Genomic DNA, 144179 nt, shown 5'->3' on the forward strand with positions numbered 1-144179 from the left:
TATCTACCAGGGGTGGGCAAACTTTTTGACTCGAGGGCCACAATGGGTTCTTAAACTGGACCGGAGGGCCGGAACAAAAGCATGGATGGAGTGTTTGTGTGAACTAATATAAATTCAAAGTAAACATCATTACATAAAAGGGTATGGTCTTTTTTTTTTTTTTTTAGTTTTATTCATTTCAAACGGGCCAGATCCGGCCCGCGGGCCGTAGTTTGCCCACGGCTGATCTATACAGTCACTGAGCAAAGGGAGGGAGACCCATGCCATTTTCTGGCCGGGAATTATTTGACAAGCCCAGGCAGCTTGTGTTTTCCCAACTGGCTGCCAGTTTCCAGCTGGAAGAGGTGCTTGCATCTCCCAAGATGATCAGCTTATTATTCCGATCATAAGCATTACTTATTCTCTTTGCAGAAAGAAGATGACAAGTTTGAGAGTGGTCAAAATGTAACTGGTTGAATCCCATCTCTACTATTTTTCTGGCTGTATTATCTTGAGCAAATTTCTAAAACTTTCTAAATTTTCATTTTCTTGACTGTTAAATATGAATAATAGTGAAGTATGGTAGCAATCATCTCAGGTAGAAACTATAGTTTAACTTTAACCCTGCTGTTTGGCTTCTGTACTTATTCGCTTTGTTTAACAATAGAAAAGTTATTTTGATTTTCTGAATTATATAAATCACCCTATTGGATTGAATACCCTAATGATTGTACTGTGACTATCCCATGGGTTGTGGTCATACTGGGCTTAGAAAGCACATTTTCCCTTACCTGGGAAGGACAGCACCGTTATCCCAAGGTCAGAGGCTCCCGTTAACGTGTCCCTGCTGACTCAGTGATCCCGAGACCCCAAAACTGTACTTAGATAACATGAAACTGCTTCTGCTTCTGTAAACTGCTTTTTTGCAAATCAGTTTCCTCATTCCAAACCTTGGGATGTAATCAATACCTTTGTGATCTTTGCCTATATAAATCTGGTGTTTCAGCCATCTGATCACTATGAGATTGGAAGAGCCAAAATGCCCCCTCATAGTCCCAGATTGCAATAAATGTGACTCTTTAATTCGACTTCTTGAGGCGTCCTTCTGTGATTCGCAAGTTAAAGACTTATTCCCAGTCTATTCCTGGTCAGGGCACATACCTAGGCTTCGGGTTCTCTCTTCCTTCCTCTCTCTAAAATCAACAAACATACCCTAGGGTGAGGATTTAAAATAACTTACAACAGTTTCTGTCACATAGTTTTAATTTACTAATGATTTCTATGATGATGATGATGATGATAATGACAATGTGTAGACTTTGGTGTTTGGTATTCAAGGCTTCCCACAAGTTCCTTTCTGCTGGTTTTTTTTTTTTTATGTATTTTATTGATTTTTTACCGAGAGGAAGGGAGAGAGAGAGTTAGAAACATCGATGAGAGAGAAACATCGATCAGCTGCCTCCTGCACACCTCCCACTGGGGATGTGCCCGCAACCAAGGTACATGCCCTTGACCAGAATTGAACCGGGGACCCCCCAGTCCGCAGGCCGACGCTCTATCCACTGAGCCAAACCAGTTACAGCTCTGTTTTAATTATCTATTGTTGTATAACATATCACTCCAAAGTTTACATCTAAGAGCAAGACCATTCTATATTATTACGATTCTGTAGGTTGATTTGGATCAGTTGGGTGGATCTTCTGCTCCATATGGGTATCAACTGCAGTCATCTGGGGACTTGACAGCGTTGGAATATGCAAGATGGCTCACTCACATGGCTGCTCTTGATACTGCCTGTTGGGCAGCTTAGTTGGGGTTTTCATCAAAGAGCCCACTCATGGCTTCTCCATATAGCTTGGGCTTCTCACAGCCTGGTAGCTGGATTCAAAGAGACAAAGTCTTAAGAGCAAAAGTTCTAAGAAGCAGGAAGTAAAGCTACTGATTCTCTTAAAGACTAGGCCCAAAACTGGCACCGTAGTATGTCTGCTATGGTCTATTTGTTAATCATTCATGGAACCAGTCCAGATCAAGGAGAGAAGTCAAGTCTGCCTCTTGATTGGGACAGTGACAAAGAATTCGCCACTGTCTTTACTATATCCCCTAATTTCCTTTCCAAATATTTCCCAAATTATCCCTAAGGGGATCCTATGAAACACAGTAAGTCTGTTAGCTTTTCCAAAACACGTCTGGTTGTTCCTTGGCTCTCTGTCCAGAGCAAGCCCAACCCCCTCCCTAAAGCTTTCCCTCCCAAGCCCCTAGCACTGACTGTCAGCACTGGCCACTGATCAGCGCCTCCTGTGAAGTTTTATTTATGACAACACATGTACCTGTTACTTGACACTTTCCAGACTTGATTCCTTATTTTGTATGTGGTTTCCCATTGAGTGGGTTTTACATGTCTCGGTTTTCCATATAAGCCTGGGACAAGGCTTACCGTTAATCAGTGCTTAGTATTTCTGATTTGAGTAATACACTGTGTGCACGCAGAGGCGGGAGGAAACTGGCACTTATTGATCACCGAGTCGAGCAAAAGGCCAGGTTTACAGGCAGCATTTCACACTGCTCATGCGCGTCCTGCAAGCATTATCGTTCCCACCTGGCAGACGAGGAAACCAAGCACCTCACTTGCCTGACTTCACAACGAGCAAGTGGAAGAACCAAAACTAATGGCAATTCTGTTTGATGCCAAGGCCCTTATCTTTCAGTGGTGTTGTCCCGCCCGAAACTCCCTGGAAATAAAGCTGTCTGGGGAAAGCCAGGAAACCTGTGTAACTATGGACTGTGGCTTCTAGAGCATGTGAACCATAAACTCCCCGCGGAGAGGGCATGCTCGCCTCAGCCTGGCTGCGTGCAGGCATTTACCACCGCCTGGGACCAGAGCTAAACATTAACCCCCTTGAGCTCTGCTTTTCCTTAACTTGCCAGCTCCCAAGGCTCCCAGCGGCTTTGGTCACAGACCCTCTCCATGATGGCTCCGTTTTAAACAGCTTCTGGGCATCACGATGACATGTTTGGAAACACTGTGGCATATTTGTGGTGATTAAACGTTACGAAAACGTCTAGCTCCTCCTCCCTCCACAGGCCTGTGGCTCCAGCATTGCCGGGAGCCCTGCTGATGCCTCCATTGGAGGACTCTTAAGGGAGTGCTTGGGGCCCCTTCTCCCCAGCCTCCGAGGGGAGCAAAGCTGCTGGCCAGGCATTTCCAGAGGGTTTCGAGGGGATCAAAGAGAGAAAAGCAAACACTGAGGGAAAATGTGCTGTTTATTCTTGGAACAAAGTTCCATTGGCAGCTCTCTCCTCTTCAATAATGCTTGTTTTCCTGAAAGGATTACACACACGTTTGCTTCCTCCCCTAGGATTTACCCGCTGCTCAATGCCTGACCTGCACTGTCTATCTCCTGCCCCCTCCGAACCAGGCTTTCAGTGTTCTCACAGGCTGGGCAAAAATGAGAGAGATTAAAATCATCCATGAGAGAAAGTGGGTGAGTGCAGCTGCGGCAAATGCCCGCGTCAGCAACCCAAGTCAGCAGCTCAAATAAGCCCGGCCACGTGAGTGGCCCTCCTGGGCCACAGGCGGGAGGATCCCTGGGGTGTCAGGCCTCTTTCCCAGGGAAACAATGAGAGGCTACAGTTGAGTGTGGAGTCCTGCCAGGAGGAGGTGTCTCTCTTTGGAAGGGCAATTGCCTTCATTTTTTTTTTTTTTTTCATGGACATTTCAGCTTTTGTTAAATAACTGAACAAATTCATTGAAGGTTCTGGGGCAGAATAGCTTCCTGAGATATCCTTTTGTGTCTCGTTCCCTTCCCTATAGCTACCCTTCCCTCCTCTGCCTCAAGGAGGTAGTAAGACCCTGGTGTGCCCTTGTCTTTGGGGTCTTTGTGTTGTTGCAGAGCTGAAATCAGACGTTCTAGTTGGAGAAGACATACTTCCCCCTGCTTTTGTCTCTGCTGCCTGTACTTATTGAGGGACCGGCAGGAAGGGGGCTGTGGGTTTCTGAGGGTGCGCAGCCTGACTGAAGACCGAGTCCCTGAGAAGGAAAGAAAGAGCAGGATCTCTGGGGGTACTCATGAGGTATGGACACCTGACCCACAGCACCCACAACCGGGGCAGGAGTCGGGTGGGGTAGACATGACGAATTAAGAGCTGTGGCCTTAAAATTCCTGTGTGTGGGGGCGGAAAATTTCCAAAGCCCAGGCCTCAGAAGAACCTGCCTCCTGGTTCCATGCCGGCTTGGACTGAAGCCTGGAGGAGGTGCCAGTGCAGGCAGAGTCCGGAGGGCCCTCTTTGCATGCTGTGTACGGCACAAGTCACCAGAGACCGCCCCGTGAACCTGGGGAGGAGGTGTGCGCCAATAATGACAGATTACATTTCAAGGGGGAGAGTAGAACGCTCAGGGCAAATTCAATTCAAATGAGAGAAATACAAGAAGTGTGAGGTTTCTTGCTAATCAGACATTAGCACCTACTCAGTGCTAGGTACTCTACCAAGCTCGAAAGAGATAAAGGAGCACCTATTACCCTCACAGGACTGGGTTCCAGGTGAGGTGACACAGTGCAGACCTCAACGTGAAGACATGTCACAGATGCCAGGGGCTGCCAGGGAGCACCGCCTCTGTCTGGGGACAGGGAAGGCTTCCAGAACGGCTCACCTTTGTTCTGAGTCTTCAAAGATGAGCTGGAGGAGGATGGGGGTGGAGTTGAGAACATTCTTCAGGGGAGGATGGGAGTGGAGTCGAGAACATTCTGTACAGAGGAACAGAAGCGTGAAATAGCCTGGCATGTGTGGGAGACTGTAAAGAGATGGATACTCAGAGCGTAAGACAGGTTGTTACTGGATGCGGGGGGGGGGGGGGGGGGGGGGGCGCAGGCGTGGCCAGGGGAAGGGCTGTGCACCCTGCCCAGGAGTCTAGACTCACCATGTGAGTGAGTGGCTGACCCCTGAAAAGTTCCAGTGATGTGAACGGATGCCTTTGCTATGAAGCAAAGTCAGTTATGGGAGGTCACGGAGGAGGAGTGCTCCCCGCGGTGGGCGGGGATCTGGGAAGTGGGGAAGCGCACCCTGAAGAGAGGAGAGCCTGGGAACGGGGAAGAGGCCAACAGGAAACGCACTGCCAGAGGTCACCGCCACAGGCAGCAATGCGATCGCTGCCAGAGGTCATCAGCCCCAGCGCAGGGGCAGCCGCTGGATTTCGACACTGGGAAGCTATTTGGGACTTGAATGAGGGCCGTTTCCCTGGAGTGTTGGCAAGAGAAACCAGACTACAGTAAGTTGAATGACTGAATGGACGTTAAGAAAGTGACTGATAATAAATACACCTATTTGTTTGAGGTTTGGTTACGAAGAGAAATAAAGGTGGGAAAAGATCGATAGATGGGTGCAGAACGTGGAAGACCTATTGAATAGTAATTTGTTCATGTGTTTTAAATGATGGGGCAGGTTTGGGCAAGTTCAAGGTTGAGGGGAAGGAGGCAGTGGGAAGATCAAAGACAAGGGATGAGGAAGTCCGTGGAGGAAGAAAGGCCCAGCAAGCAGGGGCCTGAGGCACAGAGAAGACCCCCTGACCTGACCAAACTTCCCCTGTGGCCCCGGGCTGGGGAGTTTGAGGTCACACATCTCCTTGGAAGCTCTGTCACTCTGTATATCTCATTATAGTCGTCCCTCCCCCCTTATCTATGGGGGATATGTTCCAAGACCCCAGTGGATGTCTAAAACTGCAGGTAGTACCTAACCCCATATATCAGTGGTTCTCAACCTTCCTAATGCCTTTAATACAGTTCCTCATGTTGTGGTGACCCCCAACCATAAAATTATTTTCGTGGCTACTTCATAACTGTAATTTTGCTACTGTTATGAATCATAATGTAAATATCTGATATGCAGGATGTATTTTCATTGTTACAAATTGAACATAATTAAAGCATAGTGATTCATCACAAAAACAATATGTAATTATATATGTGTTTTCTGATGGTCTTAGGCGACCCCTGTGAAAGGGCCATTCGACCCCTAAAGGGGTCACAACCCACAGGTTGAGAACCGCTGCCATATATACTATTTTTTCCTATATATACACTAGAGCCCAGCGCATGAAATTTGTGCACTCGGGGGGGGGGGGGGGCGGGGGGGGCCCAGCCTGGCCTGTGCCCTGTCACAGTGCAGGAGCCCTGTGATCAATCACCCTAAATAGGTAGGCCCCGCTCACCCATCTGGGGCTCCTCAATGGATTGCCCCAAAGAGGTAGGCCGGAGCCAGGGTTCCTGCCTCCGCCCCATGCAGAACCTGGAGGTGGGACCCCCCAGGACCCCGGGCAGGCCTAGCTGCGCAGAGTAGGGAGGATGCAGGACCCCCAGGCAAGCCTTGCAGTGCGGAGCTGGAGGATCCTCAGGCAGGCCTAGCCCGGAGTCAGGAGAAGGCAGGACCCCCAGGCAGGCCTCACCACACTGAGCTGGGAGGAGGTGGGACTCCCAGGCAGGTTCCGTGCCATGCATGCAGCTTCAAGCCCAGCCTTGCCCACCTGCGCGTGCCCACTGTACAAGCAGCCATGTTGTGAGGGAGTGAGGGCATCACGTCATGATGACCACTTAGGCTTTTATTAGTAAGGATAGCTATGATAAGGTTTAATTTATAAATTAGGCACAGTTCAGGATTAACAACAACAATAATAAAATAGAACAGTTATAGCAATACGCTTTAATAAAAATTATGTGAATATGGTCTCTTTCTCTCTCTCAAAAGATCTGATTGCACTATACTAGTATGGACCTTTTCACTTAAGGAAGTCCTTAAGAATTCTCTTTTGCATATCTGAATTGCCAGCATCGCTGCGCTTGCAGCTTGGGGCTATTATTAAGTAAAATAAGGGTCACTTGAACCCAGGCACTGTGATATTGAGACAGTTAATTGGAAAACCTAGATGGCTACTAAGTGGCTAATGGGCAGGTAAGCATAAACAGCCTGGATACGCCGGGCAAGTCCCATCCTGGGTGAGCAGAGCAGTGGGGCTGGGTGAGATTTCAGCATGCTACTCAGTACAGCACACAATTTAAAACTTATACAGAGTTTATTTCTGGAATTTTCCATTTAATATTTTGGACCGCGGTTGGCCATGGGTAAATAAAACCTCAAAGTGAAACTGCAGGTAAGGGAAGACTACTGCAAAATAAACCTTCTGCTTCTGAGACGTATAGTAAACCTTTAAAAACAAACCAAAAGCATCCTATCTAATAAAAGAGAAACATGGTAATTAGCGTACAACCGCTACCCTTCCCATTGGCTAATCAGGGCGATATGCAAATTAACTGCCAGCCAAGATGGCGGCTGGCAGCCAGGCCGCTGGAAGCGAACATGAGGCTTGCTTGCTTCAGTGATGGAGGACTCCAACGTTCCCCGCCTGCCGTTGCCGGCCTCTGAGCTGCAACTCGAAGCAGCTATGTTACAAATATAGAAGCTAAGCAAAACCCCAGAAACCTGCTTTAGTTGTCGGGCTTCAGCCAGCAGGATCGCAACATTGTTTCAAATATAGAAGGTAAACAAAGGCCAGAAACCTGCTTTCAGCAGCGGAGGCCTAAGAGCTGGAGCCTCAGAGCTAAAGCTGGCCCAGAATAAAAAAGAAAAAAAGAAAAAAAGGAGTGGTTGGGAGCTTCCGTCACCCGCCAGCCTGAAAACAGCCCTCAGCCCCTCACCCAGACTGGCCAGGCACTGCAGTGGGGACCCCCACCCTGAAGGGCGTGTGACCAGCTGCAAACAGCCATCATCCCCTCATCCAGGCTGGCCAGGCACCCCAGTGGGGACCCCCACCCTGATCCAGGACACCCTTCAGGGCAAACCAGCCGGCCCCCACACGTGCACCAGGCCTCTATATAGTAAAAGGGTAATATGCCTCCCAGCACCAGGATCAGCGTGACAGGGGGCAGCGCCCAAACCCCCTGATCGCCCTGTGGCACTGTGTGTGACAGGCTGCGGTGCCCCAATCCCCTGATCGGCCCTGCTCTGTGTGTGACAGGGTGCAGCAGCCCAACCCCCACCCCCCCATGGGCCCTGCTCTGTGTGTGACGGGGTAGAGCCATAACCTCCCCATCAGCCCTGCCCTGAGTGTGACAGGGTGTGGCGCCCCAACTCCCCTATCGGCCCTACTTTGTGAGTGACAGGGGGGAGCTCCCCAACCCCCTGATGGGCCCTGCTCTGTGCGTGACAGGGGGTGGCGCCACAACCTGCCCATCGACCCTGCCTTGAGTGTGACAGGGGGCGGTGCCCCAACCCCCCAATCAGCCCTACCGTGAGCGTGACTGAGGGTGGCATCGCAACCTCCCGATCCACCTTGCTCTTTGCATGACATGGGCGGCGCCCCAACTCCCCAATCAGCCCTGCTCTGAGCCTGACCAGGGGCTGCACCTAGGGATTGGGCCTGCCCTCTGCCACACGGGAGCAGGCCTAAGCCAGCAGGTCGTTATCGCCTGAGGGGTCCCAGACTGCGAGAGGGCACAGGCCAGGCTGAGGGACCCCCCCCCCTTTCCCCCCGAGTGCACAAATTTTTGTGCACCGGACCTCTAGTCTATATGATAAAAGCCTAAGCAACCGTAAAGGTGGAACAACCAGAACGACCGGTTGCTATGATGAGCACTGACAACCAGGGGGCAGACGCTCAGTGCAGGAGCTGCCCCCTGTTGGTCAGTGCTTTCCCACAGGGGGAGCACCACTCAGCCAGAAACTGGGCTCACCTGATGGCTGGCGAGCCTCTCCTGCCTCCTTGGCAGCACTAAAGAGCAGCGAGCCAAGCGGTAAGGAGCAGCGAGCAGGAGGGCAGTTAGGGCGGGTCCTGGACTTCGAGAGGGCTCAGGCCGGACTGAGGGAACCCTACCCCCCCCCCCCCAGTGCATGAGTTTTGTGCACCGGGCCTCTAGTCATATTATAAATACTTTAATAGCTAATTTAAAGGATTCCCAGTGTGGACCTATTAGTGAAGAAAATGAATCAGACTTTCACATCCAAAGTATATGCCCCCTGTCCTTCCCCCTCCCCCCCAAAGAAAGCAGCCTGGCTGGGTGGCTCAGTTGGTTGGAGCATCGTCCCATGCACCAAAAGGTTGTGTGTTCTATTCCTCATCAGAACACATACCTAGGTTGTGGGTTTGATCCCTGGTCAGCGGAATGTGCGGGAGGCAACTGATCCATGTTTCTCACATCAATGTTTTTTCCTCTCTCTCCCTCTCTCTCTTTCCCTTATTCTCTCTTTCAAAATCAATAAAAACGCTATCTTCAGGTGAGGATCAAACACACACACAGACACACACACACACACACACACACACACAGCCAACAAAGTAGATCCCAAACTCCATCACTGTGTACAGACACTGAGGGCTGACTGGTTGCTGGTGGCAAATGGAAATCACTCCCATCCGGGCACCGGGGTAATGAACAGAGTGCCGTGCACTTGGTTTGATTAGATCTAACACACCTGTGCATAAGGACACTGTGTTCCAGAACGTGCTACCATGAAATTTATGAATCTGAGAAGTGGATGCTCTGTGGGGTTTTCAGAAGTTCCAATGCCTGCCACCACCATCTCGTCTAGTTAGTGCACACCCTTCAAGGAAATGAATAGTTTGGTATGTTTTGTCTTCTGTTCTGTGTTTGCCCATTTATCTTTCCAAACAAACCACTAGATTAATTTCTCAAGCTCACACCTTCCACAGTTACAGGAAAGAAGTCTCTGAGGAATCTGGAAGGGTTGCAGGCAGCCTCGGAACAGGGCTCAGTTATGCTTTAATTCGAAGTTTATACTTCATCGTGAATGCTAGTGTTCCTTATTCCTCTAAAAATGTGACTTTTAATAGTGTGCTACCTACGATGTACAAGTTTTAATGGGTCATGGGTGTCTCAATTTTATGAGGATCAATGGTATTTTTGATATAAAGGAAGACATGTTTATCTAAGAGACAGCTATCTAGGGTCATAGGTGTGGTGGTAGGGATCTAACATGCATTTTCTTAAAGATCAACTATTAGCAGTGTCACTGGGCATGTTTTTTTTGTTCCATTGCCTCGTTTTTTTATGATTGAAACCTCTCATTTTTACAGTGGCTTCCTGTTGGTCATATCAGAGTGTTTTGTGTGGATGATTTATTCAAGTGACGTTTATGCTTATTTAACCTCGTTGGCCAAGATGAAAAACGTAGAGGAGGTGTCAGCCTGGGCATGAAAATCTCCCTATGGAACATGAAGGGGGGAAAAGAAGCAAAATTTACACTCAGCTATGTTTATAGTTTAACTGGGGAGCGTGTTTTGATTTAAAACCTGTCATTAATCAGAGGTAAAGTTGTGTTGGGCAGCAGCAACTGGCTAGAGAAATATTTTGATTTCTACTCTATTACCCCCGAGCAAGATAAAGTGGTTTAGCCAAGAGTAGTTAGGTCTCTAGTCTACTGACTGGGGCCATGAGGAAATAACTCAACCAAAGATAAGCTCCCACTTCTAAGGAGATTGAAGACGTGCTTAATTGATGCTCGTTCCTCATTATCTCATCCCTTCTGGGCACAAAACATTTTAAGAAAGGTGGGGGAGGTGATTAGAACACTGTGGGGACTGGGCTGTGCCCTGATATTCTCTGGGATTTTTATTCCTATTAAAATTTCACTGAAACAACTGACACGGTGTTCCCAGCATCCTCTCATATTCCTCAGTCCAGGAAAGACATCGCTCTCTGAAATGGAACAGAAGGCCTGGCGAACATGGATTTTATAATTTCGTTGTCTACATCTGGAAGCTAGGACTTCAAGGGGGCACAGCCGTCAACATTGATTTATTTGGTGATTAAAGGCATCCATTAGACCTTGTAAAAAGTTGGACTGTACATGGGCGGTGCTGTCTTCTTCGACCTTTGGTGTCTAGGAGGCGTTAGTGGCTAAGACTATCAAATGACCAGTTTCATTTCAGCAGGCTGTTGTGGAATGAATGAATTTAAATGCCTCCTGGTTAATGTCTATGCATGGACCTTAACAGAAATCCCATTACTTGGCCAGGGAATTAAATGGCAAAAGTGAAACAGTGGGTTAAAAAAGAAAGAAAAAGAAATTGTCCTGCTTCTCTAGTATTTTAAACAAGTACCCGTTTTCTTTTCAAGCTTACTTTTGCTAAAGTGAACAAATACGAAGTGACCGTAGGGCAAAACATTTAAGTCCTGGCCTCCTGATTTTCCTGAAGTGACGTAACTAACGGTGGCACATTGGTCTCTGTCTGCCCATCCATTAGCCTCTCGTTGGGCCATGAGGCACTTTCCTTGGCCTTTCATTACTCGGTTCACATGGCTGCCTTGCTCCTGGAGATCATTGGCCACTTCTGGAATTCATAAGCACTGACTGCTTAAAGGCTTCTTGTAAACAGCAGTGCCACAGGAGAAGGGGCAAGGATTCTGGTTTCAATCATTTGTGCTTTCTGGAGATGGAACGAGAATTCCTACCCTTGACCATGTGGGGATGACCTCACTCACTCAAGGTTGAGATACGTCCAAGAATTTTCCTCAGCCTGGCATTGTCTTAGGTTGCTGTGGGCCAGGGAGCAATTTTGACATTTTTCTATTCCTGATGACTTTTGGAGATCACTACTAGAATGAGCTCCTTGCTGTTTTGTAAACTGCTCATCTGTTAGGGCCTAGGCTCTGTCTCTGCATTTCCTATAGAAGCAGCGCTCAAACCTCACTGCACGTTTTAATTACCTGCAGAGGTTTAAAAAAAAAGCCCCACCCCTGGAGATTCTGATTCAACGGGTCTGGTCTGGAGCCCAACGTGTTATTTCAAAACACTCCCCAGGTGAGGATTAAGTGTAATGTGCAGGTTGCCTATGGTGTCTTGGACACAAGAAACTTGGGTTGCAGCGACAAACAGATCTTCATTTTATGATGTCTCAGTTTATCCTATATAATAAAAGGCTAATATGTAAATTGACCAAACAGCAGAATGACCGGTTGCTATGACGTGCACTGATCAGACGCTCAATGCAGGAGCTGCCGCTTGGTAGTCAGTGCGCTCCCACAGGGGAAGTGCTGCTCAGCCAGAAGCCGGGGTCACAGGCTGGCAAGTGCAGTGGCGGTGGTGGGAGCCTCTCTCGCCTCCGCGGCAGTGCTAAGGGTGTCCGACTGATGGCTCCCAGACTGCGAGAGGGCGCATGCCAAGCTGAGTGATCCCCCACCCAGTGCACAAATTTCGTGCATAAGGCCTCTAGTTTATAAAATAAGAAAACAAGGGTGCTTAACCTGTCAGGATGAAAAGAAATATATCTGAAAAGGACTGGGGTTTGGCACCTAAGAGGCTCTGGTTAAAAGGCAGTATGTGCACCCTCATGTACGCACACACACATATGCACCCATGAAGTGGGTAGCTTTGAGGAGTCCCTTTCCAAGGCTTAGCTGTGACCCATGGGTTCCCAGATAGCTTCTGGGAGCATCTGTTTCTGCAGGGCCCTGGAATGGTCATTCTAAAACCCTTCCTTCAAGGCTGCATGCTCTAGAGAATGACCTGTAAGATGCTCCAGTGGGGCTCTCCAGCCACCTGTGTCCAGTTGCACAAGAGGCAAAGGCTGCTCTAGATGGCAGTTCACATCCTCCATGTCTGTGATTCTTTAACCAGTTGGAGTGCAAGGGTTCAACAATACCTTCATCATTGTAATAAAACTAGAGGCCTGGTGCACAAAATTTGTGCATGGGTGGGAGGGGGCCCTCAGCCCAACCTGCACCCTCTCCAATCTGGGACATTCCTCTCACAATCCTGGACCACTGGCTCCTAACCACTCACCTGCCTGCCTGCCTGGTCGCCCCTGACTGCCCCCTGCTGCCGACCTGATCACCCCTCACTACCCCCCCTGCCAGCCTGGTTGTCCCTAACTGCCTCCCCCTTCCAGCCTGGTCGCCCCCATCTGCCCCCCCTGCTGGCCTGGTCGCCCCACGCTGCCTGCTGTTTGGTAGTCCAAATGGGTTGTTTCGGTTGTGACGGCCCCTGGCTTTTTATATATTAGGATGAGTATATACAAAGTAGTACCTACAATGCTTAGTACATACAATGACTGGTATGTGCTAAGCATTCAACAAGTGTTAGCAGTTCTTAATAGCAGTAGTTTTAAATCCAAAGCTAGATTTATGGGTCACAGTGCTTCCAAATATCCTTCCTTTGGCTCAGGGGGCAACTGCAGAGGCTCTGGATTGGGGCCAGTTTACCACAGAAAGTCTATGCCACCTCCTGGCATGTGTGCCCTATTTATTTATTCATTCATTTAGTACACATTTATGGAGCACCAGTTATGTGTGTGGCCCTGTGCTTGGCATACAATCCTTTGATCTCTGGTGTTCATTCATGGATGTGTACATGGCAGGTACACACAATACTACACCAGGAAAACCCTCCTCTCAACACCTCCGCTTCCTTGGTTGCTGATAAAACTGGGGAGTCAGGGAAGCTCTGATGGCACCCTGCATCCCGGGAGGTAGAGTGTAAAGTTAGTCAGATGTGTATTTTACAGATGAGGGAACTGAGGCCTGATAAGGGAGTACTGGTCCACGTTCAGACAGTAATTTAGTGGCCATCTGAAGCTAGAATCTGGTTCCCTAAACAGAGGCCCTTTCCAGGTGACGGTTGCCTCTGTATTAGGGCTACAACTTGTCATTGTATTTTCACCCCCACACAGGTGTTCTTTGAATAAGTCTAGAACAGTGGTTCTCCACTCTGACTACATTAGGTCATCTGGAAAGCATTTAAAAAATATTGATGTTGTAGCCCCATCCCAGACCAATTAAATATGCATTTGTGGGGGTGGAGCAGAGGCCTCATATTGGTTTTTAAATCTCTCCAGGTGTTTCTAATATGCAGTCACTAATATATAGTCAGTGGTGTAAAGAGCAGTGGTTCCAAAATGCTAATGAGCTTTTGAATCCTTGGGGATTTGTTAACATTCAGGTTCTGACTTAGTAAAACAAATGGAGCTGGAGAGTCCCCATATCTGACACACTCCCAGTTGATGTTACTATTACCAGTCCCAGGACCACATGTGGAGCAGCAGCTCTGGAGATGCTCTGGGCTTCTGGTCACCCACTGTCACCATGAGCCTCTAGGCCAGCGGTTCTCAACCTGTGGGTCGCGACCCCTTTAGGGGTCAAATGACCCTTTCACAGGGGTCGCCTAAGACCATCGGAAAACACATATATAATTGCATATTGTTTTTGTGATGAATCACTATGCTTTAATTATGTTCAATTTGTAACAATGAAAATACATCCTGCATATCAGATATTTACGTTATGATTCATAACAGTAGCAAAATTACAGTTATGAAGTAGCCACGAAAATAATTTTATGGTCGGGGGTCACCACAACATAAGGAACTGTATTAAAGGGTCGGGGCATGAGGAAGGTTGAGAACCACTGCTCTAGGCTCTTGGCCACGAGGTCTTATCAATGCTACCCCACTGCTCCCTGCTGCTCTATCCTCCCTTGATGGACTGGTTCAACATCCTCTTCCCTCTTTACCCCCCACCACTTCCCATCCTGACTGGGTTCTCTGCTGGACTGCCTCCCCATGGGGCTTTCTCATGCCTTCTTGCCCCTGCCCAGGCTGTCTTTACTCCACAGAAAGTTCTCGACCTATCTCTTCAGAGACCACAGTACCCTTGCCTCTGTCTGTACTAATCACCTATGTCGATTTTAGGAACAACATTCCCTTCTGGTTCATTTCTGCCCAGCTCAGGGCCTATTAGGCTTCCAATACTCATTCAATACTCAAAACCCCACTCTGAATGAGCAAGGCCAAACAAAGACTGCTCTCCTTCCAATCAAAATGAACTCTCCTTCGAGATTATACATCAGGTTTTAAACGCCCCACTGGGGGAAAAAAAGTTGATCAAATTTAACAAAGTAAGTATTTATTTCCTGTCTGGGTAGAGTGGTGGTTTTTGCAGGCAGCGGCACAGGAATGAGAGGAAGGATGCTGGCAGGCACTGAGGTCTGCTGTTAAATCTGGGCTCATCCCAGCGGGGACAGACCAGAGCACCCAGACAGGGGCACTGCCGACGGGGAACCGTCGGGGCCCTGGGGACCGTCGGAAGCGCGGGGAGGCAGGCAGGAGGCTGGGAGCGTGAACTAACTTGGCCGGGAGGGAGGCGCCGCACGCCGCAGCCGTTCAGGTTTCGCGTCTTCCCAGCGCCCACACGGGCCGCCGGCGAGGGGAAGGGGGCGGGGGAGAGGGAGGGCAGGTCCGGAGCAGAGGGGGCGGAGGAGTGGGGAGACCGAAGGAAATGAGACAACCTTTTCCTCCCACTGACTCGGGCTCCTCCGGCGTCTGCGGGACTCGGCGCGATCGCCGGCGAGCGCCGAGGCCGGGACCCCGCTCCCCGCGCGGTCCCCGGCGGCTCCTCCATTGGGGTTTCTCTCCCAGACGCCCGCGGCCGCCCCAGCCCCAGGCACCGGTTAGTCCCGCTCTTCACTGGGGGACCCGCTGCAGGTCCCCGGGCTCGGACCCGCGCCCCCCGCGCGCAGCCCCCGGAAGTGCGTGCGGGCGGCCCTGGCGAAGGTAAGCGGCGCCCGAGAGCGCGCCCGGGGCGCCGGGACGCCCCGCATCCCCAGCCCCCCGCGCCTCCCCAGCGCCCCCTCCGCGGAAGCGCCCCGAGCACTTCTGACCCGAAGCCGCAGCTCTGTCCCCATCCCTGCCCAGGTGTTGGAGGCTGGGTGCCCCCGAGAACTGCTTCCCAGCGCTTTCTTTTTGCCTCCTCTTCCTCCTACTTTCCTGTTGCTTCCCCCGCCCCCTGCTTTTTTTTTTTTTCTTTCCCTTTCTTTCTTTCGGATCCAGTAACTCTCAGCTCCCTGCCTTTGCAGCCTGGCTTCGGGGTAGGTGCTTTCCAAATCTCGGCGCCTCTCTGCCCTGGGTCTCCGGGGGCAGCGACTGGCTTTGACCCGCGCCGGCCGGGTGCGGACCTGCCTGAAACGTCCGTGGCTCACGTGGAACTCAGTTAGCTGGCTCCTTTCGGAGGCACCCAGCTCGCCACGCGCTTTTGGCGACTCCCAGAACCCCGCAATCAGAGCGGACTGGGGAGTGAATAGGGCGGCTGTGGGCGCCGCCTAAAGCCCTGGGGGGACGCTCTGCTGGTGGAGAGAGGCGCAGCGGGCTCCCTGCGGCTCTGAGGTTCCCAAGGATTGGGTTGGGGCGGGTGGGGGGTGGGGGCGTGGAGAGGAGTGCTGGATACAGACGTTCACCGGGCCGAGGAGGTAATAAGGATGGTTTCTCAAGGCGAGCGGGGGCGGGGCGGGGGGCGATCCCTTCGTGGGAAGCGTGGCATTTTGCTTTTAACTCCCTGAGTTCTCACGTCGAGTCTAAGAGCAGGAACTTTCATTCCTGTTTTGCAAAGGGCAAAGTGAGGCGCAGAGAGGTTAACTAAGGAGCCCGGGGCCACACAGCTGGGAAGGGGCCCAGCGGGGATTTGGGTACCAGCTGGTTTGTAGAACTTATCCACACCCAGTCCTACAGAGGGCTCCTCTCTCCAGTCTGAGCAGGAGACTCTTGCTGGCTTGGGGGGGAGGGGGGACACACGACCAAGTTTTTTCCTTTTGGAGCCAATTATTCTTGATTCTATTCAAATCTAAAAAAGACGTATTTAGTACCTACTATTCTCCCAGTTCAGTGGCCAGCACTGAGATTTCACCTTTTGAACCTCACTCTCCCATCCTCTTCTCATCCAGTCTGTCACCAAATCTATAATCTGCTTCAGAAGCCTGGCTTGGCCTCCCTCTCCCGGAAAGGCCGTCGAGCTAGGTGGCTAAGAGTGTGGGCCCTGGAGCCGGACCACCAGCGTTTAAATCCTGGCTGTGGCCTCTCTGTGGCTGAATTTCCTCATCTGTAAAAGAGGAATGGGAGGATTTAAAGCAGTGGTTCTCAACAAGGGTTTTGCTTTCGCATCCCAAGTGACATCTGGCAATGTCTGGAGACATTTTTGGCTGTCTACATGTAAGTGGGGGAGGATGCTATTCATCTGGTGGGCAGAGGCCAGGGATGCTGCTAAATTTCCTAGGATGCACAGGACAGCCTCTGCCCCCCCCCCCCTTACCCCCAAACCCCTGCGCACAAAGAATGATCAGTCCCAAATGTTAATAGTGCTGAGATTGAGAAACCCTGATATCATGTAGCAGTTCGTGAAAAGCGCTATTATTTCCAACTCTCATCCTCTTATCTGCTCCAGTTTGGACAATTATACAAGCTTTGTCCCCAATCTCCCTTCATTCCTGGGCAAGAATTCTGTTGTTAAAACCCCAGCAGGCCTTGCTACTGCAGTCCCTTAAGACCCCTGTTACCCCCCCCCCCCCACCCCGAGCTAACAGCAGGGGTGGGAATCTACACCTGTTTTACGAAGGTAGATCCTGTCCATAATAAAGTTGACAAATCACTGTCTCACAGATAAAATCTAACTTCTGGTGTTGGCACACATGGCTGTTCATGACCGGCCTCCACTTACCGTCCCAGCCTAACTTTATGCTGTGTGTGCCTGCCCTACCATACCACCCAATTCACTATTCTTTTTTTAAAAATACATTTTTATTGATTTCAGAGAGGAAGAGAGAGGGAGAGAGAAATATCAATGATGAGAGAGAATTATTGATTGGCTGCTGTCTGCACGCCCCCCTACTGGGGATTGAACCTGCAACCTGGGCATATGCCCTTGGCCGGAATCGAACCCGAGACCCTTCAGTCCGCAGGCTGACACTGTATTCACTGAGCCAAATCAGCTGGGGCCCAACTCACTATTCTCATCCTCTTATCTGCTCTAGTTTGGATAATTATACAAGCTTCTGTCCCCAATCTCCCTTCATTCCTGGGCTATTCTTTTGCTATTCTAGGTCCTGGCTTTTTGGAATTCCCTTCCTCCTTGGCTGGCAAATTTCTCATCATTCTTGGGGCTAGAACTCAAGTCCCCTTATGGGTGGAGCATTCTTCAGGTCGTGCAGACTGCTGCTCCCTGTTACCGGAGCCCCAGCCCCCCTCCCCCCCTTTTTTCTTTCAATATCTCTCTCGTGTAGTGTATACTGCACTGCATAGGAATCCCTAGTTCATCTCCCACGGCTCTTTATGTACCTAGAACCTAGCACAGTGCCATGCTCACGGTGGTGCTTAAGATTGTGGGCTTTGGAGTCAGGCTGCCTGAGTTCAGGTCCCAGCTCTGCCACTTATTAACTCTGCGGCCTTGAGCAAGTTGACTCACTCTCTCAAAGCCTTATTGGTAAAATAAGCAGAAACAGCCTGCTTTATCTGCAAAGTAGTGTGACTAACTAAAGGGATAATAATTGTTCATTTTAGTACTGAGTGCTTATTCTGTGCCAGGACATGGTCAGGTTTAGTATTTTATGCTTTTACTCATTTAATCCTCATAACAACGCTCTAAAGTTAGTACTGTTATTACCCTACTAGAGGCCCGGTGCACAAAATTCATGCACTGGTGGGGGGGGGGGCTCCCCTCAGCTTGGCCTGCCTCCTCTCACAATCCAGGAGCCCTCAGGGGATGTCCTACTGACGGCTTAGGCCTGCTCCCGGAGGGCCTAAGCCGAAGTCTGGCCTCCCTCTGTGGGAGGCAACCAGGCTGACCAGGGGAAGGCGCTGCCCCCATCACCCCGCTGCTGCTGCTGCTGCCACTGTAGCTTTGTCCGGAAGGATGTCCGGAAGACATCCGGTCTATCTGGTCTAATTAGCATATTACCCTTTTATTAGTATAGATTTTGCAGACAAAGAAACGGAGGCACAGAGGCTAAGCAGCTTGGCCAAAGTCACACAGTGAATGAGGAGTAGGGCCAGGATTCACACAGATATCTCTTCACACTATTCAGGTAAAGGGCATAACGTAATGCCCTGCATATAGTAAGTGCTCAATAAGCATGAGCTGAGCTCTATGTGCATTAATAAGAGCTGAAATCCACTGGGCTTTCCACCTACACCGTACTTGTGACCTCATACTGTGGTGTGTTTTTTTTTTACAATTCCTGCTCCTTTCCTCTCCTCCTTACCCTGCCCTCAGCCACAGAGGAGCAGGACATTGGGGTCAGTCCCCTTCACAGTGCCAGGTCAGCACCAATGAACTTGATGCTAAATGAAGCCTTAAGTTTGCCTGGTCAGGGTCAGAAGAGCATTAACCCTTTGGAGCTGGGGTGTGGAGTCAACATAGCTGCGTGGAGGAGAGAGGTGCAAAGTTGGGGCAGGAACTACCTGACCCCAGCCTTGTCCTTTCCAAGCACGTGCCCCCTGCAGTGTGCACCCTGCACATAAATATTGGTGACATCAGTCAGCGAATCTGGGACGGGTGGGTGAATGCCACCAGCTGGGTCTCCCACCTTATACTCGACCAGGTACAGAGTACGCCTTCTCTCCAAGTATTACGAGGAACATTTATATATTAAAGGTAAACCTTGTTAAGAGAATTTAATGACCCGTATGGCGTTTTGGAGAACTAGGTTTGAACCAGTCACTGACCCGCTGTGTGTGTTGTGTGTGACTCCCGATACTAGGTTATGGCGGATCACTTCACTAATTTGGAACCTTTTATTTCATTGAATGCAGCCCTGGGCTTTGAAAGCTGAGTGCCTCGTTGCTGGTGCCTTGGCCACTTGCTCGGGAGGCCAGACTGCCTTGCCAAACTACCTGCACCTTTGTGTACTCTGGCTTCCTCCACAGCTGCTCCGCACAGCTGTGATCCCCCGAATTTGCTTTTTTTGGCAGATTTCCCCCCAAACTTCAGTGGGATGAAGTTCCCTGGTGCATGCAATGCCTTGCAGATTTGTTCGGGGTTGCAGAAATACTCTAGCAAGCCCGCTTTTGAGGGTGGACAGGGCCAGACTTCCCTGCCCATCCACACATCAGAGACCCTTCAGACCCTCCTTCCCCCCTCCCCTCCATGCCTTTTCCCTGCAGGTGAAGACTCTTACTGCCTGCTGGCATTATCCTGGTCTCCTGAGTCACCAGCTGCCTGATCTGAGAAACACATTGCCCTTCTCCGGGGTGCTAATGCCGGGAGGAAAAGTCAGGCCCCAGATCTTTGGGCATCACTTCCATTTTCAGGGAGGCTTTCATAGCCTGGTCCAGAAGATAAACTAGCCCAGCAGGGCCTGTCCGGCCTGGGGCCAGGCTTCCAGACCTCTGATGTCACACTTTGTTGGCTGCCCTCTTGGGAAGCACCGCTTAACTAACCAGATTCTTAATGAAGCTGATTTCTGCTTGTGTGTCTGGTTCTAGGAGAGACAGCTCACCCTGTTAGGTCTTGGACTATTCCCTGTGAAACGTACCTTCATGTTTGACTCTGTGTGAAATCCTGTTTGGTGCTGTAAGGGGCATTTGCTCTGGACCAGATTAGACTAGAGTGGCGATGGGATCTTGAGGTGTTAGGGTTGCTTGGGGGATGAGTAGCTCTGTGTTGGATGCCAGAGACACAAGCATGATGAGGACATGGTCCTTATCATCAGGGTCACAGTCCATGACGTGATGGACACATGAACAGGTCACCAGGGTGTATTAAATAGAATCGGAGAGATCTGGGAGCTCAAAGGAACCAGCCACAGTCTCTGCTGGAGGAGTCAGGAAAGGCTTTAGAGCAGCGGTCGCCAACCTTTCAGACCGGTTGGCAACCACTGCTTTAGAGGGAAGATATTTGAGCTGGGTCTTAATGTAGGAGCTTGCTGGGTTTGGTGGGACTGGCGATCGTGGCTGTTACAGATAGGAATCTGTATGTACACGGCCCAGAGCCAAGGAAGTGCCTGGCAGACGTGGAGGTGATGGTGGGACTGGGCCGCTGGAGATGGGCCTGGGGAGGTGGCTTTGACTTTTCAGCGGTCCAGGAGTCTGTTCCTGCTATTGGGAGACAGTGGGGTGACATTTAAAGCTCAGGTGTGCTGGGCTCTTTGAATGGTGGCCCTGCCTCCTGTCTCTGCTGGCCTGCTTCCTCCTGGGGCAGTGGGACTGGAGCCCAGGGGCCAGGGGAGGGACACTCTCCAGTAAGCAAAGAAGCCACAGTCACAAACAAAGCTGTGCTCCACGGTAGGGGACTGCTGTTTTGTTTTCTTTTCAAAGCCCTGGCTGATGAACTGTGATGGCCCCTTCCCAGTTTGGACTTGTGAACATTACTTTTAGAGCATCCAAAAGTCTGGATGAATTGCTAAGTAATTGATAAGTTTTTCAGGACTTAGAGGGAAGGAGGGCGAGCAGGAGTAATGGAAGTGGGGAGGGAGGAAAGAGAGAGAGAGAGAGAGAGAGAGAGAGAGAGAGAGAGAGAGAGATACACACACACAGGTAGAGATCAGATCTGGCTTAAATAAACTCAGCATGTGACCCAGCAGATAACTATCAGGATGGACACATTTCAAGTTCACACTTGCAGTTCTCTTTGAACCCAAAGCCTTTGCATAGGTTTCACCGCAGGTGACAGGTACATATGCTTGTTTTCTTTTTATTTATTATTATTTTTGTTGTTAATCCTCACCTGAGGATATTTTTCCATTGATTTTTAGGGCAAGAGGAAGAGAGAGGGAAAGACTCAAGAGAGAAACATTGATGTGAGATAAACACATTAATCGGTTGCCTTCTGCATGAGTCCTGACCAGGGCCCCGGGCCAGGGAGGAGCCTGCAACCAAGATACACACCCTTGACCGGAATCGAACCCGGGACCCTTTGGTCCACAGACTGACACTCTAATCACTGAGCCAAACCGGCTAGGACTACATATGCTTGTTGGTTCGATGCTCTATACAGGTGTTTCTATAGGTTGTCCCCAGACTTCATTCATTTACTCACCACTTTGTGACCTGCTAGTACATAGTGAGTGACAAATGAGCGAATGAATGTTCTAGCACGAAAGTCACATTCTGACTCAAGGTGCTCGTGCCTGAATGGGGAGACCGACAAGAAAACAGACCAACTCAGCACAGTGGACCAGGGCCAGGTCAGAGGAAGACCCAATCCAGTCCGGAGTCAGGAACAGACGCAGAGGGAAGGGTGGTCTCTTCTGAGCATCCTCCCTCCAGGGAATGTGGTCCCATGGGTGGTTCCTAGTGTTGGCTTATAGTAGTGACACCTGGGGTAGGTGCCAGGCCCCATGCTGAGGACTTTATGTGCCTGTTTTGTGGCGATCCCCACAGCCACCCTCTGAGGTCGGTATCAGAGGAGGAGAAAGGGTCCCACCCATAGCCCAGAGGTGGACCTGGGATCATATTCAGGCCACTGGACTCCCAGCCCCTCACCACCAGTGGTTCTCAACCTTCCTAATGCCGCGACCCTTTAATACAGTTCCTCATGTTGTGGTGACCCCCAACCATAAAATTATTTTCGTTGCTACTTCATAACTGTAATTTTGCTACTGTTATGAATCGTAATGTAAATATCTGATATGCAGGATGTATTTTCATTGTTCGCGACCCACAGGTTGAGAACCGCTGCTAGTCTCAGGATGGTCATATTATCATCAGAGATGCTTTTAGAGAATCTAGTGTTCAGAAAGGAAAGTCCAGGTGTGCGGGCTGCTGTGTCCAGGGAGGAAACAGCTATTTCCTCCCAGGTTCCCCCTTCCCCTCGCCCCATCAAGCCAGCCTGATGTCTGACGCCGCCCCGGGAGCAGTTGGAAGCTCTCTGCTCTGGGGTTCAGCACCTCTCCTTTCCTCCTCCCGCCCCCTCTTTGATCACCTGGGCTGCTTGCACTTTGCACACACCCCCCACCTTGCCCCCCGTGAGAGGAGGCGGAAATGCCGCTCAGCAGAGAAGTCCCCATAAACTTGGGAGGAAAAGAAGGCTTTTACCGAACACCTGCTGTAATTTAAGCCTCTCCACTTTGCCCTGTGCCCTCCTGTCTGTGTCACTCAGACGGCAGGGAACAGCTTTCAGGGGATCTTGTTTCTGCACAGGGACCCCGATCAAAAGGGCTGCCTGAGGCCGTCTTGTCCTGGGCACGCACACAGACACGGCTGGCTTGTCCTTTCACTCGCTCATCTTGTTAGGACAAGACAGGCCCCCGCTGCCCGTGGGAGGCGACGGGGAAGGCTCGCCCTGGAAGACACGTGCGTTTGCTTCCTGAAGCTCCTGTGCTGTGTGCCACATGGCTGAGCAGCCCTGACAGCAGCTCCCTTTGCTGCAGCGAGATGGACAGTGAGCCCGTGGGGGGGTCAGCACCGCCACTTTCCCGCTGTGGGGACTTGGTGCCTTCTTCTCGCAGCAGGTCAGTTACAGGGGCAGGGAAGGCTGGCCTGGTGGTTCTCCAACGTCAGAGCCTGCTGCACGTCAGAGCAGCAGGGTGCACTGGGAGGACCTCGTGAAAATGCAGACACCGACTTGGATGCTCAGAGTCTGGAGAAGACACACGTGAAAGTGGAGTGTTCCTGGGGGTGGGCTTGTGTGCTCACGGATAGTTTGGTAGCCTTGTGTGTCTGCTCAGCTCAAGCCATCAGTGTTGACTGACACCCTTGTGTGCCCAGCACAGTTCTAGGCCCTGGGGACACAAGGATGAACGGATGCTCTTCCTACTCAAGAACCTTAGCAGTCCAGCATGGAGATGGGAATCAGAGGAAGTAGCGCAGCCCTGTACTGTCCATCTCTCTCGTGAAAGAGAGTTCTCAGAGAGCATGACACATGTCTTGTTGATTCCCAAATCACTGGAGTCTAATGGGAACTCTGGCACATAGTAGGTGCTTTATCAGTGCATGTTGCACCACTCTCAAATGCTGTGCTGCAGGCCATCACAGAGTGTCCTGGGCTTCCAGGTGAGAGGTGCCTAGAAGAACTCAGTTTGGACAGCAGGTGGTTCCAAGAAGACGTGCATCTAGGAGGCTGAACTGGAGGCATCCGGTCTGATGAGAGAAGGGGATCCCGTGCAGAGGGACGGGCGAGGAGGACAGCATGGCTGGGTGTGCTCCAAAGAAGGACGGGCGTGAGGCATGGTTGGAGAGCAGGGAGACAGGTCTGTAAATGACAAAGTGACCACATCAGGAACAGCCTTGCTGAAGAATTTGTTTTATTCTTCAGGCACTGGGGAGCTACTGCAGGATTTCACACAGAAGAGAGACAGGGTCAGAGTGTCATTGTGAAAACAGACCTCTCTGGCCATAGAGTTGATATCGAAGAGGAATAAGACTGGTGGCAGGAAGACAAGTTCGGACACCAGTGCGGCTGATAGAGTGGGGAAAGCGGAGGTGAAGTCAGCCAGACCTCAGCCTACATCCCAAGCCCACAACTTCTTTGTGTAGCTTAGGCTGTTAATTAAATGTCTCGGAGCTTCTGTGTTCTCATCTGAAAACAGGTACTCTAATTCCTCCCACACGGATGGTATGGACAGTGGTCAGGATTGTGTACAATGAAGTATGTGCACTGTCTATTACACTGATCAGTCTGTAATTGGCATGTGATAATAGTGGCCAATATTATTTTTAATATTATGGCTACTTATTATCATCCAGGTGAGAAATAATGAGCTTCTATCTAAGACACTGATAATAGGGGTGGAGAATTGGGAACAGACTCAAGAAATACTTTGGCAATAAAGTCCACACGACTTGGTGACTGATCTAGCGGGGGAGGAAGGGTGGGGCAGGAGTCTGCGATGACTCGGGCATGTTGGCCTGGGCAACCAAGAGGCAGGACCGTACGGCTATTCATTATGAGAGGTAACGGGGGAGGAGGAGGAGGAAGGAGCAGCATTTTCAGGAAAAAATGCCTAGCTCAGTTTCTGACTCTCTGAATTTGAAGTACCGCAGGGATGGCCTGGGGGACACATCTCGTGGGCACATGGTTCTGTAGGTTTGACGTTCAGGAGAGAGGTCTTAAAGCAGATTCATATGCAAACTTCTAGCAAGAGGAATGAAGTCACAATGTGACTCAGTTGCTCAAGGAGCGTGGAGAGCACGGGGAGAGGAATTATAATGGCTCATGCTAATTGAGTGTGTGCTGTGTTAGTACTTTATGTTCGTTAATTCTCTCAATAACCATTGCCAGGAAAGACTATATTTATACCTATTTTTAAAGGAATAAACTGAGGCACAGGGGTAGTAACTGCCTAAGGTCATACAGATGGATGTAAGTGGTGGACCTGGGACTTTAGCCCAGGCAGTCAGGATCCGGGGCCTGTGCTATCAATGTCTGTGCCAGATTGCCTCTGGGAGTTGGGGGTTAGTCACAATACTGACCTCTGGGGACGGTGAGGAGAGGACCTGGTGGAGGCAGTGGGGAGGGGCTGGGCAGAGAGGTAGGAGAAAATGGGAGACTGGAATGTGGGAATCAATAACCTCAAGGGATGTGGAAATCACCAAGGAAAGAAATAAAATATCCTTGGATTTGGGAATTAGGGAGCTGTTGGTGACTTAGTGAGTTTGAAAGACAGGGTGGGTTGAGGAGCAAATGTAGGGAGAGGAAGTGGAGACGCCAAGCATAGACTGTTCTTTCCAGAAGTTTGGCTCTGAAAGTATCAGGGAGAGAAGGTGATCACTGGGGTGTTAGGTAGAGGGAATATGTTAGAGCTGGAAAAGGCCTGCTAGTTATAAATGGGGAGGGGCAGAGCCAGAGGAGGCCCCACAGAGAGGCCACAAACGCACCTCGCATACTGGGAGAAGTATCTGTATGTTGATTTCCTCCTTTCACACAGATCTGAAATGCTTCTCCTCATGTTCTGGACAGCTCGCATGGAAACGGTTAGGAATCACTAACAAGGCCCTGATAGGTGTTTTGGATTGTCAGTCTTTCGGTGGAATAGAGATTTCTTCCCTGATACCGCACTGCGGATCATTACATGTTAAATCCAGACCATATCAACATCTCCTCTGAATTGTCTTTCAATCATGCACAGGGAATTGGTTTCTGCTCTGTGGACCTCAGGGTGGTATGGTCATGGGTGACACAAAGCCTTGAGAGGAGAGAAAGGGACCCAGCACAGTGGCGGGTGGGGGGTGGGGTGGATTTGCGGTGGGTAGGGGGAGGGGACACTGGCTTTGAACCAGACATGAGACACCTGATCCTCTGAGCAGAAGGAAAGGTGATTGGGTAGAAGGTAAGTCTATAGAAGGAGACAGTTGCTTAGATCTTATAGGAAATGGGAGACACATTATAAGGAGGTTTGCTGGGTGACAACCCTATGCTTGGAATAACCCTCAATGATTTGGCTGCTGCCATTTAAGTTCTCAATAGTGGAAAATACTGACATTTCCTTATGAATGCTTTGTTACCAGGCTTAAAGGACACAGGTTCAACAGGCTCTGAGAAGATGTATTTATCTAGAGCCAAAGACAGTCTCTGTGTTTTAACACATAAGATTCTTTGTTGTTCAGACCACAGGTAGGGACCATGGGGAGTGAATGCTGACTTAAACAAGTATCTCAGGTTTGCCTTAGTTCATGGTGCTGACATCTCCGAGGCTCAGGGCTGGAATCAGGGTTTGGCTGCCAACTCCATGAAGTTGCCTTGGTTGAAAAGCATCTTTGCTCTTCTTGGGAACTTCTCATTAAGTGCACACACCTCCACAGAGGGCCTTTATGGATGTGCTTCCACCAAAGACACTGTCCAGATCAGAAAGGCCACACAGGAAATGGCCTTGGGATATATATATATATATATATATATATATATATATATATATATATTACAGACATTGTGTGCATACATTTTTGGTACTATATATATATATATATATATATATATATATATATATATTCATATGAAGTAACAACTTAGCTGAATTATTTGCTTGATCTTGAGCTTTGGGTATCAAAACCAGTGAATAATACATCTCTCAAGGGTCACATTTCAAGCGTGAAGTTTCCCTGGGTACTAGACACTGTGCGAGGCAGGGGAGGATCATTCCTGCTTGACCCTCTCCCCACCCCATCTTGCCAAGGTCTCCCACCTGGATGTGAGCATGGAGCACAATGCCTTTGGCTGGGTGTGGGTGTGGTGGACAGACAGGACACTCTCCTTAGGGACAGAGGGAGGAGGCTGCAGGAATCTTGCCCACCTTTTCCAGTCAGTAAGGAATGGAGGATGTCCTTTGCCCAGAGGGTGCAGCCGGGATATTAGATGGTTCAGTGCAAACATGGACTCAGTGATATCATCATACATGGGGCTTTATTCCAGTTCCATGGGTCTGAATTTGCTCTCCTGGGAAAGGACTATGTAAACATTCCACACCGATTTCAAGAGTGAGTGACTAAGGCTGTACACATGCTCCAAAGTTATTTGTGATGCTTATCACCAGCCAACCTTCTGGACCGTGGAGCTGCAAGAGGGTCTCAGAGGCAGAATTCGGCATGCTCAGAAAATAACAGCTTTGATACCTTAGCTTCTTTCATTTGTATTTGATTCATTCATAAAATTTTTCATTCAACTACTGTGTGGCTGGCTCCAGACAAGTGATGGTAATGTGGTGATGAATCCAACAGTCTTAGTTCCTGCCTTCCTAGAGTTCACAGTTGTTAGAGAAAGAGATTAAAGAAACAAATTCACAAAGAAATGCATGAATACTATGGTAGGTACTATGCTGGAAAAGAACAGGGGAGGGAACGGGAGAGAACAGTTAGAGTGAGGTGTCTAGTGAGAAAGACAGATATGTAGACTCATACTGACAGTATATGACCTGCCATTTATTGGTGGGATATCACCTTCTAATAAGTTAGTGCCTGACCCTTGGATAGGACTGAGGGGGCAATTCGGGAAGACTTCAGAAAGGAAGGGATACTTAAGAAGAATCTTGAAGAATAGGTAGAAGTCTTCTGTGTGGAAAAGGGTGGCAGTGTCCAAGGTGAAGGGAACCTGGTGTGTTTGGAGGACTCACATTCAGCGAGGATGGAGTTTAGGCTGCATGGAGGGAGTGGGGAGAGATGAGCCTGGAAAGCTAGGTGAGGGCCCATGAACACGGCTTAGACTTCCTCTTAGAGACAAGTCACTGGAGGGAGGGATGAGCTAGCAAGGGGAGTGTTCTGGAACACATTACCAAGGGTCCAGCAGACTTTCTCTGTCAAGGACCAGATGGTAAACATTTTAAGTGTTGCTGGATGTGTCACAACTACTCAGTTCTACCACTACAGGGCGAAAGCAGCCAAGGACAGTATGTAAATGAACGAGCATGGCTCTGTTCCAATAAAACTGTATGTACAAAGAACAGGCCATGGGCTGGACTTAGCTGTGAGCTGTAGTTTACCAGGCCCTGCTCAGGAACGATAATTCTGGTGACTCAGTGGAGGTTGGATTGCAGGGTGGAGAGAGAATGGAGGTAGGGGGGCCAGTTAGGAGATGCTGCTTTCATTCAGGGGAACTAAGGGAGAGACCATGGGAGAAATGACCTGTGACACGCTTCAACATTAAAACGACAGGACTGCCCTGGCTGGTGTGGCGCAGTTGGTTGAGCAACAGTCTTTACACCAAAAGGTCGCGGGTTCAATTCCTAGTCAGGGCATATGCTCAGATTGCGGGTTCGGGGGATACAGGAGGCAACTGATCGTATCGATGTCTCTCTCTCTCTCTCTCTTCCTCTCCCTCTCCTTTTCTCTAAAATCAATAAAAATATATTTTTTAGAAAATGACAGGACTACATGACCAATTCGAAGGGAACATGTCTAGTTGTTTCTTTAATGCTTAGTGGACTGATTCCTCCAGTGAAGAAAAAAGTTGTGGCCGTTCTGGATGTGTGACTCAGAACCATGTGCACATCCCAGGAGTTTATCTGCTGGTGCATCACGTGGATGACCTCATTGTCAAGCAGAATTCTTAAGGCTATTAAGTTGTGTTTAAGTGGTAAGTCATTTGCCCAAAGCCACATAGCTGGTAAATGGTGGAACAGAGACTGAACCCTCATCTAGTGTCAACATTCCTAAAATGTAGTCTTCTCCCCTCTTTGCCTGTGCAGCTCCCTCCTCTCCCTTCTCTGTCCCTGTTCAGACCCAACTAGCTGTTTAGGGCTCTTAATAGGTCTCTGGCATAGGAAGAACTGAAGCTGAACCCTGGCTGGTGTGTTCAGTGGTTAGAACGTCAGTCTGCGGACTGAAGAGTCTCAGGTTCGATTCCTGGTCAAGGGCACATACTTCAGTTCCAGGCTTGATCCCTGGCCCCCAGGTTGGGGTGACAACTAATCAATGTGTCTCTCTCACATCAATCAATGTTTCTACCCCTGCCCCCATTCTGAAAATGAATGGGAAAAATATCCTCAGGTGAGGATTAACAACAATAAAAAAACACACACACACAAAAAAGAAACAAGAACTGAACCCCTGTTTTAGATACAAAAACTGTTCGGTGTGAATTATTCTGTGTTTGATGAAGGACATACCTGGACTTATAGTTCTAACCTGACGATTTTGTTCGTGTTACAATTGGAGAAGACAGTGTGATATTAGGTTATGGACTAGAGAATCCCTGAACTTAAGTGCCTAGATTAGAACATTGTCTTATTCACTGAGTATTACAGAAGCACAGGAGATATTCGTCAAATTGAGGTAATAATATCAGAAATGGGAACATTCGTAGGCTTAAACCCTGGACGTCAGGTTTAGCATCTGAAAGGACAAATCTAACAAGTATCAAGGAAGTCAGTTCAGTTACCATGTCCATCAGGTTGTCTAGCAACCCCACCGATCATTAGTTTAGTGTCTGTCCAGGTTCAAATAGAGATGGCCTTTGTGCTGAACATTTTAAACAGGACTTTAGAGACACAGAAATATTCGAGAATAACTGAATTAGACCATGGATAGAGGTCCTTCTAGTGAGACTCATGGGCCAGGATTGGTTCCCATTGTAAACCCATGGCAAGGAGACCCTCATGAGTGATGTGAATCAATTGCGTGACCCACGCCTTGGGCCAGGGAGGATGGACACACAACAGAAGTGGAGCTCACCCAGCACCGAGGAGGGGGATGCCTGTTGGGGAGATGGATGTCAGTGTCTGCCATAGTTGTTGGTCTATTTTGACTACCAACCAGTAGTAATTTTCTAGGCGGCCTTAGCAAAGCACTACAAACTGGTGGCTTAGAATAACGGAAATGTATTGTCTCGCAGTCCTGGAGGCCAGAAGAGGTATCAGTGGGGCCATGCTCCCCCTGAAGACACTGGGGAAGGACCTGTCCCATTTCTCCTCTGGCTTCTGGTAGCCTTTGGCATTTTTGTCTTCCCCAGGTGGCTCTTAGCATCATCTTCCCTCTGTGTGTGTGTCTGTGTCCGAATGTCCCCTTTTAAAAATATATATATATATTTTATTGATTTTTTACAGAGAGGAAGGGAGAGGGATAGAGAGCTAGAAACATTGATGAGAGAGAAACATCGATCAGCCGCCTCCTGCACACCTCCCACTGGGGATGTGCCCACAACCAAGGTACATGCCCTTGACCGGAATCGAACCCGGGACCCTTCAGTCCGCAGGCCGACACTCTATCCACTGAGCTAAACAGGCTAGAGCTGAATGTCCCCTTTTAATAAGGACCCCAGTCATACTGGATGAGGGCCCACTCTAATGACCTCATCTTCACTGAGTTAAACAGAAAAGACCCTATTTCCAAATAAGGCCTCATTCTGAGATACGGGGATATCTTCTTTGAGGGACATAATTCAACCCAAAGCACAGTCCTTGCCCATGAAGAATTCAGACTGCTTCCTCAGACTGGGGTGACTAAGTGGACTCAGTCCGGATCCTACTTCAAAGTATTTCCATCTGTGGTCATTCTCTGCCCACCTCCTCCACATGATGCTTGGGAGCTGGGGGTTCTGTCTCTATTTACTCATAATTGATCATATTTCAGATGGTTTCCTGTCCTCACTGCTGCCTTGGCCCTGGCCAGCATTTGTGCCCCCAGCCTCTCCTTTATCCACTTTTCACTTTGCTCATCCACTTACAAGTTCACATAACAATAAGTGTTGAGTTCTTATTGCATTCCAAGCATACACTAAGCTCTGAAGATATAAAGGTGAAAAGGACAGTTCATGCTCTCAGGGAGCTCTAGAGGGAGGCCACACAAGCAATAGTGTGACACAATTGAAAACAAAAGATTTCTACTGGGCTGTTCTCAGCGTAGCATCTCCCTTGGCTCCCCAGTGCTGACAGAAGAGTTCAAGCTAGCAGAGCACACGAGGCCCCTTCAGCAGCTTCATCTCTTGCCATTCCTCCCCCTTCACTTTATGCCATACCCAATTTTGATCCACTCGCTCATTCCCAACTATACAATTTTCTGTCTCCAGTCTTGTCTACACGAATGCTCTCTCTGTTGGAATGCGTTCCCCCTCACTATCTTCAGCTATTACTTACTTAATTAACTCCTATTTCTTCTTAGACACTCATCCCTGGGGCTGCCTCTTCCAACAATGCCCCACACCACATCCTCTCTTAGTTCCTCTGTGCTCCCTTCCCCTAAAGAGACACTGAACCAGGGCCTGTTTATCTTCATAACTCCAGTTACTAGCGTCATGCCTGTATTGATGGTGCTTCATCAATAAAAGAGGAATTGAGTGATTCCTCGCCTGTGCTTTGCTTCTGCCCTCCAGGCTGTACTTTGCCCTTGGCATCCTCCCCTCAAAGTCATGTGTCTGGTTGCCACTTTTTTCTCTACCACAAATCCAGAGGCCTCACTGCTCAGGACATTCTTTCTGTTTTGCTGACACCTCAGCTATGCTGGCTCTAATGGTCTGTGGCCACATGCGGTTTCCCACTGGCCATCATCTCTTTGGTCTGCCCTGCTTCACACAGAGAAAGGCCTGCGGACTTACTTGTGGGGAAGTGGTTCTCATAGGACAAGCAGAACTTCCTCTATGGCCTTCCCCGTTTCTCCATTTCCAAAAGCCCCCACCCCAACTCCAAACAGCAAGAAACACACTAGTTCTGTTTCACTAATTAATTCAACAAGATTCTTTTTTTTTTTTTTGGCCCCCAGGTTTGCATCTGGGACTGTGTGTGAAGCACACTAACTCACATCTGGTTTCTTCCTTTCTAACCAAAAGATCTCTTTCTTTTATCCTTTCTTGCTTAATATATTGGGTTTCTTTTATGTATTGAAAAACACAGTGATTTTCAATTTTTAAAAATTTTTTTTTTATTGATTTCAGAGAGGAAGGGAGAGGGAGAGATAGAAACATCAATGATGAGAGAGTATCATTGATCTGCTTGCCTCCTGCCCACCCCCTACTGGGGATCGAGCCCACAACCTGGGCACCTTTGACTAGAATCAAACCTGGGATCCTTCAGTCCGCAGGCCAACACTCTTACCAATTGAGCAAAACTGGCTAGAGCTGATTTTCAATTCTTTAGTCTTAAAACTCTTCAAATGAAATCTTATATGGAATATCAATGAGGAAAGCAGGAGAAACAAATATTTTTGTATACATCATCATTTTATTTGATCATTCTAATTAGTAACATACAGTTAATGAGTGAAAACAATGAGATCGTTATGATGAGCTAGAAAATTTGAAGTTGAGGGTTTGGGATGACAGTTGCAGCCTCATAGCCTCCTCACTCTTAATGAGTCCCTGTATTTTGTATGCAGGCTGGACGGCCTGGAGAGAATTGTGACAGCTGGACACTGGAAGTGGTGACGCTTTTAAATAAGAGACCTTGCAGGGTCAGGTTATTCTGACTAAGGTGACCCAGAAACTTGAAAAGAATATAGCAAAATTTGGTTTTAAAATTGACTCACTAATGCTATGTGACTGTTTGCATCTCTTAATTATAAAGCATCTAAATGAAATGAATAGATGAACAGGTTCTTCATCCAAGTTATACCTTTGTTGGACAGAGAATACTTCCTCAAAATATACTTGCCATTATGAGTTGGGAATTATGTTATTTACATTATTTTCAGAAGCTTCCGTGCCTGCTTCTCTGTAGTAATCACTTAAAACCTTTAACACAGTAAAAAAAATTAAGTTGACATGTTGAGTTGAAACTCATCAGGACACTTTATGGGGTGAGGAGGGATGGTCATGGCATGGCCCTGAATTTCTGAGTTGGTCTCGTTTGGATTTTTAAAAGCCCACCAAGCACTCCAAGGGTTAAACAAGCATGAAAGCTGCCGACAATACTTACCATTGTGTCACGTCACTTTTCACTGTCCAGTGTATCATTAATCTTTACATGAGCCTGGGTACCCCGAGCCTTGCCTGCATTTAGTTGAGTGTGGCGCAGGTGAGCCCGGGTGGTGGACGCGCTTGATTGGACAGTTTCACAGCAGGAGGAGACTTGTATGGGTGTGAACTGTTAAAAGACATGTTTGAAACTACAGCTTTCCTCATTCATGTCCTATCTACCTGTGTTCAGACATATTCATGGTGTTGGCAAGAGAGCCTGTATTTGGAGGTGGGTATGACTATACTAACCTGTGGTTCGTGGGGTCTGTGATGGTTTACATTTGGCATATCACACACTTGAGTGTGTCTGTTTGAAGTTTTAAAAATGATTTTTTAAAATGGTATTTAAATCAAGCCTTGGTAGAACCCTAGAAACAAGCAGATTGAACCCCATTGTGTTGGGGGGCGTGTAAGGCCACTGTGCTTTCAAGGGAGCTGCTGAGCTGGCTTGATGGGGCTCCCTGTTAGAATCAGAAAGGTGTCTGCCCAGCTCAGGGTTGTCACACCCCAGGTGCTCAGCACCTTGTCTGCATTGAATTGAATTGGCACAGAGCCAGGCCTGTGTGGCTGTGGGACTAGCTCCCCCTGGTGAGGAGCCATCAGGAGTCTCAGGTGGAAGCTTCTCGCCTCCCCAAGGATTCACACAGTTCCTGCAGGAAGACTGGTACCTGCTACCTAGGATTTCCCTTTTCTCCAGCTCCATGAGGGGTTGCCTGGGCTTCCAGACTTCCTATAGTCAGGGTTTTTTTTTTTTAAAAAAAATATTTTTATTGATTTCAGAGAAGAAGGGAGAAGGAGAGAGAGATAGAAACATCAATGATGAGAGAGAATCATTGATTGGCTGCCTCCTGTATGCCCACTTTGGATCAAGCCCACAACCCAGGCATGTGCTCTGACCAGGAATTGAACCATGACTTTCTGGTTCATAGGTCGACGCTCAACCACTGAGCCACGGCAGCCGGGCATATAGTCAGGGTTTTTGATCCATCTCTCTGACTTCATCAGGGTCCCTGTGCTTATGCTCTGGTTTTTATAATTGTAATACGCTTAGAAGTCAGCTTGGGACTAGTAGGCCAAAACAGAAAAGCATCAGAACCCAGAATGCTCCTTGTTCCCCTTTGCAGGGTCCAGATAGGGCATTATTTCTGAGTCCACATTTGCAGATGCCTCCATTATGCTGGACTTGGGAGGTCTCCCTGGTGGTAGACTGAATGAAGCCTTTGCTTAAATACTGGTTAGGAATAAAATGGCAAGTGAATCGCCTTTTTAATGGCCTGGGATAAGGATCCACAAGTCTGCCAACATGTCCTGCCCTACTTGCAATACTAGAGAGAAAGCCACACAGGATTGGTCATAATTATTTAAGCACATATGGTGGGGCTGACCAATGGGGCTGAAATTCTTTTCATGCCCAGTGTGGTCTGAAGGCTGTGATTCTGTCTGACCACTTCCTGCCAGTCTCCATGACGCGTTCTTCCTTCTCCAGGATCCAGCCTTGGCCTCTTTGTCAGGGTTGCCTCATCTATTTTCATATTACAGATAATGACTCTGAAATGGCTTTAATTATCACTCCAGGATCTCAGTATGACTCCAAGCTTCCTTTCCAAAGCTTTCCCAAAAAACTTCTTTTCAAAAAAATATATATTTTATTGATTTTTTTACAGAGAGGAAGGGAGAGGGATAGAGAGTTAGAAACATCGATGAGAGAGATACATCGATAGCTGCCTCCTGCACATTCTCCACCGGGGTTGTGCCCGCAACCAAGGTACATGCCCTTGACCGGAATTGAACCTGGGACCCTTCAGTCCACAGGCCAACGCTCTATCCACTGAGCCAAACTGGTCAGGGCTCCCCCAAAACTTCTTTATATTTCTTACAAGCTGGACAAACTCAATGTTCTTGGGTCTGCTTTTTCCTCCTCCATGAAGGAGCCTCTGATGTAAGGCCCCTATTCCCAAATAGTTTATAGCCTAATATAAGTAGATAAAAAGCATGGACTTTTACTGTCTGAAAAAGATTGGCACACAGGATTATGAGAGTCCAAAAGGAGGGAGCAATTATATACACAGGGAAGGATCAGAAAAATGTTCTTGCAGGAGAGGACGTGGCATGGATCTTGAAGGATGGGTAGGATCCAGAAATGCAGTCATGTAGAGAAGTACATTTGGCAGAGCAAAACCCAGAGATAGAACCAGGTGGGAAGTGTATGGAGAAGAGAATGACTCCATTGGCCTAGACATTGGGCTGTGTTGGAAGGGCTGGGAGGAACCCATGAAGAGCCTTGATCTGCAGGCTCACATTTGAATTTTACTCCACAGGTGACAATTTTAGAACAGAATAGTGGCATTATTAGAATATTTGTTTCAGAATGCTCCGGCACCAGTATATGATATTAGGGTAGGGGGAGAAGAAAGGGAAGGAATTCCTGAGTTCGGTGAGTGGTAGTGGGGATGGAGAGTTAGAATGGACATGAGATAGATAGACACCCAAGTTTGAGCCTGAGTGATTGGGAAGTTCAGGATATTATGAACATTGTAGAGAACAGAGAAAGTGGGTTGGTGGGGGCAATGAATTTAGGACACTTTGGGCTGGAAAGCTCTCTGGGAAATCCAGGTAGAGTCTTCCATCTTCCCCTTGTCCAACCTCAATGTTCTGGACTCCCCTTTCAGGTCAGGGTGGTATGGCTGCCTGCCCTACTCCTCCCAGCTAGAACCAGACCCATCTTATTGCTTGAGTTTATCTGACTTGAAGCAGTAAATCCTTGAGACCTGACCCTCTGGGCATAGGTATCAGGGCATCGGTGCTGGTGGGCCAACCCAAAGCTCTAAGGCTAGTCATGAGAACCCTCCTGCCCATCTCCAACCATGTGCTTTGCCTCACAGGGCAAGCTTTTGCTTGTCTCCTTTCCAAACTCATGTCCATTTCTGATGTTCTCCTTTGTAGAGGCCTCCTGACACCTATGGACAGAACCCAGAGGCTGAAAGCTAGTCTATAACTTCCTGGGTTTTCTGTCTGTTCCACCAACCTAGGGGACACCTTCTGGCTTCTAATCATTGATCAGTTTTAAGACCCATAGTGTTAGCTCAACTCTTACCTTCAAGGACCAATCTCCAGTGCCTATATCATCCTCAGGGATGGGCCCTGGCCTTCTCCTTACTCCCAGGTGCTGCTTCAAGTCCAGCACTTCATCAGAAACTCCAAGGAAATGTTAGGTGGTTTGCGGACGCACAGCAAACACTGCATCTTGCACTCACCTGTAAACTCTGATGAAACCAGCTTGCATCCTGCCTCCCAGGTTTTGAAAATTCCTTTGGAGCCTCACCCCTCCTTCTGTCCCTACCTTGGTGGTTCTTCCCCACTGGGCATCTGACCTTCACACTGCACTGGAGGCCTTTGGACTGCTGGTGCAGGTGTTTCCTGTCTTGGCTGTCTTTCTGCTGGTTGCACTGTGGTTCTGACAGTGCCATCATCCAGCTCCATGGGAGCTTCTTTTGTGTTTAAGGTTCGGGGACTGCAGAAATACACCGAAACAGGGGAGAGAGCTGGGAGCACCCAGAGCTTTTGTGATGTAGTCAAACATCGTCAACACTTGGTTCTCATTCTGAAGACTTCACATAATTAAAACCGTTCCTGGCCAACACTAAATACATTTTGCACATGCTGCTTGAATTACTGTGCAGTCTTACCCTAGCGTGGCTTTCTCAGAGATTAATATTTCACTGAAACGATTCCTCTGGGTGGACTGCAGCCAGCAGCTGTGAAAACTCAACATTTGCTTTATACAATGAAACTTTAGGAGAGGGCTGCTTTTCACGTTTCTCAGATATGCTGCTCATTTGGAAAAAAAAAAAAAAAAAGCATTCTTGGCAGTGTGTTTATGGCATGAGCCAAATATCCCCGCTTGAGCTTCTATGTATTCAGCTACAAAGTAATGAGAAACTGTGGTTCAAAATGCCCATTACAAAAGTCTGACCCATATAAGTTATAATTACCATTTATTTATTGAGCACCTATTATGTGCTAGGCATCTTACACATTCTGCGTCCTCACAAACCCCCTGTGACTGCCAGCCCTGGGTCTGTTTGCCTCTGACCCCTGCTCTGCCCTGGAGAACAGGAGCTGACCTGGAGGCTGCCCCTCTCAGGCTCAGGGGTGCTCTGGCTTCCTGTTGCATTTGGCCAATGGAGGCACCAGTGGCAAGTGGGGGTAGAGGGAAGGAGGAAGGTAGAGTTCATCCTCCCTCTTTCTCTTCATCGAGCATCTCCTCCCATTAGTGACTGCATCTCCATGGCTCCAGCTCCGCTGTTTGAGTCCTCCACGTTACCTGGTGCCCCTGGCTCCTGGGTAACACTGCCCCCTCCCTTTGTTCCTTCAGCTGCCTGCTGCTTGTTGTTGCTAATCTGTGGATTACCTCAGGGTCCTATCCTGTACCACCTTACTCCAACGAATTCGTCTTTTCAAAGCCATCCCAATTTAAGATCTTTACCCTCTTGATTTTGCCGTCATCACAGCAATCTGCAAATCTCAGCTTCTCTGTCACCGTCAACATGGATTTCTATCTTTATCACTGCAATCAGTTCCCTGCACTACATTCCTTCTTTTGCTAGTACTTGGCGCCGTTTCTGTTTCTCTGCTTAGCCGCTGATGGATGGATTGAGATAGAAATCATAAGCCTTGTTTTACTGACAAGGAAACACAGGGTCAGTGTTAGCTGACTCGCCCAGTCTTAAAATAGGAAATAGTCGCACTTGGGGTTAAACTCAGGCCTGATCAATGCTGAAGCGTGTGCCCTTTCCCCTACAATCAGCCTCTCCGTTTCCTGGTGCCACACAAACCAAGTGTAACTCCTCCTGTTTAATCCCTTCATATTCTGGGAAAAGAAAACTTTCATCATCTCCAAGACTTCCCAAGATGAAATGTTCTCTTCCCTTCAACTGCTCCTCATGAAAATGAAGTTTGAGTTCTCCTAACATCCTGGTTGAATATTCTAGATGAATGCTTTTTTTTTTTTTTAAATATATTTTATTGATTTTTTACAGAGAGGAAGGGAGAGAGATAGAGAGTTAGAAACATCGATGAGAGAGAAACATCGATCAGCTGCCTCCTGCACATCTCCCACTGGGGATATGCCTGCAACCCAGGTACATGCCCTTGACCGGAATCAAACCTGGGACCTTTCAGTCCGCAGGCCGACGCTCTATCCACTGAGCCAAACCGGTTTCAGCTAGATGAATGCTTTTTAAACTTAAATGTGAAGGTTATGATTCAGAGTGACGCTGGAGATCATGCACACTTGTTTTTAATTAGACTTTTTTTGGGGGGGGGGAGGAAGAGATAATTTCAGAGTTACATGCATTTACAAGAATTAATATAGAGATCCCATGTTCCATTTAACCCTAACAGTAACATCTTGCAAAACTATAGTACAATATTACAACTGTAATGTGACCTTGATAGAGTCAAGACACAGAACACTTCCTTCATCACAAAGATCTCTCTGTTGCCTTTTTATAGCTACACTACCTTCCCTTCTAATCTCACTCTTTCCTTAACTCCTCATTTGTTACCAAATTAGAAACTACTCATTTGTTCCCATTTCTATAATTTTGACATTTCAAGACTATTATATAAATGAACTCATACAATATGCGACCTTCTGGGATTGAGTTTTTTCACTCAGAATAATTTTCTAGAGATTCCTTCAGGCTGTTGCATGTGTTAAATGTATGTTCCTTTTTTTCTTGCTGAGTGGTGTACCATGGTATGGATGTGCCATAGTTTATTTGAATATTCACCCATTGAAGGAAGTTTGAGTTGTTTCCAGTTTGGGGCTATTACAAATAAAGCTGCTATAAATATCTGTGTGGGTTTTATGTGGACATAAGTCTTCATTTCTCTGGGACAAATCCCAAAAATGCAATTGCTAGGTTGCATGATAATCTCATATCTAGTTTGTTTTTGTTTTGTTTTGTTTAGAAAACGCCAAACTTTTCCAGAGTAACTATTTTTCTTTTCTTTCTTTCTTTCTTTCTTTCTTTTTTTTTTTTGAATTGCTTTTGCACCTTTGTCAAATATCAGTTGGGCATAGTTGTGTGGGCCTACTAGTATGTATGGGTTCTCTGCTCTGTTCCATTGATCTGCGTGTCTATCTCTCTGCAATAACACACAGTTTTGATTAATATAGTTGGTGGTAAGTCTTGAACTTGAGTGGACTAACTTCTTCCACTTTATTCTTTTTCAAATTAGCTCCTTTGCATTTTTACATAAATTTTAGCATAATCTTATCTATAGCTACAAAAAAATCTTGCTGGTGTTTTTAACAGAAATGGCACTACATCTGTTTACAAATTTGGGGAGAATAGCATCTTTATTATGTTGAGTCTTTAAGTGTGTGGCCATGGTATGTCCCTTCATTTGTTTATATCTTTCATTTCCATAGCATTGTTTTCAGTATTCAAGTTCTCCACATGTTTTGTTATATTTATACTAGAGGCCCGGTGCACAAAATTTGTGTACTGGGGGGTGGGGGGAGGAGGGTCCCTCAGCTGGGCCTGTGCCCTTGGGGGATGTCTGACTGCCACAAAGGCGGGAGAGGCTCTCGCCACCTCAGCTGCGCTTGCCAGCCATGAGCCTGGCTTCTGGTTGAGCCATGCTCCCCCTGTGGGAGCACATTGACCACCAGGGGGCAACTCTTGCATTGAGCGTCTGCCCCCTGGTGGCCAGTGTTCGTCATAGTGACTGGTCATTCCACCGTTCAATCAATTTGCATATTACCCTTTTATTATATAGGATCTAAGTTTTTTTTCCTTTCTTTGTCCTCACCTGAGGATATGTTTATTGATTTTTACAGAGAGAGAGAGGGGGGGAGGGGGAAGAGAAACATTGATGTGAGAGAGAAACATGGATCAGCTGTATTTCATTTTTTGAGCAATTATAAATGGCATTATATTTTAAATTTCACTGTGTACATGTTCTTTGCTAGTATACAGAAGTAAACTTGATTTTTGTATGTTTTGATTGTCTCTCCTGTGACCTTACTGAATTTACTTATTAGGGCTTTTTGGTTTGTTTTTGTTTTGGCAGATTCCTTGGGATGTTCTATGTAGACCCCCCTGTCATCTGCAAATAGGGACAGTTTTACTTCTTTCTGATCTCTCTCTGATCTATAGCTAAGGCATCCTTTTTCTCAGGCTGCTTTCAAGATTTTTCTTCTTTGTTTTTTATTTTCAGGTGTTTAATGAGCTTGTTTGGGATTTGCTCAGCTTCTTGAATCTGTAGGTTTATGTCTCTTGTCAAATTTGGATAATTTACAACCATTATTTCTTTTATTGATTTTTCAGTTCTGCCGATTTTCTCCTCTTCTGGGGATCTGAATGTCATATATATATATATATATATATATATATATATATATATATATATATATATAGTCTCATAGATCCCTAAGTCTCTGTTTAAATTTCTTTTTTGGTCTATTTTCACTTTGTTGCCCCATTGAGTAAGTTTTATTGTTCTGTCTTCCAGTTTACCAATTCATTCCTTTGTCCCTTCCGTTCTGCTATTTGAGCCCATTAACTAATTTTAATTTGGTTATTATACTTTTTAATTCTAAAATTTTAATTTTTTTTAAATGTCTCCTATTTCTTTACTACGATTTCTTTTTATTTCCTTGCTGAGGATTCCATGTGTTTTGTTTGTTTGTTTGTTCCCATTTGTTTCAATTCACAATTGCTCATTGAAGTGTTTTTATCACGGCTGCTTTAAGTCTTTGTCAGATAATTCTAACATCTCTGTCATCTTGGTGTTGACATGTATTGATTGGCTTCTCATTTCTGCTGCCTGAGAAGCAAGGTTCTGGTCCCATCTGTTCTCCACTGACATCGTGTTGGGGCTTGTAACCAGTGGAGGTGATGAAGAATGGGAAAATGTTTGAGAGAAAGAAATAGATGTGTATATATGAATATATACACATAGATATATACATGTGTGTACAATGTACACCTGTATGTTTATGCATATACTCCTCTGTGTATATATATTTCATATATACAGAGAGAAGGGGACAAGAGGAGAAGGAAGGGAGAGACAAAGTTTAAGGTAGTTTATAGCTCTATAGATATAGATATATAAACAAAATCTATTTTCTCTTATCTATCTATCATCTATCTATTATCTATCTATCTATCTATCTATCTATCTATCTATCTTTCTATCTGTCTGCCTGTCACTATAGAGAGAGTTGGATATCAGTCAATAAAGGGAAGGTGAAAGAAAGATAAATCATTGATGGAATGGAATCTTATAGGAAGAAGGAGGAAATTTGATTAAAAGCACAGGTAAAATCTTCCTTAGAGATGGGAGGGAGGAAGGTCAGGATCAGATGAAACAGGGGGAAATTATAACCCATGGAGGCTGGCCCCGATTTTCTCTGGGAAGATGGGGCACATCAGAGAAGAGGACTGGAAGAAAGAGGTAGAGGTTTGGTACACTTCCTCTTGAAAATGAGAAAGTGCCATGCCAGGGACATGTAGCGTTTCCTAGCAACACAAGGCCACACTGAGGATATAAGCCAAATGTTTGCAATGATGCTAATAAGAATGATCTTTTTTTTTCAGAAGCACTCAGCCTGTGGGCAGGAAAGCAGGCAGATGAGGGCTGGAGGGGTCCTGTGCTTAGGCCTGGGGGGTGGAGGGAAGGCAGCAGAAAGGTCCTGGTAAGAGCCGAGTGCGGTGTAGTTACAGTAGCCAGGCTGTGCAGAGAAAAGTGATTGTAGAATAAGACTTGTACCCAGGGTGAGCTGCAGAGTAGAAGGAGCCAGAGATCTCAGACAGGTTGGGAGCATGTTTACTTTGATTCCAAGAGTGAAAGGCAGAAGGATGGTAGTTCTGGTTGGAGAGTGGGATTTCTAAGTGTGAGTCATTCATTCATCAACTGTCACTCAACGTCAGCTCTGGGCACTTACTGTGGGGGACTCTGGGAACACAGAGATGAACAAAAGCACAGTCTCTGACCTGAAGGCGTTCACAGCCCAAATTCCAGAGTCAGCACTTTGCAGGTGACGACAGGGTCCAGGATATGTCCCTGGAAATGGTGTGCTGAAGTGGGTTGGGGGGAAGGTTGGCCGAGCCAAGGGAGCCGAGCAGCTGGCGGGCCGGCGTGTTGGATGTGTCCTCCGCAGGTGTTTGTCAGTCCCGCAGAGAAAATCGGGTTTCCCTCTGCTCCGTTGGGGCCCACGTGTATCCTCTTTCCATCCCGTGCTGTGGGAGCTCTTTTCCACCGAAGCCCTTGCATCTCAGACCGTGTGTGGCCACGCTGGGGTCAGTCCTTCGGGCAGTTTTCCTTAGTGCGGGGCGGAGGCTGAGCACGGCTCAGAGAGCTGCTTCCACTCTTTGTTGCACGCGTCTCCAAAGAACCCCCAGGGCTGTGCTGCAAGTGTCCTTCCTTCACTTCTTCCCCAGTAACATGGCGATAGGAAGGTGCCGTAGGTCCTGGTGAGGCAGCGGCAGCGGAGAGAAGTTCCTATAAAGACGCAAACAAACCATCAGCAGTCGGATGCTGTGGGAGTCAGCAGGAAGCAGTGACGACAAATGAATGAGCGTGTCTGGGTGGGACCCAGGCCTCCCAGAGGCCCCACTGGCTTCCCTTGCTGGTTGAGCAGAGGCCTTGAGACTTCTGGGTGGCAGGCACAGGCTGCGGGAGTCCACGCATCGGCGTTCCCAGGTTTCTCCTGCCCACACAGGCTCCCCGAGACTTCATTTCATGGCCCATCTGGGCATTGCTCTCTGGGAACCGAATCCCCTCCCTTCCTGTTCCAGACAGGCTGTCCCCAGACTTCACCGACGAGGGCCCATGCGGACACATCCCACTCTAGCTGTTTGTGGGTTTTGGCTGACAGGAGGGAAGAGGAAGCAGGTGGCTTTGATCTTTTACCGGTTGCTTTCCTTTCTGCTACGGCCTTGGGAGGTCGGTTTCTCTGGCCGTCTGGTTCAAATTCCAGGTTTAATTGGCCGTGGGCTTTGCCCTCTCAGGGTTGGTATCCCATCTCTGTAGGGATCCAGACAAACATCACCAAGGCACTCTGCTCAGTGGTTCATGATGACACCAGGTGCAATGCGTGCTGGGACCTCCTGGGCGTGTGATGCTCTCTGATGGTTGTTGTGCCATTTCCGTTTTCTTTCAGAGCCCGAGAAGCCAACGGGGGCCAACCAAGTTTCGGGACCTGTACTGCTGGGTACTAATGTCACCAGAGATGAACTGTTCTTGCCAGAGATTCCTCTGTTCCTGACAGCACACCTCCCCCAGGTAGCTAAGGGGCAATGAGATTTCTTACCAGCCTCTGCACACTATGATGTAATAAGACAGTTCCCTGCATGGGGGCTTACATACCAGGGGTGCTCACTGTTGATACTGCAATTTAAGATGAAATGTATCATCACGAGGTACATTTCATTTTATACATTCAGTGATTACACTCGATGTAAATGAATCGAGAGAAGATGAATTTGCAGCATTGGAAATGAGGTTACCTTTAACATGAAAGCCAGTGAAAAATAGCATACAATGCGTGCAATCAGCCATTCAATCTAGAAGGCAGTACCCATAGGATGGGTTGTTATCTTCATCAAGGAGACCAGCATGTGTTCAGGAAGGCAAAATTCTGAGATGTGAGCCATCTCTTTTCAATCATGTTGCAGTTTGTCAGCAATTAGGTAAAGGAGCTTTGGGTCACAGGTGAAAGGAAGCTGTCAGAAGGGAAGATTTATAAGAATTGGTAGGCTCTGTCCAATGAGAGCATGCTGCAATGCTGGTTGACTGGGCCTAGAGTTTTCTCTAGACCTGATTTTTCCCCAGAATAGTGTAAGATTAACCAAGGGGTCGTCACTAGAAGAAGAAAGCCTTAGCTTTGGAAATCTACAGGTCCTTAGTCCTAATTTTGCCCTCACCAAGATAATCCCCAGGGTCACATTATCTGGAGGAGGACTTGATCTAGAACTTGTGGCAGGTGGTTCTCCAGTTATCCTATATAATAAAAGGCTAATATGCAAATTGTCCCCTCCACTGGGAGTTCAACCAGGGGACAGCCCCTCCCCCTTGCTGGCCCCACCTCCATCAGCCCCGATAGGGGTGGGCTGGCTGGACCCCACCTGTGCACGAATTCGTGCACCAGCTTCTAGTGAATGAATAAGCTGGTATTGGTTGATGTTCTGTTCTCTTGAGGGCTTGGTTAATGTGAGTTGTTCTCCCAGAACCTGTTCACTCTGGTTGCTGGGAACATTGAGTTGCTGGCCCAGGGCTTGGATTTGTGATGCCCTAATCAAGGCTGCCAGAAGCTGCCATGCAGCCTGTCTCTCTGACACATTTCTGATTGTATTGGTGATGTGCATGAGGTTCGCAAACACTGAGGGGCACTTAGACTGGTCGGTGAAGTAATGATGTTTGTTCTAGAACAGGGTTTCTTAACCTGAAGATATTACTATCTTGGGCCAGATAGTTCTTTGTTAGTGGGGGGAGGGCTCTTGTGCATTGTAGGATGTTTAGAAGTGTCCTTGCTCCCTACCCGCTAGATGCCACATCAACCCTCACTGCAATTGTGGCAGCCAAAAATGTCTCCAGACATTGTCAAATGTCCCCTTGGGGGGCAAACTGCCCAAAGTTAAGAATCACTGTTCTAGGAGCTATAGCCAGTGACAAGGAGCTTCCTTGAAGAATAGAGCACAAAACTGCACTTTGGGGTGGATCAGTGCTTCATGCCCCTTACCTTTATATTGGTAGATGTATTAATCAGGGTTCCCCAGAGAAATAGATCCAGTGGGATGGAGATTTTATATATATAATTATTTTTTTAATCCTCACCCAAGGATATTTTTCCATTGATTTTTAGAGAGAGTAGAAGAGAGAGGGAAAGAGAGAGAAACATCAGTGTGAGGGAGACACATCGACTGGTTGCCTCCTGTACATGCCCTTGACCAGAATTGAACCCGGGACCTTTTGGTCTGCAGGCCAATGCTCTATCCACTGAGCCAAACCGGCTAGGGCTATATATGGATTTATTATGAGGAAGTGGCTTATGTAATCACAAAGGCTGAAAAGCCCGAGTCTGCAGGCCTGCGAGCCAGGGGAGCTGATGGCCTGAAGCCCAATCTGAGGGCCAGAGAAGATGAGATGAGATGGGATGTCTCAGCCCAAACAGTGAGGCAGGAAACAAGGAGCAAATCCCCTCTTCCTCCTCCTTTGGATCTATGCAGGCCCTCAGCAGATTGGATGATGCCCACCACGCTGGCAGGGGCCATCTACTTTTGTGAGTCCATCAGTTCAAATCCTAATCTCATCTGGAAACACCCTCACAGACACATCCAGAAATAATGCTTGATCTGGACGCCCTATGGTCAGTCAAGTTAACTTGTAAAATTAACCATCACAGGAGGAGGTGGGGTAATGTTTTAATTAGAGGGCAAACTGCCAGTGGAAAATGTGCAGAGCTACCTGGAGCTGTTCCACGACTCCTTAGGGAGGGCTCAGGGAGAGGAAGGGTTGAAGCACAGGGTTTGGAGTTCTTCACTTCTCTGACTTCTCATTGACTTGTCTCATTGGCAGCTCTCCCGAACAGGAGCTCCTCTGCCCAGTCCTGCCCTCGGTCTTGGTGTCCTCCCTAAGGTGCTCTGAGCCAGTTGGAGAACGAACTGTATAGCAGGGCCAGCGAGGAGTGCTCTCCTGCCCTCGATCAGATTTATAAAGGAGGCACTAAGCGAAACTCCACCTGGGCCTGTGCTGTTATAGCATTTTAGTGCTCAGGCTGAAGCGGGTCACAGATCTACTGGGCAAACTCTGCTGGGCATCTTGTACAATGAGACTTTGATTCCGAGGGTCTTGGGTGGTGTCTAGGATTATGCAGATCTAACAAGCTCTCTAGTGGTGTCAACGCTACTGGTCTTTGAACTGTATTTGAGGAGTAAGAACTAGACCGGAGGTCTGGAAACTATGGTCCGTAGGCCAAATTGGGTCCACTTATTTTCAAAAGTAAATTTTTATTGGAACACAGCAGTACTTACTCCTTTACATATTGTCTATGGTGGCTTCTGTACCACAATGACAAGGTTGAGTAGCTGAGGCAGATTCCATGGCCCTCAAAATTTGAAATATTTACTCTCTGGCCCTACAGTAAAGATGTCCTGACTGCTACTCCACTGTGTCCTGAGTATCTTTAGGGTGGACCACCTAGAGGTTGTTTTTCTTCACCCTTGGCCTGCTTTCTTTTCCCTCTTCCTCCTGCCTCTGGCTCTTGCAGGCCTCTCGGTTAGCACCTGGGGCATGAGGAGAGGCAGGAAGAATTTCTGTGCCACTTAAAGCTCCCATCTTGCACGTGGTCCTCTCATAGACTGAGGAAGGGCTCTACTTGGCACCCGGCTCAGTCAGTCAGTCCCGGTATCCTTTGAGAGTTCAAGGCGGCTCACCCTCCGACCTGTTCAGAAATATGCTCTGAGGCTTAAGCATACACAGCTCAGGCCCAATTGTTCTTTCTGTTTTCCAGCCAGCAAGTCAGCTAGAATTCGCTTAGAGCCTCCTTTCATTAGCACTGAGTTAGGTGCTTGAGTAAAGGGATTTATATGATGCCTCTTTAGTCTTGGGGACAGACATGCAACCTGATCATTCTAATTAGTATGCCATAGGTGCACTATTAGAAGAATATTGGAATACTTTGATAGCAAAAAAAAAAAAAAGAGTCAAGGATTTGGAGCTTCACTGCAGTAGACTTTTTTTAAATTATGAAATTTTATTAAATTTTACACAAACACATTTTTGCATTTATTGATGCAATATGTTTTTATCTATTAATCTATAAATCTTATAGATTTTAACTACTTACTATCCAATTTTTGATATGTGAGATAATATTTTTTTCTAAAAGTCAAGCCATAGTCATAGTCTGATATAAATTAGAATGTTATTGTCTTCAACTGTAATATCACTACAAAATAATTCTGATAGCATTCCTGTTAACACCAAAATCTGATATCAGGATTCGTTATATGAATTAACATTCAAAATTTCCTGTTGTGCATCATCAACACCTTATTTTTTATTAATTTTAAAATTTGTGGGAAATACATGTAACATAAAATTTACCATCCTAACCATTTTAAGTGTATAGTTCAGTGACATTAAGTACATTTACATTGTTGTGCAACCATCATCCATCTCCAGAATACTTTTCTTCTTACAAAACTGAAACTTTGTACTGTGTACCTATTAAACAATAACTTCCCATCCTCCTCTGACCCTCACCACAGACAACTACCATTCTACTTTCTGTCTCTATGAATCTGATGTTTCTAGGTACTACTTCATATAAGTGGAATCATACAGTACTTATTCTTTTGTGATTGGTTTATTTCACTTAGCACAGTGTCCTCAGGGTTCATCCCTGTTGCAGCCTTTGTCAGAATTCCCTTCCTTTTAAGGCTATGAGTAGTATATACCACATTTGGTTTATTCATTCATCTGTGGCTAGACTACACTGTTTTGATTACTACAGCTCTGAAATAAGCTTTGAAACCAGGAAGTGTGAGATTTTTAACTAGATTCTTTTTCAATATCGTTTGTCTGTTTGGGATTCCTTGAGATTCCGTGTGAATTTTAGTATGGACTTTTCTATTTCTGCAAAACAAATCATTGGGATTTGGGGACTGCCATAGGACTTTTGAATTCTCTCTTAAAGGAAACATTTGCCACACACGTGAAGGGAGGTGGGCATTTTAGGCCAAAGAATGAGCACAGTCAAATGCACAAAAAGATAAAAGGGCTTGATGTATTTGGGGCACTAAAAAAAATCTGAAATTTTTGGAGCATTAGGCAGGCTTGCATCTCTGTATATATGTGTGTAGCTGTAGACTCTGGTAGGAGATGAATTGGGAGCTGAGGTAAGGTTCCGATTTTGTGGAAGTGGATGTGTGTTGTATTAAGTGTAATGGGGATTAGGGAAAGGGTTGGGCGGTGGAGCGAAGTGGTCAGGTTTACACATTATCAAGATGACCCCGTTGGTGAGAGTGGGTGCTAGATGGAGCTGGAAGTAGGTGTCAGCCAAAGGATAGGGAGGAGACTGGTGCACAACTCCCAGAAATGAAATGATGAGATTTGCTCTATGGTAGAACGAGTGAGAAGAGATAAGAGGGAACAGGTCTGAAACAGCCTGGTCCCTCTATAGATGGAATCATGGAAATGTGGGCGGGCCCTAGCGCCCAAGTTCTTGGGGCATTTTAGAATGGGAACCACGTTGTCAGGTCTGGAGTAGCCAGCTCAGACTCATTGCCAAGGGCACACATTTGGTGATCTGTGGGATGAGGCAAGCTGATCAAAGTACACAGGTGCAGTGGGTGCAGGGGAAGCAGAGCCCGGCGGAGAGCCAGCTGGGCGTGGGGTGACAGGGCAGATATTAAAGTGACCGTGGGCAAAAGCAAACAGGGAGAATACAATAAAAAGTACCAGGAAAGGTGAGGGAGGAGTGCTAAAATGTAAAGTTGGGAAGATACGTGGAAGAGAAGGGAGAAAGGCCAGGCAAAACAGAGACATAAGGAGGTGCTCCCTTCCTGGAAAGCCAAGAAGCTCGCCAGAGCAGAGAGGATAGGACCTAGATGCCTGGTGGGAGGCTGGCTGGCATTTAGGAGACTAGCTCTTTGTTTTGGGCCCAGGCTACCTGGAACACAGCCTCAGGACAGAGGGATGTGTTCTCACCACTCACTTTGTGTTTCCAAACAGAAGAGAAGAGCGGGAGGGGCCACGCTGATCCCACTGAAGCAACTCCGGGAGGCGCCTCTGGATGCCACGTGGAGGCTGCCCTTCCGCCGCAGCACGGAGCCTCTGACTGCCCAGCGCATGGACATGGCTCTACTCAGCAGCATCCTGGCCACCTATTCCTTTATCTCAGGTAGTTCTCCGGTCTCAGCTGGGCCAGGGCTGAGGCCTGGGGCTGGGTCCAGGGGGCATCCAGGAGAGAAATGCTGTGCAATGATAGCAGAGGGGCTCTGCTGTGCTGAGTTATGAGATGAAAGGTCCTGTGTTTTGAGAGTGAAGTATGGCAGTCTCTAATTGGGCAGATGGGGTGACAAGAGCTTATCTTGCTGAAAATGTTTGGTTTCCTTTTGGGCTTAAAAGAGTGAATGAAGTAGCTTGGGGCTATTGTGTGCATCTTTTACATTTAACTCTGATGTGAAAGACCTGGATGGAGTATCCTCAGCCTGGCCTATTTCTGTGCAGTGGTTCTCAACCCCACCCAGTGTGCGTGTGCATGTGTGTGTGTGTGCATGTGTGTGTGCACATGTGTGTGCATGTGCATGTGTGCACGCGCGCATGTGCATGTGTCCTGCGTTCCAGGGCTGTGTGAGGTGCTTCATAACCTTCTGGGAGACATGGAGACAGAAGGTGTGTGGGTCTGGGAGATTCTGCTATTTGTCCCATCCCTGGGTCAAAGTTGTTCTCTTTTCGGAGGATGGCTGCCTTTCTGCTCAAGATCATTTCTTGGGAACAGATGCTCTTCATCTGGAGTCATTCAAAAACACATGGAAATATACCTGCGTCAAGCTGACATTTAGAAAAAATACATGACAATGCTTACTGGCTTGAATGACCAAACGGATTTCCTACTGCTTGAGTGCGTTTTTAATTGTTTGCTGGTTTGTTTTTACTTCGTTCTGCTTCACCTGAGCTCTCTGGATGTTGCATAGAAGGAAAGGAGCTGGAGTTCCAATTGATATCCTCTGGGCAAGGACTGGCTTTGCTTTCTAGTTCTCTAACCAGGGTCGATATGCGGGGACTTCAGAGTTCAGATGCAAAGCCTGGCATTTCGACTTACAATGGAAACTGTGAGCCAGGGTTGGGGATAAGGGAAGCTTGTGGCTTCTCTTTGTGAGATGATCTTGGATGACGTGCAACCTGATTTTGGAAAGGAGGGCTTCTCAGGGCATACCGGGCTGGCTCCTTTCCATTTCGCAAGATGCAACATGTAGTCCTCACGTGACTCCAGTCCAGGCTCCTCCCTTCTCGGATCAGCAAAGACCCGGGCCCTCACTCAGCTCCTTGCCTCCCCAGGGAAGGAAGCTCAGTGCCTGGGGCCTCCCTTCCCTGGCGCCCACCATCAGAGGCATCCCAGCTTTGCTCTTGCTTCAAGGCTATTCTTGGGGAAAAGGACCCTGGGGCTGGAAAAGAGATGTTTGAAACTCTGGCCCCATGTTTTTACAAGCAATTGAATATGGTCCCTCAACTCTATAGTGAAGACACCCCTGAAATGAAGTGTGTGTCAGAGAGAGTCTGGAGTTTTCAAGGCCTCAAAGGACACTTGCAAATCAGCTGTTGCAAGAAAATATCTCTGGTGAGAGCAAACAGGGTACTGGACTTTGGAACTCTTCTCGGCACAGGAGGTTCCTGGCAGCCTTCCATTTTGGCCAGCAGGACCCTGAGTTGTGACCATCGAGCGTGGTAACTCATTGAATAGCTTGGTGTTTACCGGGTGTCTTGTGATCTTGTTAAGGCTGAAAGGGTGCTTGGCCCTATTTTGGCTCTCTCTTCAACTTTTCTCCTTCCCACCCCATATTCTGGAATTACATACTGCTTGAGATGCAGGAAGACAATGCTTCTCTTAAGTGAGTATGGGCTAAGATAACAAGAGGATACAAGGCCATGGAAAGTTGAGTGGCTAAAATAAAATGCGCTCCGTCCAATCAATAGATGTGATGGGCGAACATCGATTCTGATTTTGATGGGGAACACTGCCTGACTGTAAAGGAAATGAATGAAGAAACTGTAAAATGTGAAGGTAAATGTAACAGATACAAATACATTGTTGTTTTAAAAGAAGAAATAGAATAAACGGAGCAGAAGCAATAAGATAAGTTTGCTGGAAGAAAATTGTAGAAAATTTCCTAACCTTGTAGCTCTCTCATGATCTCATTCTGCTGTGTCTGGCTTTCACCTACAGGGAGCCCTGACCCTTCCCAGCACATCCGTTATCTCTTATCTTGTCCCATGTGATCCATTATTTCAGCAACAAACTTGCTAGTACACATAACTCTCTTATTCCTTTGTGCAGGGTCTGATTAAATCAAGCAAATACAAACTCTGAGTGAATCTCACTTTCTCCGCTTTCTCCCTCTGCACTCCAATAACCAAATGCTGGTCCAACTTTTCAGATTGACCTCATTAGAAATGCATGGTCTCCAACCTCAGCTGAGCCTTTCAAATAGGGCTTCAGTCTCTGTGTTTGCTTTTGGATACATCCTGTTCCCATTCTTCACAATAGCCGATTCAAACCATGAACATTCCAATACTTTTAAGTATCTGCTGATCAAAGCATGCCCTCAAATTAAATGGCAAGTGCAAACTAAGAAATGTAGCATTGACAGAGGGTTAAAGTTTATAACATACAAAGAGCTCTTACAAATCAATAAGAGGTAAATATACCAAAAGAAAAGTGGACAAAGGACAAGAATCAGCAATCTACCAAAGAAAAAATACAAATGGCCAATAAAGCACAAACAGCTCAAATTCTAGCACTTAAGCCAGCGGTTCTCAACCTGTGGGTCGCGACCTCTTTGGCAGTTGAGCGACCCTTTCACAGGGGTCGCGTAAGACCATCCTGCATATCAGATATTTACATTATGATTCATAACAGTAGCAACATTACGGTTATGAAGTAGCAACAAAAATAATTTTATGGTTGGGTCACAACATGAGGAACTGTATTTAAGGGCCAGAAGGTTGAGAAACACTGACTTAAACAAATGCAAAATGAAAGCATCAATCAGATTAACATTTTATTTTACAAATTTCTCAAAGATTAAGTATTTAACTTCTGTTTGGGGGAAAGTGTGGGGAGGTGAGTACTCGTATGTAGTGCTGATGGGATTGTAAATTGCTATAACGTCTCTAGAGAATGATTTAGGAGCATCTGGCAAAAGTCTTAAAAACACATATACCATATAGCAAGCAAATCCACATCTCAGAACTTATCCTGAGGAAATAATTAAGGATATGGGCGAAAATTTTATAATGAGGACAGTTGATCTCAGAAGCATTTATAATAGTAAAAATACCAGAAAATTGAGTGCATTTTAACTGAAGTAGAAAGATGTTTATGGTATGTTGTTAACTGAATAAGGCCTGTTATCATTCAGCATTCGAGGTATAATACCATGTATGTGTGTGTGTTTGCATGTACATGTAACCACATTTTACTGTAAATTATACCTGGATGCTGGGTTTGTGTGAGTATCTGTCTGTGTATTTTTAATTTTATTTTGCTTACCTATATTTTAAGTATTCTATACTTCATTGATACTACTTAAGTAATGAGTGGCATTATTTTATTGGCACTTAAATTTTTGAATTCTATCATACACATATTTTTTAAATTACTGCTATCTTACTCTTTTCTCACTTTCAAATTGTGTATCTAAATGCCTTTTACATTACCAGTTGGATGTGCCATAAGCATTTGAAATTCAACCTAGCCTAGAATGGAATATTGTTCTTCTCTTTAAACATGCTCCTTCTTTTGTGTACTGTCTAGGGCAGTGATGGCGAACCTATGACACACGAACTCATTTTTTTGGTTGATTTTTCTTTGTTGAATGGCATTTAAATATATAAAATAAATATCAAAAATATAAGTCTTTGTTTTACTATGGTTGCAAATATCAAAAAATTTCTATATGTGACACGGCACCAGAGTTAAGTTAGGGTTTTTCAAAATGCTGACACGCCAAGCTCAAAAGGTTCGCCATCATTGGTCTAGGGTACTACCTACACAAGAAATGTAATTTTTAGCCTTTGATACACCTTCTTCACTGCCTATATCCAGTTGCTTAGGGTTGGTCCATTTTGCCTCTTAATGTGTCCTCTCCACTTTATTCTCACCGCTACTGAGATGGTTCAAGCCCATCATGTTTTTGTCTGCCTGGCCATAATGGCATTTCCTATGACATCTGCATCCATTCTTTCTCCATAGATTGTATTTTGTAGCAAAATGATCTTTTCAGAATGTAGGTGTGATGATCCACTTCTTTTTATTGTTTAGAATTCTTTAGTGGCTCCTCACTATCGCCCGGATAAAACCCGAAAACTTTTGTGTGATTTCACAATTAATAGAATTGTTTTCAGCTACATATAATAGAAAACCTTAACTTGGTGGCCTAAACACACAGGAATGATCTTACCCACAAACAAGAAGTCTGGAGGTAGGTGCTTGCTAGCAGTAGTCCATGGACTTAAATATGTAGGGGTGAACCTCAGTGTGATTTTCATGGTTTTTCTTTTATGCTTGTCATCTCCTGGCTGCAAAGTGGCTGCTGTTGCTGTTGACTTCATTCAAGAGCCAAAGAAGGCAGTGAAAGGAAGGATTTTCCAGTCCATCTACTCTCATGCTGGTATTTCATTGGCAGGAAATGTGTCACATGGCCATCTCTAGCTGCAAGAGAGGAAGGAAAAATGAGAATCTTTGCTTTTTTAACCTCTGAACCTGTGGTTCACAATCAGGGGTGATTTTGCCCTATGGTGGTATTTTAGACAACGTCTGGAAACACTGTTGGTTGCCACAACTGGAGCAGGGAGGGGTGGCTGCCACTGATATCTAGCAGGTAGAGAAACAAATTTGCAATTTGCACAGGACAACCCCTGCACCAAAGAATTACTTGGTTAAAGATACCAATAGTGCTGGAGTTGGAAGAACATGCTCTAGAGTAGAGGCAAGCCAGGGAGAAGGGGCTTGGGGATGGTTCGAGGTACTCCAATCTGCAGTTTGTTTCGTGCCTTCCCAGAGCTTTTCCTGTCTGACCTTGACATTTCCATGTCCTGGTTTAGCTATAGCCCTCCCTGACCAAGGCCTCGCTCTAGTCCTTTTAAACCATTTGCCAGAGCTTTCCTTGCCTCTTTGCGTTTGCACAATCATTTTTTTCCCCTCAAGAATTCTTCCCTCCAGGCCTGGACCGGCTAACTCACTCCCAGTCTTCAGGACTCTCTCAGTGTCATATTCTCCCTTCACTCCCCGCTTGTGCTTAGGGGCCCATCTGTGTTCTCCACACACAATTGTTTTGTTTCCCTCTATCTTAGCACATAGGTTGGAGGAGTTAGCATTTCTTGTTTCAACAATTTGCAAGCAACCCCTTGGGATCATACTACAATAATTTATAATGAGAGTGATCATTTTGTTAATAATAATAACCGCAATAATAATTTATAATAAGGTTGTTAGAAAATTTAAATGGAATAATTGCTTTTTAAAAATTAATTTAAAAAAAATCAATGGAAAAAATATACTCTGGTGAAGATTAACTAAAATAAATAAAATTTTTAAAAAGATAAGTATTACCAAATTGCCATTTAAAGAGTTTTATCAGTTTACTCTTTATAAGAAGTATGAGAAGGTCCTGCAATAGTATTTTCAAACTGATGAATTTTCAACAGCCTGATAGAAGAAAAATAACATTCAAATGTCATTTAATTTCTGTTTTTCTAGGTCACGGGTCAGCATACTTTTCCTGTAAAGGGTCAGATCGTAAAGATTTTCAGCTTTGCAGGCTGTAGGGTCTCTGTTCTAACTGTTCAACTCTGCAAAGTAGCCTGAGAAAACATAAATGAATGTGCATGGCTCTGTGCCAATAATGCAACTAGCTGGCCAGGTTTGGCTTGTGAGCCACAGTGTGCCAACCCCCTGCTGTAGGCGAGCATCTTTTCATATGTTTAAGGACCATTTGTACTTATTATTCTATGAACTATTCATATCTTTTGTCCATTTTCTTTATTGGTTGTTGCTCTTTTTCTTAATGCTCTCCCTAAGTGCTCTTTATATACCAGTCCTTTGCCTCTGATACATATTTCAAATATTTTTCCTATTTGGCATATGTCATTTGACTTTGCTTATAGTAATTTTTTTCAATTCAGAAGTTTTGGGGGATCATGTTTTTTTATTTAACCAATATTCTTTGTGAGTGCAGCAGTGTGGGCATGTAGCAGTTAGCCAGAAAATGAATCACTTTTCCTATGAGCTTGTCATGAATAAGGTGGTCTTTTCTCAGCAGGGGACCCTAACCCACCATAACTCAATCATTTCATTAATTTGGGGATTTTTAGAAAGTACTGTAGTTTCTGTTTTGTATTATTTCCCTTTTTACTGGGAATCCTGTGAGGGCTGAGAACCTTTATGGCTCTAGCCCCAAAGGCATTTCAGACCCACAGTAAATTTTTGTGGAATAAATAAAGGAACTATTTATTGACCTATAAAATTTTGGGGGGGAATTTTAGCAGTGGAATATCCCCTCCTGGAGAGGGTTTGGTGAAAGTGGTACTTTCATACACAACTAAGGGTAAGATAAATGAATGTATCTGAAAAGCCACTTGGCAGTATGTATCAAAAGGTATAAAAGTATGTATTCCGTTTGATACAGATATTCCTTTTCTGAGGATCCATCATAAGGCAGTAAGTAAAAGAAACAAGCAAAATTAGAAGAGTGTGAAGCACAAAAATATTTCTTCCATCCTTATTTTTAATTTTAAAAAGTAGCCACCTAAATATCCAAAGATAGAAAATGCTTTTTGTAACTTGGGGTGTATTCACGGGGTAGAATGCTATGTAGCCATTGTTAGGCCTCAGTGAGGGGAAGATGATGGACCAGTAAAGAAAGATGCTGGACACTGTAGGAGATGTGCATCCTTGAGGGAGGGAGGAATAGGTGGAGCGCAGGAGATTTTTAGGGCAGTGAAAATACTCTACATGATATGAAAACATGTCACTATACATTTGTCCAAACCCATAGATTGTACACCACCAAGAGGAAACCTTAGTGTAAACTATGAACTTTGGGTGAGAATGATGTGTCATACAGGTTCGTCAATTGCAACAAATGTACCACTCTGTCAGGGGGATGTTGATAATGGGAGACACTAGACATGTGTGGGGCTGGGATTATATGGGAAATCTCTGTACTATAATCAAGTAAATATAAATAAATATCTACAAATTTATATGAGGGAAAATAGAAGAGAAGGAAATTCACTTTACTACTATTCACTTTGTGAGATTACGGTGATTTTATAAATGTTTTCCATCCTCTACTCTTTTAATGTTGTACTATTATATATAATATATGTATTATATATACATACACATGCATATATACACATACATACATCTACATACATATTTATCCGTATATAATAACACTATTAACTGGACTTGTAGAGCTTGTGTATTATTCATGATTTAATTCAGTAATTAAAGAGATATACGCCATAAGCAAGGCACTGTGCTGGATGCTCTGGGAATCCAACGTGACTCATGGATTTTGCCTTCAAATTTCTCACTGTTTATGTGGGAAAAACGATGGTTACATAACTGATTGTAATACAACTACGTAAAGTGCTGCCTAGTTTGGAGGGGCTAATTAATCACACTCTTCCTCCCTTTCAGACTCCAAGGAGCGGGAAGAGCGTCAGAATACAGTGTCAGCTCCTGCAGCCGTTAGGCCAGATCAGAGAATGGGTCAGGGCTTCTGTCTAGCTCCCCTGAATCCTAGGGCTGCAGGACTGCAGGTCTGTCCCGCTGCAGGTGAAGAAAAGTGAGTGGATGGGTCAGGAGGGTGGCCGGGCAGTGGACAGCCTCTCCGGGGGTCTGAGGGGGGGAGGAAAGGGAAGAGGGGAAAATGAAAGAGGTGAGCGCAAAGGAGCACACACCACAGTCGCCTATGGGGACATAGGCCTCAGTGAGGGGAAGATGCTTCTCCAACGCGCCTTCTTCCTGGGAAACAGCAGGCCGGGGATGGGAGGAGGAGGAAAGCAGCTCCTCCAGCATCCGGGGAGGGGAGGGCAGGAGGGTTAGTGGGAGTCTTCACTTTTCTATGCGGAGGGGCAGAGCCCCATTAAGAGCCATCCTATTGTGCCTTACAAGTTCCGAGAAGGGCTTATGCTGAATACTCCCTGATTCCACACAGGCTCCCATTAGGATCATGAAGGCCTGTTTTTAACACTTTTTTTCCCCACTGAAGGGACGGCAGGCTTTGGGGCCCACAAGAAAATTCAGGGAGGGAATGAAATGCTCCGCCTGCAGGGCCACCAGCAGACCTGGCCTGGCCTGGTGCTGCTCTCTGCCCCCTCGAGTCTGCAGGGCACTGTCTGGTCTGACCTCGGGGGTGCAAATGATATTAGCCCCAGGACCTCCACAGAGAGCCTCTTCCTGCCCAGGAAAACAATGACGCTGCAGGAAGCGAGATACAGCAATACATGTATTTTTATTTATTGAGGGAAAACAATGACAATAGCCCTCCCCACTCTGCTTCCTGGGCCATTAACAGCTGTCTGGATCTGCTCAAGACCAGGGTAGATCACTGGCCAAGAGGAAGTGACCTGGAGCGGAGAAGAGAAAAACATAACCACGAGAGAGCTACAGTTTTGATGTTTGCAGAAGAATGACGAAGAAAGACAAAACAGTTTATGCTAGCTCCGAAAATGAGCCCTGAGTCACCGCGCAGGCCCCCGGGAGGCCCCATAAACTCCCTGGTGCTTTGGGCTTGCTTTTAGTGGGCTTCTCTGGGAATCCATGTCTGAGATTGCTGTAGGCAAAAGAGGATGTTTTCTGATCGGTTGGCAGGACAGGATGGACTAGTTAAGCTAGAGGGAGAACAGTGGTTTCCAGGGTTCAGTTCAGTAACCGTCTTCAGAGTTAACCTTTATAACAGGTGGGGTGAGGACAGGGTATGAAAGAAGACAGAGACAGACACTCAGAGGGATGAGAGGGTGGGATGAGGAAAGGAAGGAAAGTAGAGGGACAGAGGGAGGAAAACAGGTAGATTAGATAGATGGGTGGATGGGAGGGAGGGAGATAGAGATGATAGATGGTAGGTAGGTAGGTAGGTAGATAGATAGATAGATAGATAGATAGATAGATAGATAGATAGATATGAGAAGGAGAGGGAGGGAGGGAGGAAAGAAGAAAGAGAAAGGAAGAAGGAAAAGAGGAAGGAAAGAAAGAAAACAGCCCTTACCTGGTTTGGCTCAGTGGATAGAGCATCAGCCTGTGGGCTCAAGGGTCCCAGGTTCGATTCCCAGTCAGGGCACATGCCTGGATTGTGGGCTCGATCCCCAGTGTGTGGCGTGCAGGAGGCAGCCGATCAATGATTCTTTCATCATTGATGTTTCTATCTCTCTCTCCCTCTCCCTTCCTCTCTGAAATCAATAAAAAAAATATTTTGAAAGAAAGAAAGAAAACAGTGAGTTATTTATTCAATGCCTCTCTTTGCCAGGATCTCGGATAATCCCTTTATGCTGGTCACCTGTCATACCTTTAACCTTTACCACAGTTGAGCAGGCTAGGTAGGTAGTGTGATGTTTGTTTGGAAGATGAGGCTGAGCTAAAGCTTCAAATGCCGGTCTGACTGGTGGTTTTCCACTCTGGTCAAAGCATCGGTTTGCAAATCTTTTTTAGAAAGCCCTCTCAGAGCTCCATATCTCCACTTCACTTTTTTACTCACTTTTGTGTTTTCAGAGATCCTTCTTCATGCTCCTATTGCAGCACTTTCTTTGGTACTGGAACCAGTGGGTCACTTCCCTGCTGGAATGTTAAGCTCCTCCAGGCAAGAGCTCTCTGAATCCTCCCAGTGTTCACTGAGTATCAAGTGGGCAGAGTCAGTTTCAGCCTCCTTCATTGCAATATGAGTCCCATCGTCACATTAGCTAACACCTCTAGCATGTCACACAGTTATTATCACTGTTTTGTGCTAGAACAATTAAGATCTACTTACTCTCTTAGCAACTTTAAAGTCTGTAATTCAATATTGTTGTCTATAATCACTACGCTATGCATTAGCTCTCTAGGACTTATCTACTAATTGCAAATTTGTACCCTTAAACATCTCCCCAATTCTCCTGCACCACAGCCCCTGGGAATCAGCATTCTACTCTGTTATGAGTTTAACTTTTTAATCCACATATCAGTGATATGATACAGTATTTGTATTTGCTAATTTATCTCAATTTTAGCATAATGCGCTCCAAATCCATTCATGTTGTTGCAAATGGCAGAATTTTTTCCTTTTTATGGCTGAATTTTCTTTATTTATTCTTCTGCTGATGGACATTTAGGCTGTTTCTATGTGTTGGTTATTGTGATTAATGCTGCCATGAATATGGGAATGCAGGTGTCTCTTTGAGATAGTGATTTCATCTTCTTTGTCCTTGATCATCTCAACAGAGGTAGAAAAAGCATTTGACAAACTACAGCATCTTTTGATGATAAAACCGTCAACAAATTAGGTATGAAAGGAACATACCACAATATAATAAAATCATAAATGCCAAACCCACAGCTAACATCATACGCATTGGTGAAAGCTTTCAATTGCATAAGCAAAAGTTCCACCCTTTTACTTCCCTCTGTATATTTTTGCTATCACAATTTACCACTTTTTATATTGTATATTAATTAACAGATTATAGTAGTTAGAGTTATTTTTATTACTCTTTTCCTTTAACCTTTATCTTATAGTTAAGTGGCTCACACACTCTCCTATTACAGAACTAGAGTTTTCTAAGTCTGACTGTATATTTACCTTTACCAGTGTGTTGTATACTTTCATATGTTTTCATGTCTGTAATTAGCATTTTTAAATTTCAGCTTGAAGAACTTCCAGCATTTCTTGTGATGAACTCCCTCAGCTTTTGTTTCTCTGGATAAAGTATTTCTCCTTCAGATCTGGAGAGCTTTTCCAGATAGAGTATTCTTGGCTGACAACTATTTTCTTTTAACACTTTGAATATGTCATTCTACTTTCCTAGCTTGAAGGGTTTCTGCTGAGAAATTTGTGGACAACCTAATGGGGGTTCCTTTGGAGGTTGCAATATTTTCTCAGCTGCTTTCAGGAGTCTTTCTTTTTCTTTGATTTTTGACAGTTTCATTATAATGTATCTTGGAGAAGGTCTTTTTGCATTGAGGTAGAAGGGTGATCTATTAGCTTTGGGAAGTGGGATATCTAAGGCTCTCCCCAGGTTTGGGAAGTTCTCAACTACTACTTCTTTAAATAAACTTCCTGACTGCTTCATCCTCTTTTCTCTTTCTGGAACATAAATTATGTTAATATTTATAAGATGTACTCCCCCCCCCCCGCCCCGTTCACCTCTAATTTGGTTATTTCAAGGTTTCTATTGTGTAGGTTGCTAATTCTGTCTTCCATTTGATTTATTCTGCTGCAGATTCCCTGTATTGAATTTTTTTCAATCATTGAATTTTTCAGCTCCAGAATTTCTGTTTGGTTCTTTCCTAAAGTTTCTATCTCTTTGATAAACTTCTCATTTTGTTCATGTATTTTCTTTTCCTGATTTTGTTGAATTGTCTTTTGTGTTTGTCTTTCATTGTTTCCTCAAAACAGCTATTACATTTTTTATTCACTAGATTGCAAGATTCTATGTTTTGAGCGTGGTTATTTGGAAGATTATTATCTTTTGGTGATGATGTGTTTTATTTATTCTTCATGTTTCTTAGTTTTGCATTGTTCATTTTGCCTTTGATGTAGTGGACACCTCCTCAAATCTTTACTACTTGTCTTCACCTGGGGTACAATGTTTGTTGATCCTGTTATATCTGGGGTACTCTCTGACCTTGTATTTGCACACCTGTTCTGCGCTTCTTGCTTCTTCTTGTAGCAAAATTCTTAAGCTTTTATGTCTTTTCTGCTTTTTACAACTCACCTAGCAGGTTGCTGGAAACCATTCTTTTATTTTCCAGAAGGTGGTGCTATAGATCAAGTTTCTGTATTGACAATGTTTTCTACTTTATTATCTACTCTTCTCTTTGTACCTATAATTTTTATTTATTTTATTTACATTCCTATCATTTGGTGGGGATTTCACATATGTTTAACATGCTGTGCTTAGGCTGATAGAATCTTTTTGGGTGCAGTTTAGAAAGCATAAAACTTTGAAATGCTATGCCCTTTGATGCAGCTATTTCTAGATAACGAACCTGTAGAAATAATTCTGCTTGTACATAAAGAGATGTATACAAGGATGTTGACTCCTTGGTAGCATTGATCATAATAGTGAAAAATCTGAAACAATAAGAAAATGATTACATAAACAGAACATCATTGCAGCAAGCAAAAAGAATACTGCCCTGGTGGGGCAGCACAGTTGGTTCGAGAGTTGTCCCATACACCAAAAGGTTCGATCCCCGGCCAGGGCATGTACTGGAGCAACCAATTGATATTTCTCTCTCACATCTCTCTCTCTCTCTCTCTCTCTCTCTCTCTCTCTCTCACTCTTCCATCCTCTCTCTCTAAAAATCAATAAACATATCCTCAGGTGAGGATGAAAAAAAGTTTAAAAAAGTGCTGTTGATGTGTCTGGAAATCTCTATAAGAAACATTCTTAAATTTAAAAAGCAAATGTATATCACATATTATCCCATTTAGAGTCTTAAAAACCCTGCAAAACACTGTATCTTTTAATTCATAATTACCAATGAATATAGATTTTGGGAAACTTAATTGCTGGTGTCAGTTGTAGGTCCTGTCAGATTGACCATGCCCTCTTACTCAAGGCCAGGCATGTCCCATGCTCTCATACTTACCTAGAAAAGGAAAGCTGTTCACTCAAAGGCTCTCATTCTGTGGAGCACATCATATAGCGATCATCACTGGATGCACTAGGCCTATTGCTTATCTATTGGATGATTATTTTCTTTTCTCACCAAAGAAGGACTCAGATTCCTCCTCTGCAAATTAACCTGTTGAGGTCATTCCAAAATGCCTACACTGGCTTTCAATATGTGATTGTATAAATTATCTATTAATGCATGGAAAATGACCTCAAAACTTAATGAATTAAAGCAACATACATTTACTATCTCTCAGTGTCTGTGGATCAGGGATCTGGGTTTGGGTTGGCAGGTTCTCTGGTTCAAGGTCTTCCACCAGGCTGCTTTCAAGGGCAGGGCTGTGGCCACCTCAAGACTCCACCAGGGGATTCACTTCTAAGCTCACTGACGTGGCTGTTGACATGATTCGGTTCTTTGCGGGCTGTTAGCCAGAGTCCAAGCTTAGTTCCTCGCTTTGTGGGCTTCTGTCGGGCAGCTTGCAAGCATGGCAGCTGGCTTCATCAGAGTGAGCAACTAAGAAAAGCCAGAGAAAGACCACGAGCGAATTGGAAGTTAACCTTATGTCACCTTATCTTAGATTCATCCATCATGCTTGCTATTTTCTATTTATTGGAAGGAAGTCACTGGGTCTAGCCCACTAGGTCCAGCCCTCAAAGGGAGGTGCTTGCATTAAGAGTGGAATACCAACAGGTGGGGGGCATCTTGGAAGCTGCCTACACTTGTTGACAAGGCCTGTGATGCTATATTCAGAATAAACAAGATAGTTTGACCTTGCCTTTATTTATAAACTAGAGGCCTGGTGCACAAAATTTGTGTGTGTGTGGGGGGGGATCCCTCAGCCCAGCCTTCACCTTCTCCAATCTGAGACCCCTCGGGGGATGTCTGACTGCTGGATCAGGCCTAAACTGGCAATCGGACATCCCTCTCACAATCCGGGACTGCTGGCTCCTGACCACTCGCCTGTTTGCCTGCCTGATTGCCCCTAACCACTTCTGCCTGCTGGCCTGATCGCCTGCTAACCGCTCCCCTGCCAGTCTGATTGACACCTAACTGCTCCCCTGCCACCATAGCCCCCAACTGCCCTCCCCTGCCGGCCATCTTGTGGTGGCTACCTGTGATGGTCATCTTATGGTGGCCATCTGTGATGCTATGGGGCGGCCATCTTGTGATGCTATGGGGCGGCCATCTTGTGATGAGGGCCTCCCACAAGGGCAAGAGGGCCAGGTAGGCTTTTATTAGTATAGATTTCTCATCCAAAAAGGAGGAGGAGGGGTTGGGGGAGGAGGAAGAGGAGAAGGATGAAGGAGGGGGAGAAGAAAGAAGAAGCAGCCCAAAAATGTGATTAATAGGTTATTCAAGGGGTGGCAGGAATAAATTCAAAGGTAAAGATTTTTCTAGTATAGGCTAAAATAAACGTTAGACAGGTACACCTCTTCATGAAATGATATCTTGCTTATCGTGGCGTTACATATTTTTCTTTCTTTTAACTTTTTGAAATAATTTCAACTTTAAAGTTGCAAGAATAGGAGAAGAATCTCATACCCTCTGTACCCAGACTCCTCATTGGTGGCTACTTGTATTTTGAATACATTATGCATTTTGTCCAGCGGGAAGGCAGTCTTTGTCACTCCCAGCGCTTTGGGGCCTGGTGAGCGGTGTCCAGGGCGGGCTGGAGCTGCCATCTCTCCAACGCTCCCTTCTCTCTCCTCCTCCAGAAAACCCCGAGCGAGCAGCGCTGTACTTCGTGTCGGGCGTGTGCCTGGGGCTGGTCCTCACCCTGGCCGCGCTGGTGGTGCGGCTGTCCTGCCGCGTGGACTGCCGGCGGCCGCCCCGCTCCCGGAAGAAGTTCCTGCGGGACCAGGAGGGCAGCAGCGACAGCAGCGACAGCAGCGGCAGCGAGGATGGCAGCTCCGACATCTCGGTCCGCAGGCACCGCCGCTTCGAGAGGACTTTGAACAAGAACGTCTTCACGTCGGCGGAGGAGCTGGAGCGCGCGCAGCGGCTGGAGGAGCGGGAGCGCATCATCAGGGAGATCTGGATGAACGGGCAGCCCGAGGTGCCCGGGACCCGGAGCCTGAACCGCTACTACTAGGGCAGGCGCGGGCCCCCGCACCGCTGGAAGCAGGACCCCCACCCCCGGGAGACGGGGAGCGGGGCTGCAGGGAGGGTGGGCGCAGAGCCGAACGCACGCAGTTCTGCTAAGGTTACCGCGGACACCCTGAGACAAGCAGGTCACCCCCGCTTTCTAGCCAGGAGGACTGATCCCTCCTTCTGCCTAATTGTGTGGCCAAGTAGAAAACCCCAGTCGGCCCCCCACCTTTCCGGGTCTTGGAATGGTGCTGAAAATCCCTCTCCGACAATGTGGATGGAGATGAGAGAAACAGGACCGTGGTTTCTCTTGATGTCTGAGGATCTCAGAAGTTGCTGCAGACGTCATGGCTCCGTGTTATTCCTTTAGAAAGGAAAGATGCCTAGCGCTAGGGCTAGGGGCTGCAGGGTGAACGCCACCCAGTAAACGCAGTTTTCTAAGTGACTCCATGGTGTGGAAGGGATTCCGATGCCGATAGCATGAGCCATGCTCATTATTTAAGGCTGATTTTTTAAAATCCTGTGTTGCAATGGCAACCTCGTCCATTTTAACTGGCACCTCAGGGATTAAAATCCTATATTTTAGCATAGTTTCCACTTCATGAAAAATGAATAGAACTAATGTATTGTGGGAGATGTGTCAGTGAACTAGACAAATGTCAGTAACCTCAAAGGATGAAGGGTTTTATTTTTAAATAGTTTATTAAAAATATATATTAACATGGGTATTTGAAAAATGCTGCCTAAGAATAAAAGCTGTGTTTCCCCCCCCCCCCCCTTTTGGAGAGCAGAAAATTTTGTTATGACTTTAGATAATCATGATCTTAAACATGTTGTTTAAAAAAACCCACAAGTTTGGATTTCCAAGAAAAGAATTGAAATGGGAGGTGAGGAATAAAGTCAAAATTAGGATGGGAGGAAAAAAGATAATGTTACCTGAAATCTTTTTTTTTGTTTCGTGCCTGTCTCTGTGGTTATCTTCAATGGCATCCCTTTTGTCCGACCCTTCAAATAACTGGAGAATTGGTAGAAATGGAGAAGCTGGAAAATGGAGCAATGGCCCCTGAGTGATTAGGGGTTTTTCATTTTCTGTTTGTTATGTGCTACTAGAGGCCTGGTGCACTAAATTCATGCATTGGGGGGGAGGGTCCCTCAGCTCAGCCTGCTCCCTTTTGCAGTCCGGGAGCCCTTGGGGGATATCCAACTGATGGCTCCCCAGGGGAGTGGGCCTAAGCCAGTCAGTCGGACATCCTGAGCACTGCCAGGGAGGCAGGAGAGGCCCCCGCCATCGCCGATGCTGCACTCTCCAGCCGTGAGCCTGGCTCTAGTCATGAGCCTGGCTCCTGCGTTGAGCGCCTGCCCCCTGGTGGTCAGTGCATGTCATAGCGAGCAGTTGAGAGGCCTTAGCATATCATTAGCATATTACGCTTTGATTGGTTGAACAGACAACCGGACGACCAGACACTTAGCATATTAGGCTTTTATTACATAGGATGGTTACAGTCCAGTTGAGTAATTGTTAAGCAGATGGAGAACCAGAAGACTTACCTACAGCTGGAATAAGATGGTGGGCCCACATGGAGAGGAGAAGTTGGTAGGGAAGGAAGAGGAAACACCTCCACCAGCCTGATAGAAAGTGTGCATTCTGTTTGCTCGCTCCCTTCTCCTGACATGCATCTGTTCCACAGTCTGTCTGGATGTTGCAGAGCCTTCCTACTATCCACTGGCTTCATCACCGTGCCTGAGAGGATGGGCCGGAGCCTTCCTCTGCTGGTAGAAATGGAGAAACTGGAAAATGGATCAATGGCCCTGCTTAACTAGGAGTCTCTGAGGCCTCTACTACTGTAGCAACCGACTCTCTGAGATCGGGGCTTGAAGGCTTGGAGGGCTGTCTTAGAAGTGAACAATCACAAATCTCTATTTGACAAGGGGGCAATACAGTGTGCTTGAAACCCTCAGTGGCTTGTCCAGTTATGTCACTTTGGGGGCTCCATTGGCTAGTAACAACTACCAAAATTAGCATCTCTGAAGCTGGGTCCCAACCTTGTGGTTTCAGTCCCTGGACAGCAATGCAGGAACCATCCCATTCCTCTGGGCTTTAGGTGAACAGATCTATCTTCATCTCTGGCTCTTAGGAAAATGACACAATGGGGCGCTGCCTCCACCTCCTGGGTGCATCCAAAGCTGGCAATGGGGAGGGATACGGCCCTTGTCAAGCAGCGGCTACTGGAGATGTTTGGGGAGACTCTGGGCATCTGGCTTTCCCAGTTCTCCAATATCCTGATGCCTTTCTACCAAGTTGGTAAGGTTTCAATTTTTAGGGTGCTGGGGACTTTGTCTGAGGGAAAATGCACCAAGTAGCAGTTCCACCCACTGCTTTACTTCTATAGGCCAGGGATTCCAGCTTTTCAGCCAAAGATACGGGAAACTCCACTGTTGTCTTCCCCGTCGTGACTGAAGCAGTTTCACAATTTAGGTCTGTCACTCACTCCTGACTCCAGTTTCTATATTAGGACACTTTAATTTGCAACAAAAAAAAAGATACCCAACGTAAGAGCATTTGTTGGTTTATATAACCAGGAAGGGAAGCCCTGGATCTGGCTTCAGGGATGACTGGGTGCCAAGGCTCACATGCTGTCAAAAAGGATAGTCTTTCTCAGCTCTCAGCTCTCAGCTCTCAGCTCTCAGGTCTGCTTCTCTCTTGCTGGTATTTTCTTCTACTTCAGATGAAACTGTAACACATGTTCCAGTATAATGTGTTGGATTGTTCGCTACCATTCAAGCTTCCACACAGCTCACATGTTCTGTGTGTGTGTATGTGTGTGTGTGTGTGTGTGTGAGAGAGAGAGAGAGAGAGAGAGAGAGAGAGAGAGAGAGAGAGAAGAGAGATTGACAGTTTACTTAGTTCGGAAGACAGCATGAAAGGGATGTTTTCAGTGCAGCTTCCCTGATTGTCTTCCATGATTCCACAGAGAAGCACTTGCTGACAGTTCAACATCTGAGAAGACGTGAGGAAGTGTAGGTGCCTTAGAAAGCTCCCACCAACTTCCCTCAGAGCCTCTTCCTGTGCTGCAAGGCACAAGTGGTGATTATCAACTCATGGCACATGTAAAGCCACAGCTGAAGCTGCCATTGGCAGGGAGCATACCATAGGCACTTCTGGGTTTATTGACATCATTCCAATATAAGGAAACAAAAGGAAAGAAACATCTTGCTTCAAGGTTCAAAATTAAAATCACAGGGAAGGACTACTTGGCCTATCTTTTGTAGTGTGGCCATCCATGGACCAGCCACTGTGGCCCAGCAGATGGGTCTGTCTAAGGAGAGAGTAGAGATAAGGTGTTGGGCAGACACTAGCAATAGCCACTGCACCACCCATTCCTTTCTTTCTTGGTTCTCCTACTATCTCTCTTGATTTTTAAAAAATCTTTCTTTTAATTCTTTATTGTTTGAAGTATTACATATAGTATTACATAAGTCTCCTTTTTCCCTCATTGACCTCTTCTCAGCCACCCCCACCTCCCCTGCACATGCCCTTCCCCCACCACCCCAAGTGTCTGTGTCCATTGGTTATGCTTACATGCATGCATACGAGTCCTTTGGTTGATCTCTTACCCCACCACTTTCCTGCCTTTCCTCTGAAGTTTGACAGTCTATTCCATGCTTCTCCGTCTCTGGATCTATCTATGTTCGTAAAAATATGGAACGCTTCAAAAATTTGCAAGTCATCCTTGAGTAGGGGCCATGCTAATCTTCTCTGTATCGTTCCAATTTTAGTATATGTGCTGTTGACACGAGCACTTTTTTTATCTTTCTTAATGTTATCCCTTTTTCTTACCCTCTTCAATATGGGTCTGTACTTCTAGCCTTGACCCTCTAATTTTTTCATTCCAAATATCCCAAGGCATCTCATAGATTGCAATGGCTCTAACGACCTCCTACATGCTGATGACTTGCAAAGTCATTCTCCAGTCCTGGCTAAGTTTCAGGCACATGTAGCCCACTGCTCCTCAACTGGCTATAATAGGAGACAGTTGTCCTTCCGGCAATATTGTCAATGCCAGATAGTTTGGTTGTCACAAGTGGGTGGGTGGAATGCATTTGTTATCTTGTAGGTAGAGGGCAAGGATGCTGCTGACCATTCTATAATGCTGAACTCAGCCTTCTAACCATTCCCATCAAAGCCCCAGCCTGTGAATGAAAAAATCTCCTATGATTCCAGCCATGTGTTTCTTCCAAACTAAAGCCCCAGATATGGTAGAGTAGACATAAAGCATTTCTGCTGAGCCCTGTCCAACATCTTGGCCTGCAGAATCCATGAGCATAGTAAATTGGTGGTTGTTTTATGTCACTAAGTTTCGAAGTAATTTGCCATGCAATATATGACTGGACAATTCTCCAAACTGCACTCACCTTCTCCCAGACCCACTGCTCTATTTTTTTTAAAAATATATTTTATTGATTTTTTACAGAGAGGAAGGGAGAGGAATAGAGAGTTAGAAACATCGATGAGAGAGAAACATCGATCAGCTGCCTCCTGCACACCTCCTACTGGGGATGTGCCCGTAACCAAGGTACATGCCCTTGACTGGAATCGAACCCGGGACCCTTGAGTCAGCAGGCGGATGCTCTATCCACTGAGACAAACTGGTTAGGGCTGCTCTATCTATTTGTATAGGTTTATGTTTCTATGTCAGTCCATGACAAGACAAGTTGTAGGGTTACCCAAGTCAGAAGTCTGGGGCTGATTCCAGTCTCTTTTATTTTAACCTTCACATATAACCAATTAGCAAAGTTTCCCAATTTTAAGTTATTTATATTTCTTGCATCAATCATTTCTTTACAGTCTAATTCCAACCCTTATTATCTCCTGCCTGGACACTTGTGAAAACTTCTAAACTGTTCTCCAAGTCTTGCCTCCTTCAATATCATCCTGAATATAGATATCAAAGTGATCGCTATTAAACCTGTTTCTGCCCATGTGTCCATCCCACCCCCCAACTTTCTTCCCGTTGCTTATCGAAACTCTTCAATTGCCTCTAAATTTCATGCCAGGTTCCCACAGCTTCATCTCCTGCTCCTCCTTCTTGCCCATTCCTTTCACTCTAACAATATTGAATTGCTTATAGTCCTCTTCCACACAGAATGATCTAGTCTGATCATGGTTTTGCCTAAAACACCTCCCCCCAATCCATTTCGCCCACTCTTCTACCCATCCTCAAGGTTCAGCACAAGAGTTTCATCTACCAGCGAGACGGCCAAGCCTTCCCCAAGCTGAGCTAAGTATCACCCTCCAAGCGTCCATGTCTTCTGTGCTTGTGATGATCATTGCTCTCACCACGTTGCTGTGAAATCATCCATCTGTGCTTCAAAGGCAGGGAGGATACCAGAGCCTGCCACGTCATATGCTTCCAGCAATTACTTACTGAACTGTAGTAAGGCCTATGATGTGTTCACCAAACACTATTTCCTCTGCCTCCTGGGCACATTGATGGGCTGCATTTCCCAGTCTCTCCTGCAGTTAGCTGTGGCCACATGACCAAGTTCTGCCCAATGGATGACAGCAGTCTTCCCTAAGTGACATTTACTGCTTTCTCTGCTGTTAATCATCTCCTCGTGTCTTTCAGCTTTAGAGTCTCCCATCTTCTTCTACATCAATTCATTTGTGACCATGTGGTATGGCTATCATTGTACTTTTCAAGTTCAATTCAGCATTGAGAGTCTTACACGGTTCTTACAGGTTTATAAGGATTGGATGTTCCTTCTTGAAGTCACAATGGCTGCTCTTAACCTCACTGATGATCAACTTTCTAGTTCTTCCGGCTTGAAGAAGTAAAGGGAACGGTTTAAAGCTTAACCATTAGGTGTGTGCCTCTTGTTCCTCCAAAATAGTCACATCATATATCCTTTTTATTCCTACTTCCAAGATCATCTTAGTATCACTTGATCTGAGGCACTTGACCCTCAGATGCATTTAAAGTCTCCTTTGTACTGGAAAAAACATCATTCAGCCAGCGCAAGAGGGACCTGCCAGATGAAATTCTCTTTTCCTGGCCATCTTTCCTTTCTGTTTTCTTTCTTTCGGCAGTAGGAAGAGATCTGGGACTAACAGTGACAACAATAAAATAAAAAGTGACTTGCACTTCCAACTCCCATTTGAAAAACACAAGAAACTCAGAGGCACCAAGAAGAAAGATTTATCTGGGCCTAAAGCCAGACCCCATAGTAGGGAGTCCATTCAGAGTCTGAATTGCACAACCAGCTCCACATAGTCAAAAAGATGTGGTGAGGAGCTAAACATTTTCCTTTGTACTCTTGTTAATTTACATTTTTTTTCATAGTTTCTGATCTTTTCATTGTGCGTATCTGATGTCTTACACCATGTTATGACACCAGTCTTGTATATGTCTTTGGAATGGAAAAACTGTTACCACTGCATGCAATATCTGTATATTTGTGAGTGAATTCCTTGAATGGGAAGAATGTATTTCTGAATTAGGAACTTTTTAAAAGAAATATATTTTATTGATTTTTTACAGAGAGGAAGGGAGAGAGATAGAGAGTTAGAAACATCAATGAGAGAGAAACATCGATCAGCTGCCTCCTGCACACCTCCTACTGGGGATGTGCCCACAACCAAGGTACATGCCCTTGACAGGAATCGAACCTGGGACCTTTCAGTCCGCAGGCCGATGCTCTATCCACTGAGCCAAACCAGTTTCGGCTGAATTAAGAACATTTGATAGAAAGGAGAGACGCATGCACAGAAATACATTTTCTCTTTATGACGTGACAGTTACTTTGCAGAATTAGAGTTTTGCATATTCAGGACTCAAGAGGCAGTTCCTGTTTTTTGAGATATTTCTCCAGGTGAGTAACTCATCAATAGGTATGGCATTCCTCAGCATACCTGTAAGGGACAGGCAAGTTAAAGTAAAGGAGATTTGAATGACAGGAGCTTCTAAGAAAGTATTTTTATAAGAGACTGGAGAGTAGAATTTGGCAAACTACAGTCTATGGGCCAAATCCAGCCCACCACCTGTTTAGATGCCACGTGCAAGCTAAGAATGGTTTTCACATCTTAAAATAATTACATTTAAAATGGTTATACAAGTACCTACATAATAGCTTCGATTTTGCCTCAGGGCCCACAAAGCCTAAAATATTTACTGTCCGGCCCTTTAGGGAAAAAGTTTATTGATACCTGTTGTAGAGTAATGGCCTGGAAATATCAACAGAGAGCAGGATTAGTGCAGAATTCTATCCCCTCCCCAACTGTGGTAGGCTGAATAACAACCCCAAAGATTGAAATCTGTGAATATATTACCTTACATGGCAAAAGGGACTTTACAAATGTGATTAAATTAAGGATTTTTTTTAAAAAATATGTTTTTATTGATTTCATAGAAAGAGAGTTAGAAACTCAATGATGAGAGGGAATCATCCATCAGCTGCCGCCCTCATGCCTCTACTGGGGATCAAGCCTGCAGCCTGGGCATGTGCCCCGACCTCCTGGTTCAAGGGTCAATGCTTAACCACTGAGAAACACTGGTGGAGCTAAATTAAGAATCCTGAGATGTGAGATTATTTTGGATTATCTGGGTGAGCTCAATGTAATAACAAGGGTCCTTAGAAGAGGGAAGCAGAAGGGTCAGAATCAGACAGGATATGTGATGACAGAAGAAGAGGTTTCAGTGATGCAGCCATGAGGCAAGGAAGTCTAGTAGCCTCTTGAAGCTGGAAGAAGCAAGGAAACAGAGTGTCCCCTGGAGTCTCCAGAGGGAAGCAGCTCTGCCAACAACCTTGATTTTAGCCGCATAAAACTCATTTTGGACTTCTGAACTCCAGAACTATAAGATAATAGATCTGTGTTGTTTGAAGCCACCAAGTTTGTGGTAATTTGTTATAGCAGCCATAGGAAACCTATACATTTATCAGCCCTGCACTCCTTGGGTTGTAGAAGAATCATAGACTTCACCTTAGAGTCTCGCAAAATATAGCGGGTTCCTATAGGCAAGCTGGGTAAGAGGAAGAGGTCAAGTTGCGAGAAGAAGTTTAGAGTGTAGGACATTGGGACATGTGGCTAACTGAGACGGATGGGTTAGAGAGCATTTGGGAAAGGCACCCAAGGACGCAGTTGTAAGTCCTGAGGGAAGGAAGAACTGCCCAAGGAATGGGACTGAAAGTCAAGGGGGGTGGGGGTGGAGGGGGGAGGAGGGAGGGCTAAATGACTGAGGACCTGGAAGATGAGACATAGTTGCAGTAACTAGAGTCAGGTTTCAAATGGACTCCACCCAGGTGTCTATCTGAACTTAATGATATCTCCAGTGGAAAAAGAAGAGAGAGGAAGAAAGCCCGTATAGTTACTTATAAGGGTGTGCTTTTGTCAGCCATATAAACCCTGTGGATTCTCTTCCAATCAGAATATTTATTTCCACCTGCCTCTTACATTTAGATGAGTTTTTATCCCTCCAACTAAGAATCCATCTGTTCATTGTGTTTTCTGTCATTTGCTGTCATACTCAGTGGTATCCTTGGCAACCAGTCAGCTGTTGCAGATACAACCCTTAGAGTTCAAAATTATGTTCTTATTTCAGAAACTATTCACTAAACAGAACAATATCTCTTAAGACAACATTTCTCAAATTATGTCCTACAGATCCCTAATTACCATCCCCTGGAATCGGGAGTCCACAGAATACAGTTGGGGAAGCACCTTCTTAAATCATTAAAACTGAATGCAAAACACAGATTGAAACAGAAATTTGGAGTGAGTTCCTGCTTGTGTTCCAGACCTTGGAATTCCTGAGGCTTTTTCAGAAATTGTGGTCTATACTGGAATAGATTCTACAATTTAAATTATTTATGACCAATGTGAATTGAAAAAGCATGAAAATACAAAGATACTTGTGGAGGTTCTCTCCAAATATCTGAGTCAGTTTCAAACTTTCTGAACCAACTTGCATGTGGGTACAAGGACCCACAATGTCCCTTTTCCCAAGATGCCTGCAGGCCACAATCACCAGTTCCTTTTAGGGGATGGGGACCATAGGCAAGACTTCTCTAGGGACCAGGAAGACAGCAGGTGCTGCAACGCTGCCCCTTTGCCTAACTCTGAATGTGTGAAGGATCATAAGAATGCTAGTGTTTCCTGATTGGGTATGAAACAGAGCCCCTGAATCAACCTTAACATATTCAAGTAGAGAAAGAGGCAATTTGTCCATTGAGTTTAACTGTTTTCTGTCCCTGGTACGTAAGGGATATTTGACAAGTAATTTCTTATTTGTCTGTCTCCTCCCGTAGATTATAAATTCTATGAGGTCAATAAATTAGCAAAGTCCTTTGTAGATATATCAGGTGTTCTCAGATATGAGAGACTTTGACTTAGAAGGGTAGAGTTTTGTGGGAATGGGTTTAGGTAGAAGATTTTTGCTATAGTTTTGTTACAGGATCTAGAAGGTCTGACAACTGATTAAATGTTGATGGATGGGAAGCAATGGAGAGAAAGATGAAGTCAAAGAGAGATGAAGGTGTTGAAGTCTGAATTATTTAAACTTGTGATATCATTAAAATAGTAGTAAGATTAATAACATTTGAGGATAGTTTCATTTACATATGTTTTTACATACATTATATTGTTTAACAGACACAAGTAAATCAGTGGGGAAAAATTTTTTGGGAGGTGGGGATTGTAATTAATATCTGTTGCTTTTGTCTTTTCAATATATTTTTCCCTTTTCTCAATTTTTCTATATTGGACTAAAGATTATGTGATTGAAGCTAATCCATAGCTTTAAAGTTTCAATAATTAGCCAATTTTCATCCCAGTAGAGGTGGTGCTAAAGGTGGTCACTGAGATTAAGAAGATTTTTGGGTCCAGCTGACATGACTCAGTGGTTGAGCATTGAGCTATGAATCAGGAGGTCATGGTTTGATTCTGGTCAGGGCACATGCCCGGGTATGGGGCCTGCACAAGGCAGCCAATCAATGATTCTCTCTCATCACTGATGTTTCTATCTCTCTCTCCTTCACTCTTCCTCTCTGAAATCGATAAAAATATTCTTTAAAATATTTTTCGAATTATGTGTGACTTAACATCAAAGCCCTCAGGAACTACTGATTGGGAATAATACACTTTTTGTTCTATTAAAAAATATTTAACATATTTCCACACTTTAGTTATGTGATTGGGTACAGGATGGCCAGTCCCAAGTTAGCCCAATGAAATTCAACTATAGGTTTACTAAGGCAGTGAAAGTAGAGCCTGACTTAGAAAAAAGGAAGTCAGCATGTACAAACACACACACACACACACACACACACACACACACACACGGTAGGGAATGTGGGTGAAAAGGGAGGAGAGGAGAAGGAAAAGAAGGGGAAGGAGGAGAAGAGATTTAATTTTAGACAACACCATTTGAGTTTCTAGATTGAGCTCAGGGCTCTTGTGGTTACAGAGGAAAATATTCCTCATCCCCATTTAAGCTACTTTAAGTTAGATTTTTTCATTTGCAATACAAAAAATTTGGTAAATACAGTGAAGGTGTGTTTGACTTCAAACATATAGAATCTCAGTTTCCAGAATGATATTTTGGTGAACTATAATGCAGGAGAGAAGTTATAACCAGGGATAAATATTTGAGACCCATTTGAAAATGATATTAAATCTCTGGTAGTGACTGAGGTCCACAAGAGAAAGGATGTGGAGAAAGATGGGTGAAAACAAAGAGTGGGCTAATGCTTAGTCATAGGAACTGGCAGAGGCCACTGGAGAGAAGAAAGAAATTGTCCTTGGGGTTAAGTAGAGGTCAAATAGAATGAAGATTGCCACTGGGTAGCAACTGGGAGTCATTGGCTGTCATCGAGGCAGTGATTTGTAGTCATGGTCTTAAAAATTATTATAAGAGGATAAGATTTGGATCTCCCCTTCTATAACACTTTATCCTCCATTGACATTTGTATAAGACGTGAGTGAGACATTATGATCTTATCAATCTTTAAAGCTTTGTATCTGACATCCAGTAGGTGCTCGATAAATGAATTAATAAAATGCAACTGTATGCACAGAATGTTTTACTTGTGAAAATGGATTTTGTCAGGGAAAACATGCTACTTACAATGTGCTTCAGGTTGAGATCTGAGACTACGCCTCTGGCATAACAACATCCATGATTTAAGGCCAGTAGTTAGGATTAATCAGCCGAGGTAACTGCAGAGCCCAGTGAATGTGAACAGGTCAAAAGACACTGGAGCAGTGAATTATAAACTCAGACATACAAAATAAACATTGTGAAGGGATGGAAACATTTTGTACTTATGACAAAAGAAGGGAAGAAGACAATCAGTCCTGCATCTTTAGGCTCTGAACAAGGATGAGTAAAAGCTGGTCCCTAAATCATTCTCTATTTTACACTTTTCTCCTTGCTTTAGAAAGGAAGGCATTTTTAGAACAGGATGGAAAATAGGTCTAATTCTACATCTTGACACCAGCCAAATGGCAGTGATGACCTGGAGTGCTGTGAGAATTGCATGAATCCATGGAAAAGAATTGATGTCTGTGATTGATTATTGATGTCTGCCATGGACAAGAGAAAGGAGAAGGATCCTTAATTTCATTCAGATCTTTGCTCAAATAACACCTCCTTAGAGGGGTCTTCCTTGATTATTCTGTCTAAAATTATCATTTTATTTTTCTTTAGACACTCAGTATGTGCCAATATTACCTCATGCCTACGTGTTTTATTGTCTGTCTTCTCTTCACTGGAATATAAGATCCAAAAGAAATCAGTGGTATATTCCCAGGTCCTAAAGCAGAGCCTCTCCAACAAACATTTGTTGAATGAATAAGTGATTTTCATGCTCTGTTTTAGTCAAACTGGACTAAGACAAAATTTACCTTTGAGACAAGAGAACTCACAAGTCAATACAGTAGATAGATGGTTGCACCCCTTTAAAAATTTTTTTTATTGTTCTTTATTGAAAGGCGAGTACAGTCCCTATAACCCATGTGTACAAGTACTGACACCCACTGAAAATTAAGTTTCAGGAAAGGATAAACAAGCATAACTTCCCTCCTCTTCTCAGAGGCTGTATTTGGAGCACAAGGCTGGACCACCCACTGAGTTGGGGGGGCAGAGGGTTTTGGCTGACACATATTGTGTGTGTTCTATGCTGGCTCTTCCACCTTAATGGAAGAGCTGCTTAAAAAACAACAACCAGAATCTTGAGAGAGAGTGAGAGCAATGAATCATACCATTGTAGTGACACTAATTTAAGATTCAAAGGGTTTGGGAGGCACAACTGTCAAACAGCAGGATGAGCGATGCTGGGCTTGAAAGCCTCAGTTATAAATGAGCGAGCACACATTTACCAAGCAGGAACACACAGAGGGAGGCCCTGGTTGAGTTATTTCATTGCTTGGGGGTTGGGAGCCAGGGTGCAAGAATCCTGGAACTAAGCCCCACTTCGGTCTCCCCTAAATGAATGCTTGATTTCCCTGGGGGAATCCTTTGTGGACAGAAAGGTGACTCCAATCCCACTCAAGTGGAACAGGTGTTGTGGTGGCCAAGATCTGGGAGGCAGAGTGAGGCATCAGAGCCAGGAAGAACGCAGAACACTAAACTTGGGGGCGAGGGCAGGATGGTGGGGGAACCTTAGCAAGGCCAGCAAGTGGAGAGCAAGGAGAAAATGAAGGGAATGAGAGGTTCCAAGAGCATGTTGGTGCCTACAGTGAAGAGTAACAAAAGATTATTGTGGAGACTGGGGGAAGGCCTGAGGAGGAGGCAGTGTTTACATGGCAATGTGACTGCAGTCATGGGAGTGTTAAGGGATTGCCGGGTGGGAGAAAAATGGACACATGTGTTCTATTTATTCATAATTTATATCTGCATAAAACTTCCAAAAATTTAAGGCAGCTTTCAAGAATAGAAACAGTTGCAGTACAGCAGTTAAAATATTAATAAAAAATATATATGTTTTAAAACAAGAAGAAGAAACAGGAAACAAGATTACAAAATAGGCAGAAAAATCTGATCGTTTTAACTGGACATTGACCTTAGCTCTGAATTTCCCAGTAGCCAAGGAAGGGGGAGCATGGGAGAGGACAATTTTCATGGCTGGCGGTCAAAGAAAAGAGAGCAGAAGACTTAAATACCGGGTGTAGGTTTTTTTAATTCAGAAATCAGAGAAAGCAACCTGCCTGTAGGAAGAGGCGGGGTACCAAGAGGAACAGCAAAGGGAAACGGAGGGAGGAAGTGGGCGGGGCTACACCACACAGATGCCTCTTTCTTCCTCTGACATGGGCTCCACACTCGTGCTCACTTCTGGCCGTCAACGTTCTAGCTGCTGGCTGCACTATGGGAATGCAACTTCTTACGGCCCCCTTTCTGCTGTGCTCCCAGCAAGCCCACCTCCGTTTTGACTTTCTAGCTTTTACTGCTTGTTACTCTGGGTGAGGCTCCGAATGCCACAGAGACCGGGAAAGTGGCCCACGTCCAGCTGACATGGACATGGAAATGTCAATTATCAGGGAGGGAGAGGGGTCCACTCTGCCTCCCACCGCCCCTGCCCTGCGTCTTCTACGGTCTGACAGTGTGTGAGTGTCCATGTGTCCGTACCAGTGCAAGGTGAGGAGACATCTGCACCTGAATGATAAATATGGGAGTGTCAATCAGTAACAGAATTACCATGCACAATATTGGCAAGAGCCCAGCGGCCTTCAGGTTCACATCCACAAACCCTAATATTATTCTCACCACCCTTTATTGTCATGCTCTTTACACTTTATACCAATTGCTCATTTAGTCTGCCAAGTCTGTTGTCCCCTACTAAGCTTACCCAGATACCCAAAGCCATGAACCCAATGGGCCAGCCTGGTTTGTGGAGCATCCCCAGCGCTTAGGCTAGTGCCTGGCACCAAGTAAGCATTCAAAAAGCATTTTACCTAACAAGTATTTACTGCCCTAGCCAGTGTGACTCAGTGGATAGAATGTTGGCCCACGGACTGAAGGGTCTCGGGTTAGATTCTGATCAAGGGCGTGTACCCTGTTGCAGGCTCGATCCCCCATCCCAGGTGAGGATTCATGTGGGAGGCAACCAATCCATGTCTCTCTCACATGGATGTTTCTCTCTCCGTCTCTCTGCCTCCCTTCCATTCTCTCTAAAAATCAATGGAAAAATATCTTCGGGTAAGGATTAACAAAAAACTAACAAACAAAAATCCAAAACTCAAATATTTATTAAGCAATTACTATGTGAGTACTCTTCTAAGAATTTGGGATATATCAGTGAATAAAAGACATATCTGCTTTTCCTTGTAGATCTTCCTTTCTCCTGGCTCTTGGTAAGTGAATGCCTGAAGGTATGGAGGAAATAAGGAACCATCTATTAGGGAGAAAGGACAGCAGAGAGGACATTCCAACAGTGTGCTGCCCAACAGTGCGGGAGAGCACATGGGGGGACTTGATAAACATTCCAGCTGCGAGGCTGGGAGCAGGGGCTCTCTCCTGTGGGTGGTCCTTGGACCACACTGGGAGACATCTTGCCTGGTGGGGGAAGCCTGAGAGAACGTTATTGATGAATGGGGTCAGGCTTCCCATTCAGGTCAAAATTGACGTGCTTGACAGCTCACTGAGCTGTAAAATGGTTTAAAAACAACGAGGAAATCAGGTGAGGCTGCCTTTGGTCACAAGTGAAAAGACTCTGGCTGGCTTCCGCCCTAGATCGCATGGGGATCTCGGCACAGAGCACTAACCCAGGTCCCGGCCCACTTGGGCTCTGGGAGGACATGGACAAAGGCTGGGCCGTACTTTATGGAGAGGCCAGGGGGCACCTACCAGCTTCTGGCTCAAGGCTCCTGCTTTCTACTCTCACGTACATGACAGTGGGTAGAGAGCAGATCGTTTTTTCCATGTCCAAGTTCTTAGGAACTTGAGGCACGTGGGTGGGCCGCCCAAAGGCAACATTCCCACCCCCCACCCCCGCCCCTGCTTTCTCTACCCTACACAACTTTCCTGTCTCCCCTCAATCCTTCCTGTGATTCACACACACATTGGAAATGAAACAGAGAACCATCCCTCCATCCCTCCAGTCCCTCTCCCCTCCCCCCTCCTCCCTTCCCACTGGGCTCTGGTCAGCCCAGACCTCAGCAACTGAGGACCAAATGCCAGCACTCTGGAAACCCAGCCTAAACTGGCCAGGACACACTCCAGGGGGTCTGTAGGATCTGTAGGGTGGGTACCTGCCCCCCCCCCCCCAATGCCTCCAATGTCTGCAATGAAGCCCTCAGATCCCATACAGTCCTTGCTGGCTTTCCTCTCTCCTTTCCAAACCTTTCTCCTATGCCCAATGGAAGCCCCATTATAAGGTAAAAACAATTTATCCCAGATCATCAACCCCTTTCCCAAGGGTTTCCTGTAGGAAGAGGTGGAGTACCAAGAGGAACAGCAAAGGGAAATGGAGGGATGAAGTGGGCAGGACCACACCACATAGAAATATCTTGTTGGAACAGAAACCTAATTTCTCTCTGGAGCGCCCCTTCTCGCTGCTGCCCTGGGTGGCGGCTGCCCAGCTTCCCGGGTACAGAAAGCGCAGGCCCCAGAACCGGGAGAGATCTGCCTTCCCCACGCTCCTGCTGCTTCTTTAAAACCAGCCTCTGTTCTGTGTCAAAGCTCCATCTCCGCTCCACCTCTAGCAGATACTGCTAAACTTCCCTCCAATGACTGCTTTCACTCCTAGCATCTGCATTGAATAGTTCCCTGTTTTTCCCCCCCGCCCTTGACAACACCTGGTATTATCAGCTCTATTCATGTCATCACTCTGGTGTATGAAATGCTGCCTTGGTATTTTAAATTGCATTTCCCCGATTACTAGTGATTTTGAATATCTTTTCACGTATTTATTAGCCGTCGAGGGCTCCTCTGCTGTGAATTACCCATTCATATTCTTTGCCCTTTTTCCCTTCTGGGTTATTTTGCTCTTTTTGATTCGTGGTAGTTCTTTACAAATTCTGGATGCAACCCTTTGTCGGTTGTATGCTTTGTAAATCTCCCAGTCTGTGGCTTGAATTTAAATTTGTTTGCGTGTTCCTGTTGAATATACGTTTTTATTTTAGTGGGCTCAGATTTATCAGTCTTTTTCTTACAGTCTGTACTTTTTTGTGTCTTGTTTAAGAAACCCTTCCCTACCTTGAGGCCAAAATAATATTCTCTTATATTGTCTTCTAAAAGTTTAAAAATGCTATTCTTCATACCTTACTTATCTTAGAGTGAATTTCATTGCTGAGGCGAAGGAGGAATCTAACTTCATTTTCCCCCTAAGGATAACCAAGTGTCCTAGTTTATCATTTATTGACTATTCTATCCTTTCTCCCTGGGCTTTGCAGGGGAACCACACTGGCCAGGGTTACCCTTTGTTTTTTTTCTTCTTCAAAATTGTCTCATTTGTCCTTGGTCCTGACTCTTCTTCATGCAAACACCGAGAGTAAACCAAGGAGCGAGGTCTTCCTCTGTCCATTTCTTCATGTTGTAGAATTTCCACTTTTTCCTCAGGAAACTTCATGCATTGCTTGTGACACGTGACCACAGATGCACAGACCAAGCGAGGGGGCCATCATCAATTCCTGTAAGAAGTACTTATAAAGCTTAAATGTCTTCTTTCTTTTCTAAATAAAAATAATATAGAAAGCAGTCAGACGATTTTCTTCCCACAGCTTAGTGGATATTTATCCTCCCAAAGAGTGCAAACCCCATTTGAAGACCTCTTGTCAAGGTTAATGTGCCTCTTCGACTTTAGCAGATATTGCTAAATTGCTTTCTAAAATGTCTGGACCGGGTTATACTCCAAGCATCTGCAAAGAAAAGTTCCCCTTTCTCCCCACCCTTGCTAACACATGGTATTATCAACTATATTAATTTTATCACTCTGGCATATAGAATTGTGCCTTGTTATTTTAGGTTGCATTTCCCCAATTACTAATGATTTTGAACATCTTTTCGCATATTTATTAGCCATATAGGTCTCTCTAACTGTGAATTTCCCATTCATATTCTTTTAAAATAATAAATTTCTGATCCTATCATCTGATTAAGTCAGAATTTCTGGAGATGAAGCCTGAAAGTTTTTTATACAGTGCCCTGGCCCTGGCTGGTTTTGCTCAGTGGATACAGCATCAGCCTGCAGACTGAAGGGTCCCAGGCTCGATTCCAGTAGGGGGCACATGCCTGGGTTGCGGGATAGATCCCCAGTAGGGAGTGTGCAGGGAGAAACCGACCAGTGATTCTCATCATTGATGTTTCTCTCTCTCTCCTTCTCCTTTCCTCTCTGAAATCAATTTATATATATATAACAAAAACAAAAAACAGTGTCCTGTATAATTCTGTGGTACTTCCAAGTTTGAGAACCAGAGTAACTCAGCTTGAGCAAAATGCATCATTGTTCTAGGAGTGACATTAGATTTTATGGCCTCTAGGTGGCGCTCAGGTTTCTCCCTTCCCCATCTACCACTTCCCCGCTCAGATTTCCAAGTAGGACTTGCAACACTCCATAACCCCAGGGCCAAATCGTACTGGCCTGTCTTTGTATGGCTTGTGAGCAGGGAATGGCTTTTAAATGAACTTTAGATGGTTGAAACAAACCAAAAGAAGAAAATATTCCGTAACACATGAAAATTATATGAAATTCAAATTTCAGTGTCCTTATTGGAATACAGCCATGCCCATTATCTGTGTAGTATTAGCTGTGTATGTATTATCTGTGGTAGCAGTTGTACTGCAATGGCAGAGCTGAGTAGAGTAATGCCCCTTAACCACGATTTTGCTTTCCGCAATTTCAGGCCAATCATGATTTGAAAATATTAAATGGAAAATTCCAGACATAAACAATGAATACGTTTTAAATTGCATGCTGTTCTGAGCAGCATGATGGCATCTTATGCCACCATCCCACCTGGATGTGAATCATCTGTCCAGTGTCTCCACACATATGCTACCCACCTATTAGTCAATTATTAGTAGTAGCCACCTCAGTTATCATATCTACTGTCACAGTATTGCAGTGCTTGTGTTCAAGCAACCCCTATTTTACTTAAAAAGGCCCCACAGTGAAAGAGTAGTGATACTGGCAATCCGGATATGACAAAGAGAAGCAATAAGTACTTTCTTTAAATGAAAAGGTGGAAGTTCCCAACTTAATAAAGAAAGAAAAAAGATTGTATGCCGAGGTTGCTAAGATCTACAGGGAAAATGAATCTTCTATCTACTCGGTACTATCTGTGGTTTAAGCATTCACTCGAGGTCTTAGAACGTACCCCTCCACAGATAGGGGTGACTAGTGTACTTGCAACAGAACCTGTGTGGCCCGCAAAGCCTAAATATTTGCTCTCTGGCCCTTTGCTGAAATAGTTTGCCACCCTTAGTCTACGGTGATTGGCAAGGCTGTAATTGGGTCATGGAACAGGGATGGTACCTTCACAAAGGCCCGAGTCCAAACAGTGACTCTCCCCTGTGACTTTGTGCCACTTTCTTCTCAAAGTCTCTTATAAGGCTCTTGGGGCTCTAAGGGCCTCGGGTCAGAACCATTCAAAAACCTTTGCAGTCCCCAACCCCTCCTGCTTTACCACATCAAACTTTACTAAGATGTAATATATATGCAACTTCAGAGTTGCGCTGGACTGCAGTTTTTCCCAGGTGACAGAACATGAATCACATTTTGTAGACATTTTAATTAAAAATGCGCCACTTAGAGGAGTGTTCTGGCTTACATTCAGAGTCCAGGACTCAGAAACCAGATGCTTGCATTCAAATCCTGGGCCTACCACTTTACTGGCAGAGTGAGCGACCACGAAGTGCCTCAGTTTCCCCAACTGTAGCATGGAGATAGAAGTAACAGGACCAGAGGGATGCTGAGGAGCAAATGAGTTAGTGAGAGAGAAGCTCTCAGAACAGAGCCCCGGGCACAGCCAGTACACAGAGTTGTTTGCCAACATTTCAATTTCATTTTGTAGTTCTCTCTTCATAATTCGGAGCCTATACAATTTTCAAGTTCATTCTCACACACTTTTTATAACAGGCCCTTGAAAAGTCCATTGGACCACATGCGCTGTGTCTGTGGTACCGAACGGTTTAACTGTGCCCATCTTTAGGGAGCAGCGATCTCTCTGCTATTCTAAGTGCGTGCTTTCCTTGGGTTTCCCTCTTGTTTGTTTCACCCTTATTCACCATCAGAGAAACAAGACTGAAATTAGGATTACACCCTTTGGAGAAAAGGACCAGGAAAGACATCAGACCTGTGTTTGTCCTAACCCTTGGCTTAGGATTCCATGAAGTCAGCTTACTTCACCAGGAGTCAGCGTCGAAGCAGCCAGACAATTAGGATGTGCTGTTCTATAGGGTGTGTAGGTTTAGAGGCCTGGGTGCTGGTCCAGACATTAATATTCAAAATGTTTCTTCACAGAATATATCCTGTAGTAAAATAATGCATCTGACCACCACCATCTCTGACTGGGAATCTTCTAGATCTCATTAGCTTGAATTTCTTAGCCTGGAGACCTGGTCCTTTGCTGGCCAGTCCTCCCTCAAACGGGGCTAGGTGCTGCTATTTCTCTGCAGCCGAGGCCCTCTCTCTGTGCTGGAGAGACCTTTGCAAGGGTCTTCGGGGGCTTAAGTGCTGTGTTGTTCTGTTTCCCTTTTCTGTCTGTTATATCTAGGTAGTCTTCAAACCAACAATAACCCTAGTTGACACGATTTTATACCAAATCCTTTTTCAAGTGCTTCTCCTGCTCCCCCCTGTAAATCTGAGTGTTACTGGGTAATGAATAGTATCTTTGTAAGCAAGTGAGAGACCTCCCTCTACTGGGCAGACACACAACTGCTGCCCATATTTAGAATGAAAAATACTTGTTTTTATGTTCTATATTGAAAAGGAAAATAATTTATGTCTTTGAAAAAAATAAAAGCGTAACAATACAGTTGGTCTTGCTCTAGGATGCATTGTCACCAGGCCTCTGCTCCTTCTCTGCTGTCCTTTTTCCTTTGCCCAAAGCAGCTGCATGAGTTTTGCAATGGCCAAAACAACACCAGGCTGTTGTCAGCTTTTTCGGTGCAATGACATGAAGAACTGATGCCATCCCAGCAGGCAGGGACCAAGTGCCCTTAAGTTGGTCTTAATGGAGGAGCTAATTCTAGAGCCAATTCAATTGTAAATTCAGGCTGTGCACCGGTTCAGATGGGCACTGAGTTCCGTGGCTTCCTAATGCAGGGCAGTTTGTAATGCCTTATCTAGGGAGAAATTCTGTAGCTTTTTACAGCTTGTTCTCATGACTTCCCTCTCCCCCCACAACTCTCTTTCCTCATTCTTAACAAACAGGTGTTGGCTGGCAGATGGAACAGCACGTTCATGGGTTGAGCGGTAGGAACAATGGGGTATATTGTGGCCATCTTCCATGAACTCAAACTAACTAGAATACTGGGATGCAGAAGAGAGTGCTGGCAAAGTGAGCTGGGTACAGGCTGAGCACATCTTTTAGGTTGACTTTAGACTTCATCCTGAGACAAGGGTCACACACAACCTTAAAAGCCCACATGAAACAAGTAGATTTGCAAGTGACCCAAACAGCTGAGTGGAGGTGGGAAAGAAATGAATCCATTCAAAGGTCATAACTATAATATTACCCGCCAATGGTGGCAATGTGCAAGTAATTTTTTCAAACAAATCTATTTTTTCTAAATTCAGGCAATGAATTAAAACCCCTCACAGTTCAGGCTACCTTGTGAGGAAAGTCAGTAAGCTAGCGGGACAGACAGTGACAGGGGGTCTAGATTAGGGTTTGGTCCGTGAAAACTAACCCATTTCTGTTGTTTTGTTCCTAGAGTCATCACTACCTGGTTAGTTCTTTTTATGGCAGATTTTGAGAATGGTAAGGGGTGAGTTCGTAGCTTGGCAGAAACCACTCAGCTTCTCCTCAATATGTCTTGTCTAACCATAGAAGTAAGTCTAGTGTTTATGACAAACCTCTTTTTGTCTGACTGTGGACCAGTGACTATGCACACAGTGGGTGCTCAGTCTGCACTGAATAAGTAGATTAATGCAAGAATGCTTCACATTCTTTGTTGGAAAATATAATCTTTGGGATTAGATTAAACCCTGTGCCTTCCCATATTATGACAGATGGCTAGAAAATAAAAATTTGTATTTCCAGCTCATGGCGGACTCAATTATATGCCAAAAGAGGGCGCTGAAACCTCTTCTTTTTATGTGGGAGGAAGGATAGCTGGTGAGAAGAAATGTCAGGAAGGGCTGCCTTTTTAGGCTCTTGGGAATAGTCTCCATGCCAGAGTAGCAGTACTTGGAGCAACAGTGAAGTAACACTCTCAAGGAAGTGAGGGAGATGATCTTCTTGGAAAGGGGGTTCTATTGTTAGACCGTGCTGCTTGGGGGGACACTTTCTTTTGCTCATTCATCCAAAGTGCCAAGAAAGCCCTCTTGTCAGGTGCCAGGAGTGTGGCAGCTGCCTAGGCCCTTATAAGCAAATAGTCATAACACAGAGCAATGAGCGATGGAAAGGAAGATGCAGCAGGGTGTTTGGGGAACTCTTATGAAGGTGGATGGGAGTCCTGAAGGTGTTTTGTGAATAAGTGAAAGTAATCCAAGAGAAGATGATTTTGGGGGATAGATGGGGTGGGTAGGGAAAGTGTACCAAGAATAAGGGAGGAGAAACCAAGATGGCGGCATAGGTAAACACCGAAAATTGCTGCTTCGAACAACCACTTCAAAAATACAACTAAAAGACGGAACGGACATCACCCAGAACCACAGGAAGGCTGGCTGAGGGGAAATTCTACAACTAGAAGGAAAGAGAAAAGCATACCGAGACTCAGGAGGCGCAGTGCTGAAGTAAAATACAAAGGTGCGGAGGTACACGCAGAGTGGGCTGGCAGCTGAGGGTGCGGTTGTCTGTTTCAATCAGGAGGGAGTCTCAGGTTCTGAGCTCCAGTTCTGGGTGAGTCTCTGGGGACCCAGACTCAAACGGGAGAAGCGGGACTGTCTGTCATCGGTCGGAACTCGAGGGCAGCTTTCTCTCCGAGGTTTGCAGTGGTTGCTGGGACACTGAGAGGCAGAGCCTCTGGGGACAGGACTGAGAGCAGCCATAACTGCTCGCTCTGCCTGCCCTGTTGATCCCCTGGGTCCTGCCCCGCCCAAGCCCTGCACAGAGGCATTTGCTGGTTAGACTCAGGCAGAGGCTAGATTAGCGCCGCCCTAGAGATCCAGGACAGAAGTTCTCCCATTGCAGACACAGCTGATTCTCACAGCCAATTGGCCTGGAGGTCAAATCCCTCCCAGTGTTACCTACAACAATCAAGGCTTAGCTACAACAAGACTGTGCACAAAGACCACAAGGGGGTGCACCAAGAGTGTCTACCTCAGGTAATTGGGACACTTAGCACAGAAAGCCACTCTATCAACACAGCGAAGCATAAAAAATGCCGAGACAAAGAAACAGGACACACATGACAGAAATGGAGGAAAGCAGGCTGCTGGATATAGAATTCAAAAACCACACTTTTGAGGTCTTTCAAGAGTCTTCTAGAGACTGCCAATAAACTTAATGAGATATACAAGAAATCTAATGAGACCCTCGATGTTGTGATAAAGAACCAACTAGAAATTAAGCATACACTGACTGAAATAAAGAATATTATACAGACTCCCAACAGCAGACCACAGGATCGCAAGATTCAAGTCAAAGATTTGAAATACAAAGAAGAAAAAAACACCCAACCGGAAAAGCAAAATGAAAAAAGAATTGGAAAATACGAAGATAGTGTAAGAAGCCTCTGGGACAGCTTCAAGTGTACCAACATCCGAATTATAGGGGTGCCAGAAGATGAGAGAGAGCAAGATATTGAAAACCTATTGGAAGAAATAATGACGGAAAACTTCCCCTACCTGGTGAAAGAAATAGACTTACAACTCCAGGAAGCGCAGAGACCCCCAAACAACAGGAATCCAAAGAGGACCACACCAAGACATATCATAATTAAAATGCCAAGAGCAAAAGACAAAGAGAGAACCTTAAAAGCAGCAAGAGAAAGAAACTCAGTTACCTACAAGGGAATACCCATACGACTGTCAGCTGATTTCTCAACAGAAACTTTGCAGGCCAGAAGGGAATGGCAAGAAATATTCAAAGTGATGAATACCAAGGACCTACAACCAAGATTACTTTATCCAGCAAAGCTATCATTCAGAATTGAAGGTCAGATAAAGAGCTTCACAGATAAGGAAAAGCTAAAGGAGTTCATCACCACCAAACCAGTATTATATGAAATGCTGAAAGGTATCCTTTAAGAAGAGGAAGAAGAAGAAAAAGGTAAAGATACAAATTATGAACAACAAATACGCATCTATCTATCAACAAGTGAATCTAAGAATCAAGTGAATAAATAATCTGATGAACAGAATGAACTGGTGATTATAATAGAATCAGGGACATAGAAAGGGAATGGACTGACTAATCTTGGGGGGGAAAGGGGTGTGGGGGATGGGGGAAGAGAATGGACAAAAATCGTGCACCTATGGATAAGGACAGTGGGTGGGGAGTGAGGGTGGAGGGTGGGGTGGGAACTGGGAGGAGGGGAGTTATGGGGGGAAAAAAGAGGAACAAATGTAATAATCTGAACAATAAAGATTTAATTTAAAAAAAAAAAGAATAAGGAAGAGCCCAGCCAGTGTGTCTCAGTGGTTGAGCATCAACCTATGAACCAGAAGGTCATGGTTTGATTCCCAGTCAGGGCACATGCCTTGGTTGTGGGCTTGATCCCCAGTGTGGGGCATGCAGGAAGCAACTGATCAATGATTCTCTCTCATCATTGATGTTTCTATCACTACCCTATCTCTTCCTTTCTGAAGTCAATAAGAATATATTTTGAAAAAAGAGAGAGAGAGAATAAGGAAGAGTTTACTCAAAATCCAGAAGGTGAGAGCAGTCTTAGTCTGTCCCTAGAAGGGAAAGAAGTTGATTCTAGCTAGAGTTTAGAGTGTAAAAGGGAAATTGTAATTTTTGAGGCTAGAGTCATAATTAGGCTATAGATCCTGCAGGACCTTGTGACCACATTAAGGAGTTTGAACTTTGTCATAAGAACAACGAGACACCATAGAATTTTAATCAAGAAACTCATCAAGGGATTCACACAGTCATGCTTACATGACATACATTGTAGAGAGGTCACTTTCTGGGAAGGAGCGTGACTGAATTGGAACAAGCTTGAGGCAGAGGGATCAATTAGGAGAGGGACAGCTGACAGTGGCCTGGAGTAGCAGAGGGGCAGTGGAGTTAGAGAGAACTAAGTAGATGTGAAGGGTCTTTTGTTGTTGTTGAGTGTCACTTGGGATTATTGGTCTGCCTCCCGTGTGGAGGTAGTTATTGGAAACCTGTTTCCCCCTATGGCTGTGATCTCCTTGACCACCGTCTCACTCATCTTGGTTTCCTAGCAAAGTGCTGACCTCATGGAAGGACACAAATTTATTAGTGGTTGGTGTGTAAATTAATAAGCATGTAAATGAACACCATGTTTTATCCCTGGTACTAGGGATGAAAAATGCAGTCCTGAAAACAGGATATGGTCACTGTACCTGGTCCCAGTGGGATTAAAGGTGAGATAGACTAGATCTCCATGAGGAATGATGTAAGCTGGTAGGATGCCCCAGAGATTTATCACTTCAGGAGTTAGAAAAGAAGAACGAGTGGTCTCTGTGCAGACTGGACCTTCCTCGCCCCCCTCCTCACCCTGGAAGGAAACTCCGCTAGCAGGCTACTAACGTGGGACTTTTCCTGGCAGACTTTGTGGAAACTATGCCCATATGGTCAGCTAAACTGTGTAGAACCATAAATGCCACTTAAAACATTTCTTAGATTTAATGAGCTCCCACAGTGTTATATGGCAACCTTAGGGAGAGAGACTTTTTTGGCAAGGGTTAGGGCTTAGAGCCTCAGCAATCTGGAGTGTGGGTTTTATTATCCATGTGGCAAAACCTCTGAATGCCAGGGTGACATTATCCGTGAAGCAGCTCTTTATTCCCTATCCTGTAGAGGGGAAAGCTACACTTCAACTCCAAACTGAACCAGCGAATTCTCACTAAGTCAGTTAGGACTCTGGCATGCTAATGAGACAGCCAGGCTAGACGAGCTTAAATAGGGAAGGGGAAATTCTTGCAAGAGTGTCAGACTGTCTCATGGAACCCAAGAATGAGGATGCAGTGACCCCAGTGACCACGCCCCAAAGGGCTCTGGTTCACCAATTGTACCTTCCTGCTTCTCAGCAGTTTTAATCTTCTCTACTTTGTATCTTTTGTGGATCAGCCATCTCTCCTTGTATATGAGCAAGTTTTTCTTTTTAGCAGTTTTGAAATTTTATTTTTAAAAGTATTATACCACAACTTCTTCATATATACAATGGAATACTACTCAGTCACAAGAAAAGATGACATTCGGATATTTGTGACAACATGAATGGATCTTGAGAATATCATGCTAAACAAAATGAATCAGACAGAAGAAATCAAGAACCATATGATTTCACTCATATGTGGGATAAAAAACTGAAAGCAACAAGTGACCCAAAACACCAATCAGAAAGAATGTACACATCCTTATGTTCATGGTAGGGCATTTACAATAGCTAAGATCTAGAATCAACGCATCAGTAGATGAGTGGATAAAAAAGCTGTGGTACATTTACACCATGGAATACTATGCAGCAGTGAAATGGAAGGATCCCTTACCCTTTGAAACCAAATGGAGGGACCTGGAGAATATTATGCTAAGTGAAATAAGCCAGCCAGAGAAAGACAAGTAGCACGTGATCTCACTCATATGTGGATTCTAACGAACAAAATAAACTGATGAACAAAATAGATCCAAAGACATAGAAGCATAGAACAGACTGCGGAATCTCAGAGGGAGGGTGGGGAAGGTGGATAGGTGGAAAGTGATCAACCAAAGAACTTATATGCATAACCCAAGGATACAGATAATAGGGTGGTGAAGGGGTGGGACTAGAAGGAGTCAATGTGGTAGGAGGGGGCCATATGTAATACTTTCAACAATAAAGATTTAAAAAAGAAAGAAAGCAATAAATGTCCTTGAACAAACAGGACAAGCAAACAAACAAAAGTTTATAAATACAGACAACAGTATGGTTGGTTACCAGAGGGAAAGAGGGAAAGGGGAGGAGTGGGTAAAGGGGGTCAAATAAATGGGACGAAAGGAAGCTGACTTTGAGTGGTAAACACAGTGCAATGTACAGATGACATATCATAGAATTTTACACTTGAAACCTACACAATTTTATTAACTAATGTCACCCCAATAAATTTAAATTAAAAAGTGTCATACAGTAAAATTTTCTTATGAAAAGTATTTAGGAATTTTGTGAATTTTAATACAAGTATAAATTTGTGTAACCACCACAATCAGGACACAAAACAGTTTCTTAATCCCCTAACTGCCTTATGCTATCTCACCCATAACCCCTGGCAACCACTGTCTTCATCACTATAGTTTGCCTTTTTGAGGATGTCATATAAACAGAATTACACCATATGTCACTTCTAGGGACTGGCTTCCCTCAGCCAGCATAGTGTCTTTGAAATGAACTCAAGTTGATGTGTGTATCAATAGTGTCTCCCTCTTTCAGCTGTATAGTATTCCCACTGTGTGGATGCACGGGAGGAATGCCTCATCCATCCACCTACTGAAAGATGAGGTAAAGTTTTAAAGCTTATTTCTTTCATAGCCAGAAATAGTTTAACTGACGTTTTTGGTTTCAAATCTAGAAACCCTGGGAAGGTACTCATAGGATCAACATGGATTCGATTGCCATCCCTGGAGAAATATACCATGATTGTGTTTGAAATGCTAGGATTGGTCCAGCTGAACTATGGTAGCAATCATCTCAGGTAGGAACTATGGTTTAACTTTAACCCTGCTGTTTGGCTTCTGTACTTATTTGCTTTGTTTAATAATAGAAAAGTTGCTTTGATTTTCTGAACTTATGTGTGCCATCCCATTGATTGTGATCTTACTGGTTATCCAAGCATTCTTCTGTACCTGGGAACCAAGACAGCACAATTATCCTAAATTGCCTCAGTGGCCACAGATAATGCGTACCGGTTGACTCAGTGGTCCCAAGACCAGGACAGCACAATTACTCTAAATTGCCTCGATGGCTCCAGATAATGTGTTCCTGTCGACTCAGTGGTCCCAAGATCCGAGGGCTCTAGATAATGTGTTTCTGTCAACTCAGTGATCCGGAGACCCAAAACTATAATTTAGCTAACATGCTTAAGTCTGCTTCTGTAAACTGCTTTTTGCAAACCAGGTTCCTCATTCCAAACCCTGGGATTTAATCAATACCTGCGAGATTTGTAGTGCATGGCCCCCTCGTAGTCCCGGATTACAATAAATGTGACTCTTTAATTCGACTTCATGAGGCATCCTTCTGTGATTCGTGGGGTACATTACAACACAGCTTGGGCCTATACTCAGCCCTGGTGTATCACCTGAAGCCAGGAGTGCAGAGTCATGAGAGAACAGGACAGCTACCACAGAAGCCACGAGGAGGGAGAGGGAGAGGGCGGGAGAGATGGAACTATAATGCATTCTTAACCTAATCTCCCATGAACTTGTTCTTCGTCAAACCCCTTCCCAGACAAATCAGTCTAGAAGGTATGGCTTCCCATCCTTAATTCATAAGCTAGAGAGCTGTGCTGCAAGCTCAGTTTGGCAGAAACAATTACATTCCTTCATTGTCTGAGCGGTAACAGACAAAGGTAGTAATTGCCCGAGTGGCCCAGCCCATTCATCTTGGCTGGACTGCACTTGCTCTCTGAACACCGTGACTTGATGAGATGTCCTTAGCAATGACAGGTGTCAAACAAAAGATCAAAGAAACACCTAGTTTAAGCCCAACCTCAGGCCGGCACTTTGCTTGCAACTCATGTTCTCATTCTCTCACTTGTCTTTCCTTTCCTTGAAAGATGAAAGGTTTCTTTTTCCTGTTTTCCCAGCTAAGACATCTGTTTAATCAGTGTTGCGCTGCCTTCAAAAGTCATTGTTCTAGTCAGTGCACAATAAAGGCTGTGAGGGACTAAAGGTTGAAGCCAGGCTTCTACTCAGCTTTGTCTGTCACCCACATATGCATGCACCAAATGGAGCTGCCTCTGCTCAACTCCCTAAAGCCAAACAAACAAACAAAACAGAAGAGAAAAAGGCCTAACCATTGTTGATCTCATTCTTAGAAGCACAGTCTCCTTTGGGGGTGAGATAGAGCAGGATCCCTCAGGCATAAATGGAGCAAGCGGGGCTCAGGACCTCCCATCCCTTCAACCAGAGCCCTGCTCCTGTGGCCTCTGTTATACACAGGGCTTCTGTGTAGATTTTATTGGAAGAATAAATTCCAATGCTGAAAACAAAAATCTGGCGAGCACTGCCCTAACCAAACACAGAGACACAGAGATTCCTACTGCTTATACATGCCGGCAGCTGGTCTTTCTCCTGCTTCACCTGTTTTGCTCTTCTTTTGAGTAATCTTCTTCTTTTTTTTTTTTATTAAATCTTTATTGTTCAGATTATTACATTTGTTCCTCTTCCCCCCCCCATAACTCCCCTCCTCCCAGTTCCCGCCCCACCCTCCGCCCTCACTCCCCACCCACTGTCCTCATCCATAGGTGCACGATTTTTGTCCAGTCTCTTCCCGCATCTCCCACACCCCTTTCCCCCGCAAGAATAGTCAGTCCATTCCCTTTCTATGTCCCTGATTCTATTATAATCACCAGTTCATTCTGTTCATCAGATTATTTATTCACTTGATTCTTAGATTCACTTGTTGATAGATGCATATTTGTTGTTCATAATTTGTATCTTTACCTTTTTCTTCCTCTTCCTCTTCCTCTTCTTAAAGGATACCTTTCAGCATTTCATATAATCCTGGTTTGGTGGTGATGAACTCCTTTGGCTTTTCCTTATCTGTGAAGCTCTTTATCTGACCTTCAATTCTGAATGATAGCTTTGCTGGATAAAGTAATCTTGGTTGTAGGTTCTTGGTATTCATCACTTTGAAGATTTCTTGCCACTCCCTTCTGGCCTGCAAAGTTTCTGTTGAGAAATCAGCTGACAGTCGTATGGGTATTCCCTTGTAGGTAACTGAGTTTCTTTCTCTTGCTGCTTTTAAGGTTCTCTCTTTGTCTTTTGCTCTTGGCATTTTAATTATGATATGTCTTGGTGTGGTCCTCTTTGGATTCCTTTTGTTTGGGGTTCTCTGCGCTTCTTGGACCTGTAAGTCCATTTCTTTCACCAGGTGGGGGAAGTTTTCTGTCATTATTTCTTCAAATAGGTTTTCAATATCTTGCTCTCTCTCATCTTCTGGGACCCCTATAATTCGGATGTTGGTACACTTGAAGCTGTCCCAGAGGCTCCTTACACTATCCTCGCATTTTTGGATTCTTTTTTCATTTTGCTTTTCCGGTTGGGTGTTTTTTGCTTCCTCGCATTTCAAATCATTGACTTGATTCTTGCGCTCCTCTGGTCTGCTGTCGGGAGTCTGTATAATATTCGTTATTTCAGTCCGTGTATGCTTAATTTCTAGTTGGTTCCCCAATATAACATCGAGGGTCTCATTAGATTTCTTGTAGATCTCATTAAGTTTATCGGCAGCTTCTAAACAGTTCTTGAGAGACCTTAAAAGTGTGGTTCTGAACTCTATATCTTCCATTGACAATTTTGTCCTGTTTCTTTGTCTCCGCATTTTGTTATGCTTCCTTGGTGCACCCCTTAGTGGTCTTTGTTCGCAGTCTTATAGTTAAACCTTGATTGTTGTAGCTAATACCAGGGAGGGTTTGACCTTCAGGCCAAGTGGCTATGAGAATCAGCTGTGTCTGCAGTGAGAGAACTTCTGTCCTCTAGGGAGGTGCTAATCTAGCCTTTGCCTGAGGCTATCGGGCAAATGCCTCTGTGCAGGGCTTGGGCGGGGCGGGTTGCACAGGATCAACAGGGTGGGCCAGAGAGAGCAGTTATGGCGGCTCTCAGTCCTGTCCCCAGGGGCTCTGCCTCTCTGAGTCCCAGCACCCGCTGCAAACCTCGGAGAGAAAGCTGCACTCGCTCTGACCGAAGCCAGACAGTCCCGCTTCTCCCGTTTGAGTCTGGGTCCCTAAAGACTCGCCCGTATCTGGAGCTCAGAGTCTGCGACTCCGTCCCTATTGAAAACGCTAACCGCACCCTCCGCCGCCAGCCCGTTCCTCGCACTCTGCACCTCAGAATTTGACTTCAGCACTGCGCCTCCTCTGAGTGTCCGTATGCGTTTCTCTTTCCTCCTAGTTGTACGACTTCCACTCAGCCAGCGTTCCTGTGGTTCTGGGTGATGTCCGTTCCGTTTTTTAGTTTCACTTTTGAAGTAGTTGTTCAAGGCAGCAAACTCCGGCATTAACCTATGCCGCCATCTTGGTTCGGTCTATGTTGAGTAATCTTCTTATTGGATAGTTGTTTCTCCAGGATGTGCCTTGTACACAATCTCATTATCCCTTTTTGGTGTATTTAGGAAGAACAGCCTTTGTTTAGTTTTTAAAATGTTAAAGGAATTATGGAAATGATCAATGTTCATTGTAGAAAAATTATAAAATGTATCCAAGTAAAAAAGAGATGACTAAAATTCATCCTCCCATTCCACCACCCAGAATCAGCTATTTTTAGCATTCAGTCTGACATTAAATTCTATCATTGGTACATTCAATATATTTGGGAAATCCTTCCATTTTATTTCATTTCTACTGTCCGCACCCTCGTTCCAGTCTCTTACCTGGTCTCTTATTCGGTTAAAATAGAAATCCAACTTATCAGTCCCCTGGTTAAAACCTTTCCATGGCCTCCATGGACAAGCAAAACACCCTTCCTATGAGCCATAAGGGGTGGCATGCTTTCGCCCTGGGAACTTCTTTAACCATCTTTCACTCTCCACTATGTTCAGAAGTGTCATAACTTAAATTTCCGTTGTTTAAACCACCTGGACTATGCTATTTTGTGAAGGTAGCTTGAGTTACTTTAGACCAGGGGTGGGCAAACTTTTTGACTCGAGGGCCACAATGGGTTCTTAAACTGGACCGGAGGGCCAGAACAAAAGCATGGATGGAGTGTTTGTGTGAACTAATATAAATTCAAAGTAAACATCATTACATAAAAGGGTACGGTCTTTTTTTTTTTTTTTTTTAAGTTTTATTCATTTCAAACTGGCCGGATCCGGCCCGCGGGCCGTAGTTTGCTCACGGCTGCTTTAGACACTGGTCCAGCTGTAATCCTTAATCATTGAGACTCTCATCCAACACATTTCCATCCCAGGTGTCCTGAAGCAAAGGAGGGCTTCAGAGACCCACCTTGTAATGGACTATCAGTCACATCAATAAACCTTACACTCCCTCCCCACAAAAGAAAAAGTGAAATGCAGAAAACAGAAGAAGGAGGAGGAGGAGGAGGAGGAGGAGGAGGAGGAGGAGGAGGAGGAGGAGGAGAATAGAAGAGAAAAAAAAAAAAGAAAGGAAAAGGAAAGGGGAAAAAAGGCTAAAATCTCTCACTTGGGGGCAAATGAGATTTTCTGAGCAGAATCAGTGTCTATAGCAGGGGTGGGCAAACTTTTTGACTCGAGGGCCACAGTGGGTTCTTAAACTGGACCGGAGGGCCGGAACAAAAGCATGGATGGAGTGTTTGTGTGAACTAATATAAATTCAAAGTAAACATCATTACATAAAAGGGTATGGTCTTTTTTTTTTTTTTTTAGTTTTATTCATTTCAAACGGGCCGGATACAGCCCGCAGGCCGTAGTTTGCCCAACGCTGGTCTATAGCTTGGGGTCTCCAATGGAAGATTTTTTGATAGAGAAAGAACCAAACATTAGACCTGAAGCTTCTTTCTTTTCTGACAAACAGATAGAGGCAACTCCTGCTTTTAGAATGCATGGTTCTAGTATCTGACAGGAATAAATTAGCCTCTGTAAATGAGCTGTCTTGAGACCAATCTTCCCTCACACTTCACACATCACTCTAGTTTTGTTTGAATATGTATGTAGCAATCTAAATATCTGTGTAGCAATATGTAGTTACAAATGATTTTCATACACATTATCTATCTAATTCCAGTTCCTATATTCAGATACAAATTAGCCACATCTCAGGAATCTCCAGTCTTAGGTCTCTAGTTCCAATATTTTTAATAATTTGCATTTAAATTTGCATTAAATAGGTGGGTCACCTTTGAGCACCCTCCCTTCCCTTCCTATGCTCCAAGGCTCCATTCTCCCCTCTGCTGCCTTGTGGTCCTTGTCTGACAAATGCTCAATCTATACTTGTAGAGTGAATAAGTAAACACACGAATAGGTCTACATATAAATTAAAAGGAAAAAAAGAGAGAGAAAGAACTCATGGACATAGACAACAGTGTGGTGATTGTGAGGTGAGGGGGCGAGGGTGGGTAGAGGGCATAGAGAGGATAAAGGGTGATTGAAAAAAACAAAATATAAAAAAAACCAAAATAAATTAATAGCTTAATGTATTTTTTCTTCTTGTCTGAGCCCTTTAGTTAATTCTCCCATAGTTTCATCTCCTTTGTCCACATCTCTTTCGTATCCTGCTTGTCTATGTTTGAGAGCACAGCAGGCACTAAATTGCCCACTGAACGTGCCAAGTACTTTCCCTCTAAGCATCTGCATGCGAGCTTTTCTCTCTGCCCCAAATGCCTTTCTCTCCCACACCCTATCCACGGAATGAACTCCACTCATCCATCACTGCCAGTCTGAACATGTCTCACCTGTGGATTTCCCACTCCACCCTCCTAGTTCATATTAATTGCTTTCCCCATTGCACTTTATCAGTGCTTCCATTGTAGAATTTACAACACTGAATTATAATAACTTATTTTATGGATGTCTTTGTCCCTTTCCTAGATTGGGGAATTCTAACTCAGACTGCATAGCAAAATCATGGGGAGAACATCTATTGAATCAATTCTCTGGGATGAAGCCTAGGGAAGTTTATTTTTATTTAACAAGGACCTCAGTGGAAATATTTTGCACTCCTTGCGTTGGCTTTAGAAAATTGTTGCTTAGACTATGGAGTCCTTTAATGAAGTTATGCAACTCAGCTTTGTATCCTAAGCCTAGCATAGTATTGGTCTACAAGAGGCACTCAATACATGTTGATTGACCCAAACTGAACTGATTATAACTTCCTGCCTACAGCTTTCAAGTTCTTGAGTTTAACAGAGGAAAAGGGCAGTATATAAAGGGGGGAGAATGCTAATTGTGGAACTTGCAGCAGCAGTTCGGTAGATGTTCGAGGCAAAGCAGTCTTTCCAATGATTGTCAATCTGACCCATAAATATGGCCTTTGCATAAAGGAGGGAGTCTCTCTCCCCAAATTTACTAGAGACTCGCATCCTGACTTTGATTACAGATGGTATGAACTGGTTACGGTCGTCGTCCTAATCATGTATGTGCATTTATGGCTTTCTCTCATCCTTCCCTGTGGTTACCAGATATAGAGGCTCAGCAAGTGTTCATTGACCACCAGTCGGTGGGATAGCTTATTGCTACTGTTCAAGTTATAAGAAGCATCAAACATCAGAAAATGAATTCTCTCCTGCCGCACTTCAGAAAATTTAAATTAAGAGCTTTCAGTAGTTCTTTGCTGTCTTCTTCTCTGTTTAGGAGCAGCAAAGTTTCCCATCCAATGATAGCGAATCTTCTGCTCCAATAAAATGAAACAATAAAAGAAAGCTTGAGAGTACTGGTAACCCCGAGATTCCTTTATCAGAGTAGCTGAAGAGCACTTGGAGCATATTAGCCATCAGGACCATAAATAACAGTCAAATCTTCATATCTAGTCAGATTATTTAATATTGACTTTGTGCTTCATCACACATTGTAAAATTATATATTCCTTGAAGGGAGGGTATATGTCTCATTCCCTTCAATACTGACTGGTCAATTTGAACATGGGATGGTCAGAGGAATGTAAATAGGAATTTCAGGGATGGAGCTGATGTCAATGGGAGGCCTGGAGGATGAAGCAAGGGTTGGGCACAGAGCAGGCAGAGATGGCAGGAGATGGAGTGCTGGCTCTTAAGTAGAGGCAGTTGGGCCCTTGACTGCCTCCCCTTTATAGGATCCTCCCCTATAAACACAAAAATCTTCTAATGCTCCCATCACAGCTTTTTATGTTCTAAGGTTATCTATTTACCAGCTCTCTGCCTCTGCATTTTATTCATCTTTGAGTCCCTATGGCCCGAATAGTATCTAGAATGTAGAAAAAAGGCATAACAACAGGCATTGGCTGAATGAGGGATTGGATGAATACTGGTTGGGATGGGTAAAGTGTGTGTACTCTAGATGCATCAGGTGAGATTAGATCAAATGTATCCTAACACACTAATGTCATTTTATTGGGTAGCTGGGATTGTTAGTGGCTAAAGAGACTTTAGAGTCTAGACATGACCCAAATCCTCCACAATAACTGATAGAGGAACCAAAATAATTCTGAACCAAGGATTTAACAGAAACCTTAGGACAATAACTATATGATCTGATGTCTCTTTGGAATTCTGATTTCACCCCTTATTAGCTCTATGTCCTTGGGCAAGTTACCTCCTGTCTCTGAGCCTCAGTTTCCACATCTGTAAAATGGAGCTATATTCTAACCTACATCATAGAGGTTGGGGTGAGGTATAATTGAATGAAGTCATATAGTGCTTAAAATAGAACCTGGCACATATTAAAGAACCAATTATAATAGTACTTACTAATTCCCCACCAACATCATGCCTATGATCCACCATCCAAGGTACATGTCATTGCCACCAACTTCTCCCAGGCTGTCATCCTTATCTGCTTCTCTGCTCCCCTTACTGACCTCTCCAGTTCTGAAAACTTTTACTATGTCCTATGAATGATTAAAATAATAGCACATCTTTATAAAGTATTTATCCTATTTCAGACACAGTGCCAAGTGCTTCCCAAGAATTATTTTACTCTTCTCCACCACTTTATGACTTAGGTTTCATTATTTTCTCCAATTTCCACAGGAAGAAAGAGAATCAGGTAACATGTCCAAGATCACACAGCTTGTGATGGGTAGAAACTTGGGTAAACCCAGCCTTTCCTCTCATCCACTTCATTAACCTTCCTCTCCTGTAGGGTCAAAAAAAAAAAAAAACCCTTCTTCATTCCCTTCACGTGGAACTCCCTGACCTAAACCAGGATACTCTGCTTCTTGGGTTGCATCATTTTGGGGCAGACGCTGCCGAGCTCTATTCATCCCAAGGCCTTTTACTAGCTGCTAATACCCAGTTGGGTCTGGATGCTACTCACCCCTTGGTCTGGGTTGAGTTTCAGGCCCCAGGTCTTACAGTTTTCCTGGTCCTGCTTAGATAACAAGATGGATTGGCAACAGGATGCCCTCTCTACTTTACAAATTACATCTTCTCTTTGATGCTCTCTCTACCCCTGCAGAATTTGTGTGCTTTTCAAAATGGACTCCCTGCCCCTTATTTTTATCTTGTATGTTTGATGCTTCCTACAACTGTATATCATGACACAGAGGTGGAACCATGTCACACTTCTTTGTTTTATTCTGTTCAAATGCACCCCTTTACAACAGAACTGTGGTTCGGGGGCCACATGGACCTGGGATCTCTACTTTCTGACTTCATGATTTTGGAGCATGTTACTTAACTTCTCTGTGCCTCGGGAATTCCATCTATATTAACGATAATAACACCAACTTCATAAGGTTGTCATGATGGTAAAGGAGATAATGCACTTGTGAAATGCTGTGCCTAGTCAATACTCAATACATCACAGGGACAACTACTTGTGGTAGCATTTTGCCTGCCAGGACCAGCACCACCCCACTGAGTTGGGCCGGCACGCCCTGACCTGGAGTGAATGCCGGCTGACAGCTTGAATCGGCGGGATTGAGATGTGTTTTCTGCCCCAGTGACTTCCTCCTCAGGCTGTGTTTGGAACTGTGGCTTTTGTTCTGCCTTAGCCCCTCTTTGAGAGTCAGGCAGAGAGCATTTCAGTTGCTCAAGCATTGGGCTTGTGTTTTCCATGTTAAACAGACCCCTTCAGAACGGAAGTTAGCCGGTGAGTGGTGCTAACATTTAATACAAAGTTGTTGATTATGCTGCAGCCGACTTCTCACCCGGGTGGGATGGCACCTCAATCAGAAGCTATTGTCCCACACAAGCCCCGATTGAAATTGCACCTGTGCACTTCTTGCTGGCAGCGTAAAGAGGATGTCAGACTACAAAGCTATGGGTGAGGGCACTGTTGGGGGACTAATGCCAGTCGGCTTGGAGGCATTGACAGTCGTGTACCTCATGCATCTCTACATGTGAAAGGAAGGTGCTGCTCACAAAGCCCCTCCTTGTCATGATCTGGAGCACCATGAATAGCTGAGTGATTGCATTCTCCAGGAGCTTCTGTGAGGTGGTTTCAGAGGAGCAGACAGGGAAATACACGAGGATAAAGCTGAAGAGTTCAATTCAGATGGGGCTACAGTAACACAGACTCGAGGCATGCCCCTGGGAAGGGACCTTAGGCCACCTACTTCTAATGGCTGAAGATGAAGTGACTTCCACGTGCTCAAGGTCATGTTGGAGGTTGGGGGGGTGGGGGTGGGCGTGGGGAAATGGACCCTGCATTTCTTGGGTTCTTCCCAGGTAGCTTTCTTTGGGCTATACACCTGGCACAGTTTGCCTTCATTGCCATTGATGTGGTACCTGGACAATAATGAGATAAGTGAAACGCAAGTGGCTGAGGAGTAGGAAAGGAGTGGTCAGTGAGGAGTGGTCAGTGGTTCTCAGACCCGGGCAAGAGTAAGAATAGTTAAGGGAGCATGTTGCAAAGACACACTCTTCCACCCAGCCCCAGGCCTGCTGAATCAAAATTGTTTGGGGTGGGGCATGTGCCTGAAAAGCTTAATTTTAAACTTGAATGTAATACTGAGGATAATATAAGCAACCAACTCTTTTTTTTTTAAATTTTTTAAAATTGATTTCAGAGAGGAAGGGAGAGGGAGAGAGAGATAGAGATAGAAACATCAATGATGACAGAGAATCTTTGATCGTCTGCCTCCTGCACGCCCCCTACTGGGGAATGAGCCCCCAACTCAGCATGTGCCCTTGGCTGGAATCAAACCAGGGACCCCTCAGTCCACAGGCCAAGGCTCTATCAGCAGACCAAACCAGCTAGGCCCTAGGGCAACAACCAACTCTTAATATCAGCACTAGACGGCAAGCACTGTCCAAAGTGTTCATATTCATTGACTTATTTAATATTCACAACAGTCCTGCGAGTAGAGTGCCTTTTTTTCACTCTAATTTACAGATGAAGAAACAGTAGGTAAGTAACTGGCTCAAGGTCACATAGCTAGTAAATGGCCCAGGTGTGCAAGGCCTGGACTAGGGTGAGGTCCCCAGACATAGTATCTAAGGAAGTACTTACTCTCAGAATTATGCAAGTGACTCTCAGGGAGTCAGGGCCTCCTTAAATTTTGTGCCCAGGGGTTTCACTTTTCTCACTTGAGTCCTGGCCTTGGAGCTGGGATTTAAAGCCATGGAATCTCCAGAGCACAGACTCCTACCTGTGGTGCCTGCAAATCTAACATATGGAGACAGTTTTCCCTTGACCTCCGCTGTGACAGGCACCAATCTACCTTCGGGAGAACCTGGTGTCAGAAGCTCAGTGGGTAGACAGTCTCCAAAGTCACATTTCAGAATCTGCCATCTCTTTCATGTCAAGATTATGTTCTCCCAGGTTGGGGGTAATTTTTGCTGGATCATTTCTGCCCAACACAGAGCTGCTCTAGAAGACAAAATTTTCTCTGCCATCGTCATCAGCCTAGCCAAGACTACCCTACCTGTTGTAAGCTGCTCTATGGGCTAAAGCTCTCTCTGCCCAAACCACCTTCCTGCCCTCTCTCCTTTCGGGGTGCCAGGCTGGCATCTCAGTCTGAACCCTGCCTTCTCCTGCTCCCTCCCTCTTTCTCCTGCACAGTTGTTTCCACCAATAAATCTCCTGTATGTTTAATTCTGTCTTGACATCTTCTTCTTGGAGAAAGTGAGGTAAAATACTGCATCTCTTTCTTTTATACATCAGTGACTTTGAAATATTTTTAACTGAGACTCCCAGTAAAGAAAGTATATTGGGGGTGAGGGGGAGAGATCAACCAAAGGACTTGTATGCATGTATATAAGCATAACCAATGGACACAGACACAGGGGGGGTGAGGGCATGAGTGAGGGGGGGCGGGGAGGCAATGGGGGAATAAGGACACATATGTAATACCTTAATTAATAAAGAAAATACCTTAATCAAGAAAGAAAATTTTTTAAAAAAAGTATGTTTCATCTTGTCACACTGTGTGTAGTGTGTGTGTGTGTGTGTGTGTGTGTGTGTGTGTGTGTGTACATGTGCACAGGCTTTTACATGTAGTTCTGGTTGTAACCCACAAAATTACAATCAAGACCAAACACATGCCAGAAATGGCATTTACTGGCAGCTACTGGCAGCATTTGCTGGTCACGTGACAGTAGCGCTGACATTCGATTGCTCCATCATCAGTCAGTTCAGGAGGCTCCTTGCCTTGTGTTGACTTTCCCTATGGGCTGTTTCTTATATTGGCTTCTTCCCTGTGAAATGGAGCCCAGCTTGGATTAGTGTATTCCATGGCCTCCAGGAATAGATAGATGCCAAATAAAAAGATTTATATGTATAATTTCCAATTGATTCCAAGGTTGGGAGCACCTGCAAATCAGAATATCTTAGATCTGAAAAGTTTGAGGTCATGATCTACATGTGTATGTGTATATGTTTACTTATTTAAAGAAAACATGTCTATATTCCCCATGAATACCGCTCTCTTAATTGTTCATTTGATCCTAGCTAGGGCTCTTTATTAGCAAACAGAGGCAGGTTCTGAAGATTAATATTTATTGGAAAAAATTAAAGTCAAGAAATTCTATCTATTCAATTTTTGATTGATTAGGAAAAGATTGAGTTTTAAAGTTTATTTTTTTTAACTCAGGAATGTCTTTTGTTTCTAGAAGTGTGCTTTGAGAAGCAGTGAGTCATAGACTGGACGCTGTGTTCCCAGCCTGTGTGATCCACCCTCAACTTCTGCTCATGCGTTTTAAAGACCTTTCAGTTCTGTTTGGTTTGCTAATTCTGTTTTGGGACATCTATCCTAGAGAAACCATTAGAGTTACAGAAAATGATTGATGCACAAGGATGGCCATCATGACATTATTTATAATGGTATAAAATTGGGAACAACCTTAATTTTCAACACTGGGGGATGGCTCCATAAACCATGACATATCCATAATAATATATGATTTATTCCCAATGTGCTGTCAGAGAATTAAAGCAGGAGCCTGAATGGAGCGCAAAATTTAAAATCTACATTACAAAAACATAAAGACTGGTGGTAAATGTCCAAAGTGTTAACAGTGATATTCACCATATTGTAGAGCAGTAGTTCTCAACTGGATCAATTTTGCATGCCTCCCTGCAACTACCCCCCTCTCCCCCCGAGGATATTTGACAGTTTCTGGAGGCATTTTTGGATGTCATGACTGGAGTGGCAACTAGTGGGAAGAGGCTAGGGATGCTGCTCAACATCCTACAGCAGGGGGCCTCAAACTTTTTAAACAGGGGGCCAGTTCACTGTCCCTCAGACTGTTGGAGGGCTGGACTATAGTTTAAAAAATAACTATGAACAAATTCCTGTGCACACTGCACATATCTTATTTTGAAGTAAAAAAACAAAACGGGAACAAATACAATATTTGTATTTGCACGTGGCCCCCGGGCCGTAGTTTGAGGACCCCTGGCCTACAGTGTACAAGACAGTTCCCTGAGGACAACAGAGAATTAATTAGCCCAAAATGTCAGCAGTGCTGAGATGGAGAAACCCTGCTCGAGGAGCATGAGCCATTTTGATTTTCTTTATTATACTTTTTTCAGCATTTTCCAAATGATAGACACATATTACTTTGTTAGAAAACACATGAAGGATACGTATTTTTAAAAACTCTGTGGAATCCAATTGAAACCGGACAACCAATGGGTCTACGCTGCCTGTCACTACTTGAGCCAATTAAGCAGAGACAGGGTTGAATCATACATGAGCGTTTATTTCAATAATGCTGGCAGTATGGGAGGGAAGCAGGCCATCCACAAAAATCTGCTCTCCCCATCCCCCATAAGCCAATTGCTTGTATTGTGTAGGACTAGGATTACATGGGGAAGTAGGCAAAAGAAATAAGAACAGGTATGCAAAATGGGTATTACAGGCATACCATTGTGGGCTGGGGTGGGACTCCATTGTTTGGGCATCAAGGTTGTTAATCTTTCCATTATAATGGATTGCATTTCAAGATTGGCTCCCAGGTCCAAGGTTGACTCCCAGGTCCTGGCATGCAATTCCCAGCCAGGTTAGAATATGCTTTCTTTAATTAGAACAAAACAATCAAGGTGTAACAGAGCAAGTTTATATTTCTTATAACTATAGCTAGTCCCCAATATTCTATTTCTGCCCCTACCACAATGAATAAAATAAACTAACAAAACAGACTCATGGGTACAGAGAACTGACTGACAGCTGTCAGAAGGGAGGGAGGTGGGAGGGGAGCCCTGATGAGAAGGGTTAAGAGTTTAAGAAAAAAAAGACTCACTCTTGGACACAACAGTATGGTGATTGCCAGAGGGAAGGGAGTAGGGGGAGATACAAGAGTGTAAAGAGCGGATAAATGGTGATGAAGGAAACTTGACTTGGGGGGTAAATATACAATACAATATACAGATGAAGTATTGTAGAATAGTACACCTGAAACCTATATAATTTTATTAACCAACTAGTGGCCCAGTGCATGAATTCGTACACATTGAAAGGAAATTAATTAGAAGAAATATTTTAATATTCCTATCCACCCTTTCTCTATAATAGAAGTGCCAACCAAATTCACGATCAACAATGACAGATGGAAACACATGCGTGCAATTGGCGCCAGCAAGAGCTTTATATGTATTGTGCACACACAAGTCAACTTAGCCTTTTCTAGATATAACATAAACTTGTTTAATTAGGTCTGCTTTCTGAGTTAGCTAAACTTTTTCCAGCCCAGTGAAGCACCCCAACTTCTCTTTCAGGTAATTGTCAGCAACACAGCAGTAAATGTCAACATGAAGTAGATTATTATTATAGATCACACAGGGAGAACAAAGGGTAAAATATATAACTGCAGCAGTGTTTGACTATATTCTGCACAGTGAGAAAATCTGAAGTCATTTTCAAGGTCCACCATTTCTTACTTCTTTTTAGTCAGGTCAAGTTTCTAAGCTTTCTAAATCTCTGTTTTCCGGCTAATGAAAAGAAAATAGGATTCCACTGAGTCTCCTCTCTACCTACTCCAGGACTTCTGTGATGATCAAATGAGATGAGGCACAGGAAAATGCTTCACAGACATTTGGTTAAAGTGTAAAATGTTTCCACCTGTGTTCCTGGGCTGAAGAAACTGCAAGGAGGCTAGTTGCTAGGGAGAGGAAGCCAGGCGTTGCTATGTGATGTCATTACCCGGAGCCCACAGTGACCGTTTAGGGGCTGGGCTGGGCTGTGGGCCGCATTTTGCACTATGGGATCTTGGCAGCATTGACTGCGATTTAGTGGGGGTGTTGCTCCGCAGTGGTGGTGGGGCCTGTGTCCTGCTTGGGAGAAGTCAAGTGTTGCTTTGTTGGCACCAGGTCCGTGGTGCTGGCCAATGAGCGTCATGGCAGCTCCTGTGTTGAATGTCTGCCCCTGGTGGTCAGTGTGGGTCATAGTGACTGGATGGACAGTCAGACACTTAGCATATTAGCCTTTTATATATATAGATGGCACCCGAATAAATTCAATTAAAAAACTGTCTAAATAACAAGTCTAAAGAGCTCATGTTATGTTTTTTCTTCTTCTTTTGTAATTGGTGCTCTTCTTATCTCTCTATCCAATATTTTTCAGACTGTTGTAAGCAGTTAGATAGACATGAGCAGAGCAAGAACAATGAGCTGGGTACAGAAGCTCACCAGGAAGGAAAGCCCCAGTGCCTAGCAATGGACAATCAATTGTAGGGAGGAACCTCGCCCCCAGAGTGACTTCTCTCCCTTAGCATATAGCTGGTCTTGTGGTTTGGACCCCCTGGACTTTCCTCCCTAGAAATAACATCTATACCTCGAATTGTATTTCAGCTTCAGGCCCAGATAAGCAACAAAACCAGCCTCAGGGCCAGCTGCATTGAATAATGACCTGGTGTGAGCCAATTAATCAGTGGAGACCACAACCCTGAATGGACACACTTGGAAAGCTACTGAATATTCTATTAAGATCTTTCCCTGAGGCTTCCCCTAAAATCTCTGATCTTAAAACCCTTAGGTCTGAGGACCCAGGGCCCTCCCCTCCTGAGATCTTTCCCTCTCCTTCTTCCCCCACTCTTCCGGCCCCAGGCACATTGCCATTAGCTTCTTCATTCCCAAGCACTAGGGGCCCTTCCTTTACCTCTAGAACAGCGGTACTCAACCTGTGGGTCGCGACCCCTTTCACAGGCGTCGCCTAAAACCATCAGAAAACACATACATAATTACATATTGTTTTTGTGATTAATCACTATGCTTTAATGATGTTCAATTTGTAACAATGAAATTGGGGGTCACCACAACATGAGGAACTGTATTAAAGGGTTGCGGCATTAGGAAGGTTGAGAACCACTGCTCTAGAACTTGTTTGCTAAGCCCAGTTACTATAGTACCTCTGTAATTTACCCAATAAATGTCCTCTTACAATTTGAATTCTTTCCTAGCCAGCATCTAAGTACTGAGGTTGCTGAACCCAGGTTTAGTCTGACCCCATGGGTCAGACACCTGGTGCCATTCTGCCGCCTACAACAAGAACTTCCTCCCCAGTTCCAAATGAGAAATAAAGTTCCCAGGACTTTGTGTTCAGGTAGGCAAGCATCCATTTCTGTGCAAGTTCCCTTGGGAATGTCACCCTTCTCTGGGTTCATTCCTACACAAAGGCTGCAGAACTCGTGTGCAACTTTGAGTCGTGTGGATTATTCCTTAGGGATATTTCTTGAATTAATTCTTCTGTTGACACTGACTCCATCATGGTGCAACAGAAATTTTTAGGGGTGAAAAAGACAGGTTTTAGGAAATTTTAGAAATTAAGGGGACCACGGAATAAACATAGGGCTGCAGAGCAGCAGAAGGTATATTTCCATAGAATAGGGAAGCTGAAAAGCTGCAACAGATACATTTCCATAGAATGAGGGAGCTGGGAACAGCAAAAGGTCTATATTTACAAAATAAAGGGAAGGAAGCCCTTCATCCAGAAGGAGAAGAAGAAAGCCCAAAGGGAATAGGAAAACAATAAAGAAGGGGGGGGGCATAGAACCTCACCTTTAAGCCCAGGAGTTACTATAGTAACCAGTCCAAGAGAATAGTGACAAATCAGAGGGGATATCAAAGCACAAAGATCTACAGCCTTTATAAACTGTAGGAAAAAGGAACTCAGTGGTGCCGGAAGCCGGTCCATCCTTGCTGCTTGACACAGTTGCTGCAGGGAAGAAACATCTGCACAGCACATGTTTCAAGGGACCTAGCGTATATGGCCTTACTGTTCTTAATATGTTTGCTCACCTTCTTGGCGCTATGTGTTTTAACCAAGGTCATCTCTCCGAGAAAGGTTGTTTCCCCAGGTAGGGATTTTTCCCTGAAGTTAGGGAGAGAATAAAACCCCTTAACTAAATGCCAGGTGGGTAGTTAATCACTTTAACTATGAACAATTACCCTTAAGCTACATAATCTTTACTCCCTGGAATGGAGATAAGAAACGCCCTAACCTTTGGAATAGAAATTGATAGGATTAAAATCAACTGGTATAAATACAGATGTAACAAGACAATACACAGAACCTGGCAACTGAACCTGGCTGGAGAACCTAGCGAGAGAACATGACTACAGAACCTGGCTGGAGAACCTAGACAGAACTTGGCTGGAGATCCTACAGAGAACCTGGCTGGAGATCCTGGATAGAACCAGGCGAGAGAACCCAACCATGCTGATCAACTGAACGCTGTCTTTGTGTCATTCCTTCTTCGCCGACTCTGTCCACACCTTTGGGAACCCCTGGACCTGCTGGGGCTGGACCCCAACACAGTGGGACTCTTTCCCCCTCCCCACGTGGGAGTCTGTGCTGTGAAATTCTTTCCTCTTCCTCATGTGGGAATCTGTACTTGTTCTTCAAGAAATCTCCACCTTTGCTATACCACCTTCTGTCTGAGGATTCATTCTTCGACTCCGACGGACAAAGAGCCCAGGAACCAGTCTGCCAAGGGGAACATTGTGTGTTCCAGTACAAAAATTCCTTTTCAACTTGCTGCAACAGGTTGAATTAACTTCAACCTTCCCCTTAATTCTCATTTCCTTCTCTTTGCCCCATTCTCTGTACACCATATAGTCTCTTCACCCCAAGTTATTCATCCTTCCCCAGGTCACCATGTTCTTCATGCCTTCATGCTTTTGTGTCATAATTTTTGCCTAAAATCCCTTTCTTTCCTCTCTGTCAAGCTTCCAGAAGATAAGGAGGGGATGCCTTTCTTAGTATCAATAACTAATAAAAGAATTTCTACCACCTGTAGTATAGACAAGCTGAGATAGATGAAAGACACCAAGGATCATCCCTCAAGTTTCCTACTTGAGAAAGTAGAGCACATTCGAGAGTAAAGCCCCATCAATATACCTAATTTGGAAGGAGTAGAGGTGGAGGGGGAAGCATATTGCAGAGCAGATGGGAGTTCTTGGCATGGATGTCCTTTGGGCATTGTAGAGCTGCAGCCCTGGGAAAGCCAACCTCGTGGGAGGTGTGAGCATGAGCTGGAAAATGAAAAGATGGTCAATGGTGGGGCTTCCCAGAGACACAGCTTCTCCGTGCCTTTTTGGGCTTCTTAAGTTTGAGTATTTAGCATTTGTGGTTAAAATATAGTTAACTTAAAAAAAAAGAGTTGGAATTGCAATCAGCCCATTTCTGTTTCATTTGTGATCCTGGTGTGCTCCACAGGAGGTGTCGGTCCACTGCGGGACAGACAGAACTGCTCCACCTGGCGGCACTCACATCTACACTAACTTAAGGAAGACAGGGACACCTCCTCCACCTGCCCGCGTGAGTGGACTGCTCTTGGGCTGGCGTGCACCCCTTAGTCAGAGCCTTGGCTGGGCTCACTGCCAAGTCTGCTGAGCTGCTCTGTTTTCCAAGCTCACCAGTGCCACCAACAGGACCTACCAATGTTGCCGAGGCCCCTGAAACATTTGGCCAGAGGTTCCAGATAAGGCAGGGAGCATGTACCTAGGGAGGACACAAATTGAGCCTTGTGTGTGGTTCCTAGCATTTTGCCAAAATTGCCTCCTTTGGGAGATGTTTTCAACTTCAGATCTGGGGCTCTCCATTTAAGATGCCCATTCGCTGTACTCTAGAGGAGTGATTTGCAACTTTTCTCATCTCATGGCACACATAAATTACTGAAATTCTGCGGCACATCCAAAAAAGATATATTGTTTGTTGATTTGACAAAACATAGGTATAATTTTGATTCATATACACTGGACGGCTATTACTGCGTTGGTTGTGGTCACTTTTTAAATTTGAAAATCGAAGGGAAAAGAGGTCAGTGCCCCTGACTAAATAGCCAGGTCTTACATGTTTTAAAAATTCTTGTGGCACACCAGTGTGCCTGCCGCCGCACGTGGGTTGAAAACTGCTGCTCTGGGGAGCTTCCTTTTTCACAGGCATAAGCCCCAGTGTGTCTCTGTGGGACTAGGCAGCCGTGGTCAAACTACGGCCCGCGGGCCGGATCCGGCCCGTTTGAAATGAATAAAACTATTGGAAAAAAAGACCGTACCCTTTTATGTAATGATGTTTACTTTGAATTTATATTAGTTCACACAAACACTCCATTCATGCTTTTGTTCCGGCCCTCCGGTCCAGTTTAAGAACCCATTGTGGCCCTTGAGTCAAAAAGTTTGCCCACCCCTGGACTAGAGAATAGTCTTGGAACTCTACACTGTTTGGTATTTCAAGAGTCTTTCACTAGGCTTCTATGGACCTACCATTCAGGATTTCTTCTCCATAATTGGCCCCTGTCATACATTTAGACTGTTGTTTTCAGGGAGTCGTGGACTCTAAAAACTGTTTAGGAATTGGTGGAGTGGTGGGGTGGGGGAATACAACATTACAGGAGCCTCAAAAACCAGTCCAGCTCTGCAGAGGTAAAGCAATTTAGGTTTGCTGGTACGCACCTGAAGCTTTCCAATAAAGACACAGGCAGTGGGCGAGAGAGGCCACGACCCCCTCCCCACGACTTTTTTCTGTTGCCAGCAGGTTTGCTCTATTTCTGATAAAGCTTATGTGGGCTGCCCTATCAAATTCTATCTCTCTAAAACCTTTGGGATAGATTGATTTTCAATCCAAGTTGATGAGATTTTATCTTTTCTCCCACCTGTGTCCTTACAGGCTTGTTTAAGTGGAAAGTTGAAAAAGGCTGTATTTGGGCCTGCTAGCAATCCATATCGCTTGCTAAATTGAAATTTTGTAGCTTTCCAAACCCTGTTTTGTTGTCTTTGGTTCCTCCCTGCCCCCCATGTTTGTCTATTCAGACAAGCCCATTTTATGGATTGTAGAAGAGAGCTAAATGGAAGTGATTATTATAGAGAATGAGGAGCTTCATTCAGTACTTACCTTTTTTCTCAGAAAAAAATTCTGACTTGAAAGGACTGCTGAGAAACCTTTAGCTTCTTACATTTATGTACTAGCTGGAATTTTGGTGCCAATTTTTATTTCCTTTGGATGGGAGGTAGGTAATTTTTAGTTGATTCTGCTTTCATAATGCAGTGCCTGGTGTCTCTGTTAACAACAAAACCCCCAGATTGCATCATATGTCAGCTAATGACATACCCTCGCCCATAGTGTATGGTGATTCTTGAATACTGGAAAATTATTTTAAAATTTGAAGGATTTTCTTTGAAAATCTAGCTGCCACTCTATTTCCCTACTCCTCTTTCAGTCTTGGTCTTTGAAAGAAAAATCTGCACCTGCTGCCACATTCCCACACCCAGTTACCCCTTTGCTCTCTGGATCCTGTGTCACCATCACCTCAGAGGTTGCTGTTGAATTCCTAATGGCTGAATTCAACACTTTTCAGCCCTCTGCTCTCACATCTTACTTCAGAGGGAAATATATGTGAACCAACTTGACTTTCCCAACTTACTATCCTAAACTCATCCATTCTTACTTTCTTCCCTGTGGACTGAGGCCATCTTTTGTTCAAAGTTTCATATTTGATACCATTCCCTCCCATTTCCCCATTTCCTCTGGAATCTCACTCCATCAAAAGCTCCTCTGTTTTGCCTTCCTCTGTTTATTGCTCCTTCCAAGTCAACCTATAAACATGTTTAAAATGCACACACACACACACACCCTGCACTGTTCCTCCTGGATCCTGTATCTTCCTTCAACTATTAGACCATCTGTCTTTCCTTGAACAATCAAACTGGTTGACGAAACAGTTTTCAATTGTTATCTCCAAATTTTCACCTATTCTTTCTCTTGAATGTTTCAGATTTTTTTGTTTGTTTGTTTGTTTTTGGGTTTGGGGGATCAAATGAGATGATTATATGTTTATTTTCTCATCTGATCCTTGGAACTTTTTAAAAAAATTTAATTTGCTAATGTTTTATTTGACATTTGGATATTATAACAATTGAACCCTAGTTTTCCATCTAATCTAAGAGTTTTTTAAAAATATATTTTATTGATTTTTTACAGAGAGGAAGGGAGAGGGATAGAGGGTTAGAAACATCGATGAGAGAGAAACATCGATCAGCTGCCTCCTGCGCACTCCCTACTGGGGATGTGCCTGCAACCAAGGTGCATGCCCTTGACTGGAATTGAACCTGGGACCTTTCAGTCTGCAGGCCGATGCTCTATCCTCTGAGCCAAACCGGTTAGGGCTAATCTAAGAGTTTTATAGTTTTTTTAAAAAGATATGTTTTTATTGATTTCAGAGAGAGGAAGGGAGAAAGAGAGAGATAGAAACAACAATGATGAGAGAGAATCATCTATATCTGCCCCCCACTGGGGATCAAGCCCAAAACCCTGACCTAGAATTGAACCATGATCTCCTTGTTCATAGGTTGATCAGATGGGCTAGAGTTTTATAGTTTTAACTCTATAACATTTTATCTTTTTTTCCACCTGCGTCCTCATAGATATTTAAGTGGAAAGTTGAAAAAGGTTGTATTTGGGCCTGCTAGTTATACATATCATGTCTTATTGAATTAGTCATAAACTTCAATAGGAAAATTTTCCTTATAATTATGATGAGACAGATAATTTCCTTGTTCCTAAGTTTAATAGACATACATCTTAGATTTAACCACTGGTAGAATTTTTAGAAGTCATATTGAAGAATCACATATTTATTCCTACTTTTCTAACATGTCTTTCTCCTAAAAAATTGTAGGATAAAAGTTATCAGATGCTTTTCAGTATCTCTTGAGATTTTCAAGTAAATTTTCATATTAGACCTATTTGTATCATATTTTGTTTCAGGATATTCTCATAGCAAAATACTTTGCATTATTGCAGTAAAATACTGGATGAAGGTGCATAATAAGCATTTAAATGTACTTGAATTTAAGTTGCTAGTGTTTTATTGAAAGTGAGATTGCGCTATTATTTGATGCTAACATTTTTCAGGGTGTGTGTGTGTGTGTGTGTGTGTGTGTTTAGGTTCTACAATTGTTTATGTATGATTTTTTTTTTTTTACAATCCAAACCAAAGAAAGGGAAAGAAACTAGGTCATTTTCACTTACTATCTCAGTCATGGGGCAGGAGTAGGACCTGGACCCTAGTGTTACAAAACCAATGCATTTTATTTATATATCTTGCAAGGACTTTAAAGATTATCTAGTTGAAATATAGTCCTCTAGCTCTTAAAAAAAAAACCCATGTCCTTAGAAGTTAATCTGGCTGGCTTTTGCTCAGTAACTTTGAATGGGGTTCTAAGTCCTAGCAATGACAACTCTTTAGAATGAGAAATGTAGAGAAACCCCACTGGGGAGAAAGGTATGCTTCCCATGGCAATGTGACACCAATAATATCTTTCTTATAGCACTTATCCCTTCTAGTTAAAATTATTGTTTACATGTAGATAACCCCCACTAGCCTGTAGTATGTATAGTTTTCTATTTTAATTTTTATTATATGAAGAAATGAATAGGGTCAAAGTGGGCATCTCACAATCTAAAAGCCAATTCTTACTGTTCCAATGTCCCAGTAAAAGACCTAAATAAGAGCTTTTATAGGCGCATGGAGATGGTTTAAAAGTAAGGGTTAAGGAGAACATGCAAATGTCAAGGCCTTTCACTGATGGATGGAAGTAAAATGTACTCGATTCTTCTGCTAAGGGTTCTCATCAATAAGAAAGGCAGCCTGCTGGCGTGGTTCAGCGGTTGAGCGTTGACCTATGAACCAAAAGGTCATGGTTTGATTCCCTGTCAGGGCACATGCCTGGGTTGTGGACTCCATCCCCAGTAGCTGGGGTGGGGGGTGGGAGGGAGTGTGTGTGTGTGTGTGTGTGTGTGTGTGTGTGTGTGTGTGTAGGAGGCAACCAATCAATGATTCTCTCTCATCATTGATATTTCTATCTTTGTCTTCGCCTCCTTTCCTCCCTCAAATCACTAAAAATATAAATTTATTATTTTTTTTTTCTTTTTTTTTTTTTTTTATTGCTTAAAGTATTACAAAGGGTATTACATATGTGTCCATTTTATCACCCCGCCCTAGACAGTCCCCTAGCCTCCCCTATCCCCCAGTGTCTTATGTCCATTGGTTATGCTTATATGCATGCATACAAGTCCTTTAGTTGATCTCTTACCCCCCTACCTCCTGCCCCCCAACCCTCCCCTGCCTTCCTGCTGCAGTTTGACAATCTGTTTGAGGCTGCTCTGCCTCTGTATCTATTATTGTTCAAAAGTTTATAATGGTCTCTATTATCCATGAATGAGTGAGATCATGTGGTATTTTTCCTTCATTGACTGGCTTATTTCACTTAGCATAATGCTCTCCAGTTCCATCCATGACGTTGCAAATGGTAAGAGTTCCTTCCTTTTTACAGCAGCATAGTATTCCATCGTGTAGATGTACCACAGTTTTCTAATCCATTCATCTACTGATGGGCACTTAGGCTGTTTCCAGATCTTAGCTATGGTGAATTGTGCTGCTATGAACATAGGGGTGCATATATCCTTTCTGATTGGTGTTTCTGGTTTCTTGGGATATATTCCTAGAAGTGGGATCACAGGGTCAAATGGGAGTTCCATTTTCAGTTTTTTAAGGAAACTCCATACTGTCTTCCATAGTGGCTGCACCAGTCTGCATTCCCACCAGCAGTGCACAAGTGATCCTTTTTCTCCACATCCTCTCCAGCACTTGTCGTTTGTTGATTTGTTGATGATAGCCAGTCTGACAGGTGTGAGATGATACCTCATTGTTGTTTTGATTTGCATCTCTCGGATGATTAGTGACTTTGAGCATGTTTTCATATGTCTCTTGGCTTTCTGAATGTCCTCTTTTGAAAGGTGTCTATTTAGGTCCTTTGCCCACTTTTTGATTGGATTGTTTATCTTCCTTTTGTTGAGTTGTATGAGTTCCCTATAAATTTTGGAGATTAGGCCCTTATCAGATATGACATTGGCAAATATGTTTTCCCACACAGTGGGTTTTCTTGTTGTTTTGTTGATGGTTTCTTTTGCTGTGCAGAAGCTTTTTATTTTGATGAAGTCCCATTTGTTTATTTTCTCTTTAGTTTCAAGTGCCCTAGGAGCTGTGTCAGTGAAGAAATTGCTTCGGCATATGTCTGAGATTTTGTTGCCTTTGGATTCTTCTAGAATTTTTATGGTTTCCTGTCGTACATTTAAGTCCTTTATCCATTTTGAGTTTATTTTTGTGTATGGTGTAAGTTGGTGGTCTAGTTTCATTTTCTTGCATATATCTGTCCAATTTTCCCAACACCATTTATTGAAGAGACTATCTTGGCTCCATTGTATGTTCTTGCCTCCTTTGTCAAATATTAATTGAGCATATTGGTTCGGGCCGATTTCTGGGCTCTCTATTCTATTCCATTGATCTATACGCCTATTCTTGTGCCAGTACCAGGCAGTTTTGAGAACAGTGGCTTTGTAATACAACTTGATATCTGGTATTGAGATCCCACCTACTTTGTTCTTTTTCAGGATTGCTGCAGCTATTCGGGGTCTTTTTTTATTCCAGATGAATTTTTGGAGAGTTCGTTCTAGATCTCTGAAGTATGCCGTTGGTATTTTAATGGGAAGTGCGTTGAATTTATAGATTGCTTTGGGTAGTATGGACATTTTAATGATGTTGATTCTACCAATCCATGAACACGGTATGTTCTTCCATCTGTTTATGTCTTCCTCTATATCTTTTTTCAACGTCCTGTAGTTTTCTGAGTAGAGGTCTTTTACCTCTTTAGTTAAGTTGATTCCTAGGTAGCTTAATTTTTTTGGTGCAATGGTAAACGGGATTGCTTTTATAATCTCTCTTTCTGAAAGTTCACTACTGGTGTATAGAAATGCCTCCGATTTCTTGGGGTTAATTTTGTATCCTGCTACATTGCCAAATTCATGTATTAAGTCTAGTAGCTTTTGGATGGAGTCTCTGGGGTTTTGTATGTATAATATCATGTCGTCTGCAAATAAGGACAGTTTTACTTCCTCTTTTCCAATTTGGATGCCTTTTATTTCTTCTTCTTGCCGAATTGCAATGGCTAACACTTCCAGTACTATGTTGAACAGGAGTGGTGAGAGGGGGCATCCCTGTCTTGTTCCTGTTCTTAGGGGAAATGGTGTTAGTTTTTGCCCATTGAGTATGATGTTGGCTGTGGGCCTGTCATATATGGCTTTTATTATGTTGAGGTATGATCCTTCTACTCCCACCTTGCTGAGAGTTTTTATCAAAAATGGGTGTTGAATTTTGTCAAATGCTTTTTCTGCATCAATTGATATGACCATGTGGTTTTTTTCTTTCAGTTTGTTTATGTGATGTATCACGTTTATTGATTTGCGGATATTGTACCATCCTTGCATCCCTGGGATAAATCCTACTTGGTCATGGTGTATGATCTTTCTGATGTACTGCTGGATCCGATTTGCTAAGATTTTGTTGAGGATTTTGGCATCTATGTTCATGAGGGATATTGGCCTGTAGTTCTCTTTCATTGTGTTGTCTTTACCTGGTTTTGGTATTAGGGTGATGCTGGCTTCATAGAATGAGCTTGGAAGTGTTCCTTCCTCTTGAATTTTTTGTAGTAGTCTGAGGAGGATAGGTTTTAGTTCTTCCTTGAATGTTTGGTAAAACTCCCCTGTGAAGCCATCTGGTCCTGGGCTTTTGTTTGATGGAAGCTTTTTGATGACTGTTTCAATTTCTTCCATAGTTATTGGCCTGTTGAGATTTTTAGATTCTTCCTGATTGAGTTTTGGAATGTTGTATTTTTCTAGGAATTTGTCCATTTCCTCCAGGTTGTCTAGTTTGTTGGAGTAGAGCAGTCCATAGTATTTTTTAATGATCATTTGTATTTCTGTGGGGTCTGTTGTTATTTCGCCTCTATCGTTTCTGATTTTGTTTATTTGGGTCCTCTCTCTTTGCTTCTTGGTGAGTCTGGCTAGAGGTTTGTCAATCTTGTTTATCCTTTCAAAGAACCAGCTCTTGGTTTCATTGATTTTCTGTATTGTTTTTTTGGTCTCTATGTCATTTATTTCTGCTCTAATCTTTATTATTTCCTTCCTTCTGCTCACTCTGGGGTTTTCTTGTTGCTCTCTTTCTAATTCTTTGAGTTGTAGAGTTAGATGATTTACTACCATGTTTTCTTGTTTTTTGAGATAGGCCTGTAGAGCTATAAACTTCACTCTCAAGACTGCTTTCATTGTGTCCCATAGGTTTTGGATTGTTGTGTTTTCATTGTCATTAGTTTCCAGAATGTTTTTAATTTCTTCTTTGATCTCATTGGTAACCCAATCAATATTTAATAGCATGCTATTCAGCTTCCAGGTGTTTGAGTATTTTTGGTTGTTTTTATTGTAGTTTATTTCTAATATTATGCCATCGTGGTCTGTGAAGATGCTTTTTATGATTTCAATCTTCTTGAATTTGGGGATACTTTGCTTGTGACCCAATATATGGTCTATTTTTGAATATGTCTTATGAGCATTTGAGTAGAATGTATATTCCCTGGCTTTGGGGTGGAGTGTTCTGAAGATGTCTATTAAGTCCATCTGATCTAGTGAGTCATTTAGGATTGCTGTATCTTTGCTGATTGTTTGTCTAGAGGGCTTATCCAGTGCTGTCAGTGGTGTATTAAAGTCCCCTACTATGATTGTATTGTTGTCGATCTCTCCTTTGATATCTTCCAGGAGTTTTTTTATGAATTTGGGTGCTCCTGCATTGGGTGCATATATGTTTACCAGAGTTATATCTTCTTGTTGTATTGATCCCTTTAGTATTATGAAGTGGCCTTCCTTATCTCTTGTTATGGCCTTCACTTTGAGGTCTATTTTGTCCGATATAAGTATTGCTACCCCAGCTTTCTTTTCCTTTCCATTTGCCTGAAAGATATTTTTCCATCCTTTCACTTTCAGTCTGTGTGAGTCCCTTCTAATGAGGTGGGTTTCTTGTAGACAGCAGATGTATGGGTCATGTTTTTTTTATCCATTCAGCCACTCGATGTCTTTTGTTTGGAGCATTTAGTCCGTTTACGTTTAAAGTTATTATTGAAAGGTACTTGTTTGTAGCCATTTCTGTTTTTGTGTGGCTGTTTTCTTTCTGAGCTTTTTATTTCTTATTTTTATACCAGTCCCTTTAGCATTCCTTGCATTGCTGGCTTGGTGGTGATAAACTCCCTTAGCCTTTTTTTGTCTGTGAAGCTTCTTATTTCCCCTTCAAGTTTGAATGATAGCCTTGCTGGATAGAGTATTCTTGGATTCAGTCCTTTGCTTTGCATCACTTTGTAAATTTCAGTCCATTCTTTTCTGGCCTGATGTGTTTCTGTTGAGAAATCATTTGACAATCTAATGGGAGAGCCCTTGTATGTAACTTTCCGTCTCTCTCTTGCAGCCTGTAAGATTCTCTCTTTGTCCTGAACATTTGCCATGGTAATTATGATGTGTCTTGGTGTGGGTCTTTTCGGGTTCACCTTGTTTGGGACTCTCTGGGCATGTGTGACTTTTTTCTTCCCCACCTCAGGGAAGTTTTCTGATATTATTTCTTCTAATAGGTTTTCTAATCCTTGTTCATCCTTTTGTTGTTCTGGTACTCCTATTATTCGTATGTTGTTTCGTTTCATGTTGTCCCAAAGCTCCCTTAGGCTCTCCTCCTGTCTTTTAATTTTTTTCTCCAATTGCAGTACATTTTGGGTGTGTTTTGCTTCCTTGTCTTCTAATTCACTAATTCGGTCCTCCGCTTCTCCTAGTCTACTGTTGATACTTTCAATGGAGTTTTTCATTGCAGCTATATCACTCTTCATTTCTTCTTGGGTCTTACTTAAGTTGTTGATTTTTTCATCTGTTTCTTCTAGCTTCTTCCATATGTTATCGATTTTTTCATCTGTTTCGTCTTGCTTCTTGCAGAGGTTGTCGATTTTTTCCTCCATCCGGTTTATGCACTCTAGGACCCTTATTCTGAATTCTTTTTCTGTCATGTTGCATGCCTCTGTATTACTTAGCTGCTTTTCTGGAGAGTCCTCCTTCTCTTTCCTTTGGGGGTTTCTTTGTCTACCCATGTTTGATCTCACTGACATATCTAGACGTTGAGTCGTTCAGTGGTTGCTCCCTTGGTGGCAGTGACTCCTTGATCTGTGGTTGCTCTTCGGGCGGTTGTGGTAGCAGCTGCTCTTCAGTTGGCAGCAGCTCCTCTGGTGGGTTCTGTTCACAGCTGTGGTGGCTCTTCTGGCTGGTGGGCGAGGTTTCACGTACAGCTGCTGTTCCTCGGCAGAGGGTGTGTTGCTCAGGAGGTTGCTGTTGCTTGGACCTGCTGCGTTGATTTAAAGGCACAAAATACAACACAACAAGGCACCACGTACCAGGCACTATACACAAATATATTCACGATATTAATAACCCTAAATAAAGGTGATCACCCGAATTAAGAGAATTAGGGAACAAGGAAGAAGAAAGAGAAAAAGATAAAAGAGAAAAAGAAAAGAAAAGTAGGGACCAAAAAAAAAAGGAGTGCAAAAATGAAATTTGGAAAAAGAAGGGGGGAAAATAAAAGCGAGAAAAGAAAAGAAAAAAAAAAAAGAGCGAAAAGAGAGAATGAAGTGGAAGAGGGGAAGAGACTTTTTATATGAGGAGAATACTCCTATAGAACAGCCATTAATCCCAACAAATTCCAGCAACAGCTCCCTGGAGATGAATGCAAACTAGAAACAACCAATAATATAACGATGAAAATAGAATGGAGAACACTAATCCCAAAATAAAATAAAGAGAAAATAAAATGGCACTTTAAAAAATGGTAAAATGGTAGCAGTAGTAATACTGGTTAAAAATAAGAAGGTAGTAATTAAAAGGGTAAAATCAGGTGATGGAAAAAGAAGAAAAAAAAAAAAAGAAAAGAAAAGAAAAAAAAAAGAAGAAAAAAAAAAAGAAAAAAAATTGGTTTCTTAGTTAAAAGGTAGAAAAAAAAAAATTGCAGTAGTGAAGGTCCCTTGGTTCTTCTATTCTTCAGTGTGGCTCGCCTTAGACCTGCCAGGTATCCAGGAGAGTGTTGAATTTCCCTGCGATACACTGTTCCTCTGTGTTGTAAACCACAGTCCTTATTTTAAAGCAGACCGCTTTTGTTTCCCAGACTGCCTTATTTTGTGTTTAGCAAAGAGTCAGTTTGTGGGTCAGCCTCTGGGTGGCAGTGTTTTGGGGTTGGCCTCTGAGGCTGTAGGGCCTTTCTGTCCAGTGGAAGTTCACTGCCCAGAGCTGGCTGCGTAATAGTTAGTTACCAGCGCTGTGTTGTTGCTGGGATTGAAAATCCCTCTATAGGCCAGACCCTGTTAACTCCCAGGGACTGATCAGGTTATTTTAATCCTTGATCTTGTACAGGGTGGAATCTGGGTGTGGCTGTGCTCCTTGCCTGGGGGCTGGGGGGAGGAGTCTCACTCTCCGGAGAGAATGGCTGCCCCAGTCCTGTGCTCGGGGGTGTCTCAGCACTCAATTCGCTGCCACCTCTCCCGGCTCCCCCTCTCTCCTCAGTCTCTCCCCAGATTCCACTCCTCCGCACACTCTCCCTCTCTTCAGCACAGGTGAGTGTCTGTATCCAAAATGTCCCATGAACAGGATTCAGTGAAAACAATCAAACAAACGCCGGCCGCGGAAACGGGGAAGGCTTGGTTTCTGTAAGCTTCTTCTCTTACCGGGACTGCATGGTCTGGTCAGCTCTTCAGGCTGCCCCCTTTAGGCTCAGTCCTCTGTGATCACAGAACCCAGCTCTCAATTCCCCCGGCGGCGCCAGGAATCCCGCGGTTCTCCTTTCCCCCGTCAGGGGCTGTGCCTGTCCCAAGGGACGCGGCTGCCGCGCGGTCTCCCTCCGACTCTCTGGGTTCAGAGGTCTGGCAAACTTTCCTGCCCAAATCCCTGGTTTTTTTTTTACCTTTCCTGGGGAGTTCTGCTCTTCTCGGCTGCAAACCGTCTCACCAGCTGAGCAATTTCGCCAATTCGGTGTGGGTGTTACTAGTTTCAGCTGCTGACTCCATTTGCTCCGGGACACGACCTGGGACGCGTCTGCCTATAAAAAAGAAAGGCAGCCTCTGTGTATAGAGCTGTCACTAAGCTCACAGAGAACTGTCCACACTATGTTCTCATGAGGGCCCACACCTTGCTATGTGAGCTCAAGCCAGCCGGGGTTTAGGATTCATGGGCTGTCTGTCTTCCTGGCAGTAACACAGGCAGGTGATTCCATCTTTTTGAGAGTCTCTTCTATGCCTCACATCTTTTTTGATTCGAAGATGAATGAAAAGCAGATGGTTTTTCTGAAAGGTTTATTTTAAAATAAAAATATACGATTATATAGGTTGATAGTAATAAAAGCGCATTTAGGCTTGCCACGCCACTGACCAGTTTTAAGCATCCCCCTGAGCAGGACATCTCTCATCACGGAAAGAGAAACTCGATTCAGTGCCAAATGTCAAGGCTTCATACCTGTCAGGAGGAGAAATGATTGTTTGCTCTTATAATGTGGACAGTTATCCAGTCGAGCAAGCTGAATCGGTTTCCCTTCCCAATATTTGAGGACTGGATCTTGCTTTCTTATTTCTGCTCCGAGAGTGTTGGAATTGGTTAATGTTTAGCAAAGGGGGAATGGGAGAGAGATTGCAAATTGCAGCCACTTTTCTCCCACAGCCATCGGCTGTGATGTCAAGAAGGAATGATGGAAGACGTCAGCTCTGCTATCTATAACCTCATGCTTTGCCATTTCCTTGGGGCCCCGTGCACTCTTACAGCTTCTTAAACAAGAAATAGACTGACAAAAATGTAAGTGCATTTTGCACTGGTTATACCACAGACGCACACAGTCCTAAACAAAAGGCTTCACAGAAAATTCTAACACTTTTTTTTTGTGTGTGTGTTTTTGCCAAAGAACAGTGGCTCCTTCAAAAATGCTGACCTTGGTCCTAGCCAGTTTGGTTCAGTGGATAGAGCATTGACCTGCGGACTAAAGGGTCCCAGGTTTCATTCTGGTCAAAGGCACATGCCCAAGCTGCAGGCTCGATCCCCAGTGGGGAGCATGCAGGAGGCAGCCAATCAATGATTCTCAGTTATCATTGATGTTTCTATCTCTCTCTCCCTCTTCCTTTCTCTCTGAAATTAATACAAATATATTTTTTAAAAAAATTAACAAAATACTGACCTTGGGATCGTGGACTTCTTTTTTTTGTTTGTTTTTTTCTGTTGGAAGGAGGAAACTGGTGCCTTTGTTTAAGCAGATTGCCTTCCTACACAATCACAGCTGATAAGACAGTATGCAGCACAGACAAGTAGTGTTGGGAGGTGGTGTGGGGAGGAGGGAAGAAGGTAGAGGAGGAGGAGAGAGGTGAAATAGACTAGAAAAGCCAGGAGAGAGCCTGAGAGCACTTGGCCATGGGAAGACCTGCAGGAAGGAAAAGGGGAGGTCAGAAAGTCTAATGAGAAATCTTGCCACACCTGTGCCTACTACAGGGCATTGGGGTTTTGCACAAACTGTGTTCTCATGTGGATCCAGAGCTGACTGCTTTGAGCATTTCGTGGTACAAATTGTGGGACTTTGACGAATGCCGGCAAAGTTCTTTAATATCTTCCAAGGAAAGGCGCATACAAGAATTTTTTTATTACACAGATCAATCATTAGAAGCAGCTTAGATGACATTATTTATGCAGTTAACCTGAAATAAGTATGGTAATAGTTACCAAAAAAACAAGCCAGAATTACCCTCATATACTTGGAGATTAAATTAAATCTTTTCGTTAAACTCATTTGTTGGAAAAATTATTGATTCTCCCAGTAATAATGTGGTTCTGTGAACTGAATTTTATGTTATTTAGGGACTTCAGAGTAACAACATGATTCCAAGACTTGTTTCTCTTGGATGAGGAGCTGTGAAATCTCATTTAGGATGAAGAATATTATAATTGCATAAATTACTCAGGGTTTATGATATGAGATTTTAAGACAAACAAATAGATGCTTTGCTTTTTAAAAATTCAGGGAGTATGTGGTTCCCTGATGAGATCAGTTTCTTCTCAACCTCAAATCAGCTTTATTTCTTGGCTCTCCCACTAGCTCTGCTCCCTGTACTACGAGTATTTCTAAGGGGGATTGTGTCACGTGCTTTCCACTTCAGCCAGGAATAAGTGCTCCACTGCTCAGAGCTGCATTGGTGTCATTCGGACAGTTTCTGTAATGGAACATAGCTAAGGGAAGAGGTCAGTTCTTACTAATAGTGTGGTTTTTAGAAATATATTTTTATTGATTGCAGAGAAGAAGAGAGAGGGAGAGAAAGATAGAAACATCAGCGATGAGTGAGAATCATTGATCAGCTGCCTCCTGCATGCCCCACACTGGGGATCGAGCCTGCAACCTGGGCATGTGCCCTGACCAGGAATCGAGCCACAGTCTCCTGGTTCATAGGTTGAAGGTTAACCACTGAGCCACGCGGGCTGGGCGAGTGTTTTTATTATTTATTAATTTATTAATTATTATTATTTTTTAATCTTTATTGTTGGAAGTATTACATTTGCCCCTTTTCCCCCCCATTGATCTCTCCCAGTCCCCCCTACCCCCCAACCCAGGCTTTCACCACGCTATTGTCTGTGTCCATGGGTTATGCATTTATGCATACAAGTTCTTTGTGGACATGTGTTTTTAAATGTCAATTCTACAGTTGAATTGGCCTTATAAAAAAAATAAGCAGCTAAATTAATATCTGAAGTTCTTTTTTTTTTTTTTTAAAGGAGTAAAGTATCTCTATTATTCTAAGTAGAGGTTGTTTTTGATTTCCCCAATATGTCAAATCTAAGAGAAGATCTTGTATGTGGATAGTTTATGCGGGGAAATTATCCCAAGGCTAGAGGTAAAAGATAAGGGAGGAAGAAAAAAATAATGCAAGGGTGTGTTATCAAAGTTTTCACCACTATGAACAGTTGGGGTTTTATTCACTCAGGAGCAGCTAAGGAACTATTTAGAATTCATCTTAAGAATTAGTCACTCCAGGAATTAAGAGGCAAATATTTCTCAAGCAACGTCTGTCCCCATTGGTCAAGGCCCAGTGGGAAGCCAACCCTTTTGCTTCCTGGCTCATTCATAGATTGGAGTGCCCAGGCCTGCAGGCATCCAGGAGGTGGTGTTGAAGTTTTCACTTCCTTCGTGCATTGTTCTCCTGACCTTTGTAAACATATTTATCATCCATACTTTGAAATCTCTATCAGGTGAATCACTTATTTTCATTTTATTAAGATCTGTTTCTGGAGTTTTATCTTATATTTTTGGTTTGGAAAATATTCCTATTTCTTCTTTTTCCTTCACTCTCTGTATGGGTTTCTGTGCATTAGATAAAACAGCCACCTGTCCAAGTCTTGGCATGATGGTCTCATGTGGGAGGTGAACTTTGTTGATCAGCTAGGCCTGAGCTCCTAGTTGTCCCTCAGACCGTTGTGATGGTCCCAGCCTCCTTTGTGCCGAGTGGTTCCCTCTAGCTAAGAGTGTGTCAAGGTCCATCAACGTCCCAAAGGGGAGGATGGCGGTCAGCACCTAGGCAGCCGTGGGCAAACTACGGCCCGCGGGCAGGATCCGATCCGGCCAGTTTGAAATGAATAAAACTAAAAAAAAAAAAAAAAAAAAAAAAAAAAAAAAAAAAAAAAAAGACCGCCCCCTTTTATGTAATGATGTTTACTTTGAATTTATATTAGTTCACACAAACACTCCATCCATGCTTTTGTTCCGGTCCTCCGGTCCAGTTTAAGAACCCATTGTGGCCCTCTAGTCAAAAGGTTTGCCCACCCCTGAGTCCTAGAGGCAGGCTGATTAAAGTCTGGACCCTCAAACAGCCGCTGGGAAAGTACGCAGGTAATTTCCTCTCCAGAAGGGGGTGGGGTGGGGGCAGTGCTCCTGCCCCTGTTAAGAACTACTTCTCTGTTTGCTACGGTACCATGAATGAAAATCCCACTGGCTCTTACAGCCAGGCGATCTGTGAACTTCAAAAGCTCTAACCTACTTTTATAGGCACCTTCCATTAAGGTCAGGAAGAACCCAAAATTTTAAGTCACTAGTTTACATTTGTAGCTGAGAGATGGAGGTTTGTTGCTAAATAAAATGCTTATGTAATTTTAGAAAATTCAGTGAGGCATATAAATTTGTACCTAGGTTTTAAGAGTAAAAACAAAACCTTTAACAAACTTCGAATATTCTCCTCATTTACTCTTTATCATTTTTGTTACAAATATGTAGAAAATTCATTTAGAAAGCGCTCCTTATGTACATTTAAAAAGTGATCAAGATAAATCTTTATTTTTTAGTACCTTTAGATATAGTGAGAAGTTGCAGTTCCCTTATAAAGTCAATGAAAGAAAGGAAATTGGAAGAGGGTGTGAGGGATCGCAGTGCGCATCAGAGCACCGCCTGCGGCCTTCCTCCGCGCCCAGAGACACGGAGTGGAGATTCCTCGCCCCCTGGGAGCGCCTTCCCATCAGTGTAAGGAGCCATGTCACTACCCTCACGTCATCCTCACAATGTGAATTTTTCTTTATGATGAAAGGACGGGTGGTAATGAATTGTTGTAAAGAAAATGGACAAAGAAGCAAAAAGGCAGCAACTGAAGTGTGATGCACATTTCTACAGACTCAACTTCTCAACTGTGAAAGGGTCTTCTCTGTACTATGACAGTGACTGAAGTGAGTGAGAGGCAGGTCTGCTGAACTCTTTGCCTGTGGAGTCCTTTTGAAAGGATGTCTGCAGCTCAAAAGGCTGAGCCATCTTACACAGATTCCACAGTATTGTCAGGTAAGGCTGACATCCCAGATGGGAAGAGTAAAAAGGCAGGAGTTTTTCTGTAAAGACTTGAATGGAATAAAAGAAGATAATGCCGTACTCAGGAGAGAATTCTCCCACATATGGGAGTGGTGATAAATATTCAGGGGATATAACTGTAATGAACTGAAGAATGTGGGATGCCTTTAGGATCCTAGGTGAGTTAAAAAAAAAAAAAAAAGACAAAGTAGTCCTGGACAGTGTTGCTCAGTAGTTAGTGTCAGCCAAGTGTACTGAAGGGTCATAGGTTTGATTCCTGGTCAAGGGCACATACCTGGGTCGCAGGTTCAATCCCTGGCCCTGATCAGGGAGCATGAGGGAGGCAACCAATCAATGTGTCTCTCTCACACTGGTGTTTCTCTCTTTCTCTCTCCCTTCTACTCTCTCTAATGTCAGTGATTCATATCAATGGGGAGAAAAATCTCGGGTGAGGATTAACAACAATAACAACAACAAAAAAGACAAAGTAAGGCTTGATTATAGTAACTTAGTAAGTATATTACCATGAAAAAGAGCAGAGACTCCACAGGAAAGGGTAATGAAAGACCTTAATTAAGTTCATGTCAAAGTATTTCATTTTGACCTGGGTTTACATAGACACAAAATCTGAAAGATGCACTCTAGCTTTTCTGGGGTCAAGATGATATTCTCCTTCTGCAGATCTCAGTGTGTTTAATGTTTGGGTAGGATAAAATGTGTTCATGAGTTTTCATAGGAGCCAAAAACACACAAGTCAGAGACATATGGTAATTAGCAGGAATATTCTAAAACAATTATCTAGAAAAAGTGCAAAACATAAAAGGAAAATCTACATGCAGATAAGCATTCCAATTATTCTGCCTTAAGATGGTATTAAAATCCTTGGAAATAAATGGTGGATGGGTGGGTAGAATTCTAATAGTTTTCTGCATGTTTGTATAGTTTATTACATTTTATTTCAATGACAATCCTCTATGATTACACTATATGTTGACAATAACATTTGGAAACCTCAGGACAGAGCAGAATGCCGAAGAAAAATAATTTAAATCAAGACAAAGGGAGATTTTTTGGAAAGAAGAAGAAAGATAACTTGATAGATAAAACTTGTATTATACACATCTTCTAGAGAAAGGGTCATGACACACATAAGACGAGGGAAGAGTATGCCTTAGCCTAGAGAAAGGAGAAGAGGCTTATATTTCAAATGAGAGAGAGACAGAGACAAAGAGAGGCAGACAGAGAGAGAGAGAGAGAGGAGAGACTCATGATGGATGAAAGCTCTTTAGCTGTCTAGTAAAGTAAAATTGTGTTATAAATGTGACAGTAGGAAGCTTCTAACAAATTATGTTTGATGCCTTAATAATAGTCTTATGCAAGGCTTGAGTGGGTCACACAGCCTCTCCCTAGATAGAAATTATTTTCATCTTTTTTTGCATTTATCTATTTATATGAATATTTTGAATGGATTGCTTATTATTCATAGTTTTAAGGCTTTTCAACACCATTAGTGAGCAAAGCTAACAGATAAAAATAGACTTGAGAATGTCAGTGATTCATTCCTATGAATTGCCTTACTAGGCATGATGAAGGTATTTTTCTGTATTTTTTAAATTAAGATATGAATAAAAAAACATTACCAGGATGGGGCAGAGCAAGGGAAGCTATATATCCCAAATAGGCAATAGTAAAAAATATTTAAAGAATGCAGGAAATTCTATGCTACCACATAGCTGGATTTGTTTAGTAAACAAAATGAAACCATTGTGTTTAAAGTACTCTCAAGTTGAAAAATAATACAGATATATGTAAACATCAATATGATTTCAAATGGTTTTGACCATTTCATTTCAAGTAAGTTTATATATGAACAAACACTGGACTGTGTAATGTGAGCATGTGATTTGCAAAGCAGCAGGAATGGAACTGCTAAGGTAATAACCTATGCTGAAATGTAACTCTAGAGCTTTAGCTCTGCTTTATTGGATGTCTTCCAATCATTCTTCAACCAGTACAATAAAATATTTATTTTTTAAATTTATCTTTATTGCTGAGAGTATTACAAATGTCCCCCATTACCCCTATTTTGAAGCAATTCTTTTCTGCCTTCAGCTGTACTGCTTAGTCAGTGATAGGCAATCCTTTTAATAATAAAACATTTGGCCCAGCTGGCATGGCTCCGTGGTTGAGTGTCAACCTATGAACCAGGAGATCATGGTTTGATTCCCGGTCAGGGCACATGCCCAGGTTGCAGGTTCAATCCCCAGTGGGGGGGAGTGGAGGAGGCAGCCGATCAGTGATTCTCTCTCATCATTGATGTTTCTATCTCTCTCTTCCTCTCCCTTCCTCTCTGAAATCAATAAAAAAATATATTTAATATTAAAACATCACAGAACCCACCTAGTTCTGGATAGCATCCTTTTTAGGCCTTATAAAGAATTATTGCTTTGTAAGAAAATATGAAACTGCAGTTTCCTTACAATAATGAGTATTTGCCTTAGTGATATACAACTTATGCCCTGACATGCTGTTTCTGTACCTTTCTGTGGACTTAATTCATTGTTTCAGTGCAATGTCAGAGGGTGTCCTTTTTGAGGACATTTTACATGTCAATTCAATTCATTGCATAGAACATCAGCAGTGGGCATAATTCCACAGAAGTGATGACACTGTGAGCAACTGTATCCAGGTTCATGCTTGCACAGTTAATGACAACCATGTCACAGTACCAATAGCAATTGCAAGACTCTGTTAATTAGAAGATACAGTCTAATTTTATATGTATTATTTTATTATGTGAATGAAAAGTCCGGAATATAGTAGTATGATATATAAGATACACTTCCACAACCTATTTTATTATGTCATTTTATGTGCTCAGATAGCCATAAGGAATTTGGGAAATTTACTCCACTAGGTGGAAAGTTCTATTTGCAAAGCACAAGGTACAGAGGAAGTTGCTGCAGTTTTAAGGACGAACCAGTAGAGGGCAGAATTCTCCACAGTCAAGAACACACTCAGCAGGAAGCAGCAGCACACCCTCATTCAGACCTGGGGGGTCAGGTTGTGAGGCCTAGCTATGGGAGCTTCCATAGGAGAGGATACAGGGCTGAACGTGGAGACATAAATATATGTCCGATATGGAAACTGTTAGGCAGCATGGAGCAAAAAATGGAATTGTCAGGCTTTGCAGCTGCTAATTTCTACTGAGTGAGAAAAACAAAAGCTGAATACACAACCCCAATCTGAGTGCCACATAAAATTGAATCCAAGACAATTAAACCAAAACATTGACTTAGTTGTCTCCCACATGCACCTCCTAACAGATATTCCAGGAAGATATCACCACCTGAGCAATAATAATAGCAAACCAGCATCAGAGCTATACAAAAATATTATAAAACTAGAGGCCTGGTGCATGAACTTCATGCACTCAGGGAAAGGCGAGGCTCCTCAGCCTGGCCTGTGCCCCCTTGCAGTCAGACATCCTTAGCGCTGCCATGGAGGTGTGAGAGGCTCCTACCACCTCCACTGTGCTTGCCAGCTGAGAGCCTGGTTCAAGGCTTCTGGCTGAGAGGTGCTCCCCCTGTGGGAGCGCACTGACCACCAGGGGGCAGCTCCTGCTTTGAGAATCTGCCCCCTGGTGGTCAGTGTGTGTCATAGTGACCGGTTGTTCTGCCGTTCAGTTCATTTGCATGTTAGCCTGTTATTATATAGGATTAGAGGCCCAGTGCACAAAAATTTGTGCACTCGGGGGGTTCCCTCAGCCTGGCCTGTGCCCTCTCACAGTCTGGGACCCCTCGGGGTATGTCCACCTGCTGGCTTAGGCCCACTCCCCTGGGGGATTGGGCCTAAGCTGGCAGTCAGACATCCCTCTGGCAGCTCAGGAGCCCTCGGGGGATGTCCACTTGCCAGTGGGGACCAGGCCTAAGCTGCAGTTGGACATCCTTAGTGCTGCTGAGGAGGTGGGAGAGGCTCCCACCATCACTGCTGTGCTTGCAGCTGTCATCCTGGCTTGTGGCTGAGCAGAGCTCCCCCTGTGCGAGCACACTGATCACCAGGGAGCAGCTTCTGCATTGAGCGTCTGCCCCCTCGTGGTCAGTGTGTGTCATAGTGACCAGTCATTCCCTGTCATTTTGCTGTTAGGGTCAATTTGCATATTACCCTTTTATTATATGCCTGGTGCATTGGTGGGGGCTGGCTGGTTTGCCCTGAAGGGTTTCCTGGATAAGGGTGGGGGTCCCACTGGGGTGCCTGGCCAGCCTGGGTGAGGGGCTGGGGGCTGTTTGCAGGCTGGCCACAGCCCCTTCAGGGTGGGGGTCCTCCCTGGGGTGCCTGACCAGCCTGGGTGAGGGGCTGAGGGCCATTTTCAGGCTGGCCACAGCCCCTTCAGGGTGGGGGGTCCCCGCTTGGGTGCCTGGCCATCCTGGTGAGGGGCTGATGGCTGTTTGCAGGCTGGCCACAGCCCCCAGCCACCCAAGCTCCCAGTGGAGGCTGGCTGGAAGCAGGTATCTGGGATTTATTTATCTTCTATAATTGAAACTTTGTTGCCTTTAGTGGAGACCACAGCCAGCCAGGGCAGGTGGGAAGCTTGGCTTCCTTCATCTCCAGGGCAACCAAGCCTCCTGCTTGCTCCAGCTCCATGGCTGCCAGCTGCCATCTTGGTTGGGTTAATTTGCAAATAGTAGCTCTGATCGGCTGGTGGGTGTAGCTTGGACATAGCGAAGGTACAGTCAATTTGCATGTTTCTCTTTTATTAGATTAGATAGTAGGAGAGGAAAAGGGGTGGACAGGTAGAAGAACATATAGGGGGGATAAATGATGATGAAAGGAGACTTGTTGTGGGGTGGTGAACCCACAATATAATATAAAATTGATGTATTATTGAATTGTATACCTAAAAGCTGTCTCATTTTATTATCCAATGTTACCCTAATAAATTGAATAAAAAAGAAAAAAAAATAGTAGGAGAGTAACAACAACAAAAAGTGGATGAAGAACACACGTGAGAAAAACATCCCCATGTTGTAAATAAAATTATGACCAAAAGCATACAACTATTAAGGAAATATTACATTTCTAAAACAAGACTAAAAGCAGAAATAAAAGAGCTTAAGAAAGAAATGAGGAGACAACCAAATAAGATTAAGAATGAGGGCAGAGCTCAGGGGGAAAGTAGAAAAGACAAAACACAAAGAAGCTGAAAGGGCAGTGTAATGGGTTGAATTGTGTCTCCCCAAAATTTATATGTTGAAGTCCTAACCCCTGGGTACCTAAGGATGCACCATCTTTACCTGAAAGTTTCCTTGGAAAGGTTTCTAAAAGAATTTGACTCATTTTATATACCAATTATCATTAGAACAAAATAAACTACATCACAACTTAGTGGCTTAAAACAACACCATTTATTTAGCTCATGATTCTGTAGGGCAGCAATGTAGGCTGAGCAGTTCTGGTAGGTTGCACTTCCTTATGTAGTTACTAGAGGCCTGGTGCACGAATTTGTACACAGGTGGGGTCCCTCGGCCAGGCCAGCGATCAGGGCCGGGACCAGCCAGGGTGGTTGGGGAGGGAATGCGGAAGGCTGGCCAACTGTGGGAGGTTGGCTGTGGGAGCACACTGACCATCAGGGGGTAGCTCCTGCGTTGAGCATCTGCCCCCTGGTGGTCAGTGTGCATCATAGCGACTGTCTAGTCATCTGGTCGTCCAGCTGTAACGGTCGCTTAGGCTTTCATATACATAGAGATGTTAGGGTCAATTAGATGGGGGGAGTTGGCTGGCTTTGGCTGAGGCATGGGAGATCGTCTTCCAGCAGGCTGGCCTGGGGTGTTCATAAGGCAGTGGAAGCACACAGAATGCCTGAGGCATACACTGGGAACTGACACGTCCCCAGGTCTGCTGTATTCTGTTGTCTGAAGCAAATCACAAGGCCAGGTTAGATTCTAGAGTCCACCTCTTAAAAGGAGGATTTACAAAGTCATAGTCATATTATAAAGATAGGGATTTAGAGAGAGGTAAATAATTGGGGAACTTTTTTTGCAATCAATCTACCATAGTTGGCATGTACTTTTCAGTCCCCTATCTTTCAATTTCCTTCCTTTTTCTGATTAAAATGAGAATTTGATTTCTGAAAATGTAGTAATCATCTTATAACCTTCAGGACAAAAGCTTCATGATAAGAAGGGTAGAGAGAGCCCTAGCTGGTTTGGCTCAGTGGATAGAGCGTCGGCCTGTGAACTGAAGGGTCTGAGGTTCGACCCTGGTCAAGGGCACATGCTCCAGATATGGGCTCGACCCTCACTAGGGGGTGTGCATGAGGCAGCTGATCAATGATTCTCTGTCATCATTGATGTTTCTATCTCTTTCACCCTCTTCCTTCCTCTCTGAAATCAATAAAAATATATATTTTTTAAAAGGGTAGAGAGATACTGTGATAATCTGGAAATGCATTCTCCTAGACTTCTTTAAAAAAAATAATATATATATATATATTTCAGAGAGGAAAGGAGGAGAGAGAGATAGAAACATTAATGATGAGAGAGAATTATGGATCAGCTGCCTCCTGCATGCCCCTACTAGAGATCAAGCCTGGGTGCCCTGACTGGGAATCTTCTGGGTCATAGGTCAACCCTCAACCACTGAGCCATGCTGGCCAGGCTCTCCTAGACTTCTTGTTGCATGAGATCAACTAAGTCCCTATGTATTTAAGCCATTGCAGTAGATTTCATTATCATTTGCAGTCAAATGTAAATAATATAAGCATTTCTTTTATCTATTGGGCAAAACATTTCAAATGTCCTCATGCCTCTTGTGCCATTTCTTCCCTTTTTTGAGAGCAAAGTATTTTTCCTCATTTCACAAATCTTCTTACTACCAGTACTACCTTGTATGCTTGCAATGTACAACCTACATGGCTCTATGTGGTGGTCCTACTCCCTACATGTTTTTCTTTGTGATTTAACCTACAATTATGGGTTGCATCTATAGCTGTATCAACACACTTTTCTTATGTCAGCAGATCAAGCCTAGGCGTCTAACTTGTATTCAGATGCATGTTCTCAGCTATATGTTGGGAATTTATATCTACATGTATCATAGATACCTCAGTCTCAATTAGATTCAAAAGACTTTATCATCTTTTAACCCTTTGCTGATAGATTCTATTTCAGTTGATATTTCCAACAGCCATTTGGGGAAACTGGCTATTTCCCCTTATTTCTCCATTATCTTGACGGTCTCACTTTCAAACATCTAGTCTTGGTGATTTTCTCCTTTAATAATCTCTTAAATGTGCCTCCTCATTCCTATCCAGGTGAACATTGCTCTGTTGAGGACCTCATCCTTTCTCGTGTGGACTACTGAAAGAACCTGCTCACCGTTCTAGCTATTTCCAATTATATCTCAGTCAAATCCATTCTCCACACAGCTGCCAGTGTGATCTATTTAAAATGCAAATGAGACCATGTCAGCCCCCTGCTGAAAACATTTAATGGCATTCTATCAGCTGTGGGATATAGTTCAAGCTCCTTAATATAACATGGAAGTTCCTACATTATCTGTCTCCCGCTGACCATTCCAGTTTAAACTTTAGTGACTCTCTACTTTGAAATGCATGTCCCACCCACACCCAAATGCTTGCCATTCTTCTTACCTAGCATAATTTTCTGCCTCATATCTCTTATTTTTATTCTGTAAATTTAATATTTTCAGACACTGTTCAGGCTGTGTCCTACCTTCTCTGGGATACTTCTCCAAATCCCTTTTGATCAGTCAGGGTTTTAGGTGTAATAAATGGAAATCAAATGTGGCTCATTTAAGAAGAAAGTTTATTTAATGATGTTTGGTTTCTTATGGAATCTCCAGGATTCTGAGAATCAGATTCAGGGCTACAAGGTTAAGAACAATAGAAAAAAAAGCAAATAAATAAACAAACAAGCAAATAAACAAATAAATAGTGGTTCAGTGAGGAAAACACTGCTGCTGACACATCTTCATCTGCTCAGTTTGTCATCAAAATACCAGAGACTTGGTGGCTGAAACAGACATTTATTCTCACAGATCTGGAGGCTGGGAAGTCAAGATAAAGGTTCTGCTGATTTGATTTCTAGTGAGAACTCTCTTCTGAATTGCAGACGGCTACGTTCTCACTGTGTCCTCACATGATGAAGAGAGGGAGCAAGCTCTCTGGTGTTTTTTCTTCTAAGGCCCCATCATGACAGCCCTCTCCTCTCATGAATTTGTCTAAACTTAATTATTTATAATGGATCCATTTCCAAATGCCGTCTCAGTGGATTAGGGCGTCAACATATGAAATCTGGGGAGCCACAATTCAGTTTATAGCATGTGGTAACGGTCCAGATGTTGGAGATGACACTACCAAATTCACTTCTGCTCAACACAGAATCCGGATTCACACCTTTGCTACTACTGGTGAGGGGACTTACTACTGCGGCTGCCCAAGAAAGAATTCTTTTGGCATTCTCTCCTCCTCATCACTTTCATGTTCCAAGCCTGAGCAGAGCACACCAATTGGAGGAGCCTAAGTTACATCATATGTCCATGACCTAGCTGCAAAGCAGCCTGGGAAAAATAGCATATAACTGAAGGACTTTCATATGTATAAGCTAGGAGAATTTCTCAAACAAAAGAAAGGATCCAAGTGGTGAGTGGTCAAAAAGATATTTAAAAAAATTCCACTACATTTCATTTGTCTGACTTTCTAAGAACAATTTATACTTTTATTCTTATTCTTACATTTAAAAAATGCTGCCATCTAGCTTACTGCAACAATTCCTCATAACTTTAAAAAACTGCCTGGCTGGTGTGACTCAGTGGTTGAGCATTGACCTGTCAACCAGGAGGTCGCAATTCGATTCCTGCTCAGGGCACATGCCCTGTTGCAGGCTAGATCCCCAGTGTGGGGCATGCAAGAGGCAGCTAATCAGTGATTCTCTCAGCATTGATGTTTCTATTTCTTTCCTTCTCCCTTCTTCTCTGACATCAATACGAATATATTTAAAACAACAGCAACCATAACAACTCACTTGCCACTTCCCTCAGTGAGGTTAACCCAGATATTGAATTTGGGTTTCAAGTCCTGAACCTCTGCTTGTGTTGATTACTCCTCCAGGTTTGTCACATTCCTTGCCTTAATATTTCATAAGCTTTGGACCAGAGTGTTAACTACTACTAACATACTTGTAAGGCAAACAAAAAATATTTTATTTTTTAGTTTAAAAATCAATGAGGTATAATATAACATATGTAATAAAATGCACATCTAATTTATTTTTTACTTATCACACATTTTAAGTGAACAGTTCTATGAGGTTTGGAGAATATGGAACATATCCATTACCCCAGAAAGTTCCTTTAGGCTCCTTCCTTTACAGTCAACTCCCATGCTCTCCCTCAGGAGAATCGGCCAGGCTCTTTTCTCAGCTTGTTGTACTATCTGACATTCTTAGCAACAATCTGAGAGTTCCAGTTGACCCAAATCCTCCTCAACACTGAGTATTGTGGTTTTAATTTACATTGCATGACTAAAGATGTCATCTGCTATTGATTAGTTTTAAAATGTCTCTTTTTGTGAAGCATCTTTTCAAGTCTTTTGACCATTTAAAATTTTTCTTAGAGAAGTTCAAACGGTTTCATGCATCTTCTTCCAGCCCCTTTAGGAATAGTGAGGATTACTTACTTCTAACGTTTACCTTTTGCCTGGTAAAATGAAATCTGAAAACAGCCTGAAGTAATATTGGTTTACCAGATTGGGTTTCCTTCCTTGATACTTAGACCTCTAGAGCCGGGCATCTTAGAGAGAGGGGAAAAAAGGTTTTGAAAGTGATTCATTTGGGAAAATGGTGAGAGTTACTGCTTCATCCCAGATATTGGTTCACTACAGGCCCAGCAGGTTCACTAGAGCATCACTTCCTCTTCTGTTTCTCTGGAACCACTTTTCCTGACGATGAAAGAACAGATACCACACAGAACAGCATGCCATCCTCCCTGAGGGTGGTCTCCCACTGACGCTCTGACTGACACTCTTCAATAGACCATTCCACTGTTCACGAAGGCCAGCTGTTTGGGGAAATGGTGTAAGCGCCTAAACCAGTGAATCCCATAGGCATGAGCCCACTGTCTCTCTTCCTGATCATCAAGTGAATTTTCTTGTTAGAAGTAATGCCATGTGAAGTCTCACCATGATGAATAAGATGATCAGCGAGTCCGCAGATGGCGTAGCTGGCATGTAAAATTGGAAAGCAGGAAAAAATAAATATCAAGAATGAATGTTTATTCAGTGAGGGAAAATCATTTCCCACCTCATGATGGAATGAGTCCAATGCAATCAACCTACCACTGGGGCAGCTGGCTGACCCCCCCAGGCTTTGGCAGCCTAGCAAAGTCTAAGGGGTGGTCATTGCTGCTGGTATGATGGGGACTCAGCTGTGCTGATGGTCAGGTCAGCCTTGGTGAGGGGAAGTTCTTCTGACTCAGCCCATGCTTAGCCTCCATCCCTGTATGATGAATGTTTTGTTACTGAGCACATTGAACAAACACAGAGAACTGGGGAAAGCGGCCAACTGGAAGAGATGGCAGTGTTGTAGGACGGGCACACCAGGCATGTAATTCACATACTTATGTAATTTTTTTAAAAAAAATATATTTTATTGATTCCTCACAGAGAGGAAGGGAGAGAGACAGAGAGCTAGAAACATCGATGAGAGAGAAATATCGATTAGCTGCCTCCTGCACATCTCCCACTGGGGATGTGCCCGCAACCCAGGCACATGCCCCTGACCGGAATCGAACCCGGGACCCCTCAGTCCGCAGGCCGACGCTCTATCCACTGAGCCAAACCGGTTTGGGCCATACTTATGTAATTTACTTGAACCTCCAGGATTTGCTTGAGCCCACTTTTTTGTTTTTGTTTTAAAAATATATTGTTATTGATTTCAGAGAGGATAGGAGAGGGAGAGGAGAGAGAGAGAGAGAGAGAGAGAGAGAGAGAGAGAGAGAGAGAGACATAATTGATGAGAGAGAATCACTGATCAGCTATCTCCTGCTCGCCCCACCCTGGGGATCTATGACTTGAGGAATCACATAAAACCCTGCACACTATGGGCAGCTCAGATGGCATGATCACCAAATGTTTCATGGGTAGAGGTTCAGGCTACCAGGGCTCAGGAGCAAGCCAGTAGCTGTTTTTCAAGAGGAATATAGTTATTTGTTTAAGGCGGCATACCTTTAACCCATCAGAAAACTCCGCTTTCATTTTTCTGCTTTGTTTGCCACGCACTCCGTCTAATACACTGACCTTCCATAGATTATCTGCAGGGTCCTGAGCACCAAATATCCACCTGGATCTGTTAGAGACCCACCTCTTCCTCTGAGCCTTGGTAAATAGATTGAAACAACACACACAATTACACTGTTAACTTCAACACCCAGAGATCCCGTAACAATATGCCTTTATATTTAGGTTTTGAGGATTCTTACAAACTCCACTGCGGTGGTTTAAGTCTGTAGTTCTATGGGAACTATCTCCTGTCTTCTGATGACATGTAACTCATAACATTACCCAGAGTTCCATTATATTTTGCTGTCGTTCCTACGAGCATCATATCACCGATAGGGGAACCAGTTGATGTCCTGTGGTACTATTGAGATGAACAAGGTATCTGGGACTAAACAGTGGTACAGATCTGAAGAGCTGGTGTAGCTCTCAGGCTACTTGAGAATGTACTGTTCCTTCGAGTGTAAAGCAATGTGCTTTTTGTGTTCTCTCATTTTTGGATAGAGTAATCACCACTCTCTTTATGTCCATGATTCTCTAACTCCAAGAATCACTTAGGGGGCTCATTAAAGCCTAGGATGCTAGACAACAGCTACAGAGTTTCTGTTTCAGTATAGATAGGGATATGCTAGGAATCAGCACCTTTATCTTTCAGACCATCTACAGTATCACGAATTCCTTTGTTCTCCCGGGGTTTATAATCTTGCCATGGATCAGGGAGCTATTATGGCCCTTCTCCCAATTACTAAGCAAACCGCTTCCAGTGGTTCTCAACCTTCCTAATGCCGCGACCCTTTAATACAGTTCCTCATGTTGTGGTGACCCCCAACCATAAAATTATTTTCGTTGCTACTTCATAACTGTAATGTTGCTACTGTTATGAATCATAATGTAAATATCTGATATGCAGGATGTATTTTCAGGGGTCGCGACCCACAGGTTGAGAACCGCTGGTTAGACAAATAGACTCACACTATGGTATGGACCCTGGGCAAAACTTAAACATTCATTATCTGACTTACATAACTATTAGACCGGAGTGGCATCCTGGGTACCAGGAATCAAGCAATTAGCTCAAAGTCAGGGTTCAAAATTTCTCAAAATAGCTGCATGTTTTCCTTTTCCCTGTGTACAAGCAAATGGCCACAGGTCCTTTAGGGAAGGACAGAGAGAAAATGGTGATACAAACTTGTATTATTACCTCAAATATACTAGGCTTCCATTCAGTCAAGGGGCTCGGAGTGTCTGAACTGACACAGGTCTGAGAATTCAGTGAAAAACGATGTTTCACTGTTATCACAGCCCAAATTAGACTTCTGTTGCTAGATCTAGGTGTTCTTAAAATTTTATTTATTATACAGCTCAATTGGTACCGTAGTAGATTATCCATCTGGTTTAGTCCTAATGGCCTCATGATCAACTAATTAAGCACCACCAGAGATCTGTGTGGATTTCATTATTTTGTTCACTTCATCCCTGGGACCTATTCTGATAACCATTTCCTTCTTGTCTTAGTGCAGTAAGCGCCACTCTTTGATGTCTTCTTCTCCAGGATCTCACCATCCCCATTAAGCTTATGAAGCCTATTTCAATGGTGGCATCACTTACCCACATCCTTGATCAATAGTAAACAGCCACTAAAGCTTTTGTTAAAATGTATTTCTTGCCCTAACCGGTTTGGCTCAGTGGATAGAGCATCGGCCTGCGGACTGAAGGGTTCCAGGTTCAATTCCGGTCAAGGGCATGTACCTTGGTTGCAGGCACATCCCCAGTAGGGGTGTGCAGGAGGCAGCTGATTGATGTTTCTCTCTCATTGGTGTTTCTAACTCTCTATCCCACTCCTTTCCTCTCTGTAAAAAAAATAATAAAATAATTTTTTAAAAAAATGTATTTCTTCAAGCACGTGTAAAGTGAAGATCTTCTGGAGCCTCTTGGAAAAGAGGGGGTTTTAGTTAGGGGATGAATCTAACTTATCCTATGCCACCATCTTTTTAAGTTAATGGATTCCTTTCTCTACATCTCAACCTAGAATCAGGTGGGGAGTTCTTAAGCATCCTGTTGCCCAGGCTGTATCCCTGTCCAGGACGCTCTAGAAGTGAGACCCAGGCATAAGTATGTAAGTACTTTTCAAAATTCCCCGGTTAATCCCACATTGCAATTGCAAAATGAACTTAGAGAATCCAAACTTCATTTCGGGTAGGCCACTACTGAGTCTAGATTTCAATAGTGGCCTACATTAAATTTTAAATTATTGCTCAAGCAATTTAAACCAGTCTCACTTGCTTAAGTTAGTACCTTAAATTCAAACTATATAGTAAGTATGCCCATAAAAATCAGCCCAATCTAAAATTAAATGACTTCTTTTCTGTTCTAATAGTCTTAAAATTCATTCCCAGACATAGTCCCCAGGCTTTTCTATAAGTAAAACTTTAATTAAAGTATAACATATGTAGAGAGGAAGATGTATATGTGTATAGTCCCATGAATTTTACAAAGTGAACACACCCTTATAAGCCTTATGTTAACCAGAATATTAATATGACATCAGAAACCCCTTCATGGTGTCTCACAGTCATTAAACCTTCTGCAAAGTTAACTACTATTTTTAAACTTTCACCATGATAGAATAAGTTTGCTTGATTTTGAAATTTTAATAAAAGGAATTATACAGCCTATACACTTCTATATTTGCTTTCTTCTGCTTAACAGTGTGTCTGTGAGATCCATCCATATTTTTGTGTGTTGTGGTTGGTTCTTTTTCATTGCTGTATAGTATTTTATTTTAAGCACTTTACCATATTTTATTTTTATATCATTTGTGTTGTTTCCAGTGTTTGAATATTCAAATGTTGCTATTGTGAATGCACTTGTACATATCTTTTGATACACATACTAGTATGTACATATGCATGCCTGTTATTGTTTTTTTAATTTTAGTCAAGCCCATGAATGCATAAAGGTATCTCATTGTGGCTTTAATTTGCCTTTATCTGATGATGTTGAGCACCTTTCATTTGCTTATTGAATATTTGAATGCCCTCTTTTTAAGTGTCTGTTTATTTTGCCTGGTTTTCTATTGATTTACCTGTCTTTTTCTTATTTATAGTTATGAGACTGGGTGTCCTTGAGGAAGGATCTGATACACTACCAAATATGTATACTGTTAATCTTTCTCCATGCCTTCTCCAAAGGGACCTATGGTCTTTACCAGGGTAACTGAAATTTTGAGAGAAAAAAATCAGAACTTTCAGATATTATTGGACACTGGTTCTGAATTAACACTAATTTCAAGAAACCCAAAATATCACAGTGGCCCAGCAGTCAGAGTAGGGGCATATAGAGGTCAGGTGATCAACGGAGTTTTGCTCAGGCCCATCTTACAATGGGTCCAGTGGGTCCCCGGGCCCATCCCGTGGTGTTTCTCCAGTTCCAGATGCATAATTGGAATAGGCATGCTTAGTTTAGCAGCTGGCAGAATTCCCACATTAGTTCTCTGACCTGTGGCATAAGAGCTAATATGGTGGGAAAGGCCAAGTAGAACTGATTCTACTAGGAAAACAGAGAAAAACAGCAATACTGCATTCCTGGAGGCACTGCAGAGATTAGTGCCTGAAGATGCAGCGGTGGTGATTCCCACCACGTCCTCATTCAACTCGCTTGTTTAGGCTGTCCAGAAGACAGGCGGATCTTGGACAATGACAGTGGATTGTCATAAGGTAAACCAGGTGGTGACTCCAAGTGCAGCTGCTGTACCACATGTGATTTCATTGCTTGAGCAAATTAATACTTCCCCTGATTCCTAGTATGTCCCTATTGATCTGGCAATGACTTTTTCTCCATATCTGTCTCCAAGGTCTCACAAAGCCTTTGCTTTCAGCTGCCAAGGCCATCAGGGCAGATTCACTGTCCTATCTCCGGGGCATATCAACTCTCCCACCTATTTGGCTCGCAGGGATCTTGATCGCCTTGCCCTTCCACAGGCTGTCACACTGGCCCATTAGATTAATGACATTATGTTGATTGGACCTAGTGAGAAAGAAGTAGAAATCACTTCAAACTTTTTATTAAGACATTTGTGTGCCATAGAATGGAAAATAAGTATAACTAAAATTCAGGGGCCTTCTACCTTGCTGAAATTTCCAGTGGTATGGGGCATGTTGAGATACCCCTTCTAAGAGGAAGATCAGTTATTGCATCTGGCCCCTCCTACAATCAAGAAGGACACACAATGCCTAGTGGCCTTTTTTAGATTTTGGAAGCAACATATTTCTCATTTCAGTATGTTTCTGTGGCCCATGTACCGAGTGACTAAAAACTGAGTGGGCCCAGAGCAAGAGAAGTCTGTGAACTGGCTCAGGCTGCTATGCAAGCTACTCTGCCACCTGGGCCATGTGACCCAGCAGATCCAATGGTGCTTAAAGTGCCAGCGGCATACAGGGATGCCCTAGATCAGTGATGGCGAACCTATGACACGCGTGTCAGAGGTGACACACGAACTCATTGTTTTGGTTGATTTTTCTTTGTTAAATGGCATTTAAATATATAAAATAAATATCAAAAATATAAATCTTTGTTTTACTACGGTTGCAAATATCAAAAAATTTCTATATGTGACACGGCAACAGAGTTAAGTTAGGGTTTTTCAAAATGCTGGCATGCCGAGCTCAAAAGGTTCGCCATCACTGCTCTAGATGTTGGCCAGTCCTGTAGTGCCAGGTCTTTAGGTTTTTGGAGTAAGGCCCTGCCCTCATCAGATAACTACTCTCTTTTTGAGAAACAGTTCCTGGACTGCTACAAGGCCTTAGTAGAGACCGAATGCTTAGCCACAGACCAAATTACCGCGTGACCCAAACTGGCCATTATTAACTGGATGCTATCTGACCCACCAAGCCATAAAGTTGGGTGTAAACAGCAACGCTCCATCATTAAAAGGAAATGGCATTATGTGTGGTTAGTCCTGAGCAGGCTGGGAAGGCACAAGTAAGTTACATGAAGAAATGCCAATGGTGCTCATTCCTGCTACACTGCCGCCTTTCTCCCAGCCTGCACTTGTGACCTCACGGCACGAGCCCTCTGATCAGTTGACAGAGGAAGGGAAGACTCAGGCCTGGTTCTGAAATGCAGGCACTACCCACAAGAGGACTGCTGTAGTGCCATAGCCCCTCTCTGGGCGTCTCTAGGGACGTGGGCATGTCTCATCTAACTCCACTGAGAGAAACGAGAGATAAGAAGAGTCCAGACATAGGGGGACATTCCATGGAAGGGTATGAAATTGTTGCCAACTTAGCAACAGCATCAGTTTCAAAATGTGAAGTAACAGGGCTTCCGATGGGATCAAAGAGGTGCATTTTGTGATGGAGGCACAATCTCACAGCCGATAGATAGTGAAAGTGAACAAATGACAAGAATAGTTTATTTGTTCCAAATAAGTTTATAGGAAGTTTAGAGTTTCCTAAGATAATTTATGTAAAGTGATAAATCAAAGTGAAGTGAAAGGCAAAATGATGAACAAATCCATTGCCCACTCTATTAGAAGAAGAAAAAGACTTTGGTTTGATTTAAGCTATTAAATAGAACTGCATAGATAAGATCTGATTTGTTGGATTCCCAATGGAGCTAATATTTTATACCCCCTTTTTTGGGGGGGGGGCAGGGGTTTCCTGACATATGAACACTTCTGCTACTTGAAATAAGTCACAAATTAGGTGGGTAGCAGGACTCTACTTCTCAGTAAAGAAGCCCAAAGGGGACATCTTTCTTTTCCCTTCTCTCTGACTGTGGGGATGATTTAGGTTTAGCCAACAAGATGCCCCACCCATAACGTGAACCTCGAGTGTGTGACTCAAAGAACCTGAAACAGATTTTTCGTGCTGGTTGCAGCAGCGTCAAGTGGTTTCCCATTCATACTGCTCCTAGGGCCTGACCCCAGCTGTGTCCTCCGCTGCCTGACCTCTTCACTCCTGCACATCTTTCACATCTGGTGCATCAGCCTTCCCATCATATTTGTGAGGTCCCAGAAATCCTACCAACACATTTATTTGGTGCTTAAAAAATCAAGAGTCAAATTCTGCTGATTGTCTGGTATAATTGGACAGTATTTATTCTAGAATAAGGGATACATATATTTGTTCTTATTTGATTCTAAATGCCAAATTCCAGAGTGATTAGAAATATAACAGCTGAATGAAGATGGAAAATAAGATTCTAACAAAGTTCTAGTTTCCTTTAAAAATGAGGACTATTTTCAGTCTCTTTATTCCATGCCCAGTGTCCTTTCATGAGCAGTTGTTTATGTGGGGGGAGGTATATTAGAGGAGCCAGGAGGTGCTGGGAGGACTCTTTGACCTAAGCAATCCTTTTATAATTTGTCATGGCACCTGGAGTTCCACAATAGTAAAATTCTTTAGAATTTAATGATTACCACTTATGGGAATTCTATATTTAAAGTCATCCATTCTTGGAAAGGGTAACTCATGAAGTGGCTATTATTGATTTAAATTAGGTTAAAAATGAGACCACTTTAGACTAGGTCTCAACAATCCCCTTGTTGTTGGTGGGATGGTCTATTTCAAAAAGACTGAGAGTTCGAAAGCCAACCAGAAGCAACCAGTTATAGGAAAAAAAAAAAAAGAGAGAAAGAAATGAAAGAAAGATGAAGGAAGGGGAAGACGGAGGGAGTGAAGAAGGAAGGAAAGAAGGAAGGAAGGAAGGGCGGGCCCTGCAGTGGAGAATATACACACACTGGGAAGCCATCACCAAAAATATCCACTATTCAATGTAAGGGTCAGGAGCTCAATGCATATTTGTCTTCTTGGATTAGAATTCCACAGATAAATAAAAGGCTGGATCTACAGGTGGGAGCTACTAGTAGGAAGTGGAGGAACTTGGGGAGAGAGTTCCCACCCTCTTCATGAGGAAGAGCAAATCTTTATATCTGTGAAGCCTCCATGACAGTGGTTGGTGCAGGGAGATGAAAAGGAATGAGTGACATGCGGCTCAGCAGTGACACTGAATGGGCATGGGCAGCTGAATGAGTTGGTCTCTTTCACCCCCTGTAAGGTCCAGCTAACCTAGAGATGAGCCTTAGAACTGCCTGGTCAAGCTTTGGAAAACACCTGGTGACTGTGAGTCAATACTGCCCTATCCCTGGATACTGGGTTTGTGGCGGCTTAACCACACCACTAGTGATGACGGCCGCTGTTTATTGAGAATTTACAATATGTCAGGCTCAGCAGCCATCCTCTGTTTATCAGTTTTACATTCTCACATCAACTTTGAAGTGGGTATAGTTAGTATACATCTAATATTTTATGGAGGAATATAAAGAGACCCAGAGAGGTGGAAGAAGTTATTTCCATTACATAGTTAGAACACGTGGGGCAGGATTGAACACAG

General features: G+C 44.2%; 1 protein-coding gene across 2 annotated transcripts; it reads left to right on the forward strand.

Moving 5' to 3' along the window:
• The first annotated feature begins 4925 nt into the window (after nt 1–4925).
• Nucleotides 4926–66296, forward strand: EVA1A (eva-1 homolog A, regulator of programmed cell death). 2 transcript variants are annotated; one of them, XM_081101337.1, is made up of 4 exons: nt 4926–5242; nt 43234–43355; nt 48807–48975; nt 63396–64701. In XM_081101337.1, the coding sequence occupies exons 1-4, from the start codon at nt 5197–5199 to the stop codon at nt 63770–63772; spliced, it is 714 nt and encodes a 237-aa protein (XP_080957463.1). In that variant the 5' UTR covers nt 4926–5196; the 3' UTR covers nt 63773–64701. The 2 variants fall into 2 exon arrangements, with proteins under 2 accessions (XP_080957463.1, XP_080957464.1); XM_081101338.1 differs by lacking the exon at nt 4926–5242 and adding an exon at nt 15242–15529 and having other exon boundaries at nt 63396–66296.
• The last annotated feature ends 77883 nt before the right edge of the window (nt 66297–144179 follow it).

The sequence above is a fragment of the Myotis nattereri genome, assembly GCF_964212035.1.
Source record: "Myotis nattereri genome assembly, chromosome: 10".
Classification (NCBI taxonomy): Eukaryota; Metazoa; Chordata; class Mammalia; order Chiroptera; family Vespertilionidae; genus Myotis; species Myotis nattereri.

What these genes read in the sequence shown, in the direction of transcription:
- EVA1A (XM_081101337.1), top strand. Translation starts at nt 5,197, where the DNA reads ATGAGGGCCGTTTCCCTGGAGTGTTGGCAAGAGAAACCAGACTACA. An exon ending in GCAAGAGAAACCAGACTACA is followed by an intron (nt 5,243 to 43,233) that starts GTAAGTTGAATG and finishes GTTTTCTTTCAG; the next exon opens with AGCCCGAGAAGCCAACGGGG. An exon ending in TGACAGCACACCTCCCCCAG is followed by an intron (nt 43,356 to 48,806) that starts GTAGCTAAGGGG and finishes GTTTCCAAACAG; the next exon opens with AAGAGAAGAGCGGGAGGGGC.